The sequence below is a fragment of the Desmodus rotundus genome, chromosome 12 (genome assembly GCF_022682495.2).
Source record: "Desmodus rotundus isolate HL8 chromosome 12, HLdesRot8A.1, whole genome shotgun sequence".
Taxonomy (NCBI): Eukaryota; Metazoa; Chordata; class Mammalia; order Chiroptera; family Phyllostomidae; genus Desmodus; species Desmodus rotundus.
This window is the reverse complement of record NC_071398.1, coordinates 96,633,427-96,755,322: the sequence shown is the minus strand read 5'-3', so window position 1 is coordinate 96,755,322 and position 121,896 is coordinate 96,633,427. Positions and strand designations below refer to the sequence as shown.

The 121,896-nt window shown below is 43.8% G+C and overlaps 2 protein-coding genes across 9 annotated transcripts; both read left to right on the top strand.

The window, feature by feature from the left end:
• The first annotated feature begins 10,411 nt into the window (after positions 1-10,411).
• SUCO (SUN domain containing ossification factor) lies at positions 10,412-72,664 on the top strand. 7 transcript variants are annotated; one of them, XM_045189533.2, is made up of 24 exons: positions 10,412-10,616; positions 27,962-28,070; positions 29,726-29,839; positions 31,838-31,992; positions 33,509-33,646; positions 33,869-34,022; positions 35,058-35,181; positions 35,877-36,001; positions 37,018-37,085; positions 42,189-42,296; positions 43,863-43,968; positions 45,858-45,878; positions 46,089-46,144; positions 46,633-46,724; positions 47,525-47,590; positions 52,728-52,796; positions 53,558-53,648; positions 56,253-57,413; positions 59,875-59,962; positions 62,862-62,966; positions 64,515-64,669; positions 65,523-65,614; positions 69,726-69,781; positions 70,706-72,664. In XM_045189533.2, exons 1-24 carry the CDS (start codon positions 10,555-10,557, stop codon positions 71,147-71,149), a joined length of 3,759 nt encoding a protein of 1,252 aa, XP_045045468.2. In that variant the 5' UTR covers positions 10,412-10,554; the 3' UTR covers positions 71,150-72,664. The 7 variants fall into 7 exon arrangements, with proteins under 7 accessions (XP_045045468.2, XP_045045461.2, XP_071075835.1 ...); XM_045189526.2 differs by having other exon boundaries at positions 35,865-36,001; positions 70,709-72,664; XM_071219734.1 differs by having other exon boundaries at positions 35,865-36,001.
• Positions 72,665-94,170: 21,506 nt separating this feature from the next.
• On the top strand, positions 94,171-103,586 carry FASLG (Fas ligand). Of its 2 annotated transcripts, XR_006653567.2 has the most exons (5): positions 94,171-94,742; positions 95,321-95,366; positions 99,267-99,323; positions 100,296-101,044; positions 103,496-103,586. XR_006653567.2 is itself a non-coding variant. In XM_024551858.3 (4 exons), the coding sequence occupies exons 1-4, from the start codon at positions 94,395-94,397 to the stop codon at positions 100,688-100,690; spliced, it is 846 nt and encodes a 281-aa protein (XP_024407626.1). In that variant the 5' UTR covers positions 94,171-94,394; the 3' UTR covers positions 100,691-101,625. The 2 variants fall into 2 exon arrangements, 1 of the variants encoding a protein (XP_024407626.1); XM_024551858.3 differs by lacking the exon at positions 103,496-103,586 and having other exon boundaries at positions 100,296-101,625.
• Positions 103,587-121,896: the final 18,310 nt, after the last annotated feature.

Sequence of the window (121,896 nt, the reverse complement as noted above, 5' to 3'; positions counted from 1 at the left end):
CTTAGCCCTGTCCTGATAATCCCAGTGTGCATTCCCTGGCCCAGGCTACCCATTTGGGAGGATCAGTTAAGCCAGGAGGAGTAAGGAGATCCTTCAAGGAGAGCAGCAAGAGAATATCTTATATCTTGGCTGGGAGTGTATTGGACACGATTGGACTGGGCTGAGTTACGGGGAGAGATAGCCCTATAAAACAGGTCAGGCATGCAATGATGAAATGGATATAGATAAATTGTATTCATTCCCAGGGACTCCCACAAAGGGCTTAACAGAGTTTAACATTCTGCAGAGCCAGGGCCTTGGGGGGAACAGCACATGCTTGTTTGCACAACAAAGGGGTTCCCAGTAAGACCTAAAATCCTCAGCCAGGCAGACTGCTTGGGAAACAGATCTGAGCTCAGAACAAGTTTGAAGCAATTTTTCTCTGTTGCTGGAGGAGGAAGAGGCCACTTTTGGTGGAAACAATAAACCCGAGGTGAAGTCGTTTAAAAAGGCTTTGTGTGCTCTGCAGTTCATAAAGAGGCAGTGTCAGGATTACAGCCCAGGTCTGTCTGACTCAGTGTCTGATTTCGCCCCTGCATCTTCTGTCATCCCTGGCCACTGGCCGATTGGTGGCAGAATCCGCAATACCAACTCCTCAGACTTCTCCTCGCTTCTCAAGGAATGTTTCTTCTTTGTGGAGGTCAAACCTCAAGAAACTGGCATCTTCTATAAGCTTCTTTGTCCAGCAGTCAAATAAGAGGTTGTTTTTCCTTCTTCCTTGGGGAAATGCCTCCTATAATAAAGAAAATACCGTTGTTGATTTTTTTCATGGAATTTGAAGTTCCCATCCTGGATGGATCCCAAACCTTTTTTTTTTTTTTAGCATGAACCTCCATCAAAATTAAGCACAAAATAAGTCCTGACACAGCTCACAAAATGCAATTTTCCCTGCTTGAGCAAAAGAGGTAGTGTACCTACTAAACCGCTTCATTCTTCTCAAGCAGAAAATACACGGCAATCTCAGAGCGTGCCGTTGCCATAGCGCTGTCCTCTCTCCCTCATCTTCTCTATAGGTAGGTCACTTTCCTGGATGCTCTGTGGCTTTAGATAAATTACCATTTTCTAGGCAGAACTGGGTCTAAGTCTACATGCGACCATGGTCTTTGTTAGAGATTAAACCTGCTTGGTGCTCCTAATCTACTGTCCCTTGAGTTCACTATTGTGTCTCTCAGATTTTTCTAATGGAATTATAATCATCTTACCTTTCGGCCCCTGGATTGCAGGCCTTCACACAACCCCAAGCTTGGAGGTTGCTCAGGTAGTTAGTTACCTGGAGCATCTGAGAGTGGTCCTGTATAGAAGACGACTAAAATCATTCATTCAATCATTCATTCTTTCATTCAACATTTATTGACTATGTAGTATATGCCAAGCAGAGTTCTAAGCATATAGGTGAATAAGATACTTCTCTACCCTGAAGGGGTCATAGTCTGTCTACTGGAGACTTCAGTGGAATTCCTGTTGTCCAAGTCAATTGTGGTTACCAGGGGCTGTAGGGTGGGGAACTGAGGATGCGTTATTTAAGCGTATAGACTTGAAACCAGTAGATAAATAAGTCCTGCAGATGTAATGCCCAGCATAGTGATTAGAGATGACAATATGGTATTAGAAACTTCAGAGTTGCTAAGAGACAACATCTTAATTGTCCCCACCGTGGAAAAGAAATGTGACACGACAGAGGTGTTATCCAGCTCAGGTCGCAGTCCTACTGCAATATATAAATGTGTCAGGCCAACACATTGTCTTAAACTTACACATTGTTACATGCGGATTATACATCTATTTAAAAAAAGTCAGTTGGTTTCATTTCAAACCAGTACACATCCAACCACAGAGGATGCCTACTGGGAGAACCAAATTGCTGCTGTGGAGTTTGGAAACAAAGGCATTTATTTTATTGAAACAAGTTCACCTAAAACTGCTGTTAGGACAGGGAGATGTGAGGATATAGGTGAGCAGATGGGAAAGGCGCAGTGGAGCAGGAGGCTGAAAAAGAGGAGCTCAATTCATGGAAACTTGCGACTGGTGAGATACAATTTCCCAAGGAATGGAATGGGCTCCGATGACAAACACAGCTGGACAAGTGAACTTGAGATATAAGAGAAGGAAGAGAATGGCCACTGGGTTTGATGATTAGGAAACAATTTTGTTTGAAATATCTGTAAAACACAGATGTCACAGAGGAAGTCAGTTATTAGCAAATATTCAGTCTTTCTCTTAGGAGTTATGCACCTGTTGAGTCAACAGCAGCGTTACTTGTCGTTTCTAATTATTTTCTAGAAATGGCTTATCGACATGAAAAGCAATTTATCAGTACTCTGTCCTGTGAAGTAATTACGCTGCTCCTTTCTTGTATGAGGAAATATATTCTTCGTACTGACTCTGGATGGTCAGGGCAGGTAAACTGGAATCCTTTGGATTCCAAGGATCAGAAACCCAACTTGAACTAGCGTAGGTAAAAGAGGTTGCCTTGCCTTGCACAGCCAGACTCCAGGAAGGACAGTGATGTCCTGCAAAAACTGGAGTTCGGGCTTGGATATCTGCAGACTCCTGCATAAAGGTATCTCTGCTTCTCTCTGCCACTGACTTCATTTGCTCCTACTCTAGGCTACCAGCAGTCCAGGGGGCCCACCTCTGCTCCTTGCCTACCACAAAATAAAAAGAGACACCTCCCCCAAACTCCAGTTTGAAAACCCCAGGGAAAGGCTCAGAATGTGCTCACCTGGGTCACGTGCCCACACATAGGGCCAATCACTGGCCAGGAGTGTGAGAGCAGCGCCCATCTAGACCTCTTGGGGCCAGGTGCAAGGTGGGGGAGCTCAGTTACCCTAGAACAAGGAAATGCTCTTTCCAGAAGAAAGAAGGGGTGCTGGTCAGAAACAAACGAAGCTCTCCAGTTTTATTCTTTGTAAGCAAACAGCAGCATGTGAGTATGTTTTTCTGGGTCTATCCTCAGGAGTCAGCTCTCTTCCACATAAAGTAGTAGGCGCATACTCATAACGAATTTACCTGGGGCCAGCAAGACTCTGCTTGCTTCAGGCCTGCCTTCACCTGGGTTATTCGTGGTGATCTCAGACAGAGCCCCACCTGAGGAGTCATAATGAGTGGGTTCAGTGGGGGAGAGAACTTCAGCCCCACCTGGTCTGCTGACACAGCCTCTGAGCTGCCATTTTATCTTTCACGGTTCATTTAAAGCAAGGACTTGCTTCCTCCCGGCCCTGAGAATCTAGACGTTTACACACGCTAGAATACAGAGTGTTTATACATCCAATTTGTATCTCTCAACTTCATTTTAAAGGGATTGGCACATTTCACACAGCTTAAGGCTACTTTTCTGCTCATTAATGAAAAGAATTTGCCGAACTAATTATTGAATGCTTCGAAATAAAGTGGAACATAAGGATTATCATAAAGGCAGAGAGCTCTTGGAAACATGGAAGGAAGACAACTTAAAGAATGCTACTTAGGTCTAATTTATTCTGTGAAGATCTTAGCCTGAAATGCTGAAAAGATTCATTAAGAAAAACAGCGATTCATTGTTTCATTGTTGAGAAAACGGAACTTTAAGTATTAACCTCCAGATCACTAAATACAACGTACAAAATATGTTCCTGAACTCGCAGAACTGCTTTTAGGACTAAAAATAGTCCTGATGGATGTTTTTCAAGTATGTAGTGTTCTCTTCCACCCACTGATTCAGATTCAGATTCAACTGATGTACATGAGGGATGACTGAGCTGGACACATTGCTAAATGCTCCTGTTACTTTATTTGATTTCCTTTCAACCCCAGAGGAGTCTCATTTTACAGACTTAGAGAAATTAAGAGTCTTACATAAGGCCTCATAGGTATTGAGTGAGGGGCTGGGATTTTCCTGTGTCCCTTCTACTGACCCTTGTCTTCCTCTTACCCAAGTCCACGAGTTGTAGCAACATTCAGATATAAAATAGCAAGGTGGGTGGGGTTGAGGAGAGAAAGATTCTTTCCTTGCTAATTTCAATTTTATGAACAAAACATTAAGCAGTTTGCATAGAAACAATGGAGAATAGAGCAACCCATACTTTGCATAATGGTGGGGCACAGTAGAAAATCTTCTGGTCTTTCCCTTGTGTGTGTGTGTGTGTGTGTGTGTGTGTGTGTGTGTGTGGTCTTTATAAACATGGACACCGTGTTGCAGAAGCGTGTGGACGGTGAAACACAGCAGGACTGAATTTCAGGGGGCCTCCGTGCAGGCTATCCCTCCACTCACGGGTTTTTGTTTATTCATTGAGAGTCCCGTGTTGTGTGTGTTCAAAGACAGCTGTGTCTGGGAAGAAGCCGTGTCACGCTGGTGATATCAGAGAGGGCCGTGCAGCCATGTGGGACCCACAGATAAGTGTTCCTGCAGCGCATTCACTGTCCCAAGCAACACCATTTGCCCACTCCACGCGAAACGTCCTTCCAGCCAACGTGAAGGTTCTCTTAGGGAAACACAAGGTGGATATGTGCTGGTGTGTTTACCTCAAATTAAAATAGAGTCATCAAGTGGATTTTTAAAGGAACACACATCAATTCTCTCTAAGTGTATTACTCATAGTTAAGCTGATTTCGTTTTTGTGTATTCTCTTCTCGGGGATGGGAGGCCCTGTGGTCTCTCCTGGTAAATGACAACTTGCAAGAGTTGGAACTCCTGATCTTGCGTCTTATTTTGCCAGTCTGTGTTTTCCCTCAGTAGCCTGATGGCACCCTGCGTGTTTATCCTTTCCCGCGCTCCCTGGGGGTGTGGGATGCTCCAATAAACACATCACGAACTAAGAAAGTGCGCTAAAGAAGAGCCTTTTCTCTCTAGCTCTGGCTTTCCCCGGACATTTCAGGTACGAAAGCAAGAACCCAGGGGCCTCTTCCTCATTGTGCATTTTCAGTTTCTTGTGCAACCACAGCAGGAAAGCACAGGACGAGGCCTTATTTCCTTCGATGCATCGTTGCTATTAGCCCACTGTGCCTGCCACTATTCAGCTTCTAGCTTTTACGTTTTTCATAAATCCCTCTTTTCTTAAAAAAAATAATAAAAGGGAAACCCCAAACTTCCCAATGATTGCTCAGTGAGAGCAATGGAAAAGGATAAAGGTATAGGATCCCTTCTGCCATTCATTTGACTTCCTTGGATTATAGGTCAATCCAAGAGTTTTTCCTAACTGGCGAGAGGATGGAGAAGTGGCTTCATGAGGGTCACCATGGTGACCACACAGCTGCAGGACTTGCCAAGTTCATTCCTTAGTCACTCCTCCCCCTCCAGCTCCCCATATCTCTCTCTCCCTTTTCTCCCCCCCGCTTGGTCATATTGTACTTCCTCCCCTCTCTCCCAATATTCTTTTATCTGGACAGGTTTCTGATGTTAAGATTAAAGAAATACCATCTGCAGGTTCTGATGACATCAGAGGAAGGTTCTTTGGATTTCCTAGTCGTCTGATGACTCACTCTTTCTCTGGGAGTACACTCTGCACCCAGCAGGCAGAGCGGCATTTCCCCAGCCCAGGAACGACTGCTGGGCCTGCGACAGGTAAGAAAGTCACTGGGTGCCTTTTTCAAAATTAAAGCCGAGAATCTGCATTGATTCCTCTCTGGAAAGAAGGAGAAGTAACTCTGTCAGAGATGCTGTCTCTGGACCAGGATGGGGGCAGTTCGAGCTCCTGGGAGACTGGAGCAGGATATTCATGGCCTTCTGTCGTCTGCCCAGACTACCATTACCGCCTTGTCTCCTAAGCCCCCTAATGTGTCTGTAGCTTTCTTTCAAGGTGAACTGAACTTCTTCCTTTTCTCTCTGTGTAGGAGGCAAACCTCCATACTTGAGCTTCATGCCCTTCCCACCGCCTGGAAAGTGCCACCTGCACCCGAACACAACACGGCCACGCTCAGTGGTTCAGGCTCCCTCCGCGGAGAAAATGCAGCGAGGCTGTAAGGCCCAGTCCTGCCTCATCCCTCCTGTTTCCTCCATGGAGCAGCTGGCTTGATTCCTCCCTGCCTTTCTCCTTGTAGGACTTAGCCTCAGAACTCACACAGCCTCCCTTTGCCACAGTCTGCTGTCACAGCAGTCACCCCTCTTGTCCCGTTTCAAGGGGAAGAACAATAGACTTTGCCTTTTGATGAGGGAATAGAAGGTTCCAGAAGAGCAGGTGGAACTGGACACATTTCTGTGACCATTTTTGGAAAAAGACAATCTACCACCGCCCTTGTCACACTTTCTCCTGCACGTGAGTCTGTTGCACCCACCTAGTGCTGTAGGGAATAGGCCAGACGTGAGCCACAGGTTTTCAAACCTGGCGCTCTGTTGGCCGGCAGTGAGGCTCCTCCGTGCCGTGACGGCAAGGACTGGCTGTCTGCAAGCTGCTCTCACACTAGGGGAAGAAAGGTCCCACCTTCATCATGGAAGAGGTTCAGTGGATAGCCTGGGAGCTGCTGTTTTACTACCTTTCCGACCAAGACCAGAAGTTCTGCCGAGAGTCTCCCTGTCTTGTTGAAGTTTACCTTCTAGGTTATGTTTATAAATGCGGTTATAAAGCCATTGCTTGGGTGTGGAAGGACATAAGAGTCAACAGGGAAATCCTGGAAAAAGGGTAGGGAAAAAGGAATGTGAGGAATGGGGAGCGGACTGGTGGAAGGAGCCTGAGTAAGTTCTTCCACTTGTCTTTGCCAAGGGGGCAGCCTTCGCTGATAGCAGCTGGATCTTGGCAGGCAGAAGCAGACGGGATGGCCTCCCAGCAATGACAGGATGAAGAATCTGTGCCAGCATAATTCTCATCCGCTTTCTGCTGTGTCAGTAATACCCAGTTTGATTTCTTTCAACTAGAAAATACACATTTTACCCCTATTATGAGCCTATTTGAGGTCTGTGAGGAGCATTGGTGAAATTAATAGCAGATATAGTTCATTGCAATTGTACAGATACATGCATCACATTAAAATTTTTAGCCTTTAAATAGGTTCTGAGCAAAGGTAAAATAAAAAACATGCAATGTTTTAAATTAACCAAAATTATTTTACATGTCATCGAGGGTCCAACATCTAAATTGTAGTAATAAAAATCCCTTTCTTTTTCATCCCTGTTCTTCAACAATAGCTTTTTTTTTTTTTCATTTCAAACTTCTTAGAGTTTAATTTTTCTTTTCAATGGTATTTTGGAACAAGGGACTGTAACTCCTGAGAGTCCTCATAAAGGCCAATACAGGCAAGATGTTTCCCAAAAGTCAGATTTTAGTTTCATCTCGCAGGTTATATAATGTGGTTATATTGCTTACTTGTAATTATATTTATTTTTGTTTGATTTAATTTGAAAGGAAAGTATGCACACAAAGGTCTAACTCTATGCATAGAAGATGCTCAAGAAATTTAAATACCCCACCTCATGAACTGCAGCCATCATCACCACTAGCATCCTCCACAGTTAGGCTTGGCTGAATGGCTCCTTTGTGCCAAGGATAATGCTGAGTGATGTGGGGGATACAGGGATGGAATAAGACACCCTCCCCCCTGCCCAGCGATGACATGCTAACTAGAGTGCAAGTTAGAAGGTGATGATAATCTGCCCTCTGGAAATCCCCGAAGTGGAGAGATTGAAAATGAATGTTCGGTAAGAGGAAAAGATCTTAGGGAGAAAGTGGCTGCTGAGCTAGCCTGCAAAATAGCTCTATAAAAATGCTATCTTCCCACCAGTTGCTCAACCTCCCCTAGAAGCACTGCTGTTACTCTTCATCAATTATTGAGTGATGTGGAATGATTAATGTTGAATGTTTTTCTATGGAACAGACTTTCGCCCTGAGTTCGACCAAATGTCGGAGTCACTTCAGTGTAAGGAACGGAGAGTTGTACGTAGTGGAAGGACACCATACAAGCTCTTCAGTGCTGGCTCACCTTGAACAGTATTTCATGCAGATCCTTTAAAGAGGTGCAGACTGACACACTGTAACATCACATTCTCTCGCTGTGCGAAATGAAGAGGAGCAACAACTCAATCCTTAGAATGATCACAATTCAGGCCCCAAACCAGGATAATGACTGAGGAACTGAGGCAAAGTGAGTTTTCCTCAACTATTCAGGTAATTGGTTTGCATTATAAAACCATTAGAAAGATGTTCCTTCTTTTAATAAAGACCCAAATAACAGGGAAGGAGAAAGTTTTAGGCAATGGAAAAAAATTACATCTGAAACACTAACTAGGGGATTCTGAAAGCAGGAATGGCGAGGAGAGTTCTAATATCGATTTCGTATTCTGAAAGAGAAAAGCAATGTCTAGGAAAATGTTTGCTTGCCCCACATCTCCACTTTTTATTGTCTCTGCATCCTCTTCAGGTTTTCAAGTCCAGTGACTGAATGAAACAATTGCAAAATCTGTATGTTATAGCAGACTCTTTGCCCCATATATTCAGTGCTTATGGGGAAGTGAAAAATATTAAAATGCTAACAATATGAACTTATTTTGCCCCAAATCACAAACATCATGAGAAAAACATCTTGCATTTTTTAAAATTCAAAGTTATATGTGCATATGAGAAACACAACACATACATATATCACAGAAACTATTTGAAGTCTTAAAATAAGGAAGAATTAACGCAAATAGAAGCTCAGGTGAAGAAGCCTAACTTATAGGGAAGATGAGTTCAATTTTATGCATGAAAGATTTGAAGTAGTGGTTGAATATCTAAGTGTTATGTCCAGACATTACTTGAGAACAGGCTGAGATATACAGATTTGGTAATCTACAGTAGAGTTGAAAACTGAAATTGTTAAGTGTCCAGAAGAAAAACTAAAAAGCTCAGAGGACTGAAGATTAAAGCTTAACCTGAAACTTTGGAAATGAAGCTGGCAAAAAGAGAAAAGGATATTTATTGAAATAATAAAAGTTAATGATTGAATAATAATTAGGTGAATGGCAACGCTACCACAGGGGTATCAGTAAAACCTCAACTGTACAAAAAAAAGGACGAAACAAGGAAAAGAAATAAAGAAAAAAGAATTTATCTGCTAGCTGTATGCTCCAAAAGACCACTGCGGGGACTTGGTGGAAAAGCCATGGGGTTGGCGTGAGAACTGGAGTTGGAAGAGGCAGATCTGCGATGAGCCTGTGCCTCTTCCTCTATACTATCTACCATCTAGGAGAGAGACATTAAAAAGCGCTTTGGGAAGAAAGGCAGTAAAGCATTTTGGAGTTTCGGGGAGTGTCCCTAAATTAGCTTCTGGGAGATATTTAGGGACCTCTGGCATAAAAATCTTTTACTAAAGATTGAGGAGCGGTCACTTCTTTTTGTTATTTTTTTGCCCCAAACGGTAGCTTTCTCCACTTCGAAGAACCCCAGGACTTGGAGCTCCCCAGCAGAAGCCGCAGTTTTCCCCTCCCAGACCCTCCGCAGCCCACCAACGCAGGAATCCCGCGAAATGGAGAACATCGAAGCCCACCCCAACACTGGAATCCGGCGGGCTGCTAAATTCTCCTGGAGGCGGAGAAGAAGCGAAAGACTTTCCGTTCCAACCAATCAGCTGAGAGCGAATACTGACACACCCCCTTTCTGTCTACCAATCAGCAACTAGTTCGATGGGCCGGGTCCATTCACAAGGGAAAAACACCTTTTAAATTGTATTACTAAAGATTTTTCCTCCATCGTCAATCTAGGCCATCCCGCAAACTGTGCCCCAAAAAGAAAACTGATTGTAAGAATTCCATAGCTGGTCAATCTGGCAGTGTAAAGCGAAACTATAGACCTCTCTCCATCGACTCCGTGATTCAAGGAGGGACCGGGAAAGGGAAAAGAGGGTTTTAGAGGGCAAACTACAACTCCCAGGAGGCCTTGCGCGGACTCAGCCCCCCCCCCCCCCCGGGCGAATGGGGGGCGGGCCATTGTGAGGAACAGGCTGAGCGTCACGGGGCTACGCTCTGATTTCCCGAACGCGAGCCACTGACTGGGCGGGACTGAAGGTGGGCGTGGCAGCGGCCTCGAGGTTTCTACAGCTTTGTGTCCCCCTACCTCCGGCTTCTCCGCCCCAGTGTCGAGGGGGCGTGGCCCGCGCGGGGGCTGGTGGGGTGCAAGCGCTGCGGGACGTGGGTGACGCGGCTGCTTCCAGCTCAGCGGAGTGTGAGGTGTCGCGGCCCCGCTGGTGATTGGCTGTTGGCAGGCGAGTACGCAGCGGCAGTTGGTCGCCGGCGGCACGGAGGGAGAGCCGAGGCGGGCGGGGGGGGTAAGGGGCAGCAGTGGCGGCGGCGGCGGCGGCTGGAGGAGGCGGGCGCAGACGAACCGGCGGCCGCGGCAGCAGCGGCAGTCCCCGGAGTCCTCCCGTGAAGCGCCCCCGCCGGCGCCGCCGTGTGCCCGTGGGCGAGGGCGGCAGGCACGCGAGCCGCCGAGGAGCCGCTCCCCGGGCGCCGCAGCCCTTCGGACTCTCAATCCCGTCCTCGCGCTCCTGCTCCGGCTCCTCCATCTTGGCCTCGGCAGTGGCGGCTGCCGGGAGGATGTGCCGCCTTCTGGCGGGGGGAAGAAGGAGGAGAAGATGAAGAAGTACCGGCGGGCCTTGGCCCTGGTCTCCTGCCTCTCTCTGTGCTCCCTGGTGTGGTGAGTACCCTCGACCGCCCTGGATTTCCCCCGGGCGGGGGGAGGGGAAGGGGAGCAGCCTGGGTCACACCCCCACGTCGTCTCGACTTTAGGGTTCGAGTCTCTAGGGTCCCTAGGGAGCGACTCTCCCGCCGACCGGCCTGGCAGGGCTCTGTGCGGAGATGATCCCCGTGTACTTTGGAATTTACGGACCCTAATGGGAGAGAAGGGTGCCTGGGTCGAGGGGACCGCCTGAGCGCCTTTGTGTTCAGCGACCCCGCGCCTGGGGGACGGCGGGTGTTGGGCGGGCGGCGTGGAGATGGGTGCTGGGTGAGTCCCGCGGGTTCCCGGGCAGCGCCGGCTTTGGCGGGGCGGTGAGGGCAGAACGCGTGTCGGCGGTGACCCGCTTGCTACGTGCGACACTACAAACGCGCGTGGGCCCGGGGCGGGCTGTGCGGTGCTCGCCGGAGTCCGGGACGTTTCGCCCAGTCTTTGGCCCCCGGCGCACTGGGGGCTGCTGCTCTGGGGGACGTAGGAAGCGCTTCTCCCCAGAGGCCCGGGTGACTTGGAGCCCTTGGTTTAGAACGGGTGACTTCGGCGTGGTGTGTACGGTGCTTTCCGTGGTGTGGCTCGGGTGATGTCCCTTAGTAGTGGGAGGACGAGCCCTGTATTTGGAAGGCGGGAAGACTGCTTTGTCTCCAGAGTTTATGGAGTTTCTGTTAATTCCTGCCACATTTGGGATTTTTGTTTTATTTGCTTGTGTTGAGGAGCAAAGAGAGCTTGTAGGTCAAAGGGTTGCTGTCCATGTACTTGGGGAAGTTTTTCTTCCCTCTTAGGGAGTTTCTTCAGAGATGTGTGACATTTGCTGACTTAAAAGGTGCTTTTTCATTCAAAGTGATTTGCCGTTTATTAAAATGTAGATAGACTAAGTTCCTGGTTTAGCTTATGTCCGCAAAACACCAACAGTACTAATTTTTATGGGTGGCCAGTGAATTCCAAAGATAATGAAGTCCAGGAGTTCTTGCTCACATAAGGCAGCACGCAAATAAGAGGAGAAGAAAGCACTTGCCTGGCTGAGGAGTTTTGATTGGAAGGTTGATAGACATTTCAGAGAAGAAGAAATTTGGCCTGTTGCTTTTCGTTCCAGACCCCCTTAGTGAGACCAGAGCCCCTCCCTCCCCGCCTTCTTAGTATCAGGGTGGGTGTCAGGACGGGCAGGTGGACCAGTCCCCTCCCCCACTTTAAGTGCAGATTTGTAGATGAGATTCCAAAGCCTGCATTCATGCCTGCCCCTTTCAGGGGGCTGCGAGTTGTTTGGAGTTTACATCTTTTCACTTTCTCCGTGGTCTTGCCCATCTTCACACCTAGTTATTCTTCTTCAGCACTTTCAGCAACAGGACAAGAGCTTACACTTTTCATTCAAGTGTAAAATGCACCAGTACCTCTGGTTTTTTAATTGAAACATATGGGGCACATAACATGGTGTACATTTAAGGTGTAGAACACGTAGGCTTGATACATTTATTACATATATGGTAATAGGATCGCCATTGTAGCGTAGCACCTCTGTCACATCATGATTATCTTTTCTGTGTGTGCGGGTGGAATAAAAATCTAGCCGCTTAGTGAGTTTGATGATTGACATCCGGCATCGCTGTCCGTGTTCACTGTACTGCGCACCAGGCCTCCAGGGCTTATCTGCTGGTTGGCAGTTTGTACCCTTAAAGGTGATTTTTTAAAAAATAGGTAATTGAATGGTGGAGATTAAAGCAGGTGTTACAGTGTAGTTCTTAAAATCATTTGTGGATTTAAATTAACCATGCCTCTATTACTTTGTGTAATTTTTAGCTATGTTTTGCTTAAGCTAGCCTCAGCATGATTTCTCAACTTAACTCATTAGCAATAATGAGGATATCATGACCTGTTGGGGGAAGTCAGTCCACCTAGTACTGAAAATAGTAGTCCTCAAGTTCTGTAAAGTTTGTGGGCTCCCACTGTGAAAAATGGATGTTGAGGGTTTCAGTAAAGAGTGAAGGTTTGCTGTGGTGGCTCGGTTGGCTGGAGGGTCATCCCGTGGGCTCTGTCTCCAGGCAGGGTACGTACCTGGGTGGCGGGTTTGATCCCCGTCAGGCCACGTATGCAAGGCAACCAACCGATGTTCTCTCTCTCTTCTTCCCTCTCTCTAAATTCTGGAAACATATCCTTGGTGCGGATTAAAAAAAGGAAGTGGAAAGTTTAAGAAACTTCAGCTTAAGAAACATTTGGGTTAGTATATTTTGAGATTTGTTTAGATGGCCAAATGTAGAGACATTTTAGTTATTTTTTACTGAAGCCATTAAAGTAGGATATTTAGGCTTGACATTTTTTTTGGAAAGGTGATGATGAGATGGAGGAAGAGGATTGGTGCATGGTGGTGATTGGAAAAGCGTATATTGTGTCTTTTGAGACTTCTTTGGAAAGCTGAAGTATTGAAATTATAGCACTGACCCCGCTGAAGGTCTGACTCTCACTACAATCTGGTGGGTGTGTTACTTCCTGACGTTTTCACCCCCACTTAGGTACCTACAGCCATCGTTGGGTTAGACAGAAGGTTTGCCGAAGAGTTGATAAGCTCCTCTTAGTAGCCAGTTTTGCCATCTCTATCATTTGTAAATTGATACAAAATTTGTGATAAGATGAACTGTTTTGTAAATTTATGAATGCTCGATATTTACATTGCAGTACTCTATTTTCTGAGGTTCTCTCCCCCTCCTACCCGTGTTACTGAGTTTTGTTACCACCTTATGTGTCACTTTCAGAGCTCTCAGTCATGTCTTCCCTCTCCTTTGTCTTTCCAGCCTGGAGTCCTAACTTGAGATTGCTTTCACAGAAAACCCATCCTGTCTCTCTTACCATCCATTCTGGTCGCTCTGTTTTATTTCTGCGCACTTGGTGTGACTCTGGTGGCTGGTACAGCGTGTTTTGGGCGCACAGGTAGTGCAGCTGCGGCATGCAGTGGTAGGATAGCGAGTGTGTGTTGTCAGCTCTCCGTGTCAGGCCTGTACTGTGTGCTCTGTACACGCGGCGCCTTTAATCCTCACAGCAGCCCTACGACATAAGTATCCTTTTAACCTCATTTTGCATTTTGCAGTGAAAGCAGTAGAGAAGTAACGTGGCTAAGGTTAAGCAGCTACTAAGTTTTGGAGCTTGGATTTGAACGTAGGCAGCCTCATCCGTAGCCAAGGGATCCTTCGACAGGAGGTCTGAAGGCCTGTGTCTGACTCCCATCACTTACTAGATAAGGTGTGTCCCTGGACGTGTTATGTAATTTCTCTGAATCTTAACTCTTGTATCCTAAAATTGGGAACATAAATCATTCACACCTCACAGAATTATTAGGAGGATGAAACGAGATGACATATGACAGCTTTGTAAAACCGTATGGGTATATCATCTTCATATTTCCTCATAGAATTATTCCACAAAGATTATTTGTGTGCTTATTATGTCCCAGATGTTGTTTTGGGCATGGAAAACCTTAAAATAGGGTGACCCACCTTTTCTGGTGTGAGTAGTCAAAGCCCCACATCCCAAGAATCCTCTGAATTGGTTTCCTATTGCTGCTGTGACAAGTTACCAAAAATGCAGGGGCCTGAAACAGCACACGGTCATTACCTCACAGTTCGGGGGTCAGAGGTCCAACTGGGCTACTGTCACGGTGTCAGCAGGGCTGGCTCCTTGAGGCTCTGAGACGAAGAATCCGTTGTTTTGACTTGGTCACGTTCTGGGGGCTTTGTGCCTTCCGTGGCTCCTTCCACACATCCTTCCACCCTCTGCTTTGGTCCTCACATCTGCTACTGCCTCTGGTCCTCCCACCGCCTCTCACCAGGACCCTTGCGATTACCTTGGGCCTAACCAGACGGTGCAGGATCTTGTCCCCCCTCAGAACTCTTAATCACAGCAGCAAAGATCTCTTACCATGTAAAGTAACATGTTTAGGGATTATGACTTGGACATCTCGGGGGCCATTATGCAGCCTAGTATACCCCCTCATTACTGGAAAAATTGATCATCACCTGAAAGGGGAAAAAGGCTTGCCCTGCACCTTAAACAATGGTTAGTCAACCGTTTTTGAGCATGTCTCCCAATCAGCAAAACCATGTGTGCGCACCTTTAGTACGTGCTTGTTTGTAACTACATGTACATGTGCCGGTGTGATCTCGGCATACTAGGGTGCTGATATATTAGTATTCATAATAAATACGTAAATTAGATGAGAAAGCAAACTAGCGAGCCTCCATCAATGGTATCTTTTTGCTCTCGTTTAAAAGGTAATTTTTGGTGACGGACGTGGTTGACTGAGTAGGCTGTTTGACGTCGCACTGTGGGTGCAGCACTGCTTGTACTAGTTAGGAGTCGACCCTGCCGTTTTCTGACCCGCTTGTGCTGCATTTTGGTGGCTGAAACGAAGTGGCTGCTTTCATGGAGCCAGTTGTGGTTGAGAGAATATATGCCAGGGTCTAAAATTATGACTCTGTGAAATAAAGTTTAAAGAGAGAAGAGAAGTTAATTTTTTAAAAAAACTGGGGCAACTAGAAGAATTACAGGTGTTTAAAAAGAAATGGAGGAGTTGCAGAGGTTTGGAAGGAGAAGGAGCTGTTCAGGCGAGCGGAATATCCAAGTGGAGACATCATATAGGCACTTGAAAATGTAGACCTCACTGCAGGTAAGATGTGGGCTGCAGTTGTCCTCGTGGAGGGGATCTGTTTTGAAACGGAGTGTTTGACTCCACAGGAGCTTCTGCATGTAGTTCAGATAAAGGAAGACTTGCTGCCAAGTGGAGCTCTGCGGGGAAGGAGGAAACTGGTTCGAAGTGAGAGGTGGAGAGGTGAGAGGAGTGATCTGAATGGTCAGCAGTGTAAAGTGTCTTAGGGAAGGCCGAAAAGCTTGAAAACTGACAGGAGGGCCTTGTTTTCAAAAGAGGGAAGTGACTGATAAGCCTTTGAGAGTGGAAAATAGAAGATAATTGGAGAGCTGGTTGGTGTGAGCTCTCACACATGGGTGTGGCAGCCAGAAGAGAGAGAAGAGGCTAGAACAGCCTTGTAGTTGTGTCCTTGGACCCATTCTTCACTGCACCGCTAGGTCCGTCTCACTAACACACAATTCATCATGTCAGTCCCTCGCTCAGACGTTTCTCAGAGGCTCCCTTTTTGCCTGAAGGGTAAAAATTTAAACCCTCCTTTTGAAGACCTGAAGTCTGTCCCAAACCTGCTTATTTTCCATTGTTTCCTAGACTTTCTGTTGTTGCATGCTTAACTTGTTAGCTTGGTAGTCATTTATCTGGGGATTATCTTTGTGGTTCCAAATTGAAAATTAAGGTAGCAAAGGTATTGTGACTTGATTTTATAGGCTAAATATACTTTATGTAATTTCTTAAAATATATCATCAAGTATTTTTTTCCATTACTATTTGTCACCCTTATACTCCTCTCCCCCTGGCAATCACCAAACCCCATCTTGTGGATATCAGGAAATTCTCCTAGTTTCTAACTACCTAGTTCCTGCCCCAGAAACAAGAAGATGGTAAGAATTTAATCAGGTTTTGGATTTTGGAGAGCGGGGGCAGGACATTGTTGTGAGAGGGAATAACATGAACCAGAGACTTGGTGTATGTTCAAGGAACACACGAATAATTCTGTATCACTGAAGCAGAACGGGTTGGGGTGGGGTGCGCGGGAGGGGCAGAAACTAGGAAGCTGAAGACTTAGGCAGTGGAGGGACTTTAGAGATTTTTAAACATCATTCAGGGAAGCTTGAATTTTGTCATGTAGCGTCTTTAAAAGGTCTTGAGCAGGGGAATGGTATCCTGAGATCATTTAGTTAGGTTTTTGGCAGTGGTGTGAAGGATTGAATCGTGGAGGTAACAAGGAATTAGGGAGCTCTGTTAAGAGTCACTCTGTGTAAGGGATAAGGGCTTGACCTAGAGCAGTCATAGCAGGGAGGGAGAAATGGATTACAGAAATTTGAGGAAAAGTAAACTGGAGATGATAGAAGAGAAGCTCACGGATTTCTAACTTGTGGGTTTAGCTAGTGCTAAGTAGTACCTTAGGTACTTGTGGGCGTAGCTAGTAGTACCACATGGTAGGAGCAAGGATGTAGGAAGAGGAGGTTTGAAAAAGGAAGCTACTGTATTCAAGTTTAGATTTAGTTTTGTTTTAGATTTCTTGGTCAATGAAGAAAGAAAGGTTCCACTTTTAAATATGCTTAATTTATTCTCAGCATTAATATAGGGTACCATTGAAGGGTTTTAAGGAATGGACTAGTTATTGGGAGAAGGTGCTAAAAGATAAAGATAGGAGTTTTGGTAGCCATCAGCTGAAAGTCATTCAACTAGCTGAAATTTCTCAAATTCATATACAGGGTAAAAGGAAGACTGGGAACAGACCCTGGCAGCACTAGAATTTACGTAGGGAACAGAAGCATCTTATCAGAGGAGACTCAGAAGAGTCAGAGATGAGCAGCAGGAACGTGTCGTTTGACAAGCCAAGGAGAGGGTTTTAAGTTGAAGTGGTCAAAGGTGCTGCATGCAGCAGAGAAATAAAAAAGGGTAAATTCGGCCACAGCTGTACGCATTTCAGTGGTATAATGGGGGCAGAAGTTAGAGTTCAGTGGGTGGAGGACTAGGTGGAAGGTGAAGAAGTTGAGGGACAAGTAGACAATACTCTGGAATTTGGTGAGTGAGAGGAGACAGAAGGGACAATAGTTGATAACAGCTGACATTTGAGTGCATATTCTGTGCCACGCTGAGAATAGATTGGGTTGGCCAAAAAGTCCATATGGTTTTTCCCATAAAATAAAAGACACATTTTTCATTTTCACCAATAACTTTGTTGACTTCAATATTTTGAGTATGACGGGTGTTATTGTATAATTAAGTATTATTGTATAATGTCGATTGTTCTCAATTAATGTCTCAGTTTGCTTGCTATCAACTTCAACTGGTCGACCCAACTGTGGAGCATCATCCAGCCAGAAATCTCCAGCATGAAACTTCACAAACCACGTTTGACATGTATAGTCAGTCACAGCACCTTCTCCATACACTGCACAGATCTTCTTTTGTGTTTCAGTTGCGTTTTTACCTTTCTTGAAATAATAAAGCATAATATGCTGAAAATGTTGCTTATTTTCTTCAATATTAAAATCGCTGCACAAAAATCACCTATTTTGATTTTTTTTTAATGCACGCTGGTATGACAGCTGTCACAATACAATCTAACAAAATTTTTCGAATGAAGTTAAAGACAACTAAGCTCTACTAGAGCCATTGTATGAAAAAATCCAAATGAACTTTTTGGCCAACCTAATACACACATTATTTCACGTTCCTCATAATAATGCCATTTCCCAGTGTTGATACTGAGGCACACACATTTTGTGATTTTTCTAAGAACTTGCAATTTATAAACAAGGGACCTGGGATTAACACTGAGTCTCCTGACTCCGAAGTCCATGCCCCAGGCCGTACACTACTAAGTGTCACATTCGTCGCTTGTTGCGGCCCTCAAAATCACGCAGTGCGTGCTGCCGCTCCTCCTCTGTGATAGGTTGTGATAGGTTCTCTTGTGCCGCACCAGCCTTGACTAGTGTCCTCAGTTCTTGAGTGACTAGATCTGTTATTTTCTCACCTTTTTTTCTGTTCATCTGTTGACTCGAGGATATTAAATAAGAGACAACAGCCGCAGAGAAAGATTGTGAGCTGTGGAGGTTTTCAGCCACAAGCTTAGTGACCTTAGGCAAGTTAACTCTGAGCTTCAGTTTTCTTTACTTGTAAAAATCAGGTTAATACTTTAATGTAAAAGTCTTGACAAATTAAAAACCAGGACTGTTTTTTTCTTCTGGAGACATCAGATCCTCAGGATTGAGTTGGTACCCTCAGTTTATGCCGCATGTCGCACAGGTCCCCTTTTCTGTGGCACTTTACAGCATTGCTCAGATTTTACCTTCTGTCATTAGTTTCACTCCTATTTATCCCCATTTTAAGCATTTGCTATAGAATATGTTTGCTGTGTTCCAATCAGCTTTGTGTATTTATTTAGACATGTGTTTCCTTCTCATTCTTTTTCCTGCTTTTTCCACTTCACATGTTTCTGTACTTGCTTTAGTTAACTAGAACCACTGTTAAAGTGAACTGTCCCAGTTAAGCACGCGGCAGATGCCGTCAGGAGGGCCTCTATCATTCATACACTCCACGGGTGTTTACTGAGCACTTGGTGTGCAGGCTGCTTCTGAAGACCTTATGCCAGGGAAATGCGTTTGGCAGTGTGGAGGGGAAGGGAGGGGACACAGAGGGAGAGAAACACCCACTGGCTGCCTCTGGCGCGTGCCCCTCCTTTCCTGGGCCAGGAACTGAACCTGCAACCTCTGCGCGTGCCCTTTGGCTTTGCCGAGCGGTGCCCAGCCAGCTGAGCCACACCGGTCAGGGCTGATGAGAGTGGTTTTGTGACAGACTTCGTCATGCGGCAGGGTAAACGACAGGCCTTTAAGACTTTTTGGTTAATTTGGTTATTCTTGGACCACTTTTTTCCCATATCGTATTTATAACAATAGGATCCTTCAGGTATTTTGATATGCGTTACATTCGAGTGATAAATTACTTTGGAGAGAATTGCTGTCTTTACATTGCTGTCACCAGCGTTCCATCTGTGTACACGCCAGGTTGTCTTTATTTATGTTTTCATTGTTGTCAGAGTTGTAAATGGTGGTGTGTTATATTTAGGTTAATTTCTAAATTATTTTGTTTTTTATTATTGCTAATAGTTTATTTTCAGTCTTTTTGCTAGGGAGGAAAATACTGACTTTTTTGTTTCTTATATTCTTAAATTGACATAATTTACATATGGTGAAATGTATATATGTAGTTGGATCAGTTTTGACAAATGTGTACATCTGTGTAACCCCCTCCCCATCAAATATAGTACATTTCCATTACCCCAGAAAGTTCTCTTATGTCCCTTTGTAGCAGATACCCCATAACACAAAAAGTGATTTGATTTCTATCACTATGGATTAGTTTTGCTACTTCTGAAACTTCATCTAAATGGAATTATACAGTATTTATTCTCATATCTGAATTCTTTCACTCAGGGTAAAGTTTCCAAGATTTATCCATGCTTTTCATTCATCAGTAATTTGTTCCTTTTTATTGCAAATAGTAACATTGTATGGATATACTGCAGTTTTATTCTGTTGTTGGATATCTGGGCTGCTTCCAGTTTTTGTCTTAGGAGTAAAAGCTACTGTGATGTTTTTATACAAAGCTTTTTATGGACTGTTTTGGTTTCTCTTGAGAAGTGTGGAACGGTAGAGTTACAAGTGCTGCAACAGATGGATGTTGTGTTCTGCTTCTGGAGGTGTTACCGGGAGAAGGATACAGGAGTACTTAGGAAGGGTTCCAGCCGGGAATACAGAGCCTGAATCTGGTCACCGTGAAACACCAGACAAACCTCAAAACAGGATCCTATTATTTAAAAATAAAAGGACTGCGTTCTTCAGAAATGTCAGTGCCACGTAAGATAAAGGCCAAGAACTAGTTTAGGTTAAAGGAGGCTGATGACAAATGCTGAACAAGACCTTCAACTCAATTCGTACTTGGGGTGGTGGGTGAGGACAATATTGTACCACGTGACAAAATTGCATACAGACGGCACAGCACCGTGTCAGTGTAACATTTACTGATGTTGGTAACTGGACCCTGGTCAGGCCAGAGAATGTCCTTGTTCTGTGGACACACATACTAGGAGATTCAGAAATAAACTACATGGAGAAAGGGAGGGAGGGAAGGGGAGCGAGCATCATGTACACAATATGTTGATGTGGGTAAAGAGTTTGTGGATATCTCTGTACTATGCTGGCAGTTCTTTGGAAAGGTTGAAACTGTTTCCAAATAAAAAAAGAGGGGGGAAAAAAAACCTGGGTTGGGATTTCCCCCATTGCTTTGTGAGGTGGTGATTAGGCCACTCAAATTTCTTTAATTATCATTAGTTCATTCCAGTTTTTGTGCCAGTTTTGCAACTTTCTTAGAAACACCTGTTTTTTCCTAAGTTTAAAATATACTGGTTTATGTAATTTGTGATATTTTATAACTAGAAAGTCTGTTTTGTCTGTAGTTACTTCACGTCTTTATACCGTTGTTTAATTCGTACCAGCAACTCTCCTTAAGTGATTTTCGTAGAGTTTGTCTCTAATATTTTCTTTAAAGGACCAACTTTTGGTTTTCCTAATCTTCCTTGCCTTTTTTGTTGTTGTTGTTCCCTATTTCTGTGATTTCTGTTCTTCAGTCTTCCTTGGATTTACAGTGTGTCTTTTAACTTACTGAGTTGAAAGATTAGCTCTTTTGTTCTCAGTGTTTGTCTTTGATTGTCTTCAAAAGCATAGTTTTCTCTTTCATCTGCATCCCACTAATTCTGACCTGTAGTCTTCTGCTGTAATATTTCATAATGCTCCTTCCTGTTCCCTCTGACTGAGTAGTTTTTGTTGCCAGGCATAGATTGTTGGAGGCCGTCCTTTTACTTTACATTTTGTTGCACTGTGGTTGGAGAGGATAGTGTATTAGACCTTGTGTCTTTGGAATTTGAGTCTTCTTTTGAGGCTTTAGTATATATGGTCAGTATTTGGGAAATATTCCACGTATGTTTGAAAAGAATGCCGATACATATTTGTCGTAAAGTTCTATGTATTCATAAAACTTGTTTCTTATATATAATATCAATCTCCTGTTTCCTTAAGTTTTGCCAATCTATTATTTTGTAAGACGTAATTTTAAATATGCAGCCAAAACATGTTGCTTCCTTTCCCCTTTGGCTTCGTCAGTAGTTTCACATACTTTGAAGTGATTTGTTAGGGGCCTGTGTGTCTGTAATCATTGTATCTTTTTACCAACAGATAATACACTTAGAGACAGTGTTTTCCAGTTAAGTTTGCTTTTAATGAAGTCCACTTAATTAAAATTGCTCCTTTTTAATGTTTTGTCAGTATAACTTTAGTCAGATTTTTAATGAATTGAAAATTATGCCTACCATTTTCTAACAAGGCCCCCTGTATGTAACACAGTATCTGTCACCTATTAGGGAGTCTCAAGAGCTTATATAGTTTGTATAACTCCAAGCGAAACAACATTGACTCATTTGAAAGTTTGACAGACTCCAGTTTAGTTTTGTCCCCTATCCCCACAATTATTAAGCTTAGCTCATTTGCATATTAGCATATTCTTTATTGCATTAACGTGTCCTAAAATTTATCATTGTTTTGCTAGATTTATTTGATAAGATTATAAAAAGCAATTGTTAAAGACAGCTAGTTTAGTATTTCTGTGTTAGGCAGATATAAAATGCTATCATTCTGAGGCATTGATATAATTTTAAAAAATGGTGAAATGGTGTTTCCTTACTCACACTCACATTAAAGAATGCTTTCTCTCTTCTTAGTCAAGTCTTACTTGGCACTTCAAGGCTTAATTCAGTTGCTATATCCTCTAGAAAAAATTCCCTGAGGCCTTCTGTTCCATTTGGTAAGAACTAATTGATACTCCTTCTGCCCTAACTCTGAAACCGTAACCATTACTTTTAGAAATACGTAGTTGTAACACACCCTTTAAAACATCAGAATGTCTGGCAACATTAGATCCTAGGTTGCCACTACAAGAAAAACTTCAGTCATTGGACATTCAAGTTGAAAACCTTTTTGCAAGAAAAAAAGTATATAGAAATGTAATTCCTAAAACGAAAGCAATCAAGTTTAAGGAAAGATTGAAGTCCCTAGAGCATGCCTTCTGAACCTGGTATTATTTCCTTCAGTGTCATTTGAATGCAGGCATCCATTCCTTCTCTACCTGTGTTGTTATTTTAATCTAGTAACAAATAAGACCATACCTAAGAGAGGTTTTGTGGAAATTACAGGTAAATAACAAGTTTTTCTCATTAAAATAGGTGAATACATATGTAGTGTCTTAATATATGTTAAGCATATTTCTTGGAGAGTGAATATTTTTCAACTAAGACATTCTGTAGTTTCACTTTTCAGTAAAAGTGAACACATTTTTGAAGGCATGTCTACGAAGGTATTTCCATGTACAAGGTACCAACCTAACTACCTACCCACTGATTTAAATTTTTAAGTATAATTCGGTTCATGTCAAGCCATGACATTTAAGTACATTTAAGTACATAATCAATTAAATTGCCCTAGAAATCACATGTAAATAGAAATCTCCAAAATAAGTTTTTTAAATTAGCTGTTCAATGTTGTAGAAGTTACAAAATAGGGAGTTATGAAATTTGAGTGTCAAAGACATTTTGTAATATTTCTGTATGTGATCAGCAGGGGGTAAGAGGATGAAAGACGGATTAGGGATAGTTCAAAAAATAAAAATTAACTTGAAGCAGTCTGCATCAGTTTGTTATTCTCACCGAACCATGTTTCCGGGCAGAAACCTGTTTTTATTCCTTCTCTTAGAATCTAAAATCGTTTTTGTTCAACTCTGTGCTTACTCTGTGGTGTCCCCAGTTCGGAGTGTTTTCTCATCAAATCCTCAAAACAGCCCCATAAAATAGACAATGTTATTTTGAAGAATTAGGTACAGAGAAATAAATATTTGTTTAATGAATTTTCCAAAGATGATATAGACTATATAACTCTAGCTCTTATTAATTTAACCACTGCTCTAGGCCAGTTAGCAAATTGACATGTTGAATGTATCTTCTTGTTACAACATGAACCTCTGCAAATCGTTGCCATACACTACTGTTATGTGACCTCCTAAACGAGTGGAAAGTTTCTTGTTACTGTATCTCTTTCATGAAGTTTTATCTTTCATCTTCCGTTCGTAGTGATTTAGAGCTCCTCATTCAACATCGCTGGCCATGACTTGAAACCTCTTGCCTGTAAATTGCAGTAATAATAGTAATTTCACATCATAACATAGCTGACGGAGTGGTAATTCATTTGCTTATAATTCGTTCTGAGGCAGTTCTTCAGGAAACATTTGAATAAAGGATCAGTGAAAGATAGCCATGCTCAGACAAGGCATTTCTTTCTTGAAATGCTACTCCAGCTTAAATTTTATTTTTATTTCTGTCTCCCACCAGCCCCTAGTAATTATTTGCTACAGACCAGAACTTGGATTTCTCGATGTCTAAAGGTCTGGAGGAAGTACATGGCGGTTTCTGCTGAAGGACACGGCCGGGGCGACAGCACATCTGTTCACAACATGGTTTACTGAGTATTTTAATCCATCGAGACCTCCTGCTCAGAAAACCAGACTCCTTTAAAAATACTGGACAGTGTACCTGGTCACTTCAGAGCATTGATGGAGATATGCAGTGAGATTAATAGTGTTTTCATGCTTGCTGATACAACATTTATTTCTGTATCCCATGAATCAAGGAGTAGTTTTGACTTTGAAGTCTTATTATTTAAAAAACACATAAGGGTATAGTTGCCATAGGTAGTTAATCCTTTGATGGATCTGGGCAAAGTAAATTAAAAACCTCTGGAAAGTATTCATGTTTCTGGATGTTATTAAGAGGTCAGAATAGCAACATTAACAGGAATTTGGAAGATGTTGGTCCCAGCCCCCATGGATGACTTTGAGGAATTGAGGATTTCAGGGGAGGAAGTAACTGCAGACGGGGAGGAAATAGCAGAACTAGAATTAGAAGTGGAGCCTGAACAGGTGACTGGATTGCTGTGGTCTCGCTGATGAAACTTGAGCTGGTATGGAGTTACAGATGAACAGTGAAAGTCTTTTCTTAAGATGGAATCCACTCCAGGTGAAGATGCAGTGGGAATTGTTGAAATGACAGCAGAGGTTTTAGAATTACTGCATACATTTAGTTGATAAAGCAGTGGTGAGCTTTGAAAGGATGGACTTCAGTTTTGAGAGTTCTGCTGGGGGCAATACGTTAGCCGACAGCATCACGAGCTTCCGAGATACCATTCACGAAAGGAGTAGTTAGTAGATGTGGCAGACTTCAAGGATGTCTCATTTTGAGAAACTGCTGCAGCCACCCCAGCCTTGGGCTACCACTGTGACTGTCAGCAGCCATCAACACAAAGGCGAGGTCCCTCCGCCAGCAAAGAGAGTACGGCTCACTAAAGGCTCAGATGATGGCTAGCAATTTTTAGCCCTAAGGCATTTTTTAATTAAGGTGCCTTGAAATGTCCTAGTTCAAACAATGAGGCAGGAAAAGCAAAAGGACAAATAAATGTTCCTTCTTCTACCTTCTGTTCTGTTTAGATCCTCAGAGGATTGGATTATGCCCATCCCAGGCAGTCTACTGGTCCACTGATTCCAGTGACATATAAGCCACCTCCAAAAAACTCAGAATTTAGGGTAATGGCATTTGATTATAGTATAGTAAAACAAGGGTCATAGTAAAAACAAGGAGATTTACTGTTTTTTGGCTGTATTCATACTAACTGCATATTAGAACTTACACAGACACGTACACATGCAGAGTTCTTGGTGACAATAGAAATTTAGAAAGTCTAGACAGGGATAGAGAAAATAAGAGAAATAACCACCAAAATTCCAATACACAGTTTTGGTTATTGGAAGCTTCTTGCTGCCCCAGACACACACACACATACACACTCACACTGCACCTGCAAACCCACATGTGTGCATACACACATGTACAGCTGAGAAACAGTGCAAAAGAATGTTAATAAAGAAATATTTAATGAATAATGATATATTGGGTTAGACAAAAAGTTCATTTTTTTTCTGTATGATGGCTCTAGTAGCACTTAGTTGTTTTTAACTTCACTTGAAACAATTTTGTTAGATTGTATTGTGACAGCTGTCATACCAGGGTGTGTTTAAAAAAACAATCAAAATTGGTGAATTTTTGTGCAGCCATTTTAGTATTAAAGATGGAAGAAAATGTGCAACATTTTTGTCATATCATGTTTTATCATTTCAAGAAAGGCAAAACACAACAGAAATGCAAAAAGAAGATTTGTGCGGTGTATAGAGAAAGGTGTTATGACCTATCCAATGTGTCAAAGTGGTTTGTGAAGTTTCTTGGTACTGTTGACATTTTGGCCAAATAATTATCTGCTGTGGGCTGCCTCATGCACTGGAAGATGTTTAGCAGCACCCCTGGCCTCTACCAACTAGAAGCCAATAGCGGGAGATAGCCAACATACTCTAAGTATCCAAATCAATGAAGTTATTGATGAAAATGAAAAATGTGTCTTTTATGGAAAAACTAAACGGACTTTTGGCCAACCCAGTACCTTCATGATGTTTTGAATAGGCAATATAGTCTTGTGGTTCAAAATTCGAAAGACAGAGTATTCCAGAGTGAAAAATATCCTTCTATTGCTCTTGTCAGCCCCCTCCCTGCCCCCTCCCCTGCCACCAAGGTGATGCTTTTCTTTCCTTGTTAATTATTTCAGAGGCATTTATGCACATACAAGTAACTTTCATTCACGTGTCTGCATGTGGTAGTGTGCTGTGTGTGTATATTATTATATACCTTGCTCTTCTCTTTTTCTTAGTTTTAATTTTTATCAAAAGAATATGTTCATGTGAAAAAGTCAGTTAGCTCTGAAAGTTTTTTGTTTTTGCCAAAGGGCCATTCCCATCCTCCTCTCCCCATGGTCCCTTTCATCTCTTAGCTGATTGGTTTTATATTTACTTCCTTGTCTCTGAAATAAGTACTTTAATGCCAGTTTTAGGTGTTACTCTACTGTACATGATCTGAGTCTCTTAACCACATGCTCATGATACGTTTCTGTCATAATTGGCATTAGACCAGCATTTATTGTTTGTATTACTGGGAATGTAAATGCTATTCACAGGTGAGCCACGTACTAACACATGACTACTTTTCCTTTCCTGTGCTACTTTTTCTTTTTTGTGGAACTAACACTTGATTTGTTTCCTCATTTTTGTTTTTAATTACAGACTGTTTACTACTTAGGAAAATCTGTACTGGAGATTTTCAGAGACCCACCAGGTGCGCTGTCCATTTCATCCTCTTAAAGGCTCCCGGAGACCTGAGAACCTCCAGTTCAGATGGGCTGCATCTGTCTGTTCTTCCTGTACAGCTGTCTCCCTGGGATTTTTCTTACCAGTCCCCCTGGGGATTCCCATTCCCACTGTCATTTCGGTACCATATTGTGCTGCATTAAAATCTTCTTGACTGTTCTTACTGCTTACGTAAATTTTAGAGTCAGCCTTATTAAAAAACATGTGGATTTCAAATCTTCCATTTAAATTAGCTTGGATTGTGTAAAATTGACTTTTTTCTAGTTAAAGAATTGTCAAATGTTGGCAATTTCAAATAGCTGTACTCAATAGTATACTCCTTGCTAAGTTTATGTTTAGTATTTTATTGTTTCTGTTTTTAGTGGGGACTTTTATTCTGTTAGATCTTAGAACTGGTGGTAGATGGTTTGAGTAGAGTTTATTGAATAATTTCTTAACTTTATGCCTAAGTATATACTTTCTATACCCAAGGTTTTCTTTAGTAGGTGATTCTTTTTAGTTTTCCTCCTATGTAAACTCATTATCAACAATAATTCATAGTTTTACTATCTCCTTTTCCCATGTTAAATATCTCCTTATTTTATTGACTTGTAGGATATGTAAGTTTATCAGCTGTTTGTCAGTGCCTGTGGAGATAATCATGTTTTTCCTTGATATTTTTGCATGCCAAAATAAATAGATTTTATTATATTGAATGACTTTTGAATATCTACTTGACCATGATACTGATATATTATTTTTTTGCTGTGTTCCTGGAGACTTTCTCTTTATTGTTTTCTTTAGAAGTTCTGTGTCTGATTTCATAAGTAGTATTAATGTATGGTGTTCATTTTTGTGTGCTGTTTCTGTTAATTTTTTTGATCTTACTATTATGTTCCCCATATAAGTATAACTTGGAAGCTTCTATGCTTTGAAATAGTTTAGGTACCTTTAGAGTTATTCGTCCTTAACTCTTTGGTGGAGCGTAAATACTGGCGTCTGGTGCTGAGATTAGTTGCTCCTTGACAGCTTTCTCTGTTTCCTGTGATAATCATCAGATACTCCTTTTGTGAAGTCTTTCCTGTTTTACCTTCATGAAATTCATAATTCCTTGCTTGGAATGCAGTTAACAGTCTATTGTTTCTATTAGGACATTAAATTAAAAAAAACACCCTTGTCTTTTATGTACATTTGTCTTCATCACTTCATTGTTAAATTAAGTTCTTAAGGGCGCTAGTTAACAACCACCAGTGTGTTTATTGACTCAAACTCTAGTCCGTGGCAGGGCGTTCGTCGGTTTGACGCCTTCTCCTCCTTTCTTTTTTCGGTGGTGGTGATGGACATTTTACAGGCTTCCCAGTTGGCGCGTGTGCTGTAAAGAAAGTTCTTCAGCTTCATCGTATGGCTCTCAAGGTGACAGCTGCGCGCTAGAAAATGAAGACGTCCGGTTCCAGAAGAAGGTACTTCAAATAACGCCGATGTCTTCTGTGTGTCCCGCTCTCCAAGACTTCCTCAAAACATTCAGGAGAAAAGTACTTTCAGAAATCCCATGACCTGGTGGAGATTGTAGTTGTTCTTCCTTGGTATGATCTGAGGAGTTACCTGGGTAATTCTGAAGTTAAGCTCCCTCTGAGATAGTTATGTGTTTATTCTTACTGCTTATGTTAGGGATGTCGGCACTTCTTCCTGCTGCAGGAGGGAGAGAGATAGTACCCATTCAGGGAGCTGAAAACTAGCGCTTTGCTTTTTAGTGCACTAAGTAGATAAAGGGTTTCTAAAGAAACTCCAGTCTTATAAATTAAAACCTGTTAGAAATGAGGATTATAGGTAGAGTCTGCAATCAGTGGCTGTATAATTGGGTAAGATGAATAGACAGAGTCCAGGCAACTTGCTGGTCTCTAAATAATTTATTATTTTATCATTTTAAATGAATAGAGGTGAGTATTGACTAGATTTGGCTCCCCCCCTCCCTGAAATTAATGTACTTGTTTTAAAATACTGAAGGAATTTATATTACTATAAAATATTGATGTTTATGTCCTGTTCCCCTCCCAGAGGAACCACAGTTTGCTGTTTCTTGTGAAAATGTTCATGACACTCTCTTAGCTGTAAACATACCATTATGTAGCAAAAAAATTAGTATTTTCTTCAAATTAATATTTTTATTTTCATTAAAATGTTATTAATATTGTGTAGACTTCCCCTTCTCCCCTTACAATATCTCATGGACACCTTTTCATATTGCTATAGTCTTCAAAGGGATGCATTTTTATTTTAGATACAGATGTATCATAATTATTAAACATTTCTTCATTGACAGACTTGCCTTGTGTCTCAGCAGTGTGTGCATACGTGTTTGTGTGTACATGTGTGCGTTTGTATGTGTTATGGGCAAATACATAATTCTATGGTTGGTTTTATTTTTTGGCATGATATTTAGAGTGGATTATTTAATTTTTTGACTTATGTAGACTGTATTCCTGGGATGGAACATTTAAAGGTTTGAAGACTGCTACTAAATATTTCTCAAGAAAAGTATAATTTTATGCTTTCACCCATTATCTGTAAGATGTAGATGTACTCTCTTTGAGGAGAAATTTGAAAACTAAATGTTATAAGAGCGAATTTAATTAAGTAAAGCATTAAGAGAGAAAACATTTTTTCAGCATTTAGTTACCTACTATGGGCTATACAAAAGAAAGATGAGTGTGAACTTTGCTTTTGTGAAGCTTGTGTTCTAGAGGATACATTTAAAGACAAACAGGTATCTGAAATGCTACCTTGAAAACGAGTGTCGAAAAGAGAGATGACAAAGAACTACAAGCACGTTCATTTATCAGGTATTTGCTGTGTGCCTAACACCTAGTGGTGGTGGGATTAAAGTGCTCACTGAGAAGTTGTGTGCAAATCGCATGCAGCTTGTGACCTCATTCAGTGTGCCTGTTAGGAAGACAGACAGTGAACGTGTAAACAAACGTAATTGGAGTCCGAGGCACACAAGATGGTGTGTTGGCTGTAAGTGTACAGTGTGCAGAGAGATGGTCTTCAGCACTGCTTCAGGACTGTTCCGTGAAAAAATGCTTACCAGTTAGCCTTTTTGTTTGTCACAATACAGGATGAAAGAGAGGGACCTGCCGGTGCCGAATTACCTGGAAAAGTGAGTTCAAACTTACCTGTTCCTCCAGATGAACCCAAAGTAAAAGATGACAACGACCTTGTGGATGTACAAGTAAGCCGTGTTGCTTTGATTTTTAATGCTGTGCCTTTTCTAACTAATTGATAAGGTAGGAGACCTCTCTGTTCAGTCACCGGATTGGGCATTGATACTTCTTCTCTTTGAAGTGCTGTGTAACTGGTGTTAGTACCACTCACCTGCTAAGAGTACTGCTTTTGAGAAGTGCAGTTACTGATTTACTAAGAAATGAGACCATTTTCTCTGTACTAGAAGTCTGGGTGTAAATCCTCATTTCTCCTTAGGTTTTATTTTGGCTCTCTACGATGTATCTTGTTGCTTCTGATTTTCAGGTGTTGAAAATTTTTTTCTAACTCACAAAAAAAGAATTTGTATGTAGAACACAGTATTTTGATAACAAAATCTTACCACTTTTGTGGAATACAAATTTAATAATAGGTTAAAATATTTTTCCTTTTTCTCTTATATTATGTCCTGGATATTATTATATTCCACTTTGGGGATATTTGAGCTGGATATTTGGGGAAGAGGAAGGACTAAGGAAAAACTATCTCACATATTAACCAAAACAAATTTCAGCTCACAATGAGGGAGAACTCTTTTTTTAAAATTCCGCTAGAGCTATTCTACGAATTAAATTAGGTTATCTAAGGAGATAGAGTGAGTTTTGTTTTGGGGGTGCTAGAAGACACTTGTCAAAGATTTGTGCCTGAGAGTAAGAAACAAGTGGTCCATGCGGCCCTTCTAATGACGCGACTATCTGGGGCAGTCCTACTGTTGTTCATTTTCCAGGATTTTCATCATGGTACACTCTTGGGCCAACACTTTCAAATGCTTACTGCATCTGAGAGACCTGTGCTGTTCAGTGCAGTGGCCACTGGCTACCTGTGGCTGCTGAGCCCTGGAAACACAGCTAGTCCAAACTGAGATTTGCTATAGTTATAAAATACACATCAGATTTGGAAGACTTTGTAAAAGAAAATAAAAGGGCATAAAATACCTCAATTTTTCTACATTGCATACATGTTAAAATGATAATGCAATTTAGTTAACAAAGTAAGTTGTTTTTCTCAAGGCCTCCACCATAAAATGTAAACTATTTGCATCCCTTTGTGAATTTCAGTGTAAGTAATTCCCCAAATGATCACATTTTGTACTCTCCTGACTCTAGGCCCTGTGTTTTCTTTTTGCTCGCATACTGGCCCTCCTCCTCTTCAGAGTCCTAGCCCGTCTAGCCCCCCTAGCTCTCTGTGCCCTGAGCAGAGCATGAGCACCTCCCACGTGATACTCACTCAATGTCTGCTGTGTGCTAGGTGCTGTGCCAGACACTGGACCGTGCAGATCAAGAGAAGCTAGTCCTTACTCACGGTGTTCATAGTAGAGCTGAGGGAGAAGAGCTGTAAATAAGAGGTCTTCTGGACGCTGTGATAGAAGTGTACAGGGAACAGTGGAGGAGGAAGGGGAATGGCTACTTCTCTTTAGGGTTGGCTGTGGGGGAGGAGGTCTGTGATGATGGTTTTCAAACAAGAGTGGATATTAGGTAGATTTCAGGTTGTGTTTGTGGGGGGACAAATGGCCCGGAGCACCCTGGGATGAGGGAGGGATGAGGGAGCGGCAAGATTCCTCAATTGCTCTGTGTTGTGTTGTTGTTTATTGGTGCTCATTATATTCTGGACTGCTCAGGGGCGAGGACTGTGTGTGGTATTATTTTGTGTATTTGCATAGGATTTCTGCGTTGCTACTGGAATTAATTACAGCAAGAGGGAAATATTTATAGGTCTGAAACAGGAAGTAGGAAAGACAGAAGACAAGGTCCTTTGTCCTAGTTTATGAAATGCCATTAAAAATGTGTAGAGCCCACATTTTAATATGAAATATATTCCATTGACTGGTAATATTGGAAGAAAGGATTTTCACACTTTTAGTGGACATTCTTTATATTGTCAGTTTTGAGGCATACTTTTTGTACAGTCCTGTTCATCTAAAGAGGTAGTTTATTAATGTCAACATTTAATGTAACTTTCTTTGAAACAGAATACGGAGTCAGAAAAGTTAAGTGTGCCTGCAGTTGAGACGCTCTCCTCAGTTGACCTGCATGAGGACTCTCCCAGTGTGGCTGTGGGCAGCGAAAACACTGAAAATACTTCCAGTTCATCTACCTCCGAGATCATTCCAGTCTCCAAACTTGAGTAAGTCATTACAAAGAAAAAAAAAGGAATCTCATTAAATAATGGTAGAAATATTTCTTTATAGAATCAGGCAGCTCAACAGTCAAATTTTAAGTTTAGGTTATATGGCAGACCTAAGTTATAATGCCTGTGTTTGTGTTTTTATTATTTTTTAATGTAATGGTCTTACAATGAGTACTTACTTTGCTGCCTAAACTCAGGTAGGATTAGATCACTGTGGTGAAGTCTTTATATTGTATAGGTGAAGTGAGGTTCTAGTTGTTTTAAGAAATGTAATACTTATTTGAATAATCTTTTTGATAATTATAAAAGGTTCAACTGTCAGATTATTTATTTGCATTAAGTATCACTGCAGCATTCCATACCGCTAGTTATGCCTCTGTGTGAATAGCTGCCTTTTTCAAATTGGATAATAAGTATTTAGAACACGGAGGCGTAAGTTTTTCTTACTCTAGAAAACCTACTATGTTCTCCTCCTAGCTCCTTTCAGCACCTCTACAAAGAACAAAAGAAAATTGTCTTCCTACTACAGTACATTAAGCATTTCTTTTATCGAATGAGTTAATGCATATACCGTGCATAGGACAAAATCTGGCACATAGGAAGGATGTATGTCAGTTAACATCATTTTTATTATCTCTGCTATTTTTTTAAACACCTGTCCTCAAGAACGGAAGGGCTGGGTTGAAGGAGCTGCACACTGACGTTGCAGTTACCGCTTAGGAGTTTGTCCCGGGGAGCGACAGGGAACAGGACACGTGCGTGTGTTCAAGATTTTTAAACGGTAAATGCTTGTTCCAGAAAGGGCTTCAGGCTAGGTGCCACACATCTGAACGTTGGTATTGTCCACGACTCTCAGTGAAGTGGAAGTGATGTGGGGAGACATGCTGGGGGATGTACGTTTTAAATGAAATTCTAAAGGCACCGCAAGAACTTTAGTGCAATGTTTTGGTAATAGATGATTTTTTTGATACTGTAGGCAGCAAATCTAACACTGGTAGAATACTATACTAAGAGAAATATGAAAGAAAAGATGCATTTAGAATAAATAATTAAAATTTTTTATTTTTGTAAGACCAAATATTAACGTATAATAGTTTGTTTTAAAATTGTGTAATCAGCTATTTAGAGTTTAAGGGCATTAACAGATCAGGAGTCAGCAGGTGCTTGGTTAGAGCATCATCCCGATACGCCAAGGTTGCGGATTCGATCCCCGGTCAGGGCGCGAGCAAGGATCAAGCGGTGAATGCCTGAATGGGTAGAGTGACAGTTGAAATGTTTCTCTTTCTCCCCCCATTTTCCCTCCCTCCCTCTCTCAAAAATCAGTTTTAAAAAAAGAGTCAACAGTTGACTTTACATGATTGAAAAGAAGTGAATTCTTGAAAACAGTCTGCAGAAATGTAAAGCATTCTTCTCTGGCTTAGATTGTTTTAGAAATCACTGATGATCATTTTTCAGCTTATTCTACATGTGTCAATTAAATTAACCAGCTTGGGTTTTTCTCCCCTATTTATAGTGAAGTAGAAAAATCTGGTACTATTCCTACAGCCAAGCCCAGTGAAACTGAGCCACCCGAAACTGACTGTGATGTCAGCGAGGCCCTCGATGCCAGTGCTCCTGCCCGCCAGCCTGCCTTTGTCGGTCCGCACGGAAGGTGCGTGTGGGCAGCGGTTGTTCCTGTGGGGTCTGTGGTGACCGCAGTGTCAGGTGTGAGTGGGCTTGGGTGGATGCTTAATCTCACTTTCTGATGGAGAGAGAGCTGATCTCCTTTGTGCTCCTTTCTTACTTTACTTTGTACGTGATAATTATAACAGTTTCGATGGTATAAATTTGTTATTCAGCTAAAATTGGTTTAAATATGTCTTTTGGTTTCCAGTAGCCTCGTTGGCCAGCATATAGAAAATGTGTCATCTTCACATGGCAAAGGAAAAATAACAAAATCAGACTTTGCACCAAAAGTTTCAGCAAGTGATCAGGGAGGTGGTGATCCAAAATCTGCATTGAATGCTTCAGAGAATTTAAAAAGTGAGGTGGGTGTCATGCCTTTCACCGTCTCCTATTGTAGTATACAGTGCATTTTTGTGATTAGCTGATCATGTAATTTGCCAACATCATTTGCCATAGGATCAGGAGTTTAAGTAGTGAGCCGTGCTCCCCGAGAGCAAGTGGTTCCTTCATAGTACTGCTGCCAGCATACTGTTCACGTGTGAAGTTGTTGCCCGTGTGACGCGTCTTCGGTTGTATTTAATTAAATGGTTTTCTGCTGCTCTTACCTCTTCGTTATCAGATGCACAAAGTCCTTCTTTAAGCAGGTTCTAGAGAGCTATATAGAAGTAGCTATGATTGGTAAATGTAATTATTTTCTGAATGTAGGTTTAACTTAATAACACAAGGTTAAATTTAGACTTTTCAACCAGAATTATTTTAGAGGGACATTTTACCTTTCGTTAGTTGTGTGCAAAATACTGGACCAGCTTATGTTGAAGAGCATGATTCTTGACATAGAAGACAGGGCGTGTCCCCGCGTGGCGGTTTTACTTTCCTTTCTCCTGAGTTCTGCATTGACCTCTGACAGAGGCCAGTACAGAATTTCCGGAAGTGTTGACAGGAATGTCTAGGCTTCCTTCATGTAAGAAATCACGAGGTAGAAGAGATGAAGGCCCTTCCGTGAACTTACCAGAAACAAAATATGTGGAATCAAAGAGGAGCTCAGAGTCCTGGTGCCACATTCATGGGTGTCTTTTTATTCTGGGTCTTCTGCTCCCCACCTTTTCTTTCACGTGCTTTCAGTGCATCTGCACTCACAGCTCACTGTGCTTCATTCTGGAGACCCCTGCTGTTTCTGTGCCGCCTCTCAAAAGCACAGGCTCGGCATTTCACAGGGCAGCATGCCGAAGGAACGAATTGTCCTAGTGAACCCAAATCAAGACATATTACAGTTGAGTTGTCACATACCAAAGCCAGAAATAAAACTAGAACACATTACAGAAAAGTCTTTTTTGGAACGATTTAAATTGCAGAGAATACCTTTGTATTCTGTAAGTTGAAATCTTTGTTTCTTTCAGAGTTCTGATTATACAAAACCAGAAGAAATTGACCCTACATCTGTAACAAGTCCCAAAGACCCAGAAGACATACCAACATTTGATGAATGGAAGAAGAAAGTTATGGAAGTAGAAAAAGAAAAAAGTAAGATAGCACTGGGATTCCTTTTTTTTCTTTTTATAAAGGAATTGGTTTAATATGCTTTTCTCTTTTCAGTTAGTAAAAACAAAACTTTGAAAACTTTTTTAAAGGTAAAATTTACCAAGATGCTATTAAATTTACCTGTGTACAATTATATTCAGTTTTTAATCCTAATCAAAATCCTTTCTTGTGAATTACTCATTGAGGGAAAAAATTAAGGTAAAGATAATAGAGCAGTGATTTTCATCTCAATTTTTAAGAGGAAAATTGAGGCCTGGAAAGTTCTAAGTGATAAAGCTTTAAACTGTAAACACAACTGGGCTAAAGTTATTAATGCTTTGTTTTGCTTTTGTAGAACAATTCTCAGGATTAAGAATTCTTAATATTGGGATAAGAGATAGAAGGATAGCATTTGTCCTTAATAAAATTAAATATGTATTTTATATTTTTAAATGCTTTGATTCTCATGGATGAGCTTCATTTTGTAAGTTATGTTACTTAGACATAAATCAAGTAATGTGGATTTTTGTAGCTAATTTGTTTGAGAGTATTTAAAGCTGTTGAGATGAAGCGTTTTGAATTTCTTAGTGGGTTTTAAAATATTCTCTGAAGTATTAAAACTTCGGAGATGATGGTGTTGCTGGGATGTCTTCGATCATAATCCTCATATGTATGTTTATAATAAGGTTTGTCTGCAGGTCAGTCAATGCATGCATCTTCTAATGGAGGTCTCCATGCCACAAAAAAGGTCCAGAAAAATCGAAACAATTATGCCTCAGTAGAATGTGGTGCCAAAATTTTGGCAGCTAATCCGGAAGCCAAGGTACTTAAGTATAAAATTCTTCTGCACCTGTAGGAAGCTAGTGACTTTAATCAGTATAGGCCATGATTTTCCGGGAACTATATATTAACACGAGTTATGTTCCTAATACATTAAGAAATGTAGGATTATGCTTTTAAAGACCTTTCCTTGTATGAATTCTTAGTTATATTGGCTGATACATTGCACTTTTATTTCTTTTGAAGACTTTTTAAGAGTAGTTTTTGGTGCATAGCAAATTGAGAGGAAGGAATGGAAATTTCCCATATACCTCCTGTCCTCCCGCATTATCAGTATATCCCCCACCAGAGTGATTCATTCATCATAGTTGATGAATTTACATTGACACATTATCATCACACAAAGGCCACAGCTTACGTTTAAGGGTGCAATCATACATTCAGTGGATCTGAACAAATGTATAATGACATGTGTCCATCATTATAGTATCATACAAACTCTGCCTGTTCATCCCTGCTGCCCCCCACCCCCTGGCCACCACTGATCTCTTACTACCTAAATAGTTTTTTCCTCAGAATATTAAGCAGTTGGAATTACACAACATGTAGGCTTTTCAGATTGGCTTCTTTACTCAAAAAACATGCATTTAAGTTTTGTCCATGTCTTCTCATGCCTTGATAGCTCATTTCTTCATAGTGCTGAATAATGTTGTGTTGTCTGGATGTGTATCGCAGTTCATCCATTTATCTATTTCAGGGCGTGCACCCTGTTTTTAACTTTCTAAACCTGTGTCAAATTTTAAAAAGGAAACAGCCAATAAAAATCATTCTTAAAAGTAGTTAACAGACATTTAATTTGAAATGTTTTGTTGCAAGGTTCACAGTATTATAGCCATAACTGGTAAATTTTAGCCAAATGAATGTTTTTTCCCCAAATGAGTATTTCAGAGTCTTAGGTGTGTTTTAAGATCTAAAAATATAGAAATCCTAGAAAGCTTTAGAGTTGAAATATATATTTTTAATTAAGTACTTTATTTCTTCCCCCCCTTTTAAAATTAGAGCACATCTGCTATCCTTATAGAAAATATGGACCTTTATATGTTGAACCCGTGCAGCACTAAGATTTGGTAAGTAGAATACAATGTGAAAAGCACACTTTGTATGTGTATATTCACCTCTGTGTTAGGTCAGACTGCTTTGTGCGTGTAGTCACTTAGTGAGCATTTGTGACTGATCGGTGCTGGTACTGTACGTACCTCAGGTCCTGGGAGGCAAAGCTGAAGGTGAAATGCTGTCATTGTTTCAGAAAGAAACAATGACAGATCTAGTCAGACAGTGATGACACAGTGTAAAAAATACTGCCGAAAAATCAGTACAGGAGCAGAGATGATATGTAATTGCAAGAGAGGGTGAAGGAGAGCTTCTTGGAAGAGGAAGTCCTTCAAGACTTCACACGCTGAGTCTCAAAGGACTCACAGGCTTTAGCGGGTGAGGGGGGAGAGTTGTTCAGGAGCTCGCTGTAGGAGTAGGGGACAGTGCTGAAAGCAGCGGCCACAAGTACAATAGAAGCAACCCGAAGAAGTCATTTCAGTCATGACAAGCCTAAAGGTGATAGAACGATGAAAGACGAGACAGGAGAGTTAGTTTAGCAATAACCAGGCCAGCTAATGTATATACCCAGCTTAATGTTTTTTCCAGACTTTTTAAAAAGATTTTATTTATTTTTAGAGAGAAGGGGAGGAGAAAGAGGGAAACATCAGTGTGTGGTTGCCTTTCGCATGCCCCCTACTGGGGACCTGGCCTGTAACACAGGCATGTGCCCTGATTGGGAATTGAACTGGTGACCCTTGGGTTCACAGGCCAGCTCTCAGTCCACTGAGCCACACCAGCTAGGGCTCAAATTTTTATCTTAAAGAGCACGAAGGGGGTGGCGTTTAGTAAATAAGTGACACTATCTCGCTGGCATTCTAAGAAGGCTTGTCCTCAAAGGATGGCATATGGCAGGATGCAGTCGGGAGCAGGGAAGCCAGTTAGGAACCTGTTGTCAAAGCTCAGGTGAGAAATGAGGCTTTAACTCAGGCACTGACAGTTTGGATATAGCAGAGAGGGGGAGATATGTTTGAAAGATATTTATAGCAGATAAAACTGACAGTTCTTGGTTAGTAATTAAATGCAAAGAAAGAGGCGTCTAGGCAATCCCCCAGGAGTTTGGCTTCACTGCCTGGCTGTATGATTCTGCCATTAAGTAAGAATATAGGCAAAGAAAGAGATTTATGGCAGGAAATAATGTGATGTACTAAGATTTATTAGATTACTTGATTTATTGCTCCAAAGCAGCTGTTTAAAATAGAATTGAGGTAAATCACCACCATTGTATTGATTTACCTATATATAAGATTATTATTTTAAGGAGAAACTTTAAACTTTGAAGATAATGCTTATCCTTACTATTGGCCTTTGCCCCTTTTGGTAAAATGCACATTTAGGTTCAGTTTGAAAATTAACACTAAATTATTTAAGGGTGTTATGGGATCATTTCAAAAACATTTTCACTGTGCCATTTGGTCCATAAGTTGAATTTGAAGCAATGATTGTCTGAGGTCATAAAATATAATTTGGGGCTCTTTTTCTTTTTAGAAACCTCTATCAGTAACAACTCAAGTTTTTTTCCTCCAGAATTTTATATTTCAAACAAACACATGTTGGGATGAAGTTGTGTGAAGCAGTCATTTACTTTATTCTGGTTTGCAGAAAAAACTGTCGTAACTACCCATTTTGTATTTAAATGTGTTTTGCCAGGCAGCATGTACTTGTGTATATGTGTTTATTGTGTGTTCTGCTTGTTGCTCACATGTGTGTCCTCTCATGGGTAGTGAAACCCTCAGCACACCTGTTACCTGCCTCCCCTGACGGAGGCGGGCTGGCCCCTCAGAGGTGTGTTCGGACCGCACAGTTCCACTGTGGCTTTGATAAGCCTCCTCCCCGGTGGAGTAGGTTTGCACCTCATCTTCCTCGGGGGTGTCGCCACCGCTCCCGTCCCTGCGTTTTGTCCTGTAAATGTCAGAATCGTCTTGTCAGGTTCCATAAAAACTATGCTGGCACTTTTATTGGAATTGTATCAAATCTTGAGATGAATTTCAGGATTATTTACGTTTTAGGGTATTGAGTTTCCCGGTCTTCCGCTAGTTTGTCCGTTTCTCCATTTATTTGTCCACTCGATGTTCATTGAGCACCTACCTGTTCTGTGATGCGCTGGAGCTAAAATAACATGTGTCCCCAAATAGACTATCTGTTTCTTACTGAGGTAATTTTGGTAAATTTAATTTTTTTAGGAACCATTTTCAGAGTTTTTCTAGTGAAGTTGTTTATGTTGTTCCCTTATTATTTTTTAAAGGATTTTATTTATTTATTTTCAGAGAGAGGGAAAGAGTGGGAGAGAAACATCAGTGTGTGGTTGCCTCTCACGTAGAGCCCGCTGGGGACCTGGCCTGCAACCCAGGCATGTGCCCTGATCAGGAATCGAACCAGCGACCCTTTGGTTTGCAGCCCGTGCTCAGTCCACTGAGCTGCACCGACCAGGGCTGTTCCCTTGTTATTTAAAGATCCTTTCTGTTTTACAGATTTTTAAAATTCATAATATTTTTGTTTATACCTCTCCTTTAATCTCCACAGAAGTTTGTCTGTTGTGACTTTATTGAGTCCCGCTATCGTGTCTTTGTGTACTGTTTCTTGTGTTTCTGTTTGAATCTGTTTTATACATTCTCTAGGTGTTATCTATTACACTTATTTTTTCTAATAAACACTTGTTTTCTAATACGTGTATTTAAAGTTATAAATTTCATTCTTAATTGTGTCATCTAAGTTTTGATACATGCTGTTTTATCAAACTATGTTTAGATTTGTTTACTGATTTTTTAAAAAATGACTACCTATAATTAATAGAAGTATATTGAAATTGGATTTGCAACTTTTACATGTAATGTTGTTAATTTGCATGTAATATCCTGTGCTAAGTAAGAAACATGAAAGATGAGGCAGAAAAATATAATGAAAGAACATTTTAAAATAAACTTTAATGAGGAATAATTACATGCATAGTAATATTTTACATATTCTGAGGCTGTTTATTAGGTGTGTGTGCAAGTTTTAGAATTGTTGAATCTCCTGAGATTTGACTCTTTACACCTGGTTACACATTTGTCTGAAAGCTTATTTTATCTGGTTTTAATATAGCTCATGTCTTAGAAAGGGAAAACATTGTGTGCAAAAAAAAGGAGGTTGGGGAAGATTAGCTTTGTATTTTCTTAATATTCTTTTAGATTTATTTTCTCCACTGTAAATAAAACCCAAAGCTTCAGTCTGGTTCCCTTTAGTTTCCTCTCCTCAGGGTGTACTGGTGATGTGGAAAGGTTTAGGTGTTGGGGCCAGACTGATTTGTGTTCTCACTTGAACTTCACTACTTGTTTGCTAAATGACTAATTAGGGCTTTTGTTTCTGCTACTTAGCAGATACCGAATAACTGGTTTATTTTAATAAGGTAGACATTTAATGTTCTCTGACATAAAGCTCAAGCTGGTTGGTGGTGCAGGTGTATAACACAGAGCAAGTAGTTAATGGCCCCGTTGGGTTGCTCTGCCTCCCCCAAGGTGTTGTCCTTGCCTGCATTGCTGGGTGGTTGGTTCTGACCACAGCCTCATTCCATCCCGTAAGGTTAAGGTGGGAGAAAGCAAATGGGGAGGCACCAGCTTTTTTGTAAAGGCTTGACCTGGAAGTTGCACTTGACACTTGCTCACATCCCATTGCCCGAACTAAGTAACATGGCCCAAACTGGGAAGTCGTCTTTGATGGGTGGCCATATGCTCAACTGCATATTGGTTGGGGGGGTTCTTTGTATTCAAGAAATACAGAGGATAAGGATGTGAAGTAACCAATTAGTATTTATTAAATGATTCCGTCAAGTGGAGAGAATATCCTCTGCAGTATAAGGAAGGATTAAATCGTCTGACATGGTGTCAGAGTGAGCATCAGCAAACGTCAGTTTGCCTTCTTCATGAGCTTCTCTCTCCGCCACCTGATGGTTTTTACCATCTCCTGGGACTTGGTTCTGCTGTTTTCCAAGATTAAACACAGTATGTTCATTTTAGTGCTTTTGATTTATTTAACACTTAATTGTCGACATAGTGTCTCATTTGATGTAATAGTTTACTGTGTGTGGATTAGAGTGCTAGATGTCACGGGTATTTCTTTTCTCCAAATGCCACGCTGTCTGCAGTTTTAGTTTACACACACGGCACCATATTTTTAATTTTTTTTAAGCAACAATAATTTGTGGCATCTTTCCATGCCCATAAATAGAAGTCTCTGGCATGATTTTTAAAAACAGCTTTATCGAGGTGTCATTGACATACAGTGAACTACACATAAAAATAAACTGCAGTGTGTCAGAATGTACAATTTGTTAACTTTGACATTTTATACATGAAACCATCATATAGTAAAGATCAGAAACATACCCATTTCCCCAAAATGTTTTCTCATGCTCCTTTGTAATTTTTTCCTCCTACCCCTCCACTGCAGTAATTACAAATCTGTTTTCTATCACTATAAGTTACATTTTCTAGATTTCTACATAATGGAATATATAGTTTCTCCTGCCATTTTTAACAGCTGTCTGGTATTTTATTATCTAGGTGAGCAGTGAAATCAATTCTTTGTTAATCCCCTACACTAATCATGTAGGTTGATTACCACCTGCCCCCCCCCCAACTGTGCTTTGGTGTATTAAAATGTGTGTACAAGGGTGAACACTTGGAGCCATGTATCCTTAGGATGAATTTCTAAAAGTGTATTCCTAAATCAAAGGCTGTGCTACCTTTGAGACAGTCTATTTGCCATACTGCCCTCTGGGCTAGTCAGTTTACACTATTGCTAGCTGTTCTTAGTGAAGTCATTTCTTCTCCAAGTATGACCTTTGTAACTAAAAAAAATCTTTTAAAAGCCATTATGGTATAAAATCAAGATCTTGTTTTATTTATAGTTTGCACCCCATCTTCATGATATGCTGGGGAAATACAGGTGTTCCCTTATGGGTAGCTAAGGCTGCAAGTCATCCCCTCCTCCCTCTTTCAGTGAGTCACTCAATGGACATTGGTTTATGCAGACTGTTAATGTAATGTTGGCTATGAACTGTTTTAATCGGTTTATCTAAACTGCCTCATTTTTTTTTGAAGGTTTGTTATTGAACTTTGTGAACCAATTCAAGTAAAGCAGCTTGATATTGCAAATTATGAATTATTTTCTTCTACTCCTAAAGACTTCCTGGTTTCTATCAGTGACAGGTAAATTCTAAAGCTGGTTTCTATAGAACTTGTGGTGGATCTCTAGAAAAAAATTTTTCAATGGGTCACTTTTTAAAACTTTAATTATTTTATTTTTTGTATTAGTGTATCAATTTGTAAGAACAGTAATAGTCCTGCTTAGTGTAGGTACTTGTTAAGTAGTTCACTTTCATTAACTCATAGTGCTTATAACAGCCATATAATATTAATTTCCTCCTAAGGTGAGGAACCAGATAAGGAGAAGTTAAGTAGCTTGCCCAGGTCATGTGACGTGGGAGTTGAAGAACCAAGATTCAGACCTAGATCTTTGAGGCTTTAAAGTCCTTACTTTTAATTTTTGTGTTCCATTTACTGCTAAACATTTCTTTATAAATGTTATTTGAAAACTGAGTACTTCATTTTATATTGTGAGGCATATTTTTGTTAAAGTACATTTTGAAACTTTTTTTTGGTGTCTGTGATTATAAGAGAAATACTAAACATACTTTGCAGGGAATTGGGTAAAGAACCACAGTCCTATCAACTAAAGATAACTATTACAGCATTTTAGTATATGCTGTCATCTTTTCTATGTATTCATTTATGAATCCTACAAAATAAAGTCAGTTTTTACTGCTTACATTCTGAGAATATCCTTTTGTCTTTTGAACACACTATTTTAAATGAACACTTAATGTTGCCTCCCCAGTGGAGTTTATTCATTTCCTAAATACTTTCTGAGTGCCAGCGATGTCCCATGTAGGACGGAGCTTCTTATTTAACCATTCTTCTGTCGTTGATCACGAAGGGTTTTCCGGGGTGTTTCTCCTTCCCCCTCCCCCGCCAAGTACTCAGCATTGCGTCTCTACGTACAGTTTTTGAAATAAGTCCTCAGGACCTTGTGAGAGTTTCAGCTATTTTTCTCCTCCTAGCCTTGTTCAGATCACTTCCTTTTCTCTAAGCCCTCATTTTTGTAATAATGCCAGATGGCCACATCAGCTCCGACAGTGTATGTGTTGTTTGTGTTTGTGATAAGAACACAGGCTAGAGTAAACAAAAAGTAATTTTAGGATTTTATATTAGATTTCCTTTTCACAGGGGTACAGCTACGTCAGATCTGTGAAATCCAAATATGATTTTAAAGGGTTTCCTCTGTTTCCCCGCAACCAGTACTTTTATTCATGGTGCACATCACCGCACACTTGTCAGTGGTGACATAAGAGTAGTACCTCCTTCCCAAATAGTCTGTCGGCTACTTTGTTCTTTAAAACCTCCAGTTACTTGGAAGCCCTCTTAAGAAGCAGTCCTGGTCCCATTTTTATCTTCTTGTCTTCCCCTTCTGTTTGATAATGGTGTGACTTTTCAATACATTCTTTCTCCATAAAAAGGAACCCGTTAGAGGTTTAGCTGGAAAAGAATATGTATGTATTGTATTCTCACTATTTAACTCATGTTTAAACTAAGTTAAGTCAGTATGTTTACCTGGACAGGAAAAATACATACATGATGAGTTTTGAGGATATGATGGGACCTCTCACCACGTTTCATGATCGTTTTAAAAGAGTGTTGATGTTTTATATTTTGTAGGTATCCCACGAACAAGTGGGTCAAGCTGGGGACTTTCCATGGGAGAGACGAGCGGGCTGTGCAGAGTTTCCCCTTGGACGAGCAGGCCTACGCCAAATACGTGAAGGTGAGGCTGCACTCACCCTCGCCTGCGCTCTAGGGCCTCGCCGCGCCCGTTCAGAAGTCGGGCGTCAAGAGGGTGCTTACTGAAGTTTACCGCTTCATACAACTAGTTTTGCTTGAATATGTCAGTTAATGAGACATAAAGTACTACATTTCCTTTGGAGTAACTGGAAACTAAGGCCGGTTTTTCTGAGTATATTTGTGGCTCTGATGAAATTCCAGATTGTAACTCTAATTTTTTGAGTATTTATATAAAATCTCATTTTCACAGTATCATATTTCTCTTTATTTCAAAATGTATATCAGTGTTAGTCACTGGAGTCTTTATGGCAACTCTGATTTCTTATTGGAATCTAATTTTTAGGTCATTTCAACTTTACTCTCCCATTTTTGTTACTATTACAGATTTTGCCTTTTATGTGCAAGTAAAATATTCTGTGTGTCCAAATACCCATTTCAAATAAAGTCAACTTTTAAACATTAGTGTTCAGTATACTTGTTACTTTCTCTCCACCAATAAATAGAATTATCACTCTTGAATTGGATTTGGACAAAATACTGGGAATTTCCTACTCTTCTCCTGCCCTTTTTTTCTTTAAAACAATAGCCGTACCTTAAAGTACCACTTGTGTTCACAATACGAGCTTTTGGGATGACAGCAGCTTTAATTTCTTTTTCTTCTTCTTCCTTAAATGTGAAAACTTACAGCCACCTAATTGTCTTCTGGGGTTTTACTGTCTGTGTCTTGTTAAGCATGTATTAAATTGGCTTCTACAAGTGGATAAACTCGTAGTATTCCTAGTCCCAGTGTAAAAATACTAAATTCTATTTTTAAAATAGTTGATACTCTCAGTGACTCAGTAGTGTTCAGAAAAATGAAGATGCATTTTCAGTTCCTTTTAAAATGAATACTGAAATAATTGTTTAGTGGCCTTTTTATAGAGCACAGTTTATACACTGTGTTGAAGAAAAAATGTTAAAAATTGTTTGGCAGGCGGTACCGTTGTATTTAATTTTATAATTGATGTAACTCACATATTATGAAATAATTCTGAGAATCCTCCTTTACGCCATCTACTTTGTTGATAATGAAACAATATTTTATTGTAGCATAAAAGCATGCTGGAAAACTCCCTACCTCATTGCTTTTGTGGTGGAAGACTATAGAGGATTTCGACGAAGAGTTTTCTAAAAAGTTCTTTTCTGTAGAATTAAGTCTAAAAGCAAAAAAACATTAATGTTCTCTAAGTTTACCTGGGTTTTTCTTATTCCAAAATAACTAAACCCAAATCTACAAACTACTCGTTAGTAGCTTATGTTTTAAAAGTGGGTTGATAATATATGTCTTCTAGTGCTCTGTTATACTTGAAATAACACAGCATACCAAAAATTAATGCTTTCCCTAAAGCAACCTGTATACAGTATTGTACAAGAATAAATATCATTTCATATTATGCTAGTTAATCTTTTTTCAATATGTATGTGTGTAAATGTATATATCAACATATGTGTTAATATATAAATACCTATATAGGTATATCGGATACATATCAATACTATTTAAAGTAATATAAGGCACAGGTTGTTTCTGAAGACTCTTACTTTTAGAAAGCTTTAACAGATAAATAAAACAGCAGCAATGAATTTTAGGTTAACTTAAGAGCCTTAGAATTAATCTATTTCATTACAGTTAGGTTATACTTTCTGGATGATAGGAAATTTAAATTATTGCTTTGGTTTCTTCAGAGAATTAAGGGTACTACAATTTTATCCATCAAAGTACACTGCTTTCTTTAATTGTGCGGTATAACGTACACGTATTAAATGTTGCTTGTGGCATGTTATCCAGACATTGGAACTGATTTCTTTTTCTTTTCCTTTCTCCTGCTTCAGATGTTCATCAAGTACATAAAGGTTAGCAACCTTCTCCTTTGCAATATTGGATGACAGGGCATGGCATATTACTGCATGGAAAAATAAAATAAAATAATACTTTACAAGTACTGATTTGGGGGGAAGCGAGGACTTTATTTTAGAAATGTTATGAACGAAAACCTGAGTATATTGTTGGATAATCTTGCAGCATGGTGCTGGTTCCCCATTTCCTGTGCTTTTATTCTTTAGGTGGAGCTGTTATCCCATTTCGGATCAGAGCACTTTTGTCCATTAAGCCTTATAAGGTAATAAAAACATTTACGGGGTGGTTTATATGAAAAAAGCGATACACAAAAATCCCGGTATATTTAAAGTGAAGAAGTAATTTTCTGTTATGTGAAGTTAATACTTTAGAAATATAAGCTGTTAAATAAGCCTTTTTTTGCTCTTGAATACATTTTAGTAAAATGTCCAGTAAACTAAACATAACCATCATTTTATGTGTTTGGTTTAGTTTGCTTGCAGTTTTGCTATCAAGATAACATAGGAAACATTTCAGACTGATATCAAAACCTGGTCATTGTATTTTTAAATGCCTTAAGAGATTGATTTTACATTTCGATGGCAACAGTGCCTGACTGCAGTATAAGGAGCAGTCATTATTTTGGAGTCCAAAAGCCAATGGCCTGCAGAAGATGACCAGAGTTCACGGATCTTGTCACGTACTGTGCAGAGATGACTCTGAATGACTCCGTTTTGCTTTGAAAGTCTTCAGTGAGGTTGTTGTTCGTAGGGTGTTTGGCACTAGCATGGTGGAAGAGTACGAGGAGATTGCCGATTCCCAGTATCAGTCGGAGCGGCAAGAACTCTTTGATGAGGACTATGGTGAGTGATTTTAAAACAGGTGACTACTACGTATCTATTTTTTTCTCTTTTAAATTACATAGTAATGGGTAAGTATAGGTCAGTTAAAAAAATTAATATGGTTGTCTTTATACTTTAGCTTTTTTTAACCTTAATAACTAGTTTTTTCTTAAACCTATTTTCTAAACTGATTTTCAACTTTATAAATTTAAAGTTGTTTTCCAACTTTATCAATCAGTATTTGTAATTGGAACTCCCTTGGATAACATCTGTCCTATAAATTATGATTATATCCCTATGGCAGGTTCCCAAACCTATTAAACTCATAAGGTAACTGAAATGGTAGAATTGAGCATTAATTCTTTGCTGTGCTCGGCCCCCAAAAGCAAACCCACTGAAGCCTGAGCCTCTGACAAATGCCTGTGAGCCGAAATGGGTAGGAGGTCTTATGAGACCCTTCGTTCAACTTTGTCAAGTCCTAGTGTTAATCTCTTAAATCATAATCTGAACAGTCTCAATTTTCCCATAAATGAAATGAAGACATTTACGAGGGGTTTGTAAAGTACATTGAAAACTTGAATAAAAAAAAGTTATAGGTATGTGAATACAATTTTGTTAAGCAGTAGAATTACTTTTATTGGTTTACATCTGTTGGATAAATGACTTCTCAGTCTCATTTTTTTCAACATATTTTAGATATATAATGAATATTTATTATAAAATTTGTCTTAAATGTCAGCTGACTTGGACATAATCTGAGCTTTTAATCATATTACTGAAGGAGTTCTCAGTGTAAGTACCTTCATTGTCTCTTTAAACAGATTATCCCCTGGATTATAATACTGGGGAGGATAAAGCCTCAAAAAATCTCCTTGGTTCTGCTACAAGTGAGTACTTTGGGGGTTTCCTAGATACTGTGAAAGTGTTTCTCAGCTTTCTCCTCTGACACGTGTGGATATGTTGTGGCAGTGTAGTTTAGCAGGCTCCGCTCGCCCAGTGTTCAGCTTCACCTTGACATAGACACTGGCTTTTGACAAGTATTTCTATGGAAATAAAATATTGTAGAAAGTATGGATGAAAAGAAAGAGGAGAGGAAAAAAATGCAAGCATGTTAGTTCTACTCTAATTAAGTGCTCATCATAGTATTATGCAAATTCCTTGGGGTGAGGAAAGGGCCTGCGTGTACCTGGGGACAGAAGTGGGGCAGAGGTCCTCGACCCCAGGTCTGGGAGCGTCTGGGTGGGGAGGCTTGGAGCAGCAGTTGCAGAGGTCATACCTGGCAGGGAAATCCTCGCCAGAGAGGGTTCTTTAGTCTGTGGGTATGATTAGTTTCCTACTTGATTACAGAATACAAAGGCTATTCTTCTTATCCATCATAGTAATGATTCCCAAGCAATATCAATACTAGTAATATTAATATACTCCTTGTAAACTAAAGAAACACTAGCTAAGATACTAGTGGTTTTATTTCTAGTCACTCCGACCGAACATCTGAGCCTAGTGGCAGGCTAGCTGAGGAGGCTCCTGGGAAGAGTGTCACCGGCTGGCACTGTACTGTTAGAATGTAGGTAGGTGTACTTCAGTGTTTGTTATTTTTGGTTATTCCTGAAGAGTGTAAAACTTACTGGAAGAAGTTTCCTTTTTATTTGGAGATTAGTAATTGAATTTAGTGTTAAGTAGATTTGGTAAAATAGAAGGTTAGCTGCTTGTGCATTTCCTTTGTTGCTTCTAGTGAGTTGAATTGCTTGAATCCCAGTCTCCCTGTCCAGTGGCTGTACAGCTATTTTAGACGCTCACCCACAGGACATGTACCGGGCATGTGCACCTGAGCTACAGTACGTGGGGTTAAGAGTCATTTCTCTTTATCTTTCCTTTTTACCTTTTATTTTCTTCTTCCTGTCTTCCTTTCCATAGAAGGCTATAGACTTGGGTGGACTTTTTAAGGAACAGGAAGAAGAGTATTAAAAATGTCTGTATGAGGAGACTCCTTTTATGTAATACTTAACCTTGTTACATATTAGTTGTGAATATATTTTGTTTTACTCTATTGCTAGTCAACTAATTTTTTAAAAATATTAGCAAGTACTTTTAAAAGTAGGATCCTTTGCTTCTAGTCAATGATGACATTGAAACTAGGTGCCTCATTCACTGCTGTGGGATGTAGTTTTCCAGGAGGGAAAAAAGGATGCTGCTATTATTATTATTATCATCATCTGTAAATTTGTATTTAAAATTCCATGATATATAATACTCATAGTTCAGTGATGCTGAATTAGCTGTGAGGAAGTCTCACTATTTTGTGGGGTCAGAAAATGGTCCCAGACTAAAAGGTCTCTTACCTTCTGGTGTTTCCCTTACTGGAAAGGACGGGCCTCTTAGGGAAGTCATGCCGGAGCTGGTTTTAGGTTAAGGAAAGCCTGTCGACATTCTTGTTTTCTTTTTCTGTCTTCTCGTAACAGGACTGATGCCTGGATGCCACTAAAACCTAGCCACGTTTTAGTGGGGGCATTTCCCTAGCTGTGCTCACTGTGCCGACTGTTGCGTTGTGTTCATTAATTAGGGGTAGAACCTTCTTTAGAACCTACTTTTTAGATCTTTCTCTTTGAGGGTTGTTTCTTGGTAACACACCATTTATTTTTCTTTTTATGGCTCTCAGGGGCACTCCATTTGCCTTCCAGGGCCAGGTGTTGGCAGAATTTGTGCAGTGAGACTAGATGGGGAGAGGGTGTCGGCTGAGCCCAAGCATGGAAAATGGGTTTTGGGAAGATCTCCGTCTCTTGAAGTTTCAGAATGACAGAGGCAGTGGGAGCTGAGTGATAAGACTTTGTCCTCTTACAGCTTGTGGGTGTGACCTGACACTGCTGCCTTCTCTGCCTGTGTCCTAGTTTCCCCTGAAGAGTCTGCGGCTGGTTTGAGCCTGGCTTCGCTACTGCCTCCGAGGCGGTGTAACTTAGCGGGGTGCCTAGCGGTGTGGAGGCAGGCCGAAGAGCCCGTCTCTGGCACTAGGGTGTCCGAGTTTGACTGTAATTGTCACTGCATTCTAAATTGGCTCAGAGTTGGCCAATTTTGAACTTATTTTTAATATTTACATAGTATCTTGTAAACAATTCTGTAGCTTTAATCTTAACAGAAACTTCTTTTCCTTTGCTTTTAAGCAGTAGCTAACAGAGTATGTTGCTTCTGATGGGACTTGGCTGACCAAGAGCACGCACCCACACGTTTAGAAATCCTCGATACTATAAAACCTCTTCAGTGCCCAAAAGGGAGCAGCTGCTTCGAGCGGCGTCCTTGGCTCTGTGTGTGGGACGGTTCCAGCAGCGCTTCCACCTGATTGTTTTGATTATATTCTTGAACTAGAACATCTGAGTGTTTTACATCAACAGGAATTTTTCTTATCACTGCTTTGCATGAGCTTTGTCACGTGGATTTTCCAGACCACTCTCTGTTTACGCCTAAATATGGTGTGTTAGAATTGCCAGATCTGCTGAAGACCAGGTTTCTGTATGTATACTTAAGACAAAATATAGTTTTTGTTGTAATTAAAAGTACCCTTTTATGAATGTGCATATTGTAAGGTCCTAGAAGGAAAGAGCGGAGAGGCAGGCACACTGCAGAGGTGGCCAAGCGCACGCAGGAGGAAGTTGTTGGTTGGCTGGTTTGTCTTGTTCTGTTGCAGAATAGGTCATTTGTTTTCTGTGCCAGGAAGAGCCGTTGGTGTGCTGGAGACTGAGTACAGCGTTGATATTTGGTTCCTAGGAGAATTTCCGACTTACGGGGTGAGGTGGGGTGAATAGTTGCCCAACTCAAAGATAAAGGGGTTGGCTAATCTAGGAGAAATTAGGGATGGCTCTTTCAAATTGCTGTCTTTGCCTATACGGAAGGCTTTTTAGTGGCCAGATTATCATCATGACAAGCTGTCACGTGTTTGGATGCAGATTGAGAATGAGCAGAGTAGAATATTCACAAAGCTGCTTTCTCTCAAAAGACAAGAAAAATAAAATACTACATTTGGCAGTGTGCTGTGACCACAGCAGACTATTTCTTGTAGGTTAGATGGGCTGAGAAAAATAAATAGAAATTTGCTAAATTTCACTTCTCTTACTTAAGTGGCCCTTGAAATGATGATAAATAATATTTTTAAGTGATGGGTAGTGTAAATCTGTGTTGTATGTGCTAGCATTAAAGTTTAGTATTAGTATTACTAATACTAATACTACTTTTAATACTACTTTTAGTATTAAAATATAATACTCTACAGCTATTTTCTTTGAACAGATTAATACATGTTTTTTTCCTGGGATTCCTTAATAAGAAATGGCAGAAAATTTGAAATCTGAGGTACGATCACTTTTTGAAGCACAAGGGACTTAGAGTATAGATTTGATTCCAAAATTTGGGTTCTGTGAAGCAGTCAGCGGTGACTGAACTTGAGCCAGCACACTGAGTAGAAGATCAGATACTGCTCTTGCATTGTTGGTTGACATTAAAAGTGGGTTCATGAGGAAATAACAGTTTCCATTGCTCCTTCATTGTGGTGAGTGAGGAAATGCCGAGTTTCCATTCCTTTTTTTAATCTCATGCTGAGGCCTTAGCCCCAAGAACCAAGGCCACTTCTCTGTTTACCAGTTTGCCAGGTCAACAGGCAAGGTTGACCTGTCATCCTAGACGCTGAAAATGCAGACGTACGGCTTTGGTACGTCATACTAATAATAATTGGAAACAAAGTGCCACTGCTTCTTGCCTTTCAGAATGTAGGCTTATACTTATGTAAAGGTCAGAGTTAGTAACAGTCTGCTGGCTATGACTTGTAAAGCAGTCTGAAGGCCCCTACTACTCTCTCCTACCACAAAGCACACACTTACAGGATCGCTCCAGGTCACAGTTCCCACCCTTCTTGATGGGCTAGCGTTTCCTCTGTGGATCCTTCACATTTGTGGTTTCCATAGAAAGAGTGGTGAGCACCCTGGGGATCTCTTCCAGGAAAGGAGGCTAAGACGGAAGTTACTGCTGAGGCTTCATCTGTAGTCCGTGCCAGAGCCTAGAGTTTCAGTAGGAGAAATACGTGATCCTGATGAAATAAATTACAGTGGCATTCCAGAGATCAGACTGGGGATGGAAGTTAATTTCCCTTGAAGTAATGTCTTACTACTTGGAAGGAAGCCTGCTGTTCCCAGCACCAGCCTTTTGCGGGGTTCTGTTTTGTGCTCCTCGTGTACCTTCCTTTGGCTGTTTAAATAGTTATGAAGGTTCGGGACACCACCCATCATCCGGATGTCCTCTCTGGAAAGGGGCGGAATTAGCAAGTGTGCAGACTGCTCTGCCTACAGCACTTGCAGTTTTCCGACTTTGACTTTTAAGTAATCTGCCTGTGCCTCAGTTCCCAAAAGAATCTCTGTGATTTACTGTCCATAAATCATTGTTCAGAGTTACCAAAGAAAATTGATTCTATACAGTACCAGTTTGGGGGTCAATCGTATATAACACTGGCACATATCATACGTATGTGTTCATAGTTGAAAATAACAAAATTTTTCTGCTGGCCTTTGGATAATAATCTTCCCATTTTTTAAATTTTTTTGCTATGATAATCACCTGTTTAGAAAAAACTTGTTTCTCCAGACTTTTTTGTTTTTGTTTTAAACTGTAGAATGTTCTTAGAGAAAAACAGGCTTTTCTGTAGAATATGAATTTCAGTTGTCACATTTCTTCCCTGTGTTGAATTATACTTGAATTTTGTAAGGCTGAAGACAGCGTTTTGGTAAAAGGTTTGAGGAAACTTTTTTTCTAAAGAAAAAGAATAGTTAACTTTTAAATTCCTTCTGAACATAAAAGTTCAGATTTACACTTTATACTTTTTGGCTGAAATTTGTGTCCTATATTGGACTTACATAGTAAGGTGAATAAAAAAGTAATTAGTCCAAAAAATGCAAAAAGACCATTAAATAGTTCTTCGATGACCTGATATTAAGTTATATGAGAATATTTAGGTGGATTGGTATTTTTTCTGATTGACTTTTGTTTTAGATGCCATTCTAAACATGGTGAACATTGCCGCTAATATTCTGGGAGCAAAAACTGAAGACCTGACGGAAGGTACCTCATCATTTTATGGGTCTTTTAGATTCCTGCTGCTTGAGGGGACTTCCTAGTTAGGAAAATGAATAATAAGCCAAGCAGTTGACTTTGTATTTAGAAATACGAAGTGGTTCCAAGGAACCCACCCGTCTCTGTTGTTCACTGTCTGTTCAGTTGCACAGGTTCTTAGTTATGACAGGGTCCTGCCTGCGTAAAATTCGTGAGTTTGTGTTTTGCCTCTTCCCTGCTGTAGAAGTAGAGTTAATTTTATCCCTTATCTCCTTCCTGAGGTTTTGGTGCACTGGTGGTACTTCACGGGTGCTTTATTTAGCAAATAGCTACTCAGTTTAGAAAGCCTTTTTTCCCCTTACAGAATTCCATATAAGATATTATGAATTAACAAGGAGAAATAATCTTGCCTTTTAAAAAAACTTAGTTCCAAGTACAAACTACAATGGCCCATTTATTTCTTCCCGTTGTCTTTAGAAACTCAGGTGTTAGAAGGCATTCGAATCGCGTCAGATGACACAGAAGCCATAGTCATCCGACTTGCTTTTTAATTGTCTGAGAAGCTGAGAAGGAATACGCATTACTTGTAGTTTTGACCTTGTACAATTATTTCTTTCTAAAAGAACATTGATGAAAATGAACAGTCTGCAGTGCAAACCTATTTGACTTTTCTCCCCTGAGAAACTAAACTTCTTTATTTGTTATAATGAAATATTTCATGGTATAGCTTTTAAAATTTAAACTCAACATGGGCATCTTTCTTACACTAGGAAATAAAAGTATATCTGAGAATGCCACTGCCACAGCCGCACCCCAAATGCCTCAATCCGCTCCTGTTTCAACTCCTGTTCCTTCGCCTGAGTAAGTTACGCGGCGCCACTAGAGCTCTATGAAAGTGGAGAACTACGTCTGCTGGCACAGAAAGAGTACTCGTGACTGTGTGTGAGATGGTTATCCACAGAAAGCTCCAAATGCAGGGCGGACACCCGACAACCACCACTGTCTCTGAGTTGCTTTCGGGTACTAGGGATACACTTCACTCCAGACCAAGTGTTTGTTGTTTTGATGTGATAGAGGACTTTTATTATTCACAATACTGAATCTTTTTCCTTATTGCCAGTCATTGACGTAACTGTACAGTCGGTATAGGTTTGAGCATAAATCTTAAAGGCCTGTTTTAAGTTCAGACTTAAAAGCATTGATTAAATATGTGTGCTATGCCTAGAAAGCTACAAAGGATACCCGAAATACCCAGAGCAGTGATCCTTAAATACGTGTTTGTCACACAGCAGACCCTTACAGGTTCAGTTTCTCAAATCTGACCATGTGGGTCTTTCCCAGGCTGCAGGGGACACTTGGGCAGAGATGTTTGTGTGTAGGTAACATATAAAATACTCTCACTTGGTTTTGTTCTTTTCTACCAGAGATGATGAGGTGTTTGACACCTCTACATATCTGTAGTAGATAAGCTCATAATGACTCGGATAATTGGGCATAGTTATTATAAATTTGATTTATTTGTATTTCATCAGATAGACGCCCTGTAAAAACTTTGAAAGGCCTTTTTCTGTAGAAGAGCTCTAAGAGGAGAAGACACTGAACACGCAGCTGTTCAGGTGTGTGTGTAACGGCACATGCAGTGGGTGTGCCTGTAAGCTGTAATTCCTGAGTCCGTTCCAATTCAAAAGTGAGCTTTTTGGGCTTTGAAGGGCACAGTGACAAACTTTGGATTGTGCTGTGTTAATCCTTAAAGTGACTAAAGACACTTACTGGGTGGTTAGAGAGAAAATCCAGCATTATGTATCATTGATTCCCAGAAGTTCCTAAGAAGTCTATTCGGCGTAGACACATTCTTGGTGTTTCTGATTAATGTTGCTGTGATTGCTTGTTCAGTTAACAACACATAGTATGTCTTATTTTTTAAAACTAAATGAAACTAATTTCATTTTGCATATGTACATACCTACACACACACACTCATATGAGTATTTGTTGGAATATCAGGCTACTGTGACATATTAGAGTCGGTTTTTAATACATATTTTTGCAGAATTGTTTATTTTTTTTACTTAATGTTTATATATGTTTGTCTTAAATTTTATTGATGATTATATGGCAATCATCTGGAGAAAATAAATAAAATAAAAGAACTCATGATAGGGTGTCACTGTTAAAGTTGTTATGTATGAAAAGTTGACTTTCCTTTTCCCAGGTTTGAATTTTTTTTAATTAAAGCTCTGATTACGATATTTGTAGATGGTATATAAGTAAATTTTTACCAAATTAAATTATTATTGATTTTTGAGAGAGAGGAAGGGAGAGAGTGATTTAGAGAGAGAAGCAGGGGGGAGAGAGAAATCGATTTGTTGTTCCAGTGGTTAATGTATTCACTGGTTGATTCTCATGTGTGCCCTGATGGGAATCGAACCTGTGACCCTGGAGTATCAGGATGATGCTCTAACCAATTGAGCTACCTGGCCAGGGCCGAAAGTATAGCTTTTTAGATATTGTTCTATTCCTGCCTTTGCTATTGTGATAGTAAGTCTTTATTAGAAGACATTTCCTGGCATTCTTAGTAAGTTTTTAGAGTAGGAAAATCTGTGTATGAAGGTTTCCTACCTTTTGTGCTCTAAGGGCCTCACCCAGAAATGTGTTCTCTGTCTTGGAAGGAACCATAGACATCGTAGTTTACAACACTGTTTTCACCAGTTCATCCCCCATCCTCCCCTGTCCTCTGCACAGACTCCAGGGCTCAGAGATGGGATTGAGTTAGTGGCACCATCAGTTTATTATTAGCTAGGGTTTTCACTAAAGTGGCTAAGGTTTTTGGTTTTAGATAATAGAACATTAGCCCAGATGTGGTTATGATTATTTGGGGAGGAGAGGATGTTTCTTCTCCCCAAGGCAGATAACGTGTGTGCACACGCGTGCAGTGTCACAAGGCATCCACAGAAAACTTGTCTTTGTGATCCTGTGCCTTTTGGAAGTGGAGTGTTCAGGCACAGGGTGCATTCGTAAGCAGTAGGGATCCTGGATTCTGGTTCCTGCTCCGAGACTTCACAGCCCCTTAGTCGCTCAGTTTTTAAAATGAGGGGTAATGAGACTTGTAAAGATTTGGTGAATCTTTATGGGAGGCAAGGTACACGCTCCATTCAGTCAGTGGGAGTAGTGTTTGTATTCCAACAATTCTTAAACAAAGATTAAAGAAAGGCAAGGTTGATTTGGTCATCGGTGATTTCAGTCATCTGTCTGGTCACTTGACGAGTGGTCTTTCTGTTATCATTTCTGGGTAACGCTTGGTTTTATAATGGAAACTATTTCACGAAAAGAAAGTCATCCCAAAAATATTTGAGTTTCATCTGTATTTCTAGCCTTTTGTCTTACGTATGATGCATTTTCCTTAAACATAATTTTAACTTAAGGTTTCTAATTAAAGTGATTTGTGATTATGATATGTATTTCTAGGGTTGTAGCCACTGAAGAACAGGGACATGCCATGGAGCCATCACCACCAGATACTCCGAAAGAGAGCCCCATTGTCCAGCTAGTTCAAGAGGACGAAGAGGAGGCAAGTCCGTCTACAGTGACCCTCCTGGGGAGCGGAGAACAGGAGGATGAATCATCACCCTGGTTTGAGTCAGAGACACAAATATTTTGCAGTGAACTGACCACAATTTGTTGTATTTCTAGTTTTTCTGAATACATATATAAATGGTGTTCAGTTAGAGTTGCTCTTCATCGGCAACACAGCAGAACTGCCTTGAATAAAGGAAAAGATTATCTTGTGCCAGCTCATCCACCATTGCTGCTTCCTGCAGAATCGGTGGCTGTTTCAGTATTGCAGCCTCCAAGTGGAGAATCGGACAATAAGAGGAAGGAAAAGGAGGCTGGAACTGTTGTTTTAGGTGACTTAAGTAGCATGCACCAAGGTGACTTGATTAATCACACTGTAGATGTAATTGAACTTGAACCAAGCCATCCTCAAACTCTTTCTCAGTCTCTTCCCTTAGATGTTACTCCTGAACTCAGCTCATTATCTAAAATAGAAGTGTCTGAGCCTGTTAAGTATGAGGCAGGACACACACCATCACAAGTGATTCCCCAGGAGGGTTCTGTTGAGGTTGGTAATGAAACAGAAAAGAAGTCAGAGAGTTTTGGTTCTGTGGAGAAGCCAACTGTGATCTATGAAACCAAACTTAGTGAAGTAACGGAGAGTACTGTGGAAGAAAACACAAACTCTGTGGAAATTACCACCAAGCCGTCTGAAACAGTAGTGCCACCTATAAACACAGCTGCTGTGCCAGACAGAGAAGACGGGGAAGCCAAACTGACCAGAGCTGACACTCCAAAGCCAGTGCTGACCCCTGTCGTGGATCCTGCTTCACTCCCTGAAGTAAAAGAGGAAGAACAGTCTCCAGAAGAGGCCCTTTTAAGAGGGTTGCAAAGGACAGCTACGGATTTTTATGCTGAATTGCAAAATTCTACAGATCTAGGATATGCTAATGGAAATCTTGTACATGGATCAAACCAAAAGGAGTCAGTGTTTATGAGACTTAATAATCGTATTAAAGCCTTAGAAGTTAACATGTCTCTCAGTGGCCGCTATTTGGAGGAGCTTAGCCAGAGGTAAGCTTTATCGTGAGCTGGCACGATCAGTTTTGCACGACGGGAGAGGTAGCATGGCTAACAGGGGAGCAGACTTCCGGTACCTGCCATGACAGCAGTGAACGCCATTGCAGCTGGAGAGGGAGTTAATTCCATCTTGATCAGTGACTTAAAGAATTTCTTTTCTTTCTTGGAAGTACTGAGTGAAGTAACACCTTTCCTATTAGGTTAAGTTTGAATTATCTGTAATCAGTTTCTTCTTTCTTCTGTTGCTTAACTTTAGCCACGTTTATGGTTTGATTCCCAGAACACTCACGGGAAAAATTATAGACCTGAAAGCTCCTAGTGGAACTTGACAAGATACCGTTGAAAAATTTGAGTAAGTGTGATTAGGCAACACATGCACTGTGCCAGCAGCTGCCGCAGTCCTGATTCTCCAGTTGTCACGTGTGGGCCAGAGGTCGTGCAGCGTGCTGGTGCCGCACGCAGTTCTGTGTTGGTAACCCTACACACTCTTCTGTCCCCGAGGTGTCCAGCGTCCTTAGGGCTTCTCCTCCTCCCACCGTTTGTAACCGCCTGGTCCCTCTGTGTCCAGAGTTTCTGACACACTGCTTTTCTCTGCTCTTCCTAGATCAAAGTGCTCCTGGTGAGATGTCACCAAGGCAGTCCTTGTATCCTGGGGGGGGGTTAGTCCTAATCCCGACATACAGTTTATTGGCCCATTGCGTGTGTGTGCACACCCACTTAGTGCCGTGTACCTACCCTGCCCCCACTGCCCCCCCAAAGGAAACCACCATAGTCACTAATCTTGTTTTAAATTGAGATGATTGACATACTAGTTTTGGGTGTAGTGATTCAGTATGTGTGTACTGCACAATGATCCCCACAGTAAGTCTAACTAACACCCATCACCACACAGTTACAAGTTGTTTTTCCTGGTGAGGAGGACTGTTAAGACCCACGCCCCTGACAGCTGTCAGATGTGCAGCACAGCACCAACAACTCTGGTCGCCGAGCAGCCCAGCGCACCCCAGGTCGTGGCCTTTGTTCCCCGCGACCCCTCTGCCCACCCCCGAACCCCTGCCTCCGACACCACTGATCTGTTCTGTGTCTGAGAGTTTGGGTTTTTTCCCTTCAGTTTTTCTTTATTTTTATTCCATGCATATGGGAGATCGTCCAGTGTCTGTCCTTCTGTCTGACTTACTTCACTCCGTATAACACCCTCAAGGCCCACACGTTGTCTCAGATAGCTAGATTTTCTCCTTTTTATGGCTGAATATTATTCCTCTGTGTGTGTGTGTGTGAGAGAGAGAGAGAGACATTTTCTTTATCCGTTTATCCATCAGTGGGCACTAAGGTTGCTTCCGTGTCTTGGCTGTTGTTACCAGACCTGTTGCGGGGGCGGGGGGGGGGGGTGCATACATCTTTTTGAGTTAGTATTCTCATTTTCTTTGGAAAAATACTCAGAGGTAGAATTGCTGGGTCATGTTGTAGTTTTTTTTTACTTTGTTGAAGAACCTCACACTGTTTTCCATGGTAACTGTGCTGGTTTACATTCCCACCAACAGGACACTCCTTTTTCTTCCCATCCTCACTAACGTGTGTTAGTTCTTGTCTTTTTGGCAGTGGCCATTCTAAAAGGCGATAATCTCATTGTGATTTTTCATTTCTCTCGTGGTCAGTGATGTTGAGCATCTTTTCATGTACTTGTTGGCCATCTGTATGTCTTCCTTGCAAGAATGTCTATTCAGACCCTCTCCCCATTTTTAGGAACAGATTGTTTGGGGTTTTTTTGCTGTTGAGTTGTATGTGTTCTTTATACATTTTGAATATTGACCCCTTATTCAGATACATGATTTGCAGCCATTTCCTCCTAGTCCATAGGTCGCCTTTTCATTTTGTGGATGGTTTCCTTTGCTGTGCAGACGCTTTGTAATTTGATATCATTTCACTTGTCCACTCCTGCTTTTGTTGCCTGAGCATTTTGTCATGTCAAAAAAAACCATTGTGAAGACCAGTGCGAAGGAGCTTACTGCTTATGTTTTCTTTCGGGAGTTTTACGATTTCAGGTCTTACGTCCATGTTAGTTCACGTTGAGTTAATTTCTGTGTACGGTGTCTGATAGCGGTTCAGTTTCGGTCTTTTGCATGCGGCTGTCTGATTTTCCCAACTCCATTTATAGGTAAGACTGTCCTTTCCCCATTGTATATTCTTGGCTCCTTTGTCGTAAGTTAATCGAGCATATATGAAACTAGTATATCTTACGTAGCCCTGAGAGATGTAGAATTGATGCTGAGGCAGCAGATACCTCCAGTGACCTCTTCATTTTACCTGTGTAGGTGGGCCTGCATTGCGCAGGCCTCAGTCAGAGTCACGTTTAGAAAAATGGATTTGTCTCGTGTGTTGAAATCAGAAGTGTGTTTCCAGTAATAGATTAATAAATAGGAAATTAAAGCTAATTTAAATCAACTCGTATCCACAGGTACCGAAAACAAATGGAAGAAATGCAGAAGGCTTTCAATAAAACAATCGTAAAACTTCAAAATACTTCAAGAATAGCAGCGGAGCAGGTTGGTCATTTTCACCCTTTATTTTCTTGTTATATAAATTTCCTTTGACTTTCGTAGGCTCTCGCTGGTAAGAAGGGTAAGGAGTGTTGGCGTCCTTTTTCCCATGATAGCTTACGAGTAACCCTGTTACGCGGTGTGGGGGCAGTTTACCTAGCTGTCAGCGCCAGGATCTCCTCCAGAGAAGATTCGCTCGGCACTGTGCATGCTGCGTTTCACGCTCTGTGTGTGTGTGCGAGCAGAAGTGCGGTGGATTTCTGTGCGACTTTGTGAAACTCGAAAATCCCTTGTGGTCATGTAGATAACCTTACTGAATCCAAATAAGAGTAAGTCTGTTTCTTTTTAATCCCGATACCTTTTTATTTCTTCCTTTCCCCTCTAACTTCCTGCCTTGAGCTGTATGTACAGTGATGCCACAGGACTGGCCATGTGGTCACCCCCGTCTTACTGATTGTAAGGGGACAACTTCAGTGTGGCTCCGCTAAGTGCGATGCTTAATAAGTTTCTGTATCGTGTTCCCGGGGTGAAGACATTTTATACTTTCCTGACAGTTTACCTGGGGCTAGGGGATGGTGAGCTGAGGCGAGGTGAGGTGGCCTCGTGTGGCAGACTTCAGTTGTATCTTACTCTCATTTTGTGACGCGTCATAACTGTGGTTCTGTACCCCGTTTCTCCCTTACTGGTTTTCTTCTCATTGTTGAGGTTTGAGAGTTCCTCACATATTCTGAAGACAAGTCCTTCAACAGAAGTATGCCTCACAAATATTTTCTTCCAGTCGTTTCCTGTTTCTCATTCTCTTAAAAGTAGCTTTTGAAGAGCAGTTTATTTTTTAAGGATTTTATTTATTTATTTTTAGAAAGAAAGGAAGGGAGAGAGAAAGAGAGGGAGAGACACATTGATCGGTTGCCTTTTGTTTGCCCACAAGTGGGGACCTGGGCCACAACCCAGGTATGTGTCCTGACTGGGAATCGAACCGGCGACCCTTCTGATCGCAGGCTGGCACACAATACACTGAGCCACACCAGCCAGGGCTGAAGAGCAGTTTTTAATTTGTTGAAGCTCATTTTTCACATTTTCTCTTTGCTTTGCAAAATCTTTGCCTAACTTCAAGTCACAAAGATTTGTTTTTTTGTTTTCTTCTAGAAGTTTTAATAGTTTTAGGTTTACTTTGGGTATATGATTCATTTTAATGTTTATGTGTTGCGAGGTTTGGATCATAGTTCTTTTTGGGGGGAGAGAAAATAGAAGCATGAATATACTTTTGTTCCAACATCATTTGTTGAAGATTGTCCTATCTCCATTTATATGTGTGTGTGTGTGTGTGTGTGTATGTATGTATGTACGTATGTATTACAGGTCTGTTTCTGGGCATTTTTGCCCGTGTATTTGTCTGTCTTCATGCTGATACCTCATTGTTGTGATTACTGTAGCTTGATAGGAACTCTTGAACTCAGGTAGTGTGAATCCTCCAGCTCTGTCCTTTTCCAGAATCTTTTTCTCTCATCTGAATTTGGCTAATACAGATTTTAGAATGAGTCTGACACTTTCTATCTAAAAAAAAAAGAACCTGTTGGATCTTAATTGGGATTATTTTGATAGATTAATTTGGAGAATTGCCATCTTAACAGTATTAAGTCTTCTGACCCATGAACACAATATTTATTTCCTTTTTCATTAAGTTTAATACAATGACTTGCCATCTGTATTTTATCTTTGCCTTATGTTTGAAAGACTTGTTGAAGTACTTTGAAATAATCTTGTATATTAACACTGTTGGGAGTGAATCTTGATTGGAAGTGTTAACTGATTTATTAAATTTAATAGTGTTTTTAGTATTAAATAGTAAATTTAATAGTCCTTTCGGTATTTATAACTGTCTAGAATTTATCAGTGTTTGTCAGAAATGTCAGTCAGAAGCAGTTTGGGTATATTGAGCATTTTAAAAAGATGAAATTGGGCAGACAGAGTCCCACAGTGGAACACAGTGAGGGAGTAAGTGGAACTCTTCTTACAGTGTTTTCTGTCCACCTACCCCCAGCCGCACACACAGACACACAGTTGAGACTTAAAATTTATTTAAGTCTACATTTGAACAACTTACATCTAGAATAATAAATGGTTACATAGCTTTTCTTGTTGAGGATCCCAAATCAGTGTTGGACTTCCTTAACATCTTCCTGCCTTCTTTTCCTCCTCCCTAAATTCATTAATCTGAAATTTTCAGTACAGTCTACCTAATATAGACTTGTAACTATAAGTATGATGCATAATTCCCTAAAATATGCATGCATATTTTGAATAAAGACATGTTTGTTGATAATTAAAGTTTCTAAAGTTCAGAGCTGAACAGATGAAAGTTCTAACAGATTTCTTTGTGTTGGTGATATTCTAGCATTGACTAGGTAATCAGTAGTGTGTTTTTTTTGACTGTGTGGCATCCTAAGTTCCACCCTAATATAAAATAGAACTTTTGAACCTTGGTACGAGCCTGCTGCATATCCAGAAATATTCTTCAGAGTTTTTTCGATCTGTCTTTGTGCCAGCTGCTTTGATTTAAAAACACATATTTGACAAAGTAACTTTTGTATATAACTGGTTATATGGTGGTTTATACATATGGAACCCAAATTAACTTGAAAAGTAATTTATTAACTTCTGTTAATAAATTCTACATGGTAGCGAGTGGCAGAATGGTTTTGGGGTGGGACAGGGGAGGAGGTTTGAACAGAGTTTTGAAGTGTTTTTTGTTTTTTTAAAAATTTCTGTTAGGAGTTTACAATATTTAGTCATTAGGAATTTTCCTTATTAATGCCTCCCCCTCCCCTGAGGAACTTAATAGATTATTTTACTTGAACTTACATTATAGCAAGAAAAATGATGTTTATTTCTTCCTCTGTTGTAGGACCAGCGGCAGACGGAGTCCATCCAGTTACTGCAGGCACAGCTGGCCAACATGGCCCAGCTTGTTTCCAACCTGTCAGCAACAGTAGCAGAGTTAAAACGGGAGGTAATTGTTACTGCTGGTATTCTAAGACAGTGCATGTCTAGAGGTTGTCATAAAAACAGGCTCGTTAAGAACATGGTATTTAAGAACTTTAAATGAAATTGTCATTTATAAGGAACTTTTCAGAATACCAGAATGTGGCATTTTAAGGTTTTGGAAATAATTATCATAATCTTTTGGAAAATATGGCTTTCATAGTTTAGGTCATACTTAAAATAGAGTTAGTTATAAAACCATTTTTCAGGCCTTTGCAAACCATTGATAGTTGCAGCACGTGCTTCATTTTCAGTTCCAAAGGCTTAAGTTGCTTAACAAAGCAGCAAGTTCATGGATGTACTAAGTATTTACTGAGCAAGCAGTGCGCGGGAGGCATGCACTCTGCCGCCCCAGGTTGGGACCTGCAGCCGGCAGCAGTCCCTGGCCTCGCAGAGCCGTCTCTCCTGGGGGAGGGGGCTGCAGCGGTGAATGTGAGGAGGACAGTGGCATAGAGAAGGAGATGTGGCTGTGTGCAGTGGTGGCAGTAAGGGTTGCAGCGTTAGCTGGAGTGACGTGGGAGGGCTTATCTGAGGAGGTGGCGTAGAACTGAGTGCTCCAGAGGAGTTAGCAGTCACACAGAGCTGGGGCTCAGAATGCACCTGTTACTGGAGGAACTGGGGTAGCAGACCCGCGATTGGGGACTGTGGGGACTGTGGTCATGATTTCAGTGCAGAAAGCAAGCTGGTGTGCCTGGGATAGAGTGAAGGAGGGAGGTGGGGTAAGAAGTGAGTTGAGGGTATTGGCAGGAGCCCAGTCGTGTAGGCCTTTGTAGGCAGCTTAGGGTTTGAATTTTATCCAGTCATTCCAAGTCATTGGCACGTGTTACATAAAGCAGTGACGTGGATCACCTCGTTGACAGCACTTCGGGGAAGTCCCTGCTTGTTGCTCTGGAGAACTGGCTCATGGGGAACCGCCAGCGCAGAGAGAGGAGGAAACTCAGGAGGCAGCGGCAGGAGCCAGGCGACAGGGTGTTGGCTTGGAGTAGGATTTTAGATGTGGAGCCGGTGTGAAGTTGTTGAATTCAGGATGTGTTTCAGAGGAGAAAGAAAAGGCTTGCTGAAAGATTGGACGTGTGGGGTGAAGAACTGAGGAAGATCCTCAGGTTTTTGGCTTAAATAGCGGGGCGATGGGTGGTTCAGTTCTGTTAGATGGGAAAGACCAGGTAAGAGCGTGCCTTTCTTCTCCCCACGGAGGAGATGGTGTGAATGGGAAGGCAAAGTGTGTGTGATGGAACCTTAGTGGTTGGTGAGCACTGGTCAAAGGCACAAGTATGTTCGTTGTGCTATTTTTAAAGCCTTTTCATAGGTTAGAAAATTTCAGTAAATTGGGGGCAAAAAGAAGGAATGTCAAAACGTTATCTTGGTAGTACATTTTCAGAGAGCGTGCCCTGCATTCATGGTTTTGAAGCACATTAAAGTAGGTTTAAAGTGATTTGTCCTTTGAATTTTAGATCCCCCTGTGTTTTCCCTAGGATGATGTTTAAAGTGTTATCACTTCTCCCTCATCTCATTTTAGGTTTCAGACCGACAGAGCTATCTCGTCATATCGTTGGTCCTCTGTGTGGTCTTGGGACTAATGCTCTGCATGCAGCGCTGTCGAAACACCTCTCAGTTTGATGGAGATTACATTTCGAGACTTCCTCAGAGTAGTCTGTATCCCAGCCCCAAAAGGTAACGTCAGCATTGTATTTCAGAATTTTTTTGTGATTTTTTTATGTTTTTGAGGAATGTAGGCAAATAAAGGGATGTGGAGATCATTTATTTTTTATATGATTATCTTGAAACCAATATGTTAAAATTATCATTAGAACGAATGAGATGATTCTATGCCTGGAAGGTTCTGTGGACTGTAACAGAGAATACATTAATATTGTAGTAAGTGCATAAAAACCCTTGAAATGCTTTGCTTGTGAAAGATTTGAATGTGGAATTCAAAGAGGGGAGGGAAATAGTTATTTTAAATATTGCACTTTTAATTTTATTTTTTAATTAAAAAATTTTTACTTATTAATTTATGTATAGAGAGACTTCTCTCTGTGTTCATTGATTTTTTTTTTTTTTTTAAGATTTCATTTATTCTTAGAGGAAAGGAAGGAGAGAGGGAGAGAAACATCAATGTGTGGTTGCCTCTTGAGCACCCCCTACTGGGGATCTGGCCCGCAACCGAGGCATGTGCCCTGACTGGGAATCGCATCAGTGACCCTATGGTTCGATTCACAGGCTGGCATTCAGTCCACTGAGGCACACCAGCCAGAGCTCATTGACTGATTCTTATATGTGCCCTGACTCGGCATATTGGGATGATGCTCTGCCCAACTGAGTTACCCAGCCTGGGCTTAACGCACTTTCTAGAGAGGGATCCTTACGTGTTTTTAGACATATTAGCAAACCTGGAGTGGTACCTTATAGATTATTCCTGTGTGCCATGTACAGTTCTCAGGAGCTTCTGTCTGGAGCCAGCTGTGGAGTAAATTCTATGTAGTTTATTCACTGTGTCCAATGTTGATTTTTCTTAATGTGTTAGGTGTTTCTCTTCCTATGATGATATGAATTTGAAAAGGAGAACTTCATTCCCGCTCATCAGATCCAAGTCTCTACAGTTAACTGGAAAAGAAGGTAGGTTTTTGTGGATATGTACTTTGTGTATGTGTATGTACGTATATAAAAAACATTAATGTAGCTCACTTGTGGCATAAGTACAATGTCAGTGTTGTGGTAGAGGCCACCTACAACAAATAATGGGTGTAGCCAAAGCCGCCCTATCCTTTCCACACTTTATGTCTCTCTCTGTTCCCGAAAGCCCAGAGGGTGGGGAGGGGCCAAGTTCAGTGAGCCTTTGGTAGCTGTGTTTGCCGTGCTTCTGTTTAGAAGTGTTTCTTTTTAGAAAGGGATGTTTGAGACAATTCACCAGATATGGAAAACCTGAATGTGCTTCCATAGCATCCTGTGCTTATCTGCTTCCTCTTCCTGTGCAGGTAGGACTCCTTTTGCCTGTAGTTTAGGACTGCGAGGCATTTTTGAAAAAAGAGTCTGGTCTTTCTCTTTTTTAAAGCCCAGAGTCTAAAAGCTCTCCATTGGCTAACCCTCCACGAAGACTTCAATGTCAGTGAATGGATGTGTACGGTGGCCGTTTTTCAGTATCAGTACCTTCTATAAGTAGTGCTTCAATTAGTGCTTATTTAACTAAGCAGCATATTTCAATCGATTAAATCATTCAAGTAATCATTCCTGAGCTTTACTGTTCTGCTGTTGTCACAAAGCTTTGCAGATCTAACCCATTGCGTGTGTGTTTGCTGAGGACTAGTACATCTCTTCCTCCTTCCTGCCTTTCTTTCCTCTTTTTTCTTTTCTTGGCTGTCTATTTGCAAGTGAAATTTTTAATTGAAACATCTCCAGAACTTATTCATTTCATAAATCTAAAATTGTCTATACATTAAACAGCTCCCTTTTTTCCCCCTTCACCCAGGCCCTGGTAACCACCATTGTATTTTTTGTTTCTATGAACTTGACTACTTTAGTTCCCTCGTGTAAGTGGAGTCATACGGTATTTGTTTCTCTGTGACTGAGTTGTTTCATTTAGCACATGTCCTCAAGGATCATTCATGTCGTAGCATGTGACAGGGTTTCCTTCCTTTTTAAAGACTGAATAGTGTTCTGATTTACACACCTACCACATTTTGTTCATTCATGTGTTAATGGGCATTTGGGTCTCCTCTTCTCCTTGGCTACCGTGGAGATTGATACTGTGAACGTGGGTGGGCACATACGTCTTCAAACCCTGCTTTTAGTTCCTCTGGACGTGTGCCTGGAGGCAGGGTTGCAGGGTCGTGTGGTAGTTTTACTTTCCGAGGGGCCTTCATATTGTTTTCCATACTGGTGGGGCCGAGGTACAGCCCCGCCAGCAGTGCGCAGCGGCTTCAGTTTTCTTTGTATTCTCATCACTTGTTTTTTGCGCTTTTTTTTGTAGAACTTTCCTAGCAGGTGTCAGGTGAAGTGTTGTGATTTAGATTTGCATTCCTCTGATAATGAGAGATGTTGAGCATCTTTTCATGTGTTTGTTGGCCATTTGCAAATCACATTTAAGCCCTTTGACCATTTTTTAATTGGATTGTTTGGGGGTGGGGGTTGGGTGTTCAGTTGTAGGAGTTCTTCATATATTCTGGATACTAACCCCTGATCAGATACATGGTTTGCAAATATATTCTCCCATTTCACAGGTCACCTTTGGGCTCTGTTGATTGTGTTCCGTGATAGAAGAAGTTTTTGAGTTTGACAGTCTCAAACTCGTCTGTTTTTGGTTTTGCTCCCCCATACTTTAGATGTCATACTCAAGAGATCGTTGCCAAGTCCAGTGTCATGGAGTTTTCCCCTATGTTTTCTTCTAGAAATGTTATAGTTTTAGGTCATATGTTTAGGTCTCTATCCATTTTGAGGCAGTATGGTGTGCGGTAGGGGCCCAGCTTTGTCCCTTGCATGTGGATGTCCAGTTTCCCAGCTCTGCTTATTGACCAGACGGTCCTTTCCCCGCTGTGTGAGTGGTCTTGGCACCCTTGTTGAAGATTACTTGGCCATACCCGCGAGGGTTTATTTCTGGGCTCTTTTTTCATTTGTCTGTCTTTATGCCAGAATCAGCCTGTTCCGATTACTGTAGCTTGTAATGTGTTTTGAAATCAGGAAGTGTGGGTCCCTTTTATTCCTATTTTTCAAAATTGTTTTGTCTATTTTAGATCTCTTGTGATTCAGTATGAATTTTAAGATGCATTTTTCTAATTTGGCAAAAAGTGCCATCTTTATTTCCCATATTTTTTGCTTTTCTGTGCTATATTTTGGATGATTTCTCCTGATCTGTTTTCCAGGCCATGCATTCTTCAGTGGTCTATAGTCTTCAAATAAATTCATTCATTGACTTTTAAATTTTAGTTATTTCCCATTTTTAGGAGTTCTTTTAGTATTTTTTAAAACTTATAGGTCCTTTTGTTTTATGTTTCTTGAATATATTTCCAAGCGTGTTTTTTTATTTAAATATAGTAAGCATGATTATATTTATAGTCTGTGTTTGATAATTCCAGTCTCTTAAATTATTTTTTAATCTGTTCATTAATTGTTTTTGCATACACTTGCTCAAGGGGCTTTATAGCTCTGTGTGAGTGGTTATCTCTGTGCTAGTCCTCTTTGAAAAATTATTTGTAGGGACCTTTTGAGGGCTAAGATATAGGTCCTTACTCCAGGGAGAACTTGTGCTTGCTTTCCACTCAGGAAAACCCCACACTCGGGGCTTGGGCTGCTGGGCCCCCAGGTGATAGGAATTCGACCCTCAATCCCTGCACGGGCTCCTTCTTTCCCTGAGGCGCTCTTCTCCTGGAGCCCCAGCTCGCTGTTGGGGAGCCGGAGGGGAATCTCCCAAACTGCTGCTTTGATGGGCCCTAAGGGTTGATTCCTGACCTCTTCCCTTTCGCTGCCATCAGAACTCAAGTGCACGCATTCTTGCACTGGCTGATGCTCTTCAGACAATGATGACTTTTGGGTCCACTTGACTTTTTGGATTCCTGCTTTTTCTTTAGTTGTAGCCTGGGGATTGCTTACTTATCTTGGCAGCTTTTGAATGCTTTTATTGTGATTTTTAAAAATATCCATCATATGTAATTGCTTTCTTTGTAGAGGCTGATTTGAATAACTCTAACTCCCATCCAAAAGTAGATATAATGTTTAAAAAAAATTTTTGAGTGACATTAGTAATCTAATAGAAATTACTATTTAGAGGAATTGTTGGATATTTTTATATATCTGTTGACTTTCTCAACACATTTCTGGGATATAACGTAAAATATAATTGGTTGACTCGTGTTACTAATGAATTTCTGGCATCTGATGTTGTACAGTGAGTTTTGTACTTACAAACTTCTCTCTCTGTCATCCCGTGGGCCCTTTACTCTCATTGTTTCCATAGGGCTGAACTCTCGTAGCTCCTTTTGTGGACGTGTGTTAGCACCTTGTCAGTATGGGGGCATAGGGCCGTCTTGAATGTGCTTAAAGTGATGAAACTTTAGAAACCTAGGACTAAAACTGGTATTTCTGCTTTACTCACCATGCCAGAAGTGTTCGTTCATTATTGCGTGTTCATTTGTATTGCATGTTCCAGCTGTTCTTTAGGTTTTGGGGTTTGCAGTTTTGATTTTAGTGAACCTTTTTACTAAACGATTAGAAATTGTCATAAACGATTAGAAAAAACTTATTAGATCTGTTTTTGTGTCTGCATTCTTCTGACTCTCCTACATGGTCACAGCCACTGGTGGCGCAGGGTCAACCCACATTTGCGACGCAGCGTAGAGTTAGTCCTTTGGGAAAGCATTCCGATGGGTCCGTAGGGTTGGGTCTAGCTTCCTGCTGAAGTCCTTTTCGCATTGGCTAAGATGGCAGGACTGGGCCAGTGGAGCCTCCTGGCGGTGGTGGCCAGTGGCCAGCTGGTGGTGAAAACGTAGAGGAGGTGCTTGAAGGTGACCGACCAGTCAGGCCCCAGACAAGAACCACCTCCCTCTTGTTACTCTTGGCTTACTGATTTAAAATGCATAAATATTATCATTTATGGTAGAAATATATTAACCTGGTAGGAATATAAATTTGTTGCTTCTGTTAGAAAAAATCCCTAAGGGATAATATAATATTTTTGTTGTGTTTAATCATAGCATAATCTATTTTACATCTGCTTTTTATTTTTTCTTACTTATAGTAGACCCGAATGCTTTGTACATTGTAGAACCCCTCAAGTTCTCTCCAGAAAAAAAGGTAATGTTTTGCTTCTTTTTAAGTGTCTTGGTGGGGTGCGTGCAGTAGATGAAGAAGTAGGTTGGAAGGTGTAAGGTAACCTTTAAGTGGTCCTTAAACTTACTGCTCCTTTTCAGTCATCATGGTAGAGATGCAAAGAAATGTTTACAAGGGGTTAGCAAACTGATCCATAAGCCATATCTGGCCTGTGGCATGTCTTGTATGAATCGGGAGCCGATTTCGAAGGGTTGTAAAATAAAAAAGAACGCTCCAGAAACACAGTGTGTGACCTGCAACACCTGAAAGTGTCACTGTGTGGAGAGCTTGCTGCTGCTGGTGGGGCACCGGGCGCATGGGTGCAGTACCCTGTGGCCCCCACCACGACCTCATCTTTTAAATGAGAAAAGGGCTCAGAGCGTTTGTCCTCTGTGAATGACCCATGCAGCAGGTGGCAAAACTCCGAATGTACTCAGGAGCTTCCGGTTCCAAAAAGCCTGTGCTTTTTCCATTTTGCCTCTCAGAGTAAGCTGTGCTCTTCTGGTTAGAGGTGATTGGGAGAAAGAATGTGGGCTTCAGAGCACCCAGCCTGGGGTTCAGCCACAGCCTGGCCACTTACTGTGTCGTGACCTGGGCAGGGACCCAAAACCAGGGACAAAATCCTCACCTTTCAGGGCTGGTGAGGAAGATACTCATGAAAGCAGCTGCGATAATACCTGGCACACCCTAGGAGTTCAGATGTCGGTGAGGCAGCAGTGAGAGTTTGCACCGGGCAGCCTTTGCTAACTAAGGAGGGAGTGGTGGTGTCTTACAGTGCAGAGCACCGTTGCACTTTCCACCAGGAGGTGGCTCTTCTCCTCCCTGAGCTCAGCTCTCCAGACTCGGCGATGAGCTGGCTGAGTAACTGTCGGAGGTCTAATTCCTGCCCCTCTTTCACTCGTGTTTCAGAAGAAGCGCTGCAAGTACAAAACAGACAAAATTGAGACCATAAAGCCGGCAGACGCGTTGCGCCCTGTAGCCAATGGAGACATAAAAGGAAGGAAGCCCTTTACAAACCAGAGAGACTTTTCCAACGTGGGCGAAGTTTACCACTCTTCCTACAAGGGCCCTCCGTCCGAAGGAAGCTCGGAGACTTCGTCACAGTCCGAGGAGTCGTACTTCTGTGGCATTTCCGCTTGCACGAGTCTGTGCAACGGACAGTCCCAAAAGACAAAGACTGAGAAGAGGGCTTTGAAACGGAGGCGCTCTAAAGTCCAAGACCAGGGGAAGTTGATAAAAACTCTGATACAGACTAAGTCCGGGTCCTTGCCGAGCCTGCAGGACATCATCAGAGGAAACAGAGAGCTCGCCGTGGGCACCTTTGGGGTGACAGCCGTCTCGGGACACATCTAGAACACTCGAACTTTTCACACTGGGGACTCTTGTTGTTCTTGGAGGAACACTCTGTGGTATTTGAAGGGTTTGGGGGAGGGAGATAACATTAATGGGAAAAGTATTCAGAAGTTATGGTTTCTGCCCTTTTAAAGCAGGTGGGATTGTGTCGGTCAGTCTGGGCTAATGAGCGGCAGCTCTGCCAGGCTGATGGCTTCCCACGAGGACAATGGCGGACGTTTTCTAAAGATGCTTTTTCACAGGTTGATTGCCGGTATTTGGAAGCCCGGTTCCTTGGGTGGGACAGGAATAGAAGCCCAAACCTCTTCCTGTAGCTTTGGTCCTATTTCTCGCACCTTCCATATTTATGTGCCTTTTGTCTATTTATAATGCCACTGGAAGAGGAGAGGGGGCTTTTTCTGTCATTCGATTTCTTTTCCGACTCTGTCAGTTTCTGAAGCTGCAAACACTACAAGGCCCTAAGGTGACCTGCCCCTCAGCGCAGTGACGGGGGTCAGACTGTGTGAGGAGGCTGCGGACCGGCCGGCCAGACCTCTGGTAGCAAACCCGCCTGAAGCCGACACTTGCTGGAAGTTCATGTCTATTTTTAGGTAAATGGTGATACTCTTAAATGTGTTTTCATTTAATTTATTCACACTAGTTTTCTGTAGTGATAACAAGGAATACAGAACTACAAGATCTTTTCTTACAAATGACTGGTATTTGCAAATAAGTTTTTTATAATTCACCTTTTAAACACATGTAACCACTTGGAAGGGTTTAAACATTCACAGTAAGCACCAGTCCTCCAGCCTGTCACTTACTGCAAATAGGAAATGTGGAGGTTTGTCAGAGGAGTCCCGGCCTGACGCAGTCACTGCCCGTGGACACGCCCAGAACCAGCTGGTGAGCGTGTCGAGCCTCGTCCGAAGGTCAGGGCTCCAGGGCTCTTCAGTCCGTGGTGTTCGCTTTGCGTCGGCTACAGGTGGGCGGAGGCCTATGTACATGTGTGATGCCAGTGAGTCTGTCTTCATCTTGTCCTTTTATTTCTTTAATTGGCAGCAACTGTATTTGAGTAAAATGATTTCTTCGTATGTGTTTGTACAGTGGCGAGTGAAAGTGGCAAGTTTCCTTTTGATGGGAAGAGAACTGACCACTTTGTGTTGTCAGTCTTAAATTATAACTTATTAAGCACTTTTAGTAGTAACTGTGTTTAAACTTGTCTGATACCTTTCTGTGGGTATTGTTTGTAATGTGACTTATTTAAAGCCTTTTTGTTTTTAAGTTGCTGCTTTAGATGAACAGTGTGTTTTAGATGATTGACATTTTTTCCAGTCTGTACAATTAGCTGTTCGGAGCAAGAGGGCCTGGTTGTACAGAACCCACCGGAGAGCGGTCCAGGTGGAGGCGGAGGTGGCGGTGGAGGAGGCGGCGAGCGCTGGCGCGGGGAAGGGGCGCTCAGTGCGTGACGACGGAGCAGTAGTGCCGTTAGAAACTGTGAATTTCCAAATAAATCTGAACACTTGTCTTTATTAATTACTGCCTCGCTCTTCTTTGAAGGAGAACCTACAAATCTGTTACTCTGAACAAAGATTTAAGTTTTTGCCCCATCAAAAACTAAGGTCGGTCAGCAGCATCCCATTACGTAATTGGTCGAATTTCAGCCAACTACAAACTGGTTGAGGTTTCGCGTGAACGTTTCATTCCCTACACGGTCGTGACTTCACCTGACGGGGAGGTTTGAGTTTTTATTGAGGAGGTGGAGTACGTGTATGTGCTTTCCTCTTACTGGGTGCCATCTTTAAGACCACTGATTTAGTTTCTCCCCCATCTTACTACAGAATAACAGTTTGTAATTTGGTTTTATCTTTCCTCTCTGAGAGTATACCTGCATAAGGAGAAAAGTCTGAAGATTCTTATCGACAGATCTGTGCCTGGTAAGAATCTAAGCTGTGTGTGTGTGTATGCATATGGGGCGGGGCAGAAGTAGGGTTACCCCGCTGGGATGTAATACAATACTTAGTAGTTAATAATACGAGAGTAAACCATTCCGTGTACTCACAGCTGTGAACCCGCTTTTCCCCACCCCTGTGTATATGGCTGTTCCATGATAGTCTGCCTCGTTTATTTCTTCTTAGGTTAAGGAAAGCATTGAAACAGGATGGAATAAGAGGAAACCGAGGGATCTCTTAATTTTTAAAAATGCTATACATACGTGTAATTTGAGGGATTCATTTTTTAAGGCGCATACAGAAAAAGTTGTCTCTTCTCTGCCATGCGCCCCCCACCGAAGACCCCCGGCTCCCACCAGCAGCCCTTCTCGGCTCCATGGCCCCGCTGTCGTGGTCACTTTGCCACGTGTTGATTTCCCAGAGTTAGCTGTGCCCCCAGTTTGGGTCTGGAAACCTGTAGGCATGAATGTGAAATTGATACAAACTTGTATTTGTTAACCTAGTTGGACACATCTATTGAACAATTTATTTTTTAAAAAATTCTGCTTTTTTTTTTAACTGTACATGTCATAGACTAAAGTTCTTCTTAAAACCTCATGATTTTCCCCCACTTCTTAATTTGAAAAATTTCAAATCCATAGAAAAGATGAACACCTATGTGCCTCTACCCACATTCAGCAGTTAACATTCTAGGGTCTTTTGTGTACATGTTTGTTTTTGGGGGGGTGAGCTATTGGAATGCTAGTTGGGACATGGTGACCTTTCACCTCTAAATTCCTAAGCCTGTGCTTGCTAAGTGTCAGGGCATCCACCCACTTGCCCTCAATGCTAGAGTCACGCCCGGCGTGAATTCCATGGGCAGTCCTTAAAACTCCTTTGCATTCCCCTTCTGCTTCCTTGTCCCTCTCTTGCCTTGGTGTACCTGCTGGGCAAAAGGTCACCCCTGGCGAAGTCCAGCCTTGTGCCTGCGGCTCACTGGCACCCACCCACCGCAGCAGGCCTGGGAGAGGTGTCGGCACCATTCTCGCTTCAGTTTGTGGTGGTCGACCTCAGCAGGCCCTCCGTGCTGCTGGCACTCACAGTACGTTTTCTTAGTCTGCCTCCTGATGGTCCTGAGCGACTCAGACGTGTTCTCAGGATGCACTGTGCGCTCTCACATCCTTGTGCTTAGCCGATGGCCTGATTTCCCTGAGAATGTACAGAAGTGATCAGGCCCCCAGAAGCTTCCCCCACCTGTCTCTGTCTGTGTGAACCGCCTTTCTTCCTGCTCCTTAAATCCGATGCTCTTCAGGCAGACTGGGTTTCACGCCTCCGTTCACCGACAGCTGTCAGAGGGGCGGGGTTGGGAGGCCAGGTGAGAAAGGTGAAGGGATTAAGCAAAAAGCCCTGCAACTCACAGACACAGGCAACAGTGTGGTGACGACCAGAGCGCAAAGCGGGGGACAGATGGTGACGGAAGGAGACTTGATTTGGGGTGGTGAACACACAGTGCAAGCTACGGATGACGTGTTACAGAATCGTACACCTGAAACCTACACGATTTTGTTGACCAGTGTCGCCCCAATGAATTCAGTTTTAAAAAGGAGATTAGGTAGAGTGTTCCTGACAGGTGGCCATCGCAACACAGTCACTTCTCCGGAATGATAGAAATTTGTTCTGCACAATCGTTTTCTGGGACTATCGCAAAGCAGACTTGTAGGTCTCGTTACGGTACCTCTGAAGCCCATTCCGAATGCCAATAGAACATATTCGGGATTATTTGATTTCTCTTTCAATTCCTTTATTTCTTTGAATAAAATTATAACTCAAGAAAGAAAAGCTCTGGACCCTCATCATGATCGATTTCTCGCTGCTGTTTGTGAACTCCCGGCTGTCGGACTGGCCTCACTCCAGGGACGGGCCTGTGCCAGCATCCAGGGCTGCAGGTCACCGAAACCTGAGTGATTCTGGTCTTACTCAGCCAATCGCCCCCTTGTGCGATGCCTCCCTTGGCTTCCTCAACAGGGGACTACTTTTTGGTCTCTTGGTCTTCTGTCCTCTTACAGCCTTGGGGTGCTCAGAGGCTCAGCTGGAAGAGCTCTGCTCCATAGTCACCCATATCCGTGCTGACGGCTCCTGGTTTTGTTAGAACTCAGTTTCAGGATTTAAAAAGCTTTTTTAAATTGAGTTTATTGGGGTGACATTGGTTAATAAAACTGTACAGGTTTCAAGTGTGCAACTCAACCAGACATCTGCACACTGCATGTGCACCCACGGCCCAGAGCAAAGTCTCTTTCCGTCCCCATTTACCCCCCTTTGCCTTCTTCCACCCCCCCCCCACCCCCCCGTCCCTCTAGCTATCACCATACTGTTGCCTGGGTCTGTATCTTTTACATATATTCAATATGTAAATTTTTTTGCTTAATACCTCCACCTTTCTTTCACCCAGTCCCCCAACTCCCCTCCCACCTGACAGCTGTCAGTCTGTTCTCTGCATACATGCTTCTGTTTCTATTTTGTTAAATTATTTTATTCATTAGATTCATTTAACCACATGTGAGTTAAGATCATGTGGTGTTTGTCTTTCTCTGGCTGGTGTATTTCACTGAGCATCATGCCAGGTCCATCCATGCTGTTGCAAAGGGCAGGATTTCCTTCTTTTGCACAGCCACGGAGTGTTCCATTGTGTACATACACTGCCCGTCTTAGCCACTCATCTGATCTGCACTTGGGCTGCTTTCACATCTTGCCTACTGTAAATAACGCTGCAGCGAACATAGGGGTGCAGATATTCTTTCATATTAGTGTTGGGTTTCTTCAGATACATTCCCAGAAGTGGAATTGCTGGATCAAAAGGCAGTTCATAATTTAATTTTTTGAGGTATCTCCATACTGCTTTCCACAGTGGCTGCACCAATCTGCATTCCCACCAACTGTGCAAAAGGGTTCCCCTTTCTGCACATCCTTAACCAGCACTTGCTTGTTGATTTACTGATGATAGCCATTCTGACAGGTGTGAAGTGCTAGCTCATTGTGGCTTTAATTTGCATTTCTCTGATGATTAGTGAAGTTTAGCATCTTTTCATATGCCTATTGGCCATTTCTATCTCCTCTTTGGAGAAGTGTCTATTCAGATCCTTTGCCCATTTTTTAATTGGATTGTTTGTTTTCTTGGTGTTAAGTTGTAGAAATTCTTTAGGTATTTTAGATATTAACCCCTTATCAACTGTATCTTTGGCAAATATATTCTCGAATTCATTGGGTTGCCTTTTCATTTTGTTGATGGTTCCCATTACCGTGAAGAAGCTTTTGAGTTTGATGTAGTCCCATTTGTTTATTTTTCCTTTGTTTCTCTTGCCCAAGGGGATATATTGACAAAACTATTGCTACGAGGAATGTCTGAGATTTTACTGCCTGTGTTTTCTTATAGGATTTTTATGGTTTTACAACTTACATATAGATCTTTAATACATTTTGAGTTTATTTTTGTGTATGGTGTAAGTTGATGGTCTAGATTCATTCTTTTTACATGTATCTGCCCAATTTTCTCAACACCATTTATCGAAGAGACAGTCTTTATCCCATTATATGTTCCTGCCTCCTTGGTGAAATACTAATTGACCATAAAGGCGTGAGTTCATTTCTGGGCTCTCTCTGTCATTGTCTCTGCCAAAGATTCTTTGAAATTCTTCCTGTTACACATCTGTCTTCCTCAGCTCGTGACTTCCGCAGAGACATCACATCTATTTCTCACTCTCCTGAATCGCTGCAGTCGGAATTGCCCAAGACAAATTCTGTCTGCCTCCGCACGATGCTTCTCTCTCCCTCTCTCTGCAGAGTGAGTGTTAGACCCTCCTCGTAACTCATTCTTGTAAGAGAGGAGATACACTCCGAATCAGCACTTCTAACAGTTTGGCTGTTAGCATCGCTTTGGGCCCTGCTTTTTGTCTTAATATGGGGAACCAGTCCTCTTTTTAAGGTTATCGTTTGGCTGAGCTTGGATTCTTTCCCAGTAATCTTATACCCAAAATGTTCCCCTCTGAACTCATCTGTCCTTATTACGTTGCCTCATGTAGCCGATTACTCTGAACCTGCAGAGTCCATGACTTTTGATTCCATTGTGCACGTCTGGTAGAGATGCCGTGTCTTTGCTCTTCCCTGTGTTAGCTGCGGGGATGCACCTCCCCGAATGCAGTGTAGATAACATCATCTGCCTTACGTCCCTCTGCTGTGTGTCCAGCTATTTTCTGCGAGGTCCTCTGTCTAATCAGTATAGACAGAATACATGTAGCACGTGGTTATCAGATAAAAATATACGAGTCCTTCCAAAAAGGTGTGTTGTTCAATGAGGGAAAGTAAACATTTCCTGCACACAGTTGCCTGGGCAGGGCCTGGCACAGCCCTTCACCTTAAGGGGGTCAGGAAGTCTGCACTGTGCGGTACTAAGAACCAGGCAGCAAAGGAGAGATGGCAGCATCCACATCAGCGGTAAAGGAAAATCAGCTCTCCCCAAGCGCAGGCAGTGAAAATTCTTACTTTGGTGGGGGGGGTTCATGGAACTTTAAAAGCGGAAGTACAAATATGACTCAGTATCCCCACATGAAAAAGAATATTGTTGACATGAGGGAGCACGAGATGCTAATGAACATCACATCAAAGCGGCTCTGCTTAAAAATAACAACCAGCCCAGCAGAGAACGGAAACTGTGGCTCTTCTTTCCCCCCAAGAGTCTGCGCTCTCCCCCTGCAATCCCTGAACACTGCACATGTCTCACAAGAGCCCAGCTTGCACTTGAGCTCCGGTCCCTGTGTCTCTGCACAGGCCAGAGCAAGTGAGCTCCTCAAGTCACTCGGAAATGCCTACACTCTGTCCAGCAGGCCGCGGTGCCCATCCCAGGCTAGCTCTGGCACGTGGCTGTTTGCCTAATTAAAAGTTCCATCAAATAAATAAAAGTGGGCCTTTCGGAGTGTTTATTTTTTCACTATAGCATCGACCAGTGTAGAGCCACCTCTGCTGGCTGTTGGAATGTAAAAAGCTCAGGAAGCCTCTTCGTAGGTTGTCAGGAGTGAGTCCGAGCCTGATGCTGACAAGATCACCTTCAGCCAATCCCACGGTGACTCCAGACTGGTTCATACTGTTACGACAAGTGCCAACTAATCCATCTTCGGACAGTGGCCGGGCATTTGTATGTCCATCCTGCCATTTTTATCAAAGAGGAGTCACGTAACTAACAGACAATCCATACGTGCAGTTTATTTAAGGAAATGGCTTCTTGTCCTCAAGATTACCGCAGAAGATCATTCCTTGCTAATATATTTCCCACTTGTAAGAGGAATGAGAGACGCCCAAACCTCCACTGGTAATGAGCTGGACTCATTTCCCCCAAATCCGTCGCCTGCTGACTTTCGTCCTGTGTGTTGTAGACTCCAGGGCCCCTTTTCTGTGGAATTTAGTGACTTTAATATTAGCAACCGATTTGTTTCCCCAAGTTCAAAAGGGGCCCGGCACAAGATCTTTTACTGTCTACCCCATTTCAGAACTTCTGCTGGGTAGGACAGCCCAGGCCTTAAAAGTCTTCCTGGTGCAATAGTACATTTCCTAATGTGGAGCACCCTCTGGGCGAGCCTGGCAGGCCCAGCCAGGTCTCATCCCCCTTTCTTTGGGACTGTGTCCTGCCTTGCCCGCTTGCTTTTGGGGTGTGGCCTGAGAAGACGAGATCACATGCATGCTTGTGCATGGATGTGCACGTTCCAAGGAAAAACCCCGTACCTTTCAGACCAAGACTGTAAATACACACTTAGAAAGAAATGTTCCACCCCCTTTATTGCTGCACCCAAGCCCCTGTTGTAACACTGCATCGTAATGTTACAATGAAAACCATGTGCTGATGTGTCTGAGCATCAGACAGGCAGAGCACAATGCACACCACGGCCTCTGCTGGAGCTCGGCTGTGTGTGGTTCAGTTTCTTTCTCGGGGCAAAGGCCGTCTTCTATCTCCTCTTGGTTGTCTCTCCTCTGAAGGAGATGCCATCCCTGAGCCACCATCGTGAGCTTTTCTGCTCATGGAGGTTGATTGGCAGGTGCGGGGCCTCCACACCTGCTGTGACTGTAGTTCAGGTGGGACGTGATGGCTGGCCGGGATCGAACAGTAGCCTGGCTGTGACTGCAGGTCCTCACGGGCTCTACTCTGGGCTAATCACCTGAATTAACTGCTGTGTCTAAAATCTGTGAGCGCATAGGAATTCTTCACTCCCTTTTAGTGGGAGGAGCGAATCCTTTCCTCATCTTCATCTCCTTTCTCCATGGAGGACATGGAAAACAAATTCCAAAGGAAGAATAGGAGAAAACCTTCGTTTTTATACAGCAATGCACATGGGAAAGACTAAAGACATGAACGGCTGGGGAGACTGAGTTCCGAAGGGTGGGTCAAGGACAAGGTCAATGCTCCCAGGTATTCATCACAGGAAAACGATGGCTCTCCCTTATGGAAAAAAGACTTCACTTGTAACAGGTAAGCTGCCTGTGAGAATAATGTCCCACAAATAACTCGAGACTGAGCACACGTGGAGTCCGTTTCTCGTTATTCAGCTGCTGGGCTGGGTGTGCGTCTGAGAGTGGGAGGGAGTGAGGGTGTGGGGCAGGACCTGGCCCTCTCCACCCTGGGACCCTGGACCGCTGGGGCCCTTCTTCATGGGGAATCACTGGTCTAAGCTGGACGTTTTCTTTTTTAAAAAGTTTTGTTTATATTTAGAATGAGGGGAAGGGAGGGAGAAAGAGAGGGAGAGAAACATCAATGTGTGAGAGATACATCAGTTGGTTGACTCTTGCACGCCCCCTACTGGGGACCTGGCCTGCAGCCAGGCATGTGCCCCGACTGGGAATTGAACCAGTGACCCTGTGGTTTGCAGGCCCACGCTCAATCCACTGAGCTACACAATGTGTTTTTAGTTCTCACTTTATTTATTTTATTTTTTTTTGTGAGGGGTGTAGGTGGTGAGAGGGAAAAACTGTGAATCTTCCCTTCCATGTGGCGTCACCTGCCCTAAAGTGGGAGTGGAGGAGACAGGAAAAATCACACCAGAACCCCTTTCATCTGGCTGTTTTCAGAATTCTGGCAATAATCTCAGGTTATACTAATGAGCAAGAGATGGGCGGATACCACGTCCAGAGGCGTGTATTTCTACACCAGCTCAGGGTCAAATTGGACCTTGCAGAAGTGGGCGGTTTTGCCCATGACCGTAGAAGCGTGGCACCGACAAGCAGGACTAATCAAAGAAAAGCCAAAGGAAAGAGAAAAATTTCCCATGAGGCCAAGCTTGCAAAAATGCAACACTCAACTCGAAGGAACTCTTCTGTTTCTAGAGGAAGTTCACCAATGACAAGTACCAGCTGACTAATGACAGAAATTAGCAGAATAAGCACATCTTGTCTCAGCCTGGGGAGATTAAAAAAACACATCCCCACAGGGGACTATTCTGTCTCTCAAACCAGTTCAAAGGGCCTTAGATACCTGGACGATTTTATTGGCAGGAAAGATGGTAATCTGGGCCGTGCTTTCTGGTTCATGTCGGTGGGGCCAAACGTGTTTCAAAATTTAAAACTGTTTTCATTTTAGAAAAGAAACCCAGTCCATACTGAGCCTCTAACATCACAGCCGCAGTGTGGATCCGCTTTCTGCGGTCAGGACAACGTCCGACCAAGATTTGCATTTTGGCAGTTACGTGAGTGGTCACACTCGTGGGAAGCAGACTCACTCTAGACACTCCAGTGTCACCAAATGCGTTCCACGTAGGGCTCGCGGCTACGTGAGTTTTGGAAAACCCCAGTGTTCAGACCTTCATGGGGGAGGGTTTACGGATGTGTATCATGCGTGTAGGTTCAGATCTGTGCAATTCAACGTGTAAACTAATTTCCAGGAATGGTGCACGCACCACCTGGAAAAAATCACTGTAGAAATTGTCCAGGGATTGGTATTCAGTCTCAGTTTTATCCAGAGTCAATGGGATGAACAACTTTTAAACTATTGAGGACATTGGTTTCTCTCGGCTGTCTCCCACTCCTTCTAGTGTCCGTTTCTCGGAAGTTGCAGAGTGTTGTCACATTGAAAGCTGTAAGTCTGGGATATTCGGGAAACAAATGGGTCTGAGCTTGGTGAATGCAATACAAGGAAAGTAAATGTCTGGTCTTGTCGGGTCCCTGGCACACAGCTCCTAACGCTGTGGGGCCGCCACTGGGGTCGGTATCTATGCTGACGAGGTGACCGGGGGCTGGGAGGCCCCTGAGAGCTTCAGGCTGGGGGCTGGTCCCCAGAAAGAGCAAGGCGTGATTAGAGGGTTGGAACTCTCAGCCCTGGAGATTGAGTTAGTCAGCAAATGGCCACGGATTTACTTACTTATGTCTACATAGTGAAGCCTCCATAAAACCCCTAAACAAAGGAGCGTGGGGGGCTTACAGGTTGGTCAACAGGTCAAGGTGCTAAGAGGAGACCTGCCGGGCAGGGCGGGGGTCCTGAACCCCGGACTTACAACCGGTCAGTAGGAAATAGGGGAGGCCCGACTTTGAACTTGCCTCTGAAGTTGGGGGCAGCCCGTGGGTCTGGGCCTTAGAGCTGTGAGGAACTCTGAGAAGTTAGTGTCAGAACCGAATCGAGGTGCTGAGCACCCGGTTGGTACCTGGAGAAGGGGGGAGCTGGCTGCTGGTGTTGGGGACACCCCAGAGTGAGGCGGTCCTTGTGGTGGTTCTCAAACTATGTTCCCGTGGAACAGCAGCATTCTCACTCAGCTGGCTGAGGTCCCCTGTCATGGCAGGTGAATAAGGAACTTTTAAATTTGTTGGGAAAGTGAGAGGTTCTCAAATTGTGCTTCATGAAAACAAAATTCAGAGATACACTGGGCACCCAGTCAGAGAGGCACCTTCAGCCACCAACGCCTGATCTGATGTCAGACAGCCCCGCTCAGTGCCGCAGCTTCCTCGTCCCCCGTCACTGAGAGCGGTTTGAGACCCCAACGGATATCGGTTTGGGTCTTGGCTACTTAAAACAGTTTTACCTTGGGCAAATCACTTACCGTTTCTAAGCAGCAGTTCCCTCCTTTAATCCACTTTATCTTCTATCAGTCAGTCACTCATCATTTGCTGTTGTTATTATTCCCATCTTTCTGTCTATGGTAGATATGATGGTTCATCAATATCTACCTCCTTTAACTTCTAGGCATCAGGACGATCCCATGCACACACACAGCCACACATGACCTGCTGTGGCCAATGAGATAGGGGGGAGAGCCGATGACGTGTGTCTCTTCCAGTAGAAGCGTTTCAGTGCTGGGACCAGTTTTCCATCTTTCTTCTTGCTGCGTGGTTGGCAGTGTGGCAGGGGGAACCTCAGCTGGGCAGGGTCCCTGAATGAAGACACTGTGCTGTCCAGCCACCGTGGACTTTGTGTGAACCAGAAATACGCTATTGTTGTGTTAAGCCAACGAGATCTTGGCCTGGTGTGTTACTTAACCTAAAACATCATCTTGCCTAGTTCCAAAAAGAAGTTAAAGCAGCTTAAAGAGGAATAGAGCATAATAGGATAAAAAAATGACTGAGTAAATTAAGGATAACTTATAATAACATGTAATAACACTTACTTGACAGAGTCATTGGGAGAAAACATATATATATCCGTCAGCTGGGTTGATAATCAGGAGGTGTAACAATACGAGACTCCAGCTCATTTTTACGTTTGGATCTTTCTATACGACGGTCCCTCCCCACCGCAGCCACCTCTTTCCCTTCCTGCCATGCTCACCGAGGCCTTCCTTGACCTAGATACTCACGGTGACAACCCAGTTTCCCACACTCAGCACCCTCGCTTAGGTGTTTCATCCTACTTAGCACCATCTTATTGACTGGTCTCTGTCCTCTCCACGAGGGCCGGGGTCGCTGTCAGTTGTACTCACTGCCGTGTCCTCAGACCTAGGCCGAGGCCTGGCATGTAAAGTCAGCACTCGGTAAATACTGTTTGTATGGGTTACAAATTAGTGACTTGTGACTTGATAGGAGAATCGCCCGGCACTCCGGAGCCCGCACTGAGAACGGGCCTCTCCGCGTCCACAGGGCGCGAGCCCGGTCCGTCCATCTGTGCCCGCCCTGCCTCCGCCCCCTCCGGGGCATGCTGGTTGCAACGGGTGCTGCCTGCTGGACAGATGTCACCAACAATCATGATGAGAACTAAAAATTGTGATTTACATCTACTGACCAGTTATGATGTGCTAGCTTCAAGGCTGCGTACACCCTGTTCACGATCCAGTTTGAATTTCTAAAAACTCTGAAGTCAGTGCTATCGTTATCTGTATTTTCAGGAGTGGAAGTTCAGGCTTAAAGATGCCACATAAGGTGCCTAGGCCTACTTTCTTCCTATGTGGGGACGGAGGTGTCTTAATTATCTGTTATTCTACAACAAGCCAATGAAGCACAGCGGCTTCAAACAATTTGTTTATCATGGTTCTGTGGGTTGAATGGTTTCAGCTGGACGGTTCTCTCCTGGAGTCTCTCGTGTGGTTGCCTCGGTTGTAGTTCAATGGCGGCTGCTGGCCTGGGTGTCCCAGATGGCTTTCACATCTGGCATCTCAGATGGGACACTTGGGGAACTGCCCGATTGTCCCTGTCCCCATTGTTAGCTTGAGCTTCCCCACAGCACAGAGGCCCCCAGGCAGTCAGGCTTCTGTGATGACTAGCTTCTTATGAGCTGGCCTTGCATGGCATTCCGTTAGCGGCACAGGACCGGCTCAGGGTCACTGGCGAGCCAGGAGGGGCTGCAGTACTCGGAAGCCTGGCTCACCGGGAGATGATTTTGGATACTTCAGTGGTTGGGGAGCGGGAGAATTCCCTCCCACCCTTCCTTAGCTCTTCTGGCGGGACTAGTTTTAAAATAAGTAAAATTGCCACGAGCCTAGATGAGCAGGAGGAAAGAGCTAATCTGATGCGTGCGCACGGGAGAATCACAGCACGATGCTCGGATCACAGATGGAGGCTCAGAGAAGTGACGGAGGCAGGCGCCTCTTCAGGCTGGAGGGTGCAAACTCATTCATGCAGGAGCAGGCTGGTGAGATGAGGAAGGGCGACGGCTGCTGCCAGGCGGTCCAGACTGGGGCAGACCCTGGCGCTTGGGAGAGCTCAGCCATCGGACGCCTGCTGGAGGCTGCCCCTGGCTCAGCCCCGTTCCTCAGCAGCACCTCTAGCTTTCTGGGTGCTGGGGTTCAGGCGGCCTCCTGCTGCCTGCACTTGTGGTGGGTAAAGCCCCCTGTGTCTGACACTCTGAGAGCCCCAGCCAGGGTGCCTAGAGGCTGGCTCGGTTTTCTAGAAGACTCACAGCCGGGCTCCCTGGGCCTCTGTGTGACCCGCCTGTGGAACAAGACGAGGGCTGAGGTACCTCTGCAGGGCGGCTGGGGCACACACATGTTCCATTGTGCTCTGGAACACCTGAGCTCCTGGGCCAGACCACAGAGGGCTGTGGGCAGATCAGCCTCTGATCTGTCTCATCTCCGGAAACCTTGACTTTCAAGCTGTGTCAGAGCCAACCCCAAAGAAAGTGACCAGGCTTAACCCTGTGTGAGGAGAGGAGCAGCCTCAGGTGACAGGTAGCTGCCAGCCTGGGACGCTTGTGCCCTCCTCCATGAAGTGGGTCCTCCGCTCCCAACTCCGCCTGAAGCCCAAACGTGACTTCCCCCTTTCTAAACCTAATTCTAATTTAGAGGTGCCCTCAGCATCTGTCACACTTGTAATGTAGTCACTGTCCCAAGAGGCCTCCTCTGCTTCACCTCTGCCTGTGCTGTGTGGACCACCCGACAGCCGGCCTCCCTGCTCCTCTTTGCCCCATGCAGGCCGGCAGTGTGGAGCTCGGCAGACCCGTAGGACCCCTCCACTCCCGCCTTGCCCTTGTCCTCTCCTGGAGACTGATGGCCTGCACGGGCCACACCCTGGGAGGAGGACTGTGAGACCTTTGAAACACATTTCCAATAGGTCAGGTCAGGTTGGTGGAGCCTGCAGCGTGGCATGAGCTTTGGAGAGGGGTTATGTTTCTGACTGCCCATAACTTTATATCATATAATCCGAGAGCTGCAAACAAGATCCCAGCTGATGGCTTGCTGGGGAGGTTCCTGGAGGCAGGGGTGTCTCTGAGCCCCATCGCATCCCTGCAGTGGCCGGTGCTGGTGGAGCTCCGGGGCTTTATAGAAGGACTGATCATCAGCCAGCCCCTCATCCAACTCCACAGAGGGAGAGGGGGACTGAAGGTGAGCAGGAAGTCACCCAGGAAAGGCCACATGAAATCAGGACATCTGCTTGGAAACCACAAGGGGCAGAAAGTCACGAAGGGCTAACGTGCCCTCGTTAAAGAACCCATGTCCACGCAGGGAGGGACAGTGGCCATGGAGGGGAAAGGGCTTGGAGATCAGGGTGTCTGTTCTAAGTGGAGGAAACGCAGCTGGTGATGAACCCCAATTCAGGCATCTTTGAGTGCCTCCTATTTAAAAATTATCCTCTGGGGACCTGGAAAGCATCGTGGGAGTCAGAAGAGGCGAAGCCGCATCAAAAGCAGTTTCATATTCTCATTGAATCTCATTGGAAGGTTAGGTGGGTGGAGGACGAGGTGTCAGCCCAGGATGGGCTCCTCTCTCTCTCTCTCTCTCTCTGTCTCTCTCGGTGAGCTGGGCTCTACCACCCGGGCACTCTAGTTAGAGCCAGCACCCCCATTTCAGTGCAGCTGACCTTTCTTCTCCTCAGGACCGGGCCAGCGATACAGCGTTGGCCACCACCCTTTTACTGAAACTCGTACTCTCTCGAAGCATCCACTCAGCGTCCTTGTGGTCGGTTTGTTACGTCTCTTCTGGTTTCAAGCGACAGAAGCCCAACTCAAATAGGCTCACACGTGACAAAAAAGGAAAGAAGTGATCTGGCCGTTGCGAAGCCCAGTGGCACCGGGGAAGGTCTTTCGTCTCAGATTTCCGACCAGACAATGAGGAAGCTCCACTGGGTGGTCCCGCCGATTGAGACCCACGGCAGGGTCCATGCCTAACGGGGCACAGGGCACCTGCAGAGTGAATGAATGAATGAACGAATGAACGAATGAATGAACGAATGGACAGACGGGTGACTGCCTGCTAAGATTAGTTTCAGTTCTCGCTCCCATGGCTGTGAAGACAGGCATCTCTGGCTCCAGGAAGATGAGAAAAAATGAAGGGCACGGAAACGTGTGAGCACAGAGAAGAGATTTCTGGGCAGAGAGGTCAGGTCACGTAGCTTCTGCCCCAAGGCCTTCTGCAAAAGGAAGTGCTTCCTGTCGCCCTCTGACCACTTCCTCAGTGTCCCATTTGCCCCCCTCCTCCCGCCCGTCCCCCACCCCACCTGCCTTCACTCTGGGGAGTTGGAGCTGAAACAGAACCAACACAGGGGGTGTCAGTGCCCGGGCACCAGTCTGCTTTAGGGACCACGGTGCCTGGGTCCTCATCTGCGACATTGGTCTTCACTCCGACCCTCTCCAGGCCCTTCCTGTGCTCTGCGTGGTTAACCTGAGCCCAGGGACAGCGAGCTGGGCAGGAGGCCACACCCACACCCCCCCCCCCATACACACACAGGTCAGGTGCAGGTGTGAGAGCCGTGTTCGCTGGGCTGGAGTGCTGCAGAGCCGTGAGCTGGGTGGGTTCAGAGCTCCCAGGGGAAGGAAGCCCCAGGATCTTCGCTCCCTCACTGGAACCCCCTCCTTGGACGGTGGGAGCCCCAGAGCAGGCCCAGGGTGAGCTCCCCCTTTTCAGCGCAGTTGCCTGCATAGGTGAGAGGTGAGCCGTGCAAGGGCATCACTCCTGGGTCAGGCATCCGCCCAGCTGTCAGTCGCTGTCCTGGGATGCATCTGGGAGTGTCAGGAGATGTCCAGAGATTTCAGATGAGTGTGGGCAGGTGGGCTCCCCTCCAGACTCTTCCAAAGACTGGCTGTGGTCTTAGGGCGGGGGTCCCGTCACCTCTGTGGGGCTCGGGTCCCCCTCTGTGAAGGCAGGGACCTGATGTGATGATTGTATTACTCTAGCTTTGACATTCTGGGGCCAGGGAAGATTCTGGGTTGGTGAGACGGAGCTGCAGCTGATTTGCAAACCAGACCCAGGGGAAGAGCCTCATTCGAGGGATTACAAACAGGTCCAGGCCAAGCACTTTTCCCTCCCTGGGCCGGGGCTGCCTGTCCCCTCCCTGCTGCTGTGAGGTCCAGAACCACCTCCCAGACTCAGAGGGGAGGTTGTGTGCTTGAAGCTGGCTTCCCCTGGGACCCTGAGGATGGGAGGCTCTCGAGGTACCCAGCTGCACAGCCCTAGCCAACATCTGCTAGACGCTCAAAAGGAAGCAGTGGGTGACAAAAACAACGACTTTGACCTTTAAGCCCGCCTTTGGTGCATCTGACGTTCCCACAAACCCACCATGACACATGTTTTTGCAGCAAAGCATTTCAAACACCAAGAAGGGGCCCATAAAAGAGCCCACAAGACCAAGGCACTTCCAGTCTTAATAGATGGTGTTGGGGTGTGCCTCACACCCCACCCCACTTCCTCACCACCCTGCAGGAGGGGTCCTGGCTCCGTGCTCTTGGGGGTGCTGCTCACGGGGTCCACGTGAGCATTCCTGCTTCACTCTCACACTATGCCCTCTTGGGGTTACATTCTTGGCTCAAATGCCAACAGGCCGAGTGACCTTAGGCAAGTCATTTAATTTACTGGAGCATCAGTTTTCTCATCTCTACTCATCTGATCAGCAGATGTTTGTGGTCTCTACTCCTCACACTTATGGAGTGTCTCTAGCACCAGGCACTAGCCCGGGTTTGGAAGGGCAGCGTCTTCGGCAAAGGCCCTTAGAGGTGGCCACACTTGTCACGTGAGATGGACTGAATGGCCAGCGTGGCCACGGTGTGGTGAGACGTTGCACAGAGGGTGCAACGAGAGAGGGTGGGGAGTCAGGAAGAGCCCAGACGACGCCCAGGCTTAGGCATGGCAGAGAGTTCAGACTGTATTCCAAAGGCAAGGGCAGGCCACAGAAGGGCTGCTCGGAACAGCTGAGCAGCATGGTCAGATTTCTATCTGTATCCGCATGTTGTCAAGCTTCCAGAATACAGTAAAAGCAGCAGACCAGGAGCACCTGCAGAGTCAGGAGACGGGATCCGTTGCGTTGCGGACTGAGGTGGCTGAAGAATCCTTCATTCCCACCAAAGAGTCCTGCCCCTGACCTGGGACCCTTGTGCCGCCATTACTCCAGTCTCCGAGTGTTGGTTGGGATTTACCCGGTGAACATGATGGCCACCGATGTCACAGTCTGTGACTGCCCAGCACCACCCCTTTCCCCGGAAGCCTGTACATCACACTGCCTGTGTTCCCTTTGTGGGGGGGACGGCGACTGGGTTCTGCCAATGGAGAAGAAATCACACAAGATCAGAAGGTGGAAGCGGAGAGGCCATGTCTGCTACTGAAAGTCACGTGGGAGACAGCAGAGGCGGGGGCGTGTCCTCCTGAGGGTCCCCCACTTCAGTGCTGCAGGAAGCTAAAAGGAGGGGTTGTCGAAGAGCTTTGCATTTCAGGGCTTCCTAGAAGTGGCCTCCCCGTCTCCAATCCCCGTATGAGTCCTTTCCTTACTCTGCATACATACGTACAGCAGCTTCTGTTTCCCTGAGTGCCCCCCACCCCCACGCCTGGGAGATACACAAAGGACAGGGGAGAAGGGAAGTCTCTTGGGATCAGGTCATCCCGTGGTGGAGTGGTGGGATGCAGGGTCCTTTTGACCCCATTGCCACTGTCCTCTTCACTCCCTGATTTCACCTGGTGTGACTTGGGGAAACAAGAGTTAAACTTCATAGCTTATCCCCCACTCATCCTTTGGTACTAGGAAAGGACATCCCAGTCGCCCTTGCCTTGGAGAGAAGAGATCAAATTGAAGCACAAAGCAAGTTGTGGCTATCAGCCTGCTTAAGTGAGATAAAAAAAAAAAACCCCAAAAACCCACCCTTCAACAGCTTGCAAATTCTCCTGAGCCAATCAGATCTTGTGAGGTGGGAACAGAGAAGGGGCCCCTGAAACAGAACAGAGAAACAGCAGAGAGCCTGTGAAGAGCATCTGTCAGAATCATCAGAATTGGGTGTAAGTGACTCCTGCTCTGCCTCCCACCTGGGGGAGGAAAAAGCAAAACGCCTAAAAAGGAGTAGGAGCTGGAGGGACCACAGGCTGCTCAGTGATGCCTCTGGGTGTGAGAAGGAAGACAAGGATCAATCACTGCAAAAATTTTGGGGGGAAAAATGTCTGATTTGGAAACGAATGTCCCACTAAACTATCGCTTAAATATGAGGACAAAATAAGCATAAAAATCTGTCACAAATCGGAATTAAGATGCTAGCTAGACTCTCCCTCCTGACAGTTTGACCTGTGAGGGTTATTATCGAGGCCCCCTTGCCCTCTGGTTTCTGCTTGAACTTGGGCCACGTGGAGCTCCAACAAGAGGAAAGAAGGTGGCATGACACACGGTATTGATTCTCTAGGTTCTTTGGGCTCAGCTTGGGCTCGCTGCAGTTCTTGGCCGGAAGCCACAGTTCCTGTCTGTGTCTTCACCACACAATTTTCTCCTTCTTAGGTTCCAGTAACTCACATTCCCTTGTCTGTGGGTCATGGCAACCCTGTTCCTTCTAGTTCAAGAGCGTGGCATGACCCCTCTGAGTTCCCCTATGCCGTACCTATGTGCTTGTGAACAGTTCCTCTTTGTGAGCCCTCCTCAAGCTGCCCGGGTTCGAGTGTCTCCCCTGTTTGCTGACGAGATCCTGACGATACCATAGGAAACTTCTCTGTTGACAGAAGCAATGTATAAAGACCAAACCCTAAGGTAAAGCATCGGGCTTGTCTGCAGAAACTTTAGGTGCCCACAGCGACAGTTACACTTATGTATAGTTTTTAAAGTTTGGGACAATATAAAAAGGAAAGAAAGAGAAGGAGGTATAAGGATTGGACGGGAAGATAAAAAAAATTGTCATTTTCCCCCATTGATAATACATATATACCTATATTACAAAGACAGAAATTCACATACACACTCTCTGAAGTAAAAAGAAAGTCCCACAAGTTTGCAAGATTCTAGATTATTACAAAATAAAGAGCATTTATCTCAACCCATAGTAGCCTTCTGTATTAGTTATCTGTTACTACCTTACAAATGAGCCCAAAATGTAATGGTTTAAAATAACATCTATTTATTATCTTATAATTCCTGTGAGTCGGGAGCCTGGGCTTGGCTCAACTGGTTATTAGGGCCTGAATGTTTGTGTCCTTCCCAAATTCATACATCAAAACTCTCTGTCTCAGTGTGATGGTGTTAGGAGGTGGGGCCTTTGGGAACTTACTAGGATTTGATAACGTCACAAAGGTGAAGTCCTCATGAATGGGGTTCGTCTCCTCGTAAGTCTCATGAGAGAGTTTGCTTCCTCTCTCTCTTCCCACCAGGCGAGGGTAGTGGGAGAAGTCAGCCCTGGGCCCTGGAAGCGGCAGTCTTTTTATAACTTAATCTCAGAAGTACTACCCCATCACTTCTGCTGCCTGTAGTTAGAAGTGAGTCCAGCCCAGACTTGGGGGAGGGAATTATAAAAGGGCCTGAATCCCAGGAGGTGGAGGGTCGCTGGAGTCATCTGGGAAGCTGCCTCCCCCAGAAACTAAAAATATCACAGAAAACAGGACATCCTATATAATCACAACAAAATCACAAAGTGTCAAGTAATTAACCTAAGAAAGAATGTATGAGACTATCTTGAAGAAAACTTTTAAAGGTCATGAAGAAGATGTGCAAAAGGGTTGTCAGGGGAAGAAAAAACATTGTAAAGATAACACTCCCCCCAAATTAGTGCAATTACAGTGAGCAGTGCCCTAGAACATTTTAGGACTATGATAATATTTTTTTCCCCTAAAACTTTCAAGGGAGGTAAAACATACTCAAGTAGCTAAGTCAGTTTTGGGAAAGAAGATTGAAGCCCGAGGCCTTGGCCATAGCTAGCTCTCAGGACATTCTACAAAGGCATCATTGTGGAAACTGTGCGACCCCAGTGCCGGAATATGGAAATAAATCAACGAAATGGAGATGAGAGCCTGGCAAAGACTCTACGTAAATAGCTGATATGTGATCGACACACCACTGTCATTCCCTGGAGGGAAGACGGCTTGTGTTGGGACGCTGGGTCATCCGTGGAGAAAGACCGAGACCGACTCTGACTTCACAAAGGTGAGCCCCAGAGAGACTAAAGCCTGCGTGTGGAATCTGTGGCGGTGTGGGAGGAGATATTCACAGGGCTCAGCGTAACAACGGATTGATATCTAGCATAGAAAGCACAAGGAGATCCTGCGAATCAACACAAAGGAAATCCCACTGAACATGCGCATGGCATGTGAACGGGAGACACACGCAAAAGGGAAAACCCGAGCGTCCGACAAGCACAGGACAGGGTGTCCAACCTCACAGGAAATCAGAAAGAAGAAAATGAATAGATAAGATGCAACTTCCCGAGCAGACTGCTTGGGAAAAATTAGAGAGCTGGATAGTACCCAGCAGAGAGGAAGACAGGGGATAAGACAGTCGAGGGATTGGTGTTGCGGGATTGGTGTTAGATCCGGCCGCTCAGACTGCAGCTGGGAGGTACCTGGTGGAATCAGAAATGTGGGCAAATGCTTTTGAATAAACAGACTCGGGCCAGGAGTGCCGTAGCTCACCTCTGCAGGTAACCAGCAGCTGGTTCCCCGTGTCCACACCCTGTTACTGCCGAGCAGGACAGCTTCTGAAGGGAATGGCACTGCCGGATGGACCACAATGAGAGGTCATTTGAATTGTCACCTAATGAGGGAGGTACTTAAACGGTTCTGACAACTTTGCATGGGGATAGTTCTCTGATGTGGTCATCCCCTTGGCTCCCCAGGCTCCCCTGCATCCTGGTAACTTTTTGTGATGGGCAATCCCACCCCTTCTCCTGGAAGATATCGCCAGCTCTGAATCTTTTCTGCACGTCCAGCAGAGATGCAGGACGCGGGCAGGAGGGTGTGGGGGAAAATCGGAGCTGCTCTTGGGTTGGAGGGTCTTTTCTGCCTTGGAAGCTGCCAGCCCACTGGCTCTTTGACTTACTGATCCTGGCCTTTCTTGAAGGCAAATACCTATTTCTCTTCAGGAATCACAGAGCTAAGATCCACTTTGAAAAGGTGGTTTCTGCTAATTAACAAGGTTCTGACAGCACCCCAGACTATGATGGGTCCTATTACTGCTGGCAGGGGTGTTTCTGTTCCTGCGACTTTGCGTCCCGAGATGTTTGGTGGCATTATTGCAGAGGGACCCTGGAGTTTAACTGCAGACTCTCCCTGTGATTGGAGGGCCCTGGATGGTTTGGGGGCCGATATTAGGATTCTGGATAAATCACAGAATGAATGAGAAGAAGAAGCAGGGCCGTGAGTCTCTCACAGGTGAGGCACGGAAGCATGATCACTAAGTCTGTTTCTAGAAACACTGTTCTTGTAGCATTTTGCAGGTAGACTCAGGCTTGGGAGCAGCTGGTGGCAGAGAGACCAGTTAGGGAGCCACTGCGATGTTTCCAGAGAGAGACGCTCCAAGTCTGACCCGAGGCAAGAGTGGCAGGAAGGACGGGCGTGGAGAAGGTCTGTTGTGGGAAGCCCGTCTCAGGGAAAACCAACAGTCCTGGCTGACTAGTCAAATGGTGGGGGAGAGGGAGAGTGGGGGCTTGAAGTTGTCACCAGAAAGAGTGACCTCCGGTGAAGCAGGTTGTACTGGGAGGGGGCGGGGTGGGCAGAACGTGGCTGGGACGCAGGTGTGGTGTTGGTTTGGTACAGGTGGAGAGGCAGAAGGATAGTCACGGAAATGCCAAAGCATGATAGAGAAACCAGTGACGTTTGGAAAGGAGAGCCCTCCAGTGAAATGGGAAAGATGGGTTTGGGGGGTTCATTGGTTTCCAGGAAGAACGGCTGTGACTGGCTGTGACTAGAGCAGAGCACGTGGACGCTGCTGGCACATACATGGTGTCTGAGGCCAGAGGAAAGGGTGGGGCCGGTCCAGGTAGAGTTGCCGTCTTTAATAACAAACAAATAGGACGACGGTTAAATCTAAACTTCACATAAACAACGAATAACTTTTCTTAGTATAGTCCATGTAATATTTGGGACCTACTTATCCTAAAAATTATTTATTCTTGACCTGAAATTCAAGTGTGACTGGGCATCCTGCATTTCACCTGGCAGCCATGAGTGGGGCTGCAAACAGAAGTGCCTCCGGGGACCAGGTCGGGGTTGGCCATGCCTGGGGTGCAGGCGGGGCATGCAGACGGGCAGCCTGGAACACCTATCTTGTCTTTGGGGGCAGCTGCTGCCCAGGTGTGCTGCTTGCACTTGCAGAGATGGCCTCGTGCACGTCCAATGTTCTGATGTTCACAAACAGAAGAGCAACACATATTTTAATATGAAATATACCAATTTTAGTAAGGGGCAACCAATGAAAAGAACAAATGGGAGGCACACACAAAACAGTTCTGGGGGTTCCATAAATAAGGTGCACGGGCCACCAGTGTGCGCCCTCTGATCTCATTGCTGGAGACTGGGTGGGGCCGGTGTTTAACCTGCATATTATGGGGTTTTGCCAGGTCGGGGTACACAGTGCTTTGTGGGGAGAAGACATGATAGCAGGGATGGCTCCTTCATGCAAAAAAAACAGGAAGGAAGGAAGGAAGGAAGGAGGGAGGGAGGGAGGGAGGGAGGGAGGGAAGGAAGGAAGGAAGGAAGGAAGGAAGGAAGGAAGGAAGGAAGGAAGGAAGGAAGGAAGGAAAAAAAACCGATGTGGAAGTGATGCTTCCAGCCACAAGTCCACGATCTTCTCCGTCAGTGCCTGAGAGTGCCCCATGGCCATTGCCCCATAGCTGGGCGGTGGCCGAAGCCACAGGACTGCCCTGATCCTACCTGCTCAGCGAGGCCTGCGCACGGGGCCTCCCCGCCAGCCCTCAGAGCGCATGACATCCACCCGGGCTTCGAAGGCTTTCATCAGAAAATTGTGGGTGGAAACTTCCCAGGGTTTGTGCCGAGCTTCTTGAGGCTTCTCAGCTTCAGATGCAAAGTGAGTGGGCGTCTCTCTGAGAAACAGAAAGAGAGAACGAAAGTGAGGTGTTTCCCTCAGCCATGGAAACGGTATAAAGAAAGAGCCAGCTTCCCTCCTCTCGAGCAGTGGGTCCTCTCCGTGCCATCTGGGACTCCACGGGGTTGAGAAGGAGGAGCCCCCTTTGCCAGGGGCAGCCTGAGTTTCTGGTTGCCATGCAGCAGACCCTGAACTACCCATACCCCCAGATATACTGGGTGGACAGCAGCACCCCCTCCCCCTGGGCCCCTCCAGGGATGGTCCTCCCCTGTCCCTCCTCAGTGCCTGGAAGGCCTGGTCAGAGGAGGCCACCACCACCGCCACCACCACCAACACTACCACCACCACCACCATCACAACTGCTGCCTCCCCTGCCACTGCCACCTCTGAAGAAGAGAAGGGACCGCAACTCAAGCCGGTGTCTCCTGGTGATGTTTTTCATGGTTCTGGTGGCCCTGGTTGCCGTGGGGCTGGGGATGTTTCAGCTGTTCCACCTGCAGAAGGAGCTGGCCGAACTCAGAGAGGTAAGCTGCCCTGTGGTCGCTGTGTCCCAGTGCTGGGTGTGAGACAGCTCTGCGCGGTGGCGGGTGGCAGTCTACCCTGGGCCCCAGGAACCATGGTCTTGCTTGCAAAGGGCTTTTCAATCCATTATTCCTGTCCTAGAAATGGATTGTTCTAGTCATTCTGTCTACAAACAGAGACCTGCAGGCTCACATTAGTTAAAGGGATGTTTCCTACCATGGAAGGACTCGGGGCCAGAGTCGGACTGGCAGCTACAGTCTTCCTTCCTGGGCTGGCGAGGCGGCCTGGTGAACCACGTCCTTTGTGACTCAAGGAAGAAAGGAACTGGAGTCTCGCTGAGAAGTGAATTTGTGCAAATGGCCAAACTAACTTGTTTTTAGAGGAGACTTAAAACTATTCGAAGTATTCCAAATCACAAAGCTGAGGTGTGAGGAGACTCAGCTGCTTGGCCAAAAGCAGAGTTAGGAGAACTTGTGAGAGATTGAGATTCCTTTCCAGGGCTTGGTTCATTTGACAAGACTGCCTCCTTTGCTTAGATAACGTTATATTTATTATACAACTTTTTCTTTCTTGTTGCCAGTCTTCCAGCCAAAGGCATATAGAATCATCTTTGGAGAAGCAAATCGGTGAGTCCTTTCATGCATGTGTGTTGAGTTTCCAAAGTTGGTCCTCAGAGCTGGACCGTGTCGCTGGAATGGCCTGAATTTTGTCTGTTCTCGGGCACATTTCTCTACAACAGGGATCCTGGCTGACTCTGCATCTCCGGTCCTTCTTGAGCTGCCCTCAGCTAGGAAGTAAATTTAATTGCTCAAAATCAGTGTATCTGAGTACTGCACACGATTCCACATAATTTCCACTTGACTTTGGGAAGAGACACACACCTCTCCAACCCTGGCCCTTTGTCCCCTGAGCAGCTGGCTCCCGGCCAGTCTCCTTCCTCAGGCCTCCGGGGTCTCCTATCCAGGGCAGTAGCTGTAAGTGCCTCGGAAGATCAGGGAGGTGGGGGCAGAGAGGGGTGTTTCTAGGAAAGCTCTTCTCTTTCAGTTCTCTAAGGGATCACCCCAGAGTCAAGCTTCATTTAAAACATATTTTCTAGGCTATGTTTAAGCTTTTCAGAAGTGGGAACTCCATCATCCACATTAGGATGGTTCTTTGGCAATCGTTAGAAAACCGAGGGGGAAGACTTCAGTCATCATTCAAAAGGTGGGCCAACTTGCCTCACAGAGCTACCTTCAGTGATGAAGGAAAATCCTTTGCATGAGATGCAGGGCAGGAGGAAGAGGAGAATGTTGAACACTGGCCTCACGATGTTTCAGGACAGAGTTTTGGAAACTGTGGACAGATAGATTTTGGACGCTCTGGCTCTTGTTGAGCTAGGGCTCATTGAACTTGAGATTTGGCGTGAGTCGGAAGGGAGCACAGACAGCACCTGGTCCAGTCATCTCATTTTTCAGAAGAGGGACAAAACCCCAGGCAGATTGGGTGACATGCCCAAGACCACTGATGTCGCCCTGTAGGGCTTTCCAGCGCGGGGACTGGTGCCTCGTAAACTCAGGCAACTCCCCTCTCTCTGTGAGGATTATGGAGTGAGCAAGAAAGATTACAAGCAAGAGGCCTCTGCAAAGGCAGGAAGCAAGTCTTCCTAGAAATTTGGAAGAAAACAGAAGGTGGCACTGGCCACCCAGCGAGGGGAGCCTGTTTCTCAGGATGTACCAACTCAGGGGAGCCAAGTCGCCCTACTGCCCTTACAGGGTGGAGCCAGCCTGGGGCTGCTCTGGCCCCCAGTTCTGGGTCCCAGTCCCTGAGTGTCAGAAAGTCCAGATGTACACAAGCCGAGTCGAACTATTTGCTAGAAAAATAAAGCTTCTGGAAGATATCTAGACTAAAATAGATTTGAAAATCAGTGGAATGTGGCTGGCGAGCCAGGGACCCAATTACTCATCGTTCACCCACCCTCTGGAGTCGTTTTGGTGACTGAAAAGTTAAGAACAGATGAGTCAGGTCTACCAACCCCGCAAAGCAATGATCTTCCCCAGATCAGCCCAGAGGGACCCGAAAGTGGTGAGTTATCGCACGGAAGTCAAGTCAGCAACTTTCCTAGCAAGATAAGAGGTGAAAATTAAAATAAAAGAGACCCATTTGCATTCATCAAATTAGTAAAGATAAAAAAAAAAACAAACTCAGATTGGCAAAAAGGTGAGAGAAAGGACCTGCTCAAACACCAGCTGACAGCCAGGGAGCCTGTAAGTTATTAAACTTCTCCTGAAGAGCAGTTTGGAAACATATCAAGGGGTTAAAACTGTTCATTTACCTTGCAATCGTATCACAAAGAATTTGTCTTTACAGAATAATGAGAGATGTGTTTGAAAGTGTATATATAAGGATGTTCATCACTTCTTTATGAGGCTATTTATAATAAGCAATTCAGAGGATATTTAAATGCCTCTTAAGGGGTTAGTTGAATATACCATGGTGTATTCAGATGGATCATAATAAGCAGCAACTAAAAAAACATATTAAAAGGACGCCTAATGCCATGGAGATTGTACGTTCTGTAGCGTTAGGCAAAAAGACAAGTCAGTCTAATATTGACTCTATGCATATATGCATATCTTTCTATCTTTCTGTTCTTAGCAAAGGAGCAGAAGAATTTACATTTTAACACGGTAACAGTGATTTTCTCTGGGAGATACTATTTAAACATTCTCATGTACTTCTCTTTCACTTTCCATTTTCCACAGGTAGCTCATTAGGTCTTTTATTCATTCACAAGTGTTCTTGGGGTGCTTCCTATGTGCCAGGCTGGGGGTGGGATTGGGGGTGACCCCTAAGAACAAGAGAGACAGGGGGCCTCCCCTCACTGAGCTTTTAAGCGAGCTGGAGAAGCCAAACAAAAGCAGGCAAACAGATCGCAGCATTTCAAAGTGTGCCAAGTGCAGCTAAGATAGAGTGGTTTGGGAAGTCCCCTCCAGGAGGTGCTGTGAGTGTGAGTGTGTGTGTGTGTGTGTGTGTGTGTGTGTGTGTGTGGAGTGGGGTGAGACGTAGGAAAAGCATTTCTGCCCTGCAATAGCGTGCCAAAATCCTGGGGCAGGAGACAATCATCGCCAAAGTGCAGGGTGTATTTCTGGTTTATTTATTCCAGTACTTATCCAGCAGACACGTTTATCGAGGCTCTTCTCGGGCTGTACGAGGCCCTCTGCGAGGGAGGTAGAGATATGCGCGCTTCCTGTCAGAACGTGGCTCGCTGCCAGGTGAGCCGCACTGGCGGCTTGTGGCCTAGGAATGAAGGCGAGCCTCGGCTCTGCCTTTCCTGTTCACTAACACCGCGTTCGTGGGGGGCGATCTTGGGTAGCTACAGGGGCAACATGGGCTCAGGTAGCGTCCGCAGTGGACTGGGGCATTCCCACGCACCTTTCTAAGAATCTTTCTGGAATGAGCTAAGGAAATGAACTAAGGTTCCTTAGCTAAATGGTAGCTCAATTTGGTTCAATATTTGAAGTCAGAGAAAGTAGCGTCTGTTTTGAGAACTATTGTCCATTTTAACTCCTTCAATTTAATTTGGCGAACGTTTACTGGTCCCACGCCCTGTGTTAAAAACTGAGCTAAACACTCGGGTAGGTTGAAGCTGAGGAAGGAATTGAACGTTGATTTGAGCCAGTTAGGCAAGTTACGCAGTTTCTGCAGAAAAGGAGTCCAAGCTGACAAGAGAGGTGAAGACAGAGTGACTCTGAGTTTCACAGGAGGGAAAAATCACATCTGATTAAAAAGGCTTGGGAGGGTATCCCAAAGCAACAGATCTTTTTGAGGGTGTTTATAGGGTTGACAGGAACTGGACCCAGAGATCTGTTTGGAAGGGCATTCCAGGCAGAAGGAACAGCATGAGCAAAGGCACCGAAGCCGGGGAGCTGGGGATGTGCTGGGGGAAACCGACACAATTCCACGTTCAGTGAAACCTTTCAAGGCATTTGAACCTGAGGACAACTAATTTGGGGCAGGTTGAAGAATGTCACTGGGGGAAGACTTAGCAGCCAGGAGGTGGATTTGCTGGCCTCTTTGGCCTCTGGTCTACAGAGTCCCAGGGACAGTGAAGCCAGAGTGGAAAGAGGCAGGGCTCCCAAGCAGTGATCCCACACTGACCCTGAGTAGCTGGTCTCCGTAGACAAGCCGCCCTATGGGGCGGGACAGTAGTCTCCCCCTGAAAGGGTTGTGGTGCGTTCTAAACGCAGTCACTGATATGACAGCTCTGGATTAATCAATGCAATTAGTAATGAATGTGGTTTTATTGTAACATTATAATGTATACCTACGTCTATCGGAATTTGGTTTGTTTTTTTTTACCTTTCTGTGTCTGAAACACAGAGGCTGTGAGTTCCACAATTTGGACTTGCATGATTCGTGTATGTTAAGACTGTGGCCATTTATGCTTAAAAAAAATCTTTTTTATTTAAATGCCCTGTTTAGAGTTCCAGCAAAAGAACAGTCAGTATCTCATGTCTCCTTCTGTCTTTCTTCTCTCTATGATACAGGGTACCCCAATCCACCCTCTGAGAAAAGGGAGCAGAGGAAAGCAGCCCATTTGACAGGTCTGTATCCATAAGGTGCAGGTTGCAGAGAGCAGAGCTGCTGGCTGGTGTCCCCTGCTGTGTCTGGGGGCCACAGTTCATGGGAGGGGAGGCCCAGTCTGGCACTGGTGGACTTTCTGCATGCGGTCGTGCCGTGGAGTGAAGTGTTCGATAGCGGTGTGGTAGGGGCCCTCTCTGTGGGTCGTGCACACATGTCTGAGAAGTGGCTAAGCATCCCAGGCAGTAGTGTGCCGCCGACCCTGGGATTGCTTAGGCAGAGGCTGTAGAATGATCCAATTAGGACTAACAGACATTTATAGAGCATGTCTGGTGTGTGCCAAGCATGGGGGCATGGAGATAAATAATACACAGCTCCTGCCTTCCTGAGTTCCTGAGGAGCTTAAAGCCAATAGGGAAAGGGGTACACAAGTCATCACTTCAGTATTGGAGAGCGTTCTCTGCTTAAGGTATGTGTGGAATGCTCTGGGGACCCAAAGGAAGGGGGATTTTAGCCCCAAGTGAGGGATGCAGGGGAGGCGTTGGACCAGATGATCCCTGAGGTCCATTCCCAACTTCAGAACTGTAGACTTCCTTGGAGTTGGCTTTTCCCTTCATGGGAGGACCCCGACACCCAACCTTTTGGGTGCTAGTTCTGAAGATCACAGGACCTTTGTTCCAGGGAGCTAAACTTAGCTCACCAATTTTTTACTGCAATTGATTAGGGGCATATATTATGGCCCCATGATGTGTCCCAATAGTGTGGATGGTAAAATCGAAGTAAGCCCTTTGATAAAGGTATTGAAGGAATTTAGTGATGGGTGAGTCTGACCCCTCGGCCAGTTCTATGAAGTCTGTCATTTTGGGAAAAACATACAGAACAAAACAAAAAACTTTTGCTTAAGGGAGGGAGGGCCCACGATTTTGCCTTGGAAGCTTAGTTGGTTGGATACATGAATGTTCCTGGCTAAAAGCTCCTCTCCCATTTGGTTTCAGGCAAGCCCAACTCCAGATCCATCCCTCTGGAGTGGGAAGACACCTACGGGATTGCCCTGGTCTCTGGGGTGAAGTACAAGAAGGGCAACCTTGTGATCAACGACACTGGCTTGTACTTTGTGTATTCCAAAGTGTACTTCCGGGGTCAGTCCTGCAAGAAGCAGCCCCTGAACCACAAGGTCTATATGAGGAACTTGAAGTATCCGCAGGACCTGGTGCTGATGGAGGAGAAGATGATGGACTACTGCACTGCTGGCCAGATGTGGGCCCGCAGCAGCTACCTGGGCGCCGTCTTCAATCTCACCAGTGCTGACCATTTATACGTTAACGTGTCTGAGCTCTCTCTGGTCAATTTTGAGGAATCTAAGACATTTTTTGGCCTATATAAGCTCTAAGAAAAGCACTTTGAGATTCTCTCCATTATGGTTCCTTGTTACAGGCACTGAGAATATTGTCTTGAAGGAGGGTCTTCTTAAGCCCACTTGAGGTCAAGTGAGAAGACATAAACCAAGAGGGCCTTGAGACCACAGGGTCCAGCGGATCCGTGAGCCGGACATGGTGAGGGAGATAATGGATGAACGTAACACTCTGGGCTGCATGTCAAGATGCAGAAGAGGGAAGGGCAGCCACCAGAGTGTCCTACACTCAGCTTCAGTGGCCAAGAGTATCTGCACGCATTGCAAAGGACACCTTTTAACTCACCTCTTGGGGTGGGTCTACTGTCTACCTCAGGGGAGGCTGTCTTTCAGGTACATGGTGTGAGATGGGTGGGTAAGGGATGGAAAAGGGGGCTCAGCTTGGATGATGAGCTCGAGACACTGAAAGGCCTGTTTCCCAATGGCAGCACCTTTACTTCCAAAGTCATAACCTGGGCCACCAGGTGATGCGGACAGAGAAGCTAGGGAGATCTCTGGGGGTCTCAGTCCATTCCTATACAGCATGTATATTTCCTGAGCAATTGTAGGGGTGTGTGTGTGTGTGTGAGAGAGAGAGAGAGAGAGATCAGAAGAGTTACCTAAGTAGAGAGAACATGGATATTATGAAGGATGTGTTAGGAGAATATGGGGTACATTTGGTGTAGGTTTTGAATGCTTCTTGGCAGCCAACTCCAAGAGTCCTCTAATCTTTGTCAGCTAGTGATGCTATTTTTCTATAATATAATCAATATTTATATACATACATTTTGTGCATTTTTAATGAAAAGAATATATGTAATAAAAATCTATTTTAGTATATAGATGACATTATGGATGTACTTTTTGGAAATCACAAAGATTGTGGTTTTCTTCCTTATTCTTTCTTTCGTCCATGGCTTCTTTATTCATTATGACGTCAGGCCACTTTCAGGAGAATTTACTGGGGTGAGAAGGACTTTCCCAGGCTCCCGTCCCCCTCGTCCTCTCTTCCCGCTCCGTCTCCGTCTCCCATCGCCCGAAGTTTCCGTTGCCGATATTATAGCCTGTGTTAAGCTCGCCCAGCTTTTAATAGGTTGATGATGACTTGTCTTTTCCTGGGGGCAGGGTCACTGCGCAGCAGGAAGGGCACAGACTTTGGACTAAGAAACCTGAATTGGAGTCCTCATCCCTCCATTTGTTAACGAGGCAATTGCTGTGCCGGTGGAAAATGGCACATGCCCTCATACATAACCTGCCCTGTGGGAGGCGCTTCACTGTCCAGAGAAGCCACTGCTCTGACGGGTCCATCCAGACACCTGGCTTCTCAAATTCTCAGCTTGATCGCTCACAGCGACCTTTCCCGTCCTCAGCTGCTCATTACCGTGGCCTTCCCCTTGACTTTGTCATTGGTCGACATTACCATACCTCTGCTGGAATTTTGTTTTGGGCATCTCGTTTTCACAGCATCATCTCCTGTCATTCCAGCGTAATAGCTCCAACATTTGATAGCCATGTTGATATCCCTAATTAGTGAACTCTACTGTTTTCTTACATGTCCATCAGCTCCTTCTTCAGCTTCCCTCCTCTCTCTGTGCACCGAGGATTCCATTATCTGTCATTACAATCATACCTTGGACAGACCCTCACCCCCCAATACTCTGCCTGCTTCCTTCACTGTATTCCTCTTGCAAAAAATCCCATTTTCTCTCACTGGAATGCCAGCTACTGGATGTGCTGGAGGAAAATCACACAAACGGACTGTCTGGTTTCCTTTCATTTCCAATCCATCATCTACTTGAGTCAGCCCATCCATTATTTATCCATCACTAATTTGTTTCTGTCCTTTGATGGATTTGAATAGGTAACACATGTGCATTGTACAAAATTCAAAAGCTACATAGAACTAAAGGATGAAAAGAAGTCCTCCTCTCACCCTGTCCTGTGGCCCCACTTCTGCCCCCAGAGAGGGTCACTGTCTCCTACGTAGCTTCCCAGGGAGGGTCTGTACATAAATACCCCATCGCTGTACGTGCTGAGCTGGGTAATTCTTCGTCATGACGCAGCTCTGCCTGGACATGGTGGGATGTTGAGCAGCATCCCTGCCCTCTACCCACTGGATGCTGGTAGCGTTCTCCCCTCCTCTGTGCCCATAACCAAAACTGTCTCCAGACCTTGCCAGATGTCCCTGGCCTGGGGTGAGGAGACAAAGTCACTCCTGGCTGAGAACCACTGCTTTACATCAGAGGCCACAGATCACAAGTGGGCATTCAACACGGCCCAGCACTTTTTCTCTAGTTCCCTGGTAAGCGTGTTTGAGACAATTACATCCTACCTTTTCCTCCTGCAAACCAACCCCCGCCCACACCATGAAACCTCCCTCCCACGCCCAGAACCCAAATCCCCTGCATCTGACTGGCCCCTTTTCCACCTGATAACAGTGGAGGAAGAGGACCACCTCCCCATTTGTGAGCTAGACCCAGCTTGTCTCCCTTCCTTGGCCTGTTTATAAATTTTCTTCTCTCGTCTGGGTCTTCAGACTATCCCTGTGTGTGAAATCATTTCCAGCAGATGTATATCTGTTCAAGGATCCCGTCACTAGAAGACAAATCTAACACACACACAAAAACTCAACCCTTTCTGTACCATCCTTCTTCTTCCAGGAACGGCTGCTTTTCTTGTTTTCCCACTGGAGACAAACATCTCAGGAGGTTGCCTCCACACACACAGGCCCCATTTCCTTAGCTGGGAATGTGGCTATATTATTTATGTGACCACTTTACCAATATGTTTTTTATTCCCTGCTAGGATGAAAGTTCCAAATGCAAGACCTTTTTCCGCCTAGTTTGCCCTGAAGCCGCACCGTATACTAGGTGCTCAATAAACATTTGTGGGCGGAATAACCTTAATTATAAGGCAAGTGTCTTTCAGTTGTGACTACGTGGGTATGTTTCCAGAGTAATGAATCTACAATAATGTTGCTTCATGAATGTGTGTTTACCTAGATTTGACTGGATTTTCCAGTGGGAGTCTGGGGCTACAGACGGAAAAAAAAACAACAAAAAACCATGCATCCTAATCCATAGCATTGGAAACCAAGATAAATCAGTTTGGTCCCTGGCACTCCTAGGAGTTAGTCAGCAGACTGGTGACAAGAACTGCCAGGCCACTAGTGCCAAAACTGTCATGTAGAAGGTGCCCAATAAATACTTGAGTAAATCGATGAACAAAGTCAAAGGTCCAGGTTGGGCCATGTCACCTGCTCTCCTTAAAACTCTTCTGTCAGGTTTCTGGCCAGGTGCCTCGTGGGAAAAGCCAGAGAGGCCATGATCCTATTGGGCTGCTGGTGTGTTTCCCAGCCCTCAGGGTCAAGTCCTCCTCACCCTTTTCTTCCTCTTTTGGCGCCAATGATCAAGAAGTTTGCTGGACTTTTTTTTTGTCTGTCTATGGTTCCTTTTAGATAATGGTAGGAGAGCAAAGAGGAAGTGGTACCACATGCTGAGATGACCCGGGGTTATGTGCCATCAGCTCATCGTACTGACATTGTCACTTTCATCCCTCTAAATCTGAGCTCCAGTAACATGCCTTTGAAATTTCCTGAAGTCGGGTTTGTAGCTCACTGTGGTCCTAGGGAACAGAGGTTAACCATTTCCTTAGGATCCTGAGTGAGGATTCAATGAACGCAAGGCGTGTCAAAAACATGAAACTTTCGAAGGTGATCATTAAAAATGGAATCTGCCATTGTTCCTTTATAAAATGCTAAACCCAAAGTAGAACACTTAAAAAAAAAAAAAGGTTACCTCTGGTTTAGTAGTTTGAGGTTTTCTTTCTTTTAAGACAACTAAAACCATGCAAAACCGTGGTTTTTTTTAAAGCCCCCCAGATTGGTGACTGTATTCTCTGAAGTACGTTTTGACTTACCACAGCTTGACAGGAAAAGAGCTTCTTTGGGGACTGTCACTGTAGGAGTGACTCATCAGAGACAAGAGCTCGTTGAGAGAGGGGAATTGGAGGAGCCGCACCCCTCAAAGCCCAGTTACGGTCTCACACTATGCTGCACAGCTGAAACTGACGGGAAAGAACATTAATGTCAACTGCAGTTGAAAAATAAAATTAAAAAATATATATTTTACTTCAAAAAAAATAAAAAAGATTTCCTTAGGGGATTAAGTGTGGTCCTTAACTAAGAAAGTGTCACCACATCTTAAAGGACATTTTTCAAAGGCGTTTGGTTACGTTTTGATGTTGTAGAGATAGATTTTTACTCTCTGCTTTTTGTTTCTTTCCTAGGGTTTGGGATCCTCCAGAGGCTGAATGAGGTGCTTCTAAGGGAAACAGAATCGAAATCCCACTCCTTAGGTCTTCAGACTCAGAAATGAACTTTGTTCCGAAATAATGTAACTATTGATGGCAGCCAGGGGCCTTTGGGATTCATCTAGAAACCAACCAGCCTTGGAAATGTAGACGGATACGTTTCCGTGAGCATCCACAGAACGACTTGGACCTCAATCTCAGGTTCTGTGGGAAGTCCAGGGTTCTCTTCATGTTCTCTGGGAATTTCCCGAAAGAAGCTCATTCTTTGCCACTCCACACTATAGCTTCAGGCTCTCACCTAGGGCTGTCAGCGAATGTTCTCCCAGGCTGCTGCCACGCCCAGGGTGGAAGACCTTCCTTTCCCTCGGGCCACCCCTACCACAAGATGCTGGTGTAACCCACTTTTACAGAAGGTTTGAAGGTAGTGGAGAGAGATTACCTTAGGACACACAGTTACACCTCAAATTGAGTATTAGATATCACTACCACCCACGTTTGCCACCGTCAGCTCACTTCACAATGTGTCACCCTAACTCCTACTACTTGAAAGGATGCAAAAGCTTATCCATTCATTCATTCGGAGTGTTTGTCTTGCACCAGGAACTGCTCCAGGCACTGTGAATCTATTGAAATATAAAGTCCCCTATGGCGGTATATTTTAATGGGTAGATGGGGAATAGATGACAAAGAAGGAGCAAAAGCATCTAGTAAGTTATATGGTAGAAAGTGCTATGAAGAATAATAAGCGAGAGAAGGCTGTAGAGAGGGATGGAGGAGGGGGTGATTGTTTGCTCAGTGGTGAGGGATCACTGCTTAGAGCTTGGCAGGTAGGAAAATTGCAAGTGCAAAGTCATAAGAATGGCAGGTAAATCTCTTCCTGAGGTATAAAAATAAAAGAATAATATTACAGTTTCATAGCCTTTAAAACATTTTCTCACATGCCTGTTATTGTTATTTTTTGATATATATATTTTGAGAGAGAGAAAGAGACACACACACACACACACATCATTTTGTTGCTTCACCTATTGATGCCTTCATTGGTTGCTTCTTGTATGTGCCCTGACCAGGGATCAAACCCACAACGTTGGCCTACTAGGATGATGCTCTAACCACCTGAGCTACCCAACCAGGGCTCTTTTATTGTTTTTTTTTTTTTTAATACATGAAGTTGTACACATAAAATAAGTTGGCATGCGTCAGATTCTCTACAAATGTTAGCTGACTATATTGAATATATTATTCTATGTTCATTATATTCACAGCCCAGTATGATGCCATTTTGATGCCTATTTTTTTTTATCCTGAAATATAATTAAATAGGGTGATGTTTAAACATTTGGCTGGTGAGATATCATGGTTTAAGCTCCTTACATAGAGCTAAAACCCTCTGCTTCACTCCGGGCTGTCTCAGGACAATCTCTTCTTACGTGAGTGTGAGCTTGCTGAGGGAATTCCCCTTTTTCGGCTTCATCACAGGAGGGACAGAACTTGGTTTTAATGTCATAGCCCTGGCTTTCTGCGGGTGAACCACTTCAAAGACAATGTGAGTTAGTAAAAGACACCCTTGATGGTATCGAACTCTGAAAATGTCCACACATGTGTGACACCATATGCAAGACAAGAACCTTGGCAAAAGAGACAGGAGCGTCAAATGGACATTGATTGCTGTCTCACCAATTTCTCTGGGCAAAGATCTTTTAGTTTACTTGGTTTAGGTCTCAGTTTTCTCAGACACTTCACCTTAGCACCACTTCCAGTCTGTGGGATGGAACTTGGCACACATTTTCTGCAAAAAGAAGGTTCTAGAAGTTATTCCTGATTGAAAGAGAAGGTAGGTGAAAGATTCAGGAAGCAACAAAGGTCTCTGACCTTAAATAAATGAACTGAGATTCTAGACCTTCATAACAGAGGTAGAAGACTAGAGGTTAAAGAAACTGGGGGTTCTGGTAACACAAACTTCATTTTATTCTCTCCACCCCATTGAGAAGAGAAAACAGCCTTGACTCAGAGGGTGAGAAAGACGCTCAAAGGTGTTAAACAGAACTCTAAACTTTGAGCTGCAAGAGAAGACATCTCAAACCTCAGCATCCTCTTTGCATCATTGGGTAGGTTGTGTTCTGGCTTCTAAGAAATTCTGAAGGCTTCTGAAGTCTTCTGCAGGGGTCTGGTAGAGGGGCAGAGGAAAAAAAAGAACCCCACTGTGCTAGGGACTGAGATGGTTTAAACTTCCTGTAGCACACTTCTGGGTTTGGCGATGGGGTTGACTAGAATGGCTAACTGGCGATTTCTGACTTTGCAGGAGGACCTGATGAAACTTTCCGGGAAGGGGGGAGGAGCGCGATCAGTGGGGGGTGTGGCCAGGTGGCGGGTGGGCTTTTGAAAGGAAGGCGAATACGGGGTGGGTTGTTTCTGCCCTAGAGTCGAGCCTTTATTGTTATCGCTTATGGCTCACAAGATGGGGAAGAGTATCAACTTGTTATTTAAAAATAGGACACTTATCACGGGACTTCCTATTGCCCTAAGCCAAATCCCGAAGTAGATGAACAGTAACAATCGTTGTAACTTATTGACCCCCTTTTTGTAATGATTATGCCAAGCACCCCACATTTACATTTACTAATTCTTCCAACTCCAAAAATCAGGAACAGAGTTGTTCCTAATTCCGTTTTGTTAGTGAAAAAACAACAACAACAACAAACTGATTTAGATTCAGAGAGGTTAAATAACGTTCCTAAGGTCATAGGGAATCAGCTAGGGCTGAACCCTGGGCTCTTCTGACTCGAGGACTTTTACCTAGCGCAGGCTTCTAGGGGCCCTTTATACTGTCGGTATTCTTCATTCATTCAACAGACATCTATTAACCACCTACAAGGGGGCAGCAGTGTTTTGGGGGTAATGAACAAGACAGGTAAGTTCCTTGCTCCCTTACATCCTTGTTGGGGACGAGGGTGGTCCTGGTGGTGGAGAAAACAAACAAGCGAAAAAATACATCATCAGATAACGATACCCATTGTAGGTAGATACTTAAAGTAGGGTGCTAAGATAAAGACTATGTAACTCATTAGGGGGAAGGCCTCTTTGAGGAGGTGCCATTTAGAATAACTAGAGCCCGAGACGCAAAGATGAAGCTAAAGGAGCATGGCGGACAGAGGCAACAGCACTTTAGGGGCCGGCTGACGGTGTTTTGGATCAAACAATGCACTATTGTGTGGGCCTGTCATGCACGTGGCAATAGTTCTTAAATGCCAGTAGGCATCCTCGTCACTGGGACAGCTGCTGACCTAAATAAAGAGGTAAACTGAGGCCAGCTCGAGTTACGAGAAACCGAGTACACAAGGGAAGAGCAGAGGAATCGCTGCTGCAACAGACTAAGGGCGAGCGATTTAGGGCCGGCTGCATTTATACGCGCCGGGTGCAAACACCGGCAGCCCAGCTGGACCCCCGCCGGGAGCTCATTGGCTGGAGGGTGGGGAGCGACTCCTGGCGGGCGATCATTGGTCAGAAGGTAGGCGTCGCTCTTCCTCAATTACGTGAAATCGGTCTCCGTTGTGAAGGCCGGTGCGGCGGAGGGCGCATGCGTGAGGCTCTCCCGCGGCGTCTTCCAGATCCTTCTATCACGCCGCCGCCAAGTGCAGCACGTCCTGGAGTTTTGTCGTCCCGTTCAAGGCCATTTCCTTATAACTTGGAGGAGGTGCCGTAACAACTTACCTCTTGTTCATGTCTATTAGCCTGCGGTACAGTTGGCCTCCTTAGACATCGTTCCAAGTGGCAGCACCTGCCGAGGCCCGTCAATGAGGACTTGCTGTGCGGCCCCCATACATTTCCAAACTCTGCCCCGAGGGTGACTCCTGCCTGCCCCGGTGTTGAAAGTCACCAGGCAAGGGCGCTGTGTCCCAACCAGGAACAGCACAACGTGGCTGGAGGCCGGGGGCCAGGGTGAGGCCCCAGAGGTCCACGGAGGCCGGATCAGGTAGGGCTTTCCAAACTGGGGGGAGGGATGAGATTTCACTGTCTGCACGAAGAGAAGCCACTGAGAAGCATGGTGGAAAGGGGCTTGGACGGAAGTGGGAGAGTTCGCTGTTTGCCGGTAGAATTAATTTAAAGTCCTCTGATTGGGGGTTGGGTGCACGGCAGAGAGACGAGTCAAGGATTTAGGCCTGTGTCCTACTGTTACCTTTAGAGCTCCAACTGTGGTCCTTTCCTAGACTTCTCTTTTTCTTTTTTGTGTATTTTTCCATTTAGATCCATGGCTACTTTGATTCTGGTGCTTAGGAAAAGTGTGTTAAGTAAATAATTGAACAGAAAACCCCAGGGACGTCTCTTTCTTTTGAATGGGGTGTGCCTGCACCAGCAACACACGCTGAGCCATGTCTCTGCTAAGGGACATTTATTCTGTGCCCAAAGTTCGGCTGTTTCAGAAAAAATGCTGTAATGACTGTTTATATGCCTGTCTGTGCATTTCTGCTGGTATTTCTCTGGGATGGAAAGGCAGAATTAGAAAGGAGAGGCATTAGCTGTATGTCACAACTTTCAGTGGGTTCTGTCGGGTTGTTCTCCAAGCAGCTGTACCAACTGGCACTCCCACACACACCACGGAGAATGCCTTTTCTCCCTGGTGTAAGCGCTGCTTATATTCCCATTTGTAACAAGTTTTACCGTACTGGCGGGCGGAAAGTGGCTTCTCGTTGTATTTTCCGTTTTAAAACTAGTTTTGAAGTTGAGACTCTGTCATTTCAGTTTTATGTATTGTCATTTGTATTTCTTCTTAATCTAATGTTATTATTACTTAATATAATTATTTTAAAAAGTGAGCTCTGTTCTTTTCATGGCTGGTTTATTGCAGCTTTTCATAGGGTGTGAATGTAACTGTCTGTTACATGTGTTAAAATCTTTCTTCCCGTTGTGTCATCTGTTTATTAACTTTTTCCACCCAGAGGTGTTTCCTTTTTTTTTTTAAAGCAAATCTATTATTTCCCATATAGCTTCTTGTCACACTTGGACTTACCTCACCCTGTTATTACAATTATGTTCCCTATTTTCTTCTGATATAAAATTTTCATTGTGCTTCAGCTCCATAATGTACATAAAAGTCTACTTTTATATAGTGTGAGGTAGGTAGGAAACTTAACTTTTTAAAAAATAGCCAGTGACACCAGCAACATGGTCTTTTCCTTTCTCATTCATTTGAAAGGACAGGCACTTAGACTAGGCTTCCCTTCGCACTTGGGTGTGGTTCTGCACTCTCTTCTGTTCCTTCGATCTCTTTGCCCACTGGACTAGTGACTCGATGTTAATGACTGTGTCTTTAATAGCTTCTTTCTTCTAAGTGTTGTCCACTTTTGTATATTTACTCTTCATACAGACTTACTGAATGCCTCTCCCACTACTCACTCCCCTGCCAAATCCTACTGACTACTCTGCACTGGTGAGATTGGAGGGCAGAGGAGGGCAGAAGTCGTTATGGGTTACTTGCTCTCCCCCTTGATGCCATCCAGGTGGCCCCTTGGACCTACGAAGGAGTCTGTGTCTGATTTCCTCAGAGTTTTACTTGCTTTTCAGACACCTTCCCTCCCCTACCTGTTCTAAAACCCCGCCAATGATGTCTTTTCTAATTTTAACCTACTCTAAATAATTTTTTAAAAAATTTATTTATTGTTATTTAATTACAGTTGTATGCCTTTTCCCCCATCCCTTCACCCCACCCCAGGTGAACCCACTTCCCTCCCCCCTCTCCACCCTCCCCCTTGGATTTGTTCATGTGTCCTTTATAGTAGTTCCTGTAATCCCCTCTACCCACTGTCCCCGCCCCCACCCCCCACCCCCGCCCTTGCTATTGTTACATTGTTCTTAACTTCAATGTCTCTGGTTATATTTTGTTTGCTTTTTCCTTCTATTGCTTATGTTCCAGTTAAAGGTGAGATCATATGGTATTTGTCCCTCACTTCCTGGCTTATTTCACTTAGCATAATGCTCTCCAGTTTCATCCATGCTGTTGCAAAGGGTATAAGCTCCTTCTTTCTCTCTGCTGCGTAGAATTCCATTGTGTAAATATACCATAGTTTTTGGATCCACTCGTTTGCTGATGGGCACTTCGGTTGCTTCCAGTATTTGGCTATTGTAAATTGTGCTGCTATGAACATTGGGGTGCACAGATTCTTTTGGATTGGTGTTTCAGTGTTCTTAGGGTATAATCCCAGCAGCGGAATTACTGGGTCAAAGGGCAGTTCCATTTTTAGTTTTCTGAGGAAATTCCATATTGTTTTCCACAGTGGCCTCACCAGTCTGCATTCCCACCAACAGTGCACGAGGGTTCCCTTTTCTCCGCATCCTCTCCAACATTTGTTTGTGGATTTGTTTATGTTGGCCATTCTGACTGGTGTGAGATGATACCTCATTGTGGTTTTAATTTGCATCTCTCTGATGGCTAGTGATGCTGATCATCTTTTCATATGTCTCTGGGCCTTCTGTATGTCTTCCTTGGAGAAGTGTCTGTTCAAGTCCTTTGCCCATTTTTTAATTGGGTTGTTTGTCTTCCTGGAGTGGAGTCGTGTGAGTTCTTTATATATTTTGGAGATCAGGCCTTTGTCTGAGGTATCATTGGCAAATATGCTTTCCCATATTGTTGGTTCTCTTTGTAATTTGGTGCTGTTTTCTTTAGCCATGCAGAAGCTTTTTATTTTGATGAGGTCCCATTTGTTTATTCTTTCCTTTATGTCCCTTGCTTTAGGGGATGTGTCTGTGAGGATGTTGCTGCGTGGAATGTCTGAGATTTTCCTGCCAATGTTTTCCTCAAGGACTTTTATGGTGTTACGGCTTATATTTAAGTCTTTTATCCATCTTGAGTTTATTTTCGTGTATGGCGTAAGTTGGTGATCGAGTTTCATTTTTTTGCACGTAGCTGTCCAGATCTCCCAACACCATCTGTTGAAGAGACTGTTTTTGCTCCATTTTATGCTCCTGCCTCCTTTGTCAAATATTAATTGATCGTATAGATTTGAGTTTATTTCTGGGCTCTCTATTCTGTTCCATTGGTCTATGAGCCTGTTTTTATGCCAGTACCAGGCTGTTTTGATTACCGTGGCCTTGTAATACAGTTTGATATCAGGTATTGTGATACCTCCTGCTTTGTCCTTCTTTCTCAAAATTGCTGCTGCTATTCGAGGTCGTTTATGGTTCCATATGAATTTCTGCAATGTTTGTTCTATATCTGTGAAATATGTCATGGGTACTCTAATAGGGATTGCATTGAATCTATAAATTGCTTTGGGTAGTATGGCCATTTTGATGATGTTAATTCTTCCAATCCATGAACATGGTACATGCTTCCATTTGTTTGTATCTTCCTTAATTTCTTTCTTCAGTGTTGTGTAGTTTTCTGAGTACAGGTCTTTTACCTCCTTGGTTAGGTTTATTCCTAGGTACTTTATTTTTCTTGTTGCTATATCGAATGGGATTTTTTTCCTGATTTGTGTTTCTGCAGTTTCGTTGTTGGTGTACAGGAATGCCTTTGATTTCTGGGTATTGACTCTGTATCCAGCTATTTTGCCAAATTCATTTATTAGGTCGAGTAGTTTTTGAGTGGAGTCTATAGGGTTTTCCATGTACACTATCATGTCGTCTGCAAACAGTGACAGTTTCATTTCCTCCTTTCCAATTTGGATGCCTTTTATTGCTTTTTCTTGTCTGATTGCTGTGGCTAGGACTTCCAATACTATGTTGAATAGGAGTGGTGAGAGAGGGCATCCTTGTCTTGTTCCTGATCTTAGTGGGAAAGCTCTAAGTTTTTGTCCATTGAGTGTGATGTTGGCTGTAGGTCTCTCATATATGGCCTTAATTATGTTGAGGACTGCTCCCTTTATTCCCACTTGGCTGAGTGTTTTTATCAGAAATGGGTGCTGTATCTTATCGAATGCTTTTTCCGCATCTATTGATATGATCATGTGATTTTTGTCTTTGCTGTTGTTGATGTGATGTATTATGTTTATTGATTTGCGAATATTGTACCATCCTTGCATCCCTGGGATGAATCCCACTTGGTCATGGTGGATGATCTTTTTAATATATTGCTGGATGCGGTTTGCTAATATTTTGTTGAGAATTTTAGCGTCTATGTTCATCAGCGATATTGGCCTGAAGTTTTCTTTCTTCATTGTGTCTTTATCTGGTTTTGGGATTAGGATGATGTTGGCTTCATAAAAAGAGTTTGGGAGTCTTCCATCAGTTTGGATTTTTTCGAATAGTCTGTGAAGGATAGGGGTTAGTTCTTCCTTAAATGCTTTGTAGAAATCTCCTGTGAAACCATCTGGTCCAGGGCTTTTGTGTGATGGGAGTTTCTTGATGACTGCTTCAATTTCCTTTGCTGATATTGGTCTGTTCAGGTTTTCTGCTTCTTCTTCAGTCAGTTTTGGAAGATTATATTTTTCTAGAAATGTGTCCATTTCATCTAGGTTTTCAAATTTCTTAGCATATAGGTCTTCATAGTAATTTCTTACGATCCTTTGTATTTCTGTGGTATCAGTTGTAATCTCTCCACTTTCATTTCTAATTCTGTTTATTTGGATCCTCTCTCTTTTCTTCTTGATAAGCCTACTTAAAGGCTTGTCGATTTTGTTTATCTTTTCAAAGAACCAGCTTCTGGATTCATTGATCCTTACAATTGTGCTTTTAGTCTCTATGTCATTTAGTTCTGCTCTGATCTTGGTTATTTCCTTCCTTCTGCTTGCTCTGGGCTGTCTTTGTTGTTGTTCCTCCAGTTCTTGTAGGCGTAGGGTTAGGTTGTTTGTGTGAACTGTTTCTAACTTCTTAAGGTAGGCCTGTATTGCTATGAACTTCCCTCTCAGGACTGCCTTTGCTGTGTCCCATAGGTTTTGGGTTGTTGTGAGTTCGTTTTCATTTGTTTCCAGGAAGTTTTTGATTTCTTCCCTAATCTCGTTCTTGACCCATTCATTGTTTAATAGCATGCTATTCATTCTCCATGATTTTGAGTGTTTTGGGTTTTTACCCTGGGGGTTGGTTTCTAGTTTCAGACCCTTGTGGTCAGAGAAGATGCTTGATATGATTTCAATTTTCTTGAATTTGTTGAGGGTTGCTTTGTGTCCTATCATGTGGTCTATCTTTGAAAAAGTTCCATGGACACTTGAAAAGAATGTGTATTTTGCTTCTTTGGGATGAAAAGCTCTGTATATATCAGTTAAGTCCATTTCCTCTAGGGTATTGTTAAGTGACACAATATCTTTGTTAATCTTTTGTTTGGAAGACCTGTCCATTTTTGATAGTGGGGTGTTAAAATCCCCTACTATAATTGTGTTGCTGTCAATATCTTTCTTGAAATCCTCCAAGATTTTCTTTATGTATTTGGGTGCTCCTATGTTGGGTGCATATATATTTATAATGTTTATGTCTTCTTGGTGGATTCTTCCTTTGAGTATTATGAAGTGACCTTCTGGGTCTCTCTTTATGGCCCTTCTTTGGAAGTCTATTTTGTCTGATATGAGTATTGCTACCCCTGCTTTTTTTTCCTGTCCGTTTGCTTGGAAAATTTGTTTCCAGCCCTTCACTTTCAGTCTGTGTAAGTCTTTTGTCCTGAGATGGGTTTCTTGTAGGCAGCATATGTGTGGGTCATGTTTTCTTATCCATTCAGCTGTTCTATGTCTTTTGATTGGAGCATTTAATCCATTTACATTTAAGGTTATTATCGATAGGTAGTTATTCATTGCCATTATTTCCTACCTGTGTTCCTCTGTCTTTCTCTTTTCCTTCCTTTACTTAAAGCAGTCCCTTTAGCATCTCTTGCAGAGCTGGTTTGGTGGAGCTGTATTCTTTTAGACTTCTTTTGTCTGGGAAGCTCTTTATTTGGTCTTCAATCTTGATTGAGAGCCTTGCTGGGTAAAGTAGTCTTGGTTGGAGGCCTCTGGTTCTCATTACTTGGAATATTTTTTGCCATTCTCTTCTGGCTTGGAGCGTTTCCATTGAGAAGTCAGTTGCTAACCTTATTGGGGCTCCCTTGTATGTTACTTCCTTTTTCTCCCTTGCTGCCTTTAAGATCCTCTCTTTGTCTTGGAAATTTGCCATTTTAATTATGATGTGTCTTGCAGTGGGTCTCTTTGGGTTCCTCTTGTTTGGGACTCTCTGTGATTCCTGGATTTGGGTGACTTTTTCTCTCCTCAGATTAGGGAAATTTTCCATCATTACTTTTTCAAACAGGTTTTCTATCCCTTGCTCTTCTTCTTCTCCTTCTGGTATTCCTATTATACGGATATTGTTACGTTTCATGTTGTCCTGCATTTCCCTTATTGCCTCTTCATTCTTTCTGAGCCTCTTTTCCTTTTCTTGCTCCTTCTGGGTGTTTTTTTCTACTTTATCCTCCAGCTCGCTGATCCGATCCTCTGCTTCATCAAGTCTGCTTTTAATTCCTTCTACTGTGTTCTTCAATTCAGAAATTGTATTCTTCATTTCCTCTTGGCTCTTGTTGATATTTTCTATTTCCTTTTTCATGTTGATATAGTTTGCAGTGAGTTCATTGTAGTTTCCTTGTAGTTTCTGGTAGTTCTCTTTGAGCTCAGAGAGCTCAGTGAGCTTCCTGATGACCATTGCTTTGAACTCAGTATCTGATAGTTGACTTGCCTCTTTTTCGGTTAGTATTCTTTCTGAGACTTCCTCCTTTCCTTTCATTTGGGAATTGTTTCTTTGTCTTCCCATTGTTTGTGAGGCTCTTCTTGTTGGCCTCTGCTTCTTAAATTGCTTTGTTCTGAATCCCTGGGTTTATGATATGAACTTCTATGGTAGAATGCCAATGGGATTCGGTGGTGCTGTCTCCTTACTCTCCTGTGCTCACTGGTCTTGAGCTGACGTTTATGTGTTTAACACGGTCTAACTCTAGTCTTTTCAGCACTCCAGGTTTTGTTGTCGCACCTGTGGGAAAAATAGAAAGGGGGGGAGAAAGAAAAGGAAAAAACAAACAAACAAACAAACAAAAAACCAAAGATGGGAAGGAGGGAAAAAGGAAATAGGAAAGGAGGAAAGGAAGGAAGGAGGGAAGAAGGATTAAAGAAAGATCGGAGGCAAGATAAGAAGGAATTTTAACAAAAATTAAAACATAGAAATAGATAAAAGAAGGCAGGAAGAAGACATAAAAATGGTAAAGGATGGGAGGAAGAAGGAATGAAAGAAAAAAAAGAGAGAGAGAGGAAGAAGGAGTTCAGGGGGAAAGGAAAAGGAAAAAAAAAAAAGGGGAAAAAAAAATCTTCTGTTGGCTTTAAACCGTTCAGGTTATTTCTGCTGTTGTCCTGTCTGTGCAACGGGAGGGGGTGGTTGGAAGGATTGGTTTCACTTTTCTTCCTTCCTGGGTCACACTCTTCACTGTTTTGTAGGTGTGGTCCCTGGCAGGCAATCAGGCCGTTGATCAGCCAATCCAGCAGCTTTGTTCTTGGGACTCTCGAGTGGCCGCTCCAGCCGCTTTGGCTCTGGACGCGTGCGCGCGCAGCAGGGGAATCCAGCCGCTTCGGGTTTGTGACGTTATTTGGGCTCTGAGCGCGCAGCCGGCCGACCAATCGAGCCGCCCAGGCTAGGGAGGCTGGCGCGCTGCAAGCTGCTGGTTCAGCCGCCTTGGTGTTACGACTCTCGCCAGCCCCTTTGTGCTTGGTGAGCGCGCAGCCCGCCTCCGAGCCAGAGGCTCTACGCTTGGGGGCCCGATCCAGCCGCCCGGGGCTTGAGACTCTCGGGTGGGCGGGGCCGCCCTGGGACCGAATCACGCGGTACTCGGTTCGGAGGTTTTGGGTCTGTGGGTGGAGCAGCTAGTCTCTGCTCCAAAAGATCTCGGAGGTTTCAGGTGTGGGCGCCCCTCCGGGGTTTCATGTATGGGCCCCGTTCGCTAATCTGCGCGCGTGCGACCGCGCGCAACGGGACCTCAGGTGAGCGCCGGTGCTGCTTATCCCGCGTTCCGCGTTCGCAGTCCAGGGGCGGAGGGGGGAGGGGCGCCAGGGGCCTCGGCCACCACCGAGAGTTCTCTAACTAGCCCCTGAGTGTCTCTATTTTCTTTTTCTTTTTGAGAAATTCCTCCTTTTCAAGCCCCCCTGGTCCAATCAAGCACCTGGCTGCTCACAGCGCAGCCTGGCCCTCTCCCAGGACTCCTGCAGCAGCCCCTGCGCCAGGGCTGGCGCCTCTGCAGCCCTTGTACCGCGCGGTCCCGGTTCCCGGGGACCTTATTGTCCTTGAGCACTCTTCTTACCATCAGATCTTTCAATGTCCTCTATCTTTGGTCTCTAATCTTCGTATATGCTGGAGTACTGTTGGCTGTTCGCTCTGCTCCTCAGATCAGCTAGGTATTTCCCTGGCGCTGAGGGGAAGTGGATTCCGCTCCCACCTATGTTGCCGCCATCTTCCGAGGATTTGTCTCTAAATAATTTTTAATATGGAAAATATGTTCATTTAAAAAGTCACACGGTCAGTCAACCGACAGTCTTCGGGCATCTACTGGGTGCTAGGTATGGAGACACAGAGACAAAGGAGACAGTCCTCATTGTCTCGGAGCTCACCGGTTAAGGATGAGGCGGTAACACCCGGCATACAGCCAGTTCCGTGGCACACATGCTGTGGAAGGAAGGGGTGAGCAGAAAATGCTCCGGCCACACCCACAAGGGGCCCCTCAGTCAGTCTTAGTGGTCGGACAAGGCTTGATGGGGAGGTCCATTTGAAGCAAGTTAAAAAGTTGCTTGGGAAAGAAAGTGGAAAGGCGCGAAGGGATGAGGGAACATGACTCACCGTATGGAATATTTGTGGGGAGAGTCAAGAGATGGTCTAGGAGTGGGTTTCTCATGGAGGGTTTTGCATGCCGTGGGGAGGTGACATTTAGTTACACATTCCCTGATAGGCTCCTTCCCCTTTCTGTCACCTGGGACCCATCCGGCCATAGCACAAGCTAGGTGTCTCTGTGTTTACTGCCTTAGGAAAGGGGAATTTCAGCAACACTCAGAAATATAAGATTCCACCAGTATAAGCTCTTTGAAGGAAGAACTCATCTTCCCCAGAACCTGGGTGTCCCTAGGACCTGAAATAGCTGGTCCGCAGCAGCACTCCATAAATAATTGCTGACTGAGGAAAAGAATCAGATTCTTGACTGTTGGGTTTTAAAACCTTATTTTGAGTTACAAGAACCCTTGCTCTGGAGTTTGCACAGCCCAAGTTCCTAAAGGCTCACATCTTCAGGGTGAAGACAAATGTGGCAGATGTGGGAGAACTGATCAGTCAGAGGCAGTTCTTGTCACATCGGACTGGATTACCCCCCTACCTCTGTGGAAGCGATGTGTCCTGGGTGGAGAGTGTGGTGTGTACCGAGACACCAAGTGCTGAGATGTGTTCCCGGGAAGGGACCTTTTCCATGCCCTCCTGTAGGCCCAGTCAGGAGATGGGAGGAACATATGCTAAGACCCCTATGTGGATTTGGGGATCAAGAGGCAGAGGGTAGCTGTGCGTACAGTTTCAGCAGAGCCAGGGTTGGTGACAGTTTTGTGGATGTTCCCTCTACCTTGCACAGGTGGGACTAGGGGAGTAGAGAGGGCCGTGTGTGATGTGTATGCAGAGAGACCCCGCAGACCTTTCTTTCACCCTGCAAGGCATGGGAAACAACTACATGTGTTCTGGATGCCCAAGAACAGTATGGAAGTAGCTGAGAGAGGGGAGAGCCCAACCCAAGGGGATCTGTGGGCAGGGCGAGGAAAATGTAGCTGTGTCCCCTGTGGCTTCACAGCTGTAAACCTGATGGCACCTATGGAGGCTGAGCTGATGCCAAAGGGGCCAGGTGAAGACTTGAGGGCCAGATGTTGCCTCTCCCCCTCCCCGTGCCTAGGGGGCGCTTTCCAACCCGAGATACTTACTTAGATGTAACCAGGGGAAAGGGAGGGGAAAGAACTGAATGGACTGGGAAAACTGTGAGTTGAGTTAAAATTAAGTTTCCTCCAGCAATGAATCAAGAACACAAGATAACAGTAAAGATGAATGATAATAAAATGACGTTGTGTTTTGTACATTCCCGAGTTTTTGGTCTGGGGTTTGTATCATTATTCTATTATTAAATATGGACTTGAATATGCACAAGATGGCAACCATCGTTCCTTCACTTCTTCATTGAGATTTTACTAGCTACCAGGTGTGGGGTGAAGTACAAATATGAGGAAGACCTCCGGGGTTGATCAGGTTATCAGTAGGTCCTGAGGGGAGGCAAAAGTCAGAGTGACTCCCGATTGTCTGACTGGGTGGGTGATGGAGCCAGTCATTCAATAAAAGAAAGCTATGAGGAGGGTGAGCGGTTGGGGTACCCCGAGTTTGAGAAGTGGCGCAGATGACGTTATCATTCAGCGTGGACTCACCTCCTCTTTCTCAGCCTCTGTGAGAAATCCACGCTTCTCTGCGCCTTTGGTGTTGGCTGCGGTGCTGGCTTTGGCCGACCGATGTGGATGAATATGGTAGTGTCACAGGCCTGTGTGTTTCTGCCCAGGGAAAGAGATTCCAGTACCTGCCATGAAAACACAGAGTCCCTTTGGCCTGGGGAAAAAGCATGTGGGACAGGCCCGAGCCCACAGCTGGGAGCAGAGGTGCTGGCCGAGCCCAGGGTCCATCGGCTGAACTGCAGTTCACCTGCAGGGTCACGAGCAAGAATATCAGTGCCTTTTAGCACTGAACGTCTGGTAGTTTATCATGTGGCATTTGTGTGGAAACAAAACTTGTGAGCAACACATGCATGAAAATACTTAGTAGGGATTTGAGTATGCAGGTCTCAAAATGGGGAGGGATCCCAAAGGGAAAATGAACACAATGAGAGCAGGGTCACAGGCGATGTTACCATACTGACCATTTGTCATTTGGATGCGTGCTGTTCTGAGTATTGAAGGTGTTTCTTTGTTCCAGGTTCGTGTTACCCACTTTAAAGTACAGATGAGGTTACGTGTTACGGTAAGAATTCTCTGTCCTTGCTTAGAGCTGTAATATGCCCATGGACTCTGGATGATGTGGACAAGGTAAACACCAATCTGTGTTTTTCTTTCTGAATATGACACTTTCTCTCCCAGGATAGGTCTTGACATTTTGACTTTGAAGGGAAATGGATTTTTCTTCTCTTGATTTTTTTTTTTTTTTTTTCCCCATTCCAGCTTCTTTGCTTGGCCAGGTTCTGCCTCTACAACAAAACATCCCTTTCAGATTTCAGGGTCAATTTCCACTAGAAACCATTCTGTATGTCAGCCTTAGGGATGGATTAGTCGATTTCTACCCAGCTTTCCTTGATATTCAGCTGGGGACATTGTATTTTTATTTTTGTTTTCCTTTAGGGCCCTGAAGAGTCCATTTAATTCTACCAAGAGTAGAGGTTCCGGTTTTATGTTAGTGTTCTCCACCCTCCTCCTCTCCCCTACTCCCTCCTCTCTCCTCTTCTTCCTCCCTCTTCTCACTGAGCCTGTCCCCACTAACTCCGCCACTCCACTCCCTTTGCAGAGACAAAGGACATCATCCCATTCCTTGAGGTACTGAGAAGAGGGTTCACCCTGTTTGTGCTCTCGAGTCCTAGCTCCCCAGCACAAAGGTGTTCTTTTGTTTATTTTATCTTTTTGATAGTAGTACAATAGTCACCTTCCTTGCAAATGCCTCAGTTCCTTTGAACTGCCAGAATCACAGTGCCATCGCCGACCACAAAAGTGCTTTCATTCTGTGGGGCCTGGAGCCTCCGCTCTGAGTCTTGATGGAGGCAGATGCACAATTGCCTTCAAACCAAACCTCACCAAGTGGGTTGTAGATGTTCTTTCTCACAGCCAACCCTTCACAGCCACTTCCTGTTATCAGGAGGAACAGCCAGCATGAATTGCTTCACGCAGAAAAGATAGAAGAGAGGCTTGTGGCCTTTGCTGAAGTTATGATTTGATACCTCAGCCACCTAGATCTCACAGGGGGGAGTTCGGGTGGAGAGCGTGTGCTGGGGGAAGGTGATGCACTGCATTTTAGAAACAGCGAATCTCAGTATCTAGTGAGGGGAACCAGTTTTGGCCTGCACGTCAGGGCCAGAGTTACAGATTTGGGTGTGACTTGGAGGTTTGAAACTTCAAGACGTGATGGGGAAGCAGGTGGGTGGACAAGACAAGGGCTAAGGATCGAGCGTCAGGGTCCTACCCAATTTGGCAGATGGAGGAGGAAGTAAAACCAGTGAAAGAGAAAGGCGAGCACATGTGGTAGGGTAGCCTCTTGCATGCCAGAGTGGATGGAGTTCTGAGAAGGAGGTGTGGTTACGAGTGTCTGGCTGCACGGAGGCTGAGCAATAGCCATCTGATTTGGTGACCCAAAGCCACTGGGGACATTTGAGAAGTTAGTCTCAGAGGAGGGGTTTGAACTGGAACTGAGCGCCTGCGATTCCGGACTGATTCGGCGGTGAGGAAATGGGGGAGGGAAAGACAGGCAGCCTCTCAAATGATGTAGGCAGGAAACAGCGAAGACAGAGTTGCAGGATTCAAGTCAGAGTTGCTGTGTGTGGGTGACGCACACCTCAGGCCTCTCCCGCCTCTGGCCCTTGGATTTTGTAACACTTACCAGCTTTTCAAAAGTGTGCAGTTTGTTAAGACTTCTCATTATATGGCAGTATGCACTTTCGTGGCTAATTTGATTTCTGCAATTTTGTAATTTTTTTCTTTGAAAGAAGCTACCCCAGTGGTAGAAGGTTCTGGTCCCTCAAGCCCGGACGCTCCCCAGTAAGGCTCTACGTTCATGGAACAGGCTCTTCCAAAAGGAAGCGTCTTGTCGGGGCTAAGAGCAGCTTTGGTAGACGCGAGTTCTAACTCTTCCCGTGGACGTGCCAGCGTGGTGGCCAGGACCAGGCAGAAGGAGCTGTAAAGTGACCCTGAGGGTTGAAAGGGGAC

Coding starts and splice junctions, on each gene's coding strand:
- SUCO (XM_071219734.1), top strand. CDS start 10,555: ATGAAGAAGTACCGGCGGGCCTTGGCCCTGGTCTCCTGCCTCTCTCTG. Junction 33,647..33,868: donor TTTGTCGGTCCGCACGGAAG/GTGCGTGTGGGC, acceptor TTTGGTTTCCAG/TAGCCTCGTTGGCCAGCATA. Junction 37,086..42,188: donor CCGTGCAGCACTAAGATTTG/GTAAGTAGAATA, acceptor TTTTTTTTGAAG/GTTTGTTATTGAACTTTGTG.
- FASLG (XM_024551858.3), top strand. CDS start 94,395: ATGCAGCAGACCCTGAACTACCCATACCCCCAGATATACTGGGTGGAC. Junction 95,367..99,266: donor ATCTTTGGAGAAGCAAATCG/GTGAGTCCTTTC, acceptor TCTATGATACAG/GGTACCCCAATCCACCCTCT. Junction 99,324..100,295: donor GAAAGCAGCCCATTTGACAG/GTCTGTATCCAT, acceptor ATTTGGTTTCAG/GCAAGCCCAACTCCAGATCC.